A 138226-nucleotide genomic window follows, 5' to 3' on the forward strand; every position below is an offset into this window, starting at 1 on the left:
AGTTTTTTCTCGTGGTTAAAAAAACATCAGGAAGCACATACATCTACTCTAACGGTTAGAGAATCTAAACTTCGTATAGTAGGATGTCAAATTATATATTTCATTATTTTCCTTAATGTTATAAATCCAAACTCATAGTATTTTGAGTAGAGGATAAATAAAGAGCGGAGGGCGAGCTTTAATTAGTTATTCCAGCAGTAGTTAAACACAACTATTAGAGATGTTGAATTTCATGTCTTACACCCTTGCTGTGAAAAAAAGTACAAAAATAAACTAATGTTGGGTCCCTTAATGCAATATATTACGTGTCGGTCCCAAACAGACTAACACCGTTAGCCGCTGTTAAATATATTCAAATTTCAAATGTCAAGGGACCAAATTGCCCCTCATGTTATTTGATAGATTGTGTTAATTTATAGTTTTAAAAAAGAGCTAGATAGCAAGTTATTAGGCGTTAATTATATGGTTAAAATAATATATATATATATATATATATATATATATATATATATATATTCAAAAAAAATAATAATAAACAATAAAATAACCTGATACATTTTGGTCTCTTCATATTTGAAATTTGAATATACTTTTTTTTTTTTAAATTTTAATAATATATATATATATATTTTTGAATGAGGTTCTTCCTGGCCAACTTGGGCGCACCATGATTACATCCTCAAGGCGCTTTTATATAATTTATTTATATAGGCGGGGCTTCGCCTATAATTTATATAATTTATCCTGGCCCCGAGGGGATTCGAACTCTGACCTCCTATGTGGAAGCGTTGGTCTTTGTCAACTGAACCACCCCTCGGGGTTTTTGAATATACTTAATGGCCACTAAATGTGTTAGTTTATGATCTATTAAGAGGACCCACATATAAAAAGCTCTAAGTGATATTATTAAATAATTTACCAAGTTAATATTCCAACATTTTGAGTCTTATGCGGAGATCTAACATATAACGTTGACCTAAATATTTATATAATTATATACATGCAGAGCTTAGATTTTATATGTGTGATGTTTATCTTGAATAAAATTAAATCAAAGATAATAAAAACTAAGTACCCGCTCTCATTTAATAAAGATAAGAATGAGTTGTCATTTGATACTTTCCGCGTCCCTCAACATCCATTCCATACATTTGGTTTGGTCAATTACAGATGATGAAGACATTTCAAACCTGATGCACCCAGTTGAGGTTAGCTAGCCGCCCACGAGTCACAACTCACAAGTCACAACACGACTTGTGATTTATAAATGATTGGAAAGATAATAAGATCTGAATGACAGATGTTTAGTACTTCCCGTATTCAAATATCCAATCATAGATGGACACTCGATAATTACAAATCTTAATTTGGGTAGAAATTGTCTCTCAGTCTACGCTCGATCATCGTCTTCTTCAATTGTCCGCGTGGCAGCTGGCGGATATTGTGACCAATATTTCAAATCCGGATTTTGCTTGGGAGCAGTGCCTACGTGGCACTGCTCCAAGCAGCTAACGCTCAAGATTGAAAGTTGAGTGATTGATTAAACACTAACCATAGATTTAAGGCATATGCAGAAAATCGAATTTAAGTGAGAGCAATGCCGGTTTTATAGCTTCAACTCGAACCATGCGACTGGTTCGTTTGGAACCAAATGCAGAGTCGCCGGAAAACTACGAACATGGAGGAAGAAGGAATTTACTTGGGACGGAAAAAAAATAGAGTCGCCGGAAAATTACTAACACAGAGGAAGGAAAAAGAAAGAAAGAAAGAGTCGCCGGAAAACTACTAACACAGAGGAAGGAAAGAAGAAAAAAAAAAAGAGTCGCTGGAAAACCGTTTCGTTTCTCTGCAACTCGGGTTCAACTAAAAACGAAGATGGATTTTGGAGTTGATTTTTTTCTTTCCCAAAACTATAATGAGAGTGGGGAATAGAACGGAGCAGAATTAAAGTTTTCGTTTGAGACTTCGGAAGTTTATGGTTTTTCCAAACTTAAGATGCATTGCTTCCTTTCTGGTTATCGAGTCAATCACTCTTCTCCTTCCATCGCTCAACTAGTTCATCTTTCAGACTGCAAGAAAAGTCCTTCTTGGTGTAGCGTTTGTCTAGTTTGCAGAGGGTTCGATCCGATGGAGTAGTTCCATTGTTGGATCTAGGAGTTGCAGATTTGCAACTAGAAGGAGATGCAGATTTGCAGATCAATATGTTGCAGAAAATTGGAAAAAAGAAGAAAAAAAACTGACCTGATCGAAGAGTAGTGGTTGGCCATGTTAGGATACAATGGTTCAGTTTGAGAGAAAAAGAAAGCAGAAGGTTTGGAGGCTTTACTTTGAATTGCTTGCAGAACGGGAGGCAGAAACAGATTTTGCTTGGAGGCGGCAGCGGAGGATTGCAAAAATTAGGGTATACAAAGAGGATTTCAGAGCAGCTTGGTTCGAAAGTTTCAAACGGACCGGTCGCATGGTTCGATTCGAAGCTAAAAAACCGGCATTGCTCTCACTTAAAATTCAATTTCCCGCATGTGCCTTAAATCTATGGTTATTATTGAATCAGTCACTCAACTTTTAATCTAAAGCGTTAGCTGCTTGGAGCAGTGCCACGTAGGCACTGCTCCCAAGCAAAATCCTTCAAATCCATAGCAACTTCTCATTAGTCCTTCATTAATTTATGCTTTCATTTTATTACTTATTTATCATTTAACTTGAAAAGTAATGAAATTTTTGTGCCTTGTCGAGGTAAACAACAATCTTATTCAAAGCGGGCAAGGGATTGTGACTTATCAAGGTAAGATGTTCGGAGTTTGGATCCCAAGAAAATCAGTCCCGTGAGAGAGGAACACAAAGAATCACATTCATGTTGGCTGGGTTATGGCTTAAACCGTGGGCTTTGCTTAGTCTTTTCAAACCGTCGCTTTTCTTGGCCTGGGCCTGGGCCTGGCCTAAATCTAAACCGTAGCCTTAAGTAAAGTTATGGCTTTTTTCTGGGTCATCTTGGGATTGTCACAACCCACCCAACGGCCACCCCAAGTATTGGCACCCCCCAGAAAAAGAGAAGAAGCAAGGTCTAAGTACTTGCATCAAATATTAGGTGATTTTAGGAGTAGTATTGTCTAGTATCAAGTATTGCATTGTAAGGACCAATACATTTTGATGTAATTCAGTATGTCTTTAAAAATAAATAAATGTATGAGTGTGTATTGTTTCAACTGTATCTAATATGAATATGTATCAGTATGTATCGTATCGTGAGATACTTTAAACCATGTCTAGAAGCCTTCACTTTTCTTTACTATATTATTGACCAATGACAAACTGATCTCAAATGTGGGACTCTTTTGTATTTTTGGTGAAGTAACAAATGAGTTGCATAATGTATTGTCTCTAAAAGGTAATGATCTAGATTCATAATATAATCTCCAATTTTTAGTTTTTAAGGATATCTAAGGATGTATTTTCTATGTTTGTTGATTATCGATAGTATATTTGAAAATCAAATCATCCAGCATAAAGTGGACTCGAAAGTGTCGAAGTGTGAGTCAAAACATCACAACTAGTGATGGTAAGATAGTATATCATTGTTTAGATTGATCACCTGTCAAATTTTATTAACTCTTCCATATGCTATACTATCAAAAACACTAATAATAATAATAATAAACAACTGTTCCATATGTTATTTAACAAGATTTTACAAGAGGATAGGCATAACCAGGAACCGAAAAACAAAAATCAGAGGGATAACTCGGACAAGTTTGGGGGTTCAGTTAATGGTGAACCATCATCAATTACTTAATTAGACCATCAATGATATGGTGATGGTAATTGCTGCTAACTCCAATTAATTTGGAATCTATTCTGTAAGTAATTGTTTTGGCCCTTAATTAGAGCAAATGAATGGCTAATGATGATCAGAGTTCAAAGGCCGTCGTCGTAAGGCACACCAGTTGAAGGCAACCATGACCTTCCAGCAATGAAGTTTGACACAGTGAACCTTGCTGCTTCCCTTGGGTTTGTTATTACATGGTACCCACGCCATCTCACTCGCCTTTTAGTCGAAGAACCCGGCCCGTAGTTCCTGTACTCTCCATAGTATAATGTATTCAAGGCAAAGTTTCCACCCCATGTGGTCCAACCCTTTGGGTGAACCAACTTATCCAGATAGGTTTCGAGATACACGGTTTGAGAGTATTGCTTCCATGGTCGACCCAAGAATGTCTTGTAGTATCTCAGAAAGGGACGTAAGTCGGGAGCTGCCTTCACCAATGATTTGTAGATCGAAATCCCGGTGTTTTGGTTTGGGTCTATCCGTCCTTGGGCCGTGATTACATTGGCCTGACCGTGAATCGGTTTTCTTACACAGATTACACAATTCTGGAAGACTACTGCTGCATTGCCAAAGATGAAATCGATTGTGCCATAGATGTAGCATTCTTTGTAGAATTGTCTCTGGGAATGAACATAAAGGGTGTCTTGATATCCTTCAAACGCACACCGATAGTAAGCAGAGTGATCCGAACCGGACCTTAATGCAACCGCTTGGCTTTGTGGTCCAGCCGTGTTTCGGATCGTGATGCCTCGTGCAATAAATCCTTCACCCATGACTCCTAACAGTGGTCCCAAAAACAACAAAAAATGATTAACCAAACCACAATTCATCATATAGAGGCTATTTAAGACATTTCACATGACCCCTTTTTTAATTTTTATTGTGTCTTTTGGGTTGAGTTGGAGTTGGTAAAACTCATGAGGTATTTAAAATCATCGATCCATTGGGTGAAAGGGATCATTGGGCATTTGGGCTTGTGTGGGCTCCCACGAGCGAAAGATAATGATGGATCATGGATGCTAATCCCACACGCTTCCACCAAAGCATCTTTAAGGCCCAATTGCTTCCACGATTATCATCATTGTTAGCACATGAATCTGAGTGCGCGCACCGCAATAGTCTCCACGGCGACTATTGCCGTATAGTGGAAGCGGAAGCCCCATCAATCCGATGCTCAATAGCCACTTGGCATAATGTACGGTTGTACAAAAGTGGGGGACCACTGTACGGTGAGCAATACGCACGTGCGATCTTTGCTGCTGCACTCTCACAGATGCGGCGGAGGACGAGCATCGATCCTTCGAATTCGATGCCTCCTCTGCCGTGTCTAATTTGATGCATGAATTAAAATTGGGCCATAGTATGGGATAGGCTAGAGAATTTGAGTAAGCTTGTTCTATCAGCTATGGAGAAGTGAAATTGTTTAAAGAAAATGAAAATTTGCAGGAAGATTAGGGTTTCATGCTTACCAACTGTTGCAGATGTGAAGGTGGTGGTGCTTCCTCCAACACTCCTGCTTCCACTGATAATGGTTTTCCGCATTCCATCCCCAACGATCATGATATTGGTCATGGTAGCATCGATCTCAAAGTTCTCCCAATAAACTCCTTGCTTCACATAAACCACAGTTCTCCTGGTTCCTCTCCTACTTCTTACTGCCATCTTCAGAGCATCATTGATGGAGCGAAAATTCCCAGACCCATCTTTTGCAACCACAAAATTTGCTCTTGCTCTAGCCAAACGTCTCGACTGCAAGAGCTTTCGATCATTTCCTGACACCCAGTGGGGGAATTCATGATTAGCTTCATTATCTTCTGGAGTCGAAGCTTTATTAATGGCCAATGTATTGCTGATCAAATTAGACACATTGTACCACCGCGCCGGCAGAGTGTCATTGTTGATCCCTATCTCTGCAAACCCAGCCCGGCATGTCTCGAGATTTGTAAGTGCAGTGCTCAGCCATGTCTGTGCATCAAAACCAGAAATCTTCCCTGCAAGATTGATGGTGCGGTTGAGTTGGGATACCGTGATCTCGTAGAGATCCAGGCAAGTTGCCCATGCCGTCTTAACACCGTCTTCCATGCTAGCTCCGTCAGAGCCGCCACACTTGGGCGGTCCAAGTGTGACCGTGTGGTTCTGGCAGAGAAGGGTTTCATCCAAAGCCGCTTGAACTGCCATCTTTAAGAACTCAGATTTGTCTTTGGGTTTGAAAGAAACAGAGAAGTGTCTACTCATGAAGTACTTGCAGTCATCAGCAAAGGGCGTTTGATTGCACCACCAGTTAATGTCTCCATATGAGACATTTTGGGCTGAAATGGAAGAAGATAGAAGAGTAAGAAACAGGCAAAAGAGTACCTTTCTAGCCATTAATGGGGTTTCTTGAACAAGATTGGGAGTTTTAGTCTTGTTCTTGACAAATGGAAGATGAAAGTGAGCGTGGCTTTCGAAGCTCGATCTATTGGTAGTTTATATATCTATTTGATGTTTAATGTATTGATTGAAAATGGCAAAGGAGATGGGGTGACAGGCTGGGTCATTTTCCACATGAGGGGGATGGAAAGATCGGAGACAATACCTCAAAAAGCGGAAGAAGCAGAGATCCAAGAACAGAGCAGAACAGAGGAGGAGAAAGAAAGGACGGAAAGAAGAGCCGTGAGAAGGTTTTGAAGCTTTGGAAAGACTCAAGACTCGGACACAGAAAGTGTTTATTGCATTTAAAGTTACGTTACTTATATTACATTATAGATGAAAAAAGCAAACATGGCATGGTTGGTCCTTAAATTGCCTCTGGCTTTATCTAAGGAATCTTACTGGAGTTTTGTGACACTTGGAGTGTTTAATTAGATTAGTGGATTAGCTCCGTCAATTTGGGGTTCTTGCTGTTTATGTTTACAATTACATTTTCCTAGGGTCAAAGCTTATTCCTTATTAATCAACCAGCTCTGTTAAGATTTTGGCCAGAACCCAGATCGTAGGTATAAATTGAGGCCCATTTCTGCACCAAATTCAGGCTCAAAATCAAATCATTTGTGTTGAAAAAAAACAGAGCAAAGAGACACATACAAGATAAGATTTTAAGTAGGTCTTTTACTATAGGGAGTAGATGAACAAAATACAGTTTAACTTTTTCTTTTCTTTTCTTTTTACCTCTCTCAATCCTGTTTAAAAATGATACATGGTTGCAGGTAAAAAACCATATTTCAAAGAAAAAAATGCCCAAAACACCAAGATAAGACCTCTAAAACATTTGATACCAGAACCAGTCATTCTGAAGAACTGAGCAATGGCCAATGGCAAAAAGATAGTCATCTAAAAGCATGTTTAGACTCAGGAACATTTTAATTACATGAACATGCTGAAAATTGGTTTTCATCATAAAGAATCGCATCTGAGACAACCTTTTAATCTTAGGGGGGAAAAAAAAAAAGGGCCCGGGTTTTCTGAAATATGTAAGACCCATTAATTGTTCTTGTTTCTTCAATCATATAATTTATACGTAATGGGTACGATAAGATGAAAAATATTATAAAGACAGTATATAATAGTTATGAGTGACTGAAGGTAGATTGGATTCCAAGGTACATTGGGAGCAGCAATGCCTCCCAATATTTTTCTAATCCAAAAGGATGAGCACCAGTGGTGGGTCATTGCCTCATTGGCTGGTGATCCCGTTCTTTGCATGAACTCATGTTCTGCTAGTCACTGAATCACAAGTTTAACATAGTTAAAATAGCTGAAATCAAGGGTTGATACATCTTCTTCTTATCCACAGAGAGATGAAGAAGGGAAGGAATTCCTATTCTGGGCCAGCAAAACGAACGAGTTTTCTTACAGAAATTGGAACTCTCAGTCTTCAGTCGCTGGGAAGTGGGAAGCTGTTCACGTGTTCTCATGTGCACCGCCTCTTATGTATTAGAAAAATCCTCTTTGTGTTTTTATCCTGTTCATATTCTATCTTCGAATTTCAGATTTTGAAATCCCTCCCAAACCATATCAACTTGAATTGGGTTTCAAACTTTTAATATATCATTTCAGTTAATGCTAGCAGAGATCTCAATTAATTAACTAAACTCAGGGATGGATCGATGGTTACTCTGGTTGTCTTTAATTGCGATCATATAGGTGCAAATGTAGCATTGCAGAAGATGGGGAGGCAACAGTGGTAATGGTACTCAGAGCCATTACCAAATGGGAACAAAGCACGGCTAAGCAGGATTATCAAGATCAAGTTGGCCTTGGCAAAAACCAGGGTCAATCAACACACCAAGCTAGCCCTTGATATCCTTCATCTGCTGTGCACATCTCTCTGTTGTGCATAACAATGCACCACCATGAGGCTACACCTGTAATATACTAAATAGACTGCTAAGATTAAAACTGATTTCAAGTGAAAGAAAAACCTAGATTTTTGACCCATTTAGCCAGCCTGTTCTAAAAACCCAGTTGAGACATTTTTCAACTCCTCCATGATTTCCCTCTCATTCCCTCTATTTCTTTGCTTTCTATTCTTCAATGTTGTTCCTCTCCTTTAAGGGTTTCTCCGTCTAACATGATCATCATTTTCAACGGCAGCTCCAATTAGGTACTGTGCCTTATGGACCTAAAAATTCCAGGCTATTTCTGCCCAACACCAATACCCTGATGATCATACATGAGACTCTGCAGATATAAAAAGAATTAATTAAATCTGTGAGTTTACAGACCTGAAAAATATGCAGAAAACCATTGTTCCCACCTTCAGTTGTGTAGTTCCATTGGGCTTTTGTTCATTTTGTAAGAAACTAGGAAAGGGAGGTGAGAATCTACAAATATGATAAATAAAAATGAATTATCTGCATATTTGAAAATAAAAAATCTACAAAGAACCATTAATCCCTGCAAGCCTCAAGGGGAGGCCACCACCAGTTTATTTAAATCAATTTGCAAAACCTTTTTTTTCTTCTTTTTTTCTCATGATTTTTGGCTACGGGGTTTTTAATGGAGAAAAACGGATTGAAGAACAGAAAGCAAAGAGAGGGAGGAAGGGAGTGAGAGGGAAGTCTTGTGAGGAGTTGAGGAGTCTCTCAAGTGAGTTTTTAGAAGCGTGCGGTATGTGATACGAATCTGGGTTTTTCTTTCACTTGAAATCAATTTTAATATTCTTTACCAAAAAATAAAAAATTAATTTTAATTTTAAGCCTTCTATTTAGTATATTACACGTGGCCTCGTGGTAAAAGTGTCAATTGGTGTGGTGCTGGTAATTCGGTACAATACGGTACCATACCGAATTTATATGTTATGATGAAAACAGTATGTAAAAGAACAGTTCGGTATAAAATTGGTACGAGAAAAACAGTACGATTTGATATATAGTATAAAAAAACTTATTATTCTAATCTTCTTTGCTTAAAGTGTTTGTGGTATTGGTTATCTAATGTGGTATTTTAATTAATATTCTAATTGTTTAGATTTACTTTTCTTTTTTTTTTAAAGAAAAGATCATTCATTATAATAGGAAGCATTCAAAGTTGCTGTAATTGTTCATTTTTATATTATATGAAGAAGAAAGACAATATACTTATATTATTTATACAATATATTTTCAAACAAAACTTTCTTAATTGAAAGTCATTTTTTTTTCTCTTAACAATTGGACCCAAAGCAGAAGTAATATCAAGAATCAAGGGTGTCAATACGGTACGGTATCGGTAATTTGGTATGTTATTGTACCGTACCGCATTTCAAACTATCAAACTAAAACCGTACGGTACCAAATTTAAATGGTACGGTATGAAAACGGTATTTTAAAAATGGTTCGGTATTAAATCGATATGACAAAAACGGAACGGTTCAGTATATGGTATGGTATGAATTCGGTATAAAATCATATCACTTTGCTAATGAATCCTAATTTAGAAGGACACTCTAATTTACTAATAAACATTTGACTAATCTTTTTTTTTTTTTTTTTTGGGTACAAAGACGTGGTTAAACAACCCAAAGGAACAAACAGAAGACTTAACTTAAACAAGACTCTCTATCCACCATGAGAATTTCTTCTAACCCAGCTGGAGGATTTGGGAAGAAAGCCCATGGGTCTAAGGGACAAAGTTGCACCCTAGACATCCAATCAGCATCTTTGTTTGCTTCTCTACCAAGATGAACAAACCTCACCTTTCCATTAACGCCTGAAAGGGTTTTTATTTCCTCAATGAGGCGAACAATACTCCCTTGTACATGCCTACAAAGGGTCGAGGAGAACAACAGCTTACTTAGAATCAGATTCAACCTGAATCTGACAAAACCCCAAACTCCAAGCCAACCTAAGGCCTTCAATGATCGCTATTAATTATGCTTCAAGGACTAAACACAAAGGAAACTTCCTTGCAAAACCTCCCTTGAACAGCCCCTCTTGATCCCGCAAAACCCCCCCACCTGCATATAGTCTTCTTTCTATTAAGAGAAGCATCCACATTGCACTTTATCCGGTGACTTTTAGGGCTTTCCTAATAAATCCAAAACTTTTGAATTCTTCTTGGTTGCCCCATTGATGAGCACGGTGCCAAGTAGCCGTTAAGTTTGAATGTAGTCCTCGATCAACTTCGACCTTCACTTAAAGGTCGAAGAAACTCCTTCATGTATGTCACTATTTCCCCAATTCCAAAGAGAATAGGAGCATTAAAAGCCAATTTTACCTGTCCAACTCCCCATTGATTTGGACATGGAACCCAAAGATTAATGGAGAACCATTCTTCCACCTTCACTCAAAAACTTATTTATCTTTGCAATTAAAGCACCATACCCCTTTAGCAAATGTGCAATCTCGATTTGGATGACGACCATCTCCTCTAGCATCGTAGGGAAGGAAACCACAATAATCATGCTCCATTAGTTTCATTCTCATCTTGGGGGGGGGGGGGGGGATGCAATAATGTTTAATATTGGAAACAAATGACGGAGCGACTCCCGATGGGAGTTCAAACTTCCATACCGTCTTCTAACCCACAATTCTCATAAACCGCAAAATGCCTTGTTCCCCGAGCAGCATCCACCAAGTAGGTGATATTCGGTTCCAAATTTGAGTTGAATTCTATCTCTCCCTCCTCTTCGGTTCCATATTTTACATCTTTACTCCAATTAGGATTTCTTTATTTTGGTTGATTTTTTTTAAGTAAAGCCATTATGATTATTTTTTCCTCTAAAGCATCTAATGAATGGGATTTGCATCAACCATGTCACTTGCAAACCAAAGGTAAATAATACCGATTTAAGTACATTGTTGGTATTTCTGGGATTTTGAAAAAAGGTGGAAATGCCACATCTTAGTTAACGGAACTTAAGGGTAGGGGGCATTAGAAATTATGGATCACATTATTTTTAAAGGTTGGATTAGTAATTTTGCAAGATGGTTTGGTGGATACATTAGTAATAAAATCAAAGTACGAGGGAAAGTCACCATCCCTACTTCTATGGATTAAGAGAAGCATGGACATTGCACTTTAAAAGACATTGGAAAGGAGGCTATCCACATCGATACTCAAAACTTATGAATTCCTTCATTGGTTGGCATTGACCTTTGAGCACATTGACCAAGAAACAACCAGGTTCTCAGGGAGAAAACGATCAACTACCCCAACCAAGAACTTGGTGAGCAAACTCCTCTTAATGTATGTCACTATTTGTCCAATTCCAAAGAGAATAGGTAGCGTGAGGAAGTGCTGTACAACTCCCCATCGATTTGGACATGGAACCACAAAGATTAATGGAGAACCATTCTTCCAGCCCACAATTAAAGAACATAGTATGCTTTTCCTTGGCCTGCAAAGGCAGTCCAAACCCCTTTAGCAAATGTGCAATCTCGCAAAACATAAAGAAGACAATCTTCAGGTCTGCTCATACAAAAACTATAATAATCATGCTCCATTAGTTTCATTCTCATCTTGCGATGGTTATTCAATAATCTGTTATTCACTGCCAACCAAATGAAGGAGCATCTACTTGATAGAGTCGAACCCTCAAGCTCCATACCGTCTTCCAAAAATTCTCATAAAGGAAAATGCCTTGATTCACCCTACCACCATCCATGCTTAGCTCCTATGGTGGAGGCTATTAGGGAGAAGATTCCCACTTTCCTCTCGTGCTCCATAGAAAGACATCTCTACCTCCCCAAAAAAGGGAGGTCTACAGTATGAGATTAACTTTTCTTAATCTGCCATTAGATGATTTTTCCTCTAAAGCATCTCCCAGATATGGGATTTGCATCAACCATGTCAATTGCTGCAAACCAAACATTAAAATACCCATTTAATTACATTGTTCTGATTTCTTAAATATAGAAGTAAAGGTTGAAAAGGAGAACTTGCAATTTGCAAAAGCAACGAACGTTGACGCCCTCTTCTAAGTTCTAACATGATTTTAGGCGAGTCGGACTCGGATCTAGATCCGTGTTGATCCACAAATGTTCCGTTCATGCCTTGGACTAAGCAATTCAATTATTCTTATCAAAAAAAAAAAAAAAAAAACAATTCAATTATTGAAAACCATATATGGAATTTCCATTTTCTAGGCTCCATGATTTTGGAACCATCTCAATTGGATCAGAATGGACCGATCCCACTTCTTGACTGATAAATGAGTTGATTTCGATTCTCATCAAGAATTAGAAAATCAAAATAGGCCAATCTTTGTTGAGTGCTTCAGTTTATGATTTCATCTTCCAAGAATATCACTTTCTTGGGTTTTTATGAACAGTTGGGATCAGCTATGGCTGAAATTTGTTATAGTTAAATTGTTTCCGCCTATCCATACTAAATTTTATGAGATAATAGCACATTTTGGACTCAGGGTTATTAACCTATTATAGTATTAGGGTTTAAAGCTTAAACTAAAATTACAAAATTAACTTTAAATACGGTATGAATAGGGTACGAACAACGGTATTTGGTAATTTGGTACTGTATATTGTGTAAACCGAAAACTGTACCATACCGAATTTTAGAAAACGGTTTCGGTACATGCTGTACCGAATTTGAATCGGTATGGAATGATGTGGTTTCAAACGGTACAATATGGTATGGTTAAACGGTTTCGGTAAAGTATTGACACCCTTAATCAAGATGGACTGAACCTTAAATTTGGCCCAACCCAACCTATAAATAATGGTGTCAAATTCGGTACAGTAATTTGGTATACGACATGATAGGCACATACCGACGATATACTACTTAAAAGTTAAATTGTACACTGTATCAAATTAAAAAAAAACGGTTTTGGTACATACCGTACCGAATTTAAAAACGGGGAGGTTTAAATGGCGTGGTTCAGTATAATAAAACGGTATTGATACACAATTTACACCCTTACCTCATTGGCTCATAGTGTTACACTGTTGTGCACAGTAAAATAAGTTTTTCTAGGAAAATAATTTGGGTTAATCAGGGCTAACTTGACCCAACTCATTCCATTCAGGTCAGTTTTGTCTGCTAAGGTGGCATGTTAATTTTTCCACCTCATGTCTTTTTAAAACCGCACAAAATAAGTGAGATTTCGTGAAAAAATACGAAAAACAACAAAGTAAGACCCATATTTAACATTTGTTCACAAATCATTTCATTCTCCCCTACCCCCATTACATATAATGCCTACATGTTTATTTTTTCCAACTCATTTTTTGCCATATCACTTTTGCAAGTAAAGGTGCCTCAAACACTATTTATTTGTTGGAATAAAGGTGGAATAAGAAAAAGTAAACTTTTCAATGAAATCTCAAATTTTGATTTATTTGGTTCACTAGAGAGGAAGTTGGTTCACTTTATGGCATGCTAACTTTTCCACCCCCATGCATTTTCAAAATCCTACAAAATAGTTTAAGTTTTGTAGAAAAGTGTGGAAAATGACAAAGTGATAATTACATTTAACATTTTTTTCTTCACAAAATCCCTTTATTTTCATTCTTCCCCATGGCCTATATGTTTGCTTTTAGGAAAATTACGTGATTAGTTGCTTTTAGGTTTCTTTTTACAAAAATAGTCACTTAATGTTTAACTTTACAAAATTAGTCAAAACTGAGTTTAAATTCATAAAATTAGTCAAAAATATTGATTTTTCACATTTTTGGATATTTTTTACCCCTAAAACTAATCACATCGAGCGGGAAAATCACTATTTTGTCCAAAAGGAAAAAGTCATTATTTTTTCATATCCTTTGGGCATTTTCACCCTATGTCGGTATGATAAATTTTAGGGGTAAAAATGTCAAAAGAGATGAAAAAAAAAAAATACAATCTTGGCTAGTTTTGTAAATGCAAACTCAATTTTAACTAATTTTGTAAAAGTGAAACATTGAGTGACTATTTTTGTAAGAGAAAACCTAAAAGCAACTAATCACTTAATTTATCCGTTATTTTTCCATCATATTTTTTCTCACCCTCTCCCTTGCAAACAAATGGTGCCTTACTTCAACGTGTTTAATTTTTCTTATTAATTTTTATCTTTTAAACAAGTGAAGCATAGGAAAAAATAGGGTCAAATAAGGGCTAACTTGACCTAGCCCATCCTGGTCAGGCTCATTTAGGGGCCAGGCAGGGCCTAGTTTGGCAGGGTTGGGCTGACCTGAGACACGGCTGAGTTGGGCTTTAGTTGAAAGAGCCTAGAAGAGTCAGGATTGGGCTGCACTTTTAGGTCAACCTGGCCCAGTTTCACCCTATTTATCCTTAAATAAAATGACCAGTAAACCCTCTCCCATGAAGCAAGGTATAGGAAGTTTCCGCTGTCGCTGACGTTTCCGCTGGTACATCCTTCCTCGCTCCTCTGAAGGTTGAGTTGTTGTACAGTAGAGAAGAAAATCATACTTGCCTCTTATATTCCTTCGGTCTCTGCAAACCCTAACTTTCTCGTGTTGAGACAAATTTTCCTACAGCAGGTGATGAGCAAACCTTAATGGATTAGAAGTTTGTCCCCCCTTCTCTTTCTTTAGTATATGCAATGACCTTTATGTACTTCCATTCATTTGTAATATTAGTTTCGCGTTTCAGGTCTGAGTATCCATGCTTGCCGATACATTAAAAATTAGGCGAAGAAAATGGAATCTAAATTTACGTTTAGTTTTGTTATTTCTTGAATGTTCTTGATCAGTTTTTATTTGGTATCTGATGTTACGCTTGTGTGTTAGACATTGAAAAATTGCTTCGATGGACGGAGCTTCGAATGAGCAGGCTAATTCAGCGATATCCTGTGTGCGGTGCCGCGCTCCGGCTCCACTTCAGTATGTGTTTCTATTCCTCAATCAGTGTGTTTCCGGCTTTTTTTTTTCTTATTGGGGTGATAGTTGAATCTGTATCATAACTGAAAGTGAAAGACATTTTTTACTTTTTTTTTTCTTGGGTATGTGGAAACTTCTGGAGTTCTGGGCATTGAAATTATTGGCATATGAAATGAATTCGTGAGTGCTCCCCCCAACCCCAATACAAATTAATCCACTCTTAGCTTTTTTCATTCTCCCTTCATTTGTTTGTAACAAATTTCAGTTCCGGTCTTTATTTACTACCCAGCTGGTCACCGTGTTGCCTATAACCTTCCACTTCCATAACAGTTGCAAGGAAGAACGTAAGAATTATAGGATGTATACTTCAAGCTTTGGAGTTTCCGTATAATCATGCAGAATATTGTCTCACACAAACTTCAATTTGACGTGAAAGTTTACCCTGTTGTGCTTCCTCTTTTGTAATTTTCTCTCTTCTATGCAGGTGTCCCAAGTGCGTTGAATTGAAGCTTCCTCGTGAAGGTGCTGCATTCTGGTTTGTAATCGTGTCCTAGTTTTTCTGAGTGAACTCAATATTTGAGTTATGGTTTAAAATGTCACTTAGCTATATAAGTAAACAATGACTGAAAAGTGCAAAGTTGGTGATAGTTAACTGATGTTTTTTAGTAAGAGATACAGATGAAGGATTTCTTGAAGTTTTTGATTAATAATAATATTTTCCCTTCCTGGGTGGGTATTTGCTTGATGAGCTTCTCCTAGTAACATCCTTTCCTTTTGGTTTGTTGTTCCCCCACTTTTCTCCATTCCATTCCCTTGTGTTTTCTATGATTTAAGAAAGATTTGAGTTTTGACTTTAAAGTCTTCTGAATGATTATCCAATTTTTTTTCATTAATTTTGTACCTGTGTCGGGTTGTCAGTACTCAGGATTGTTTCAAGGCATCATGGAGCTCACATAAGTCTGTGCACTTGAAAGCAAAGTTGTCCGCAGTTGGTGCAGGTACTCTTGAGGAACAAATATCAACCTTACTTAATGAAGGTTGGTTATTTTGCTTAAAGAAAGGCCAGGCTCGTACAGAAAAACTTCCTAATTTTGATTGGACAGGGTAATTCTCAAGTATTGCTACTTGCGCTTTTATTTGAATATTCTAGTGACACTACTATTGTTTTATTGTTTGCTTGAGTTTGTTGATCTACAATTTCCCAATTTGTGATTTTGTCAGTTTCTTTAGTGTTTAAAATGAAATGCATGTCCATAAAATTATGATACATCATTTGTTTTGTTGAAAACAGATAAATTCCATCCTATATTTTGACGCAATTTTCTACTGACAGATTTGTACTGATACATCACAGTTTAACTGTTCTTATGTTTTGGGATACCATGATTGTAGTACCTCTCTTAACAGGCCTAGATTTGGCTGAGAGGACTGAGTGGGTCGGAGAAGGTACGTATAGAAGTTCTGTTGAGTAACTGGTTCTCTGCAAGAGTAAAGGATCATTTAAGATCTTATAATTTTGGAGACAAGCCATAGACAACTCCTTTTTATTAGAAGCATTTTATTAGTAGATTACATCCTAAAAAGTATGTTTTTGTGGCTAGGTTCATACTTGATACTTATAGATATTTTATGAGTTTATTATATCTAGAATTGCTAGATGTTATGAGGAGGAAGACATAGTTTCTATTCAAGAGACTAAATGGAAGGCTTAAGAGTGGCTTGTTCGATGTTGAAAGATTTGGTGATAGGCTCATAACACTTTAGTCTGTGTTGGAGAAAGTGGTTGTCAATATGATTAGCTTTTACACACCCCTAGGAAGGTTGGATTATATCAAGAAATATTACAATTTTGGAAACACATGGAGTGATTAGTGAAAGGTCTTAGCCAAGGAGAAAATATTTTTATACGGAATAATCTGAATGAACTTGCTGGGAGATCGTAGAGGCTATGAAGTTTTGCGTGGAGGATATGGTTTTGGATAAGGAATGGGACTTCAATTTTGGAATTTTCTCTGGCTTATGTTTATGTATTGTCATCACAACACTATGAAAAATAAGGAGCATTAACCTTAAAAAAGGGGCATCATAGAGATATTTGAAATGGTACACTGATTGACTTGGTCAATGAAAGAAGGTTGCTAATGTAGTTCTTGATTGGTAGGCAACCAACTAGAAGCATATCGATCCAGGATCTGTTTTGAACATGTAGTTCGAATAGTTCAAAATCAGGGTTAGGGTTTCTTGTGTTGGTTATGTTGAGCTGAGATAGAAATATCTATCAGTTGGAAGGTCATGAGATATTTGAATGACTGAAGGGTAGCTCACCAGATGTTGCAGCAGGTTCTAGTGTTAGGTTTTGGGGTTTAAAAATAGGGAACAATAAAAACAATCTAAGGTTCAATGTGGGAATTAAGGGCGGGGCATGAATCGTCTTCTTCTTATGGTGGAAGGAAATTTGATCCAAGTTAGTGTCACTAGCATGGCTGTTTTAGGCTGTGGAGGTTTTGGGGTTTGAACTTTTGTCCAAAGATGGTGGGAAAGTTATGGTTTGGTGGTTTAGAGAATTAGCAGGGTTTGGTTGTGGATGGACCAAACACACTGTTATAGCAGTTTGTCTCTGGTAGCAGCTTGTTTCTATTCTTTTGTAAAGCCGGAAAGATATTCCATTTCTCTCCTATTTTATTTAGTACTGTGACGAAGAATCAAACTATCACCGTATTTATTCCTTTTTCTACTTCTTCTTCCAAGCGCAGGATAACTCCAAGGGGTTGTGGGTTATTTTCTACCAATTGGGCCCTCTCTTCACCATCTCCATGGGGATGATCTACGGGGTTTTTAGTGGTGAACTTGAATAAACCAGCAGTTTCAGCAGCCTTGAGCAGGTACAGGTCAACTTCAGAGGATGACAAGTACCAGCATCTTGGAAGTAAAGTAATTTTCAAAATCTGAGGAATGAGAGAGCTCCCCACAATTTAATTTATTTACAGGGTTCAGAGGCAGATTCCTAAATAGCCAAGGATTTGGAAAAGAGCTAAACCCTGGTTGAATTACATAGACAATAAAAAACAGTAGAACATCCAATCACCCAAAAGGGAGTATTCTAAAATGACCTAAATTGAACCACTTATAAAACCAGCAAAAAATTTATTACGTGTAATCTTAACTACTAAAAAACTAAGTATTGGAGTTTACCATCCGTATACAACTGAACTAGTAAGACACATTGAATACTTTTTACTGTTCTTCTTGTTGGTGGTAGTATTCATATCTGCATCAAGGGGGACTTTGATGGAGATTTTAGTATTATGCTGAATTGGTTGACTTCTTGTATCAATGTAGTTGCTGAAGATGTCCTAGGCAAGTTGTAAGGATCTGATTCTTCTTTGTTTTCCGGTTCTTTTTTTTTTTTTTTTTTTTTTTTTTTTGGGGGGGGAGGTGGAGGGGGATTTTTTTCACCTCAAGTCTTGACATGCTCCTGTTTCATCTAGTTAACCGTTAGATGATGAACACGTGTCTTATTCTAATCTTATGGTTGAAAATTTTCCAATCCTTAGCCATTTCATCCGTAATGTATCTTCTCTCCTCTCTCAGATCTCTCTACCTTCTCCCTCTTCAACTGCAGCAATCCACTTGCCACTGCCATCTCATTTCACTTCTCCCTCTTTGACTCCGGCAGCACCGAGTTCACCACACCACCAGGACTGTAACAAAAAAGGAGAAGGCGAAATGAGTGGCCAACGTCTCCATTTTCATCCAATATTTAACAAGTGAATCAAAGACAACGAAGAGAAAAAGGACAAATTTTTAGTGTACATTCAGCAGAAAATCCTGAAAATTTGAGAGTAGGGGAAGAAAATAGCTCAGCATGGTCATGTGGCAGATCTCAGAGCCTATATAGGTTGTTTTGAAAAAAATGCCAAAATATTTCTTCTTTTTTCTCCCCCCTTCTTCTGTTTCCCCTGAAACAAACAAGTCTCCAAAAACCACAAATTACAGCATCAGATCTAAACTGAAATCCAGAAAATGGAAGGAAGAACATCAATGCCGTTCTTTCCCTGTTCTTTTTCACCTGTTTAAAATCTTTAATGAGTTTTCTGATGTTGGAGTTTGATTTCCATTTATATGGAGAGTTGAGTGGAGAGAAGATCAGAATTTTTTGATGCTTTTGTGGACAGTGGATCAGACGGTTCTTGAAATCTAGGTCATTAATTTTTGGTGTTGATGTTCAGCATCTCAACATCAACTTCTTGCTTTCAGCCGTTCTTATGGGTTTTGTTCAATTTTTAGGGTTTTGGATGGTTTTTGTGGTCTGCCGTCCACATCTCTTGTTGTGCTGGTGGTGAACTTGGTGCTGCCGGAGCCGAAGAGGGAGAAGTGAAATGAGATAGCAGGTGGTGGTGCTGGCTAGTGGGTTGCCGGAGTTGAAGAGGGAAAAAGGTAAAGAGAGCCGAGAGAGGAGATAAGATACGTTAGGGATGAAGTGGTTAAGGATTGGAAAATTTTCAACCATAATATTAGAATAAGACACATGTTCATCATCTAACGGTCAACTGGATGAAACTGGAGCGTGTTAGGACTGGAGGTGATAAAAATCCGGTGGAGGGTGACTTGGTGGTGGCATGCTCCAGTTCAGACAGTCATAGAGGCTAAGAATGCTAGTTTTAAGAGATGGGAAAGGGCTATAGACTTAAGAGGATCTAAGAAGGTAAATGAAGCTAAGAAGGATGTGAGAGGAGCAAAGGCAAAGTGAATTATGATTATATGATAACAGAAAGGAAGAATAACCATGAACTTGTTGAAAGCTGATTGTAGCATGTACTGTGGCTGGACCTGAAGCTTTTGATCTTCTTGTGGAATGGTTCTTACTTGTGACAGGTCTACATTAAATGTTGGAAGCTTTGCCGTCTAGATTTTCATATGGGTGCCAAGGATATTAGCCGACAAAATGCTTTCTTCTCACTCATTCAATATATGGCATCATAAGGAACCTCTAATCATCCAATCAGGATTTATTTTCTAACATTTCATTTTTGGTTCTTTTGTTCCATGATTCGATCAAATCTGCTTCTATGATTACAATTTAAGACCAAAATTTCCATTATTTTCATCAGGACCCTAAGACCATATCCTATATCAAAACGGCGTGGTGTACCTGCTCATATTGACAAACCAGACTGGGCAATTAATGTGAGTCATTTTTATTCACATGTAAATTATTAGCTATTGTTTGTGATTCTGCAGGAGATCATAGCCAGTTATAAAACTTTGTCAGAGTGAAAATACTGCATGGAGGATTGGAATGTGTTACTGGGAATACCGAAGTGGAAAATAATGTTGCCAGTATCGGGTAACAGAGGGTGGGAATGAAGAAGATTGCAAAGTTTTGGAAATTTTTATATGCCTGACTCATTGTGTCTCTGGTATATCAGAACTTTCTAAAGACTCGTGATGTTTTGGATATCTTCCCAATGTTTGAGCCATTTGATTTTCCATCCATTTTTTCTCATTCTAAAAAGGAAAAATACATTAGGTTATATACGATATTTTACACCCTTCTTTCCTTTCCAAAAAGAAAATACTGCCATAGTTTGTATGTGCGGAACATTTGAAATATTTTGCATGGTAGTTTAATTGCATCTTCTTTCACTCTTCCTCTTCTTTGATTGGTCAAGAAGACTAGCAGCAAACATATATTTGGTGTTCAGTTGATGCTTGCTTTCTGTTTTAGCAGGGTTGTAACTGGTCTAGTACATACATTTCTATTATGCTTGGTATTAGTTTGTCAGGGTTCATTGTGTTCATGTTATTATTCAAAATATCTGGTATAATTATTTTCTGTTGAATTGGGCAGGGAATCCCAAAAATTGAACCCATTAGCGATCTGCAGCGTGTTGTGGAGGTAAGCTTGAGCATGACTCATCAGGTCATTTATGTTGAAGTTGAATAGGAAATGATTGGTTGGTTTAATGTGGCGTGTATCTTTGAAGATTAAAACTCCGGAGCAGATTGAGAGAATGAGGGAAACATGCCGAGTAAGTCCTATGCAACCCTGATTGGCCTCGTTGTAATTTGTATATGTATGCATACTAGAGAGCTATATCCACTTTATAAGCATTTCACGATCATGCGTTCATTGAGCATTAACATATATTTTAGTCTAGAAAATTCATTATTTCGCTGTAAAAACAGAACCTGTTCTGCTGGTTGGTTGGTGATGAGCACATAGACATTCAAATATCCATAAGCATAAAATCACATATTTAGATAGGAAATCTCCATTGTGTGCATACAGTTCCGTAACTGTTCCATTTACTAGGATGGCCCAGTTCAGGGTTTTACAGGTCAGATCCTGCCCAAGTTGATACCCTTTATTTTTATGCATGCAACATGGAAGTTGTCGTTTTATTTCTTCACTTAACTAGACACTTATCTATTGGCACTTGGGAACGTAGTACTTCTTTTATTGTTTTGGCTTTTAGTATTTGCTATTGATTGTTTTCTTCAGATTGCAAGGGAGGTTTTGGATGCAGCTGCTCGTGTGATTCGACCTGGTGTGACAACTGATGAAATCGATGAGGTGGTCCATGAGGCAACAATTGCTGCTGGTTAGTTTTTTTTTTTTTTTTTTTTTTTTTTTTTGATGCTGGTTAGTTGTCAACAGTGTTTTGCTGAGTATTCAATTTGGAACTTCCCCTTGTTTGATTTTGAAGGGTAGTAGGCAGTAGCATAATCTTTGCAGAATGGATGAGAGGAAAAAAATTGAGAAGGAGAACTATAAGTATAATATGTTCAGTTTTGTTTCTTTTTCATTTGATCTGCATTATTTCTTTGAGGATGGGATGGGCAAGCTTTCTGGCTGATGAGTCGGTAATGGTATGGTAGGAAGGATTTATACCTTGGGCCCTCCCATACTCTGGTAATTGTATTAGGGTCCAGGACATCAGTTCCTTATGTTGTATAGTTTCTTTGAGGGTTTTTATTTTTTATTTTTTTTTTGGTTGGGGGGGGGGGGTTTATAAAATCATCTAGGTGACCCAAGGCTTTGGAAGAGGGCCTGGAAGCTAAGCAACCAAGGCACTGGACACTTAGGTGTTAACCAGAGACACTAATGAAATCATTATACACCAGATCTTTTTCTTTTTTTGCCCCCCCCCCCCCTCTTTCCAGCTGAAGTTTATGAGAAGAGTAATTTAGATGGATTTATATGTTAGATTTTGGATTGAAGAATGTTACAGCTGCTAGAAGAGCACGACTGCTTCTGTGATTTGCTGCCCTAGGTAGCTCTTAGCTGCAAAGGAGCATATGTACTTAATTTTGGGAGGAAGAAAGGAAACACTCTTCCATATTGTAGACTTGGAACAAAGGGGAATAAATCTCTCGTGTGGCTGCATAACTTGGGATTCAAGGCACACAGCCTTGTATTGGGTGGTATTGGTTCCAGAGTAGAAAGTAGAGTAGAATGAAGGAAATATGGTTTCATGTCATACTACATGGTGGAAGAAGATCAACGATTATGCTTACTTGCTACGAAAAGATGCTTGATTTGTTTTCTATATCATACTGATGCACACGTGAGATTTTTCTAAGATGGGGCTGCAAGAGTGTTCGAAATTTACTTATTGAATTTTTGGGCATTGAAGGCTCTCCCGCAACAAAGACATTTGCATGAAGCATCTCCTTGCCAAGGTGTTGGCTTTTTATTGATTCAAAGTTAGATGTCTCAGGCTTGCTACAAATTAGTTTTCCTAGAGGAAGATCATGAAGATATGTTCTCTGGAGTCTTAGCTCATCCTTCTTTAATCTTTCTTGATATTGATGGAAGGAAAGGAATAGATAAGTAGATCCAGGGAAGTTGCCAGAGTGTGTGCTGATACTGGATTTTTGAAGACTGCCATATGCCTCTGTTGTGGTTGAGGAGTTTGGAAAAGAGGTACTTGTCTAGATTTCAGAAATCAAAAGAGAGGTCCTTGTGTAAGGCTGGTGGAATAGTATTTCAAAAGCTCATATTTATGAACATGCATCTGCACACGTGTGCACTCGCAGAGGCAGTTATTAGGCTTCCATTTTTTCAAGATGCTCATGATTGACTATTAAATTTAGAAAAACGAGACATAGTTTCCTGTTAGTTGCTGTCATAACTGCTCAGTTAATGTTGGCTGTAACTCGATCTTTGTATGACACAACCTGTGTGCTTGAAAGTGCTGCTCTGCAATTGTTATTTTACTAACTACTTGTTGTATCTCTTTCTGCCACAGGAGCATATCCATCTCCACTAAATTATCATTTCTTCCCAAAGTCTTGCTGCACGTAGGTACTTCTTCAGCATGTCTTTGTCTGTTTTTTTGGGTACCTTATGATGGTTAGTTTTAACTTACAGACTATTCTGTTTTTGTCATTTACAGGTCAGTCAATGAAGTTATCTGTCATGGGATCCCAGATGCGAGGTGTGTATAATATCTGCTACTGTTATTTTCTAACGGAAGTCAAACTCTTTTTGCTTAGACTATGCTTTATATGCTGCCTCTTCTAACTTTTCTTCTGTGTGGTATTATCCTTTAGGAGGTTACAGGATGGGGATATTGTTAATGTTGATGTGACCGTCTACTATAAGGGTGTCCATGGTGAGAAACTTTGTGATAAACAGTCATTTTGCTTCAACTGTGTTATGCACATAAGCCAAGGGAAGTTCTGGAAAGTGTAAATTGATTGAAAATGTGCAGGTGATCTTAATGATACTTATTTTGTGGGCAATGTTGATGAAGCATCTCAGCATCTGGTCCGAAGTACTTATGAATGTTTGGAGAAAGCTATTTCCATAGGTACATATTGGATACTCTGTTATGTCCATAAACTTCTTGTCGTATTTTCTAATCAGTTATATAATATCTTCCCTACATTTCTATTGTCCACTAGTCGACTGATTCTCAAATCCCATTGTATACTTAGAACATTATTTTGAAGAGCTCGAACTCCTCTATGGACCTCAACTAAAGTATTATTAAACGATTAAGAAATTTGGGATTTATGACTATGGAATGGTAGGCTCATGCCCTTGAAAAAAATGGTATGCTCTGGTGCCAAGTTCATGTATCCACCCATTCCTGATCCAGATTAGGAACCAAAGCTTTGTCCGGTTGCAACTCCGGCATAGTTTTAAGGGTATTTTTTGTGGAAACCCAGGAGTTAATAGCTTGCTGTTTTTGACATTTCAGCGGTCTGTGTTGGGAGGAGAGAAATACAAGGAAAAATAAGTATATATTTAAAAGGGAGAAGAGGGGTAGGAGAGAAGAGCGAGCTTACAGCTGAGCACATCTTTCATAAAAAATTCAACTTTGCTGTCTAACCTGATGCCGTATTATAGCCTTACATGAAAAAGTGAAAAGCAGTATTTGAGTAAACTTCAAACAAATTCTAACAGAATTAGACTTCAGACAAATTCTAATAGAATTAAATAACCATCCTTGCAATCCTAGTGGACTTAAATTAGCATTTACTCAAGAGTTTTAAGAACTCTTTATTACTACTATAGTTTGGTAGATTCAGTATATTATTTTATCTAGCTGCTGGCTATCTTAATTTAACTTGAACACTTTAATTTTAGATACTGTTCTTGTTTACCTCCTATGGGTTTTTGGTCATAGTTTTATCCATTAGTAAGATCAGTTGAAGCAAAAGCCTTGAAATGCTAGAAAAATAAGGGCAATTTTTTGACTGGGACTGCAGTAGGTGTTGGGTTGGAGAAGGTGCGGGAGAAGAGACTGTCAATTATGGCATTTACTTCGATAGTATTTGATTTACTGTAAAGTTTAAATTTAATCATGAGCAAAGTCATTGTTGGTTACAAAGAGCTACTGCAGCCGCCATCCTTGGAAACTATCAGCTGTTGCAACCTTTTTCTAATGAAGGTCAAATCAGATGGAGATTGAGCGAGTGTCTTGCATCGAAGTTGTTGCTTCTTTCTCCCCCCCCCCCTCTTTTTGTGGGTTTTTTTTTAAGTACTTTTCCTTGGAGCAAAATAGCCCTCTTACCAAATAAACGGGGAAGGAATGACAACCATATGTTGTAGGCATTACCAAGATAGATTGAACAGTAATTCTTCAATTAGGGTTTACTTGGATCAATGACAGGTGAATTGCCTTATGAGGGATTTGTTGGATTTGGATTCACTTGCTGATGGATCGTTTATTCTTAACCTTTCTGATACACGAATGCCGCACCAAATATAATTATTTTTGAGAAATTTTCATTTAGTCTCCTTTGCTTGGGGACGTTCACTGAAATATTCTTTGTTGGAAATCCAAGTAAATTACAAAGTTTTGTATTCTTTTCAAATGTCAGTTAAACCTGGGGTACGATTTCGTGAAGTTGGTGAGGTTATCAATCGGCATGCTTCAATGTCTGGGTTATCTGTGGTAAAGTGCTATTTGTACCTTAGAGTTAATTTTGTTGAAGTGGCTGACAATTTCTCTACTAATTTTGGCTCTGATCTTGTACAATTAGGTGAAATCATACTGCGGTCATGGTATTGGGGAGCTATTTCACTGTGCCCCAAATATTCCCCATTATGGAAGTATCCTCAGAAACATGGCTTTTCAAATCTTTTGTTTTTATTGTTGTCTTTTGTGAATTCTTCTGTGGCCCACTCAAGGTCTCAAGGTCTTTTTAGCTCATGTGGTCACTGGATTTGTTTATTTGTTGCTAACCTTAACCCACTCAGAAAATAAAGCAGTTGGTGTGATGAAGGCTGGCCAGACCTTCACAATTGAGCCTATGATAAATGCAGGTATCTCTTAGTGATCCATTGGAGCAACTGTTTGCTTTCTGGTTGGATGTTCTTAACTTGCATAACACATACTAAAATGGCCTGGTCTTAGGAGTTTGGCGTGATCAAATGTGGCCTGATGGATGGACAGCTGTTACAGCAGATGGCAAACGGAGTGCTCAGTTTGAACATACACTTCTGGTTAGTTTGCATATTGTTGCTTTTCCACTTTTCCCCAATTGTTTTGCACCACAATCTAAATATCTACTATAAGAAGGCTACATTTTAGATGAATATCAATTCTCATTTGTTTGTTTGGTGCTTTGGTATTTGTGTTATTGATCACTCTAAACATTTGACCTGAAGGATAGTCTTCTGTAGCGGGCAGGATTTTTGTACCATGAGCTGTTTGTGTCACATCTTTATCTGTATTTTTCTGGCCAACAGAAACAAAGCTCTATTTATGCAAAGAAATCTGGGGAGAATTTCCCATGGGTTAGTACAGCATGAAAGTGCTTCAGCTTTGAGGCACCAGAAGTCAAAGATTGGGCAATCTTGGTGAAAGAGAAGTAAAACAAAAAGAAAAAATGACAAAAATATGAAACCAGAGTCTGTATGTTCCTCAATAGCTCCATAGCCCAGTCTATAAGACGCCATTTCACATTTGTGGTCTGTAGAATGTAGATCGTGGTAGTACAATTTTACCGATACGAAGCGTTAAGGTATATTTTGTTGATTGTTTAATCGTTTGTACCTAACCTAAATTTTCATGCAGGTAACGGAAACTGGAGTTGAAGTTCTTACAGGACGGTTGCCCAGTTCACCCAAGGTGTTCCCATGGCTAAATGTGTGACTAAATGTGTGACAGTTACAGCAGTTAAGATGTCTATTTTTCCCATTCAGCTTTGTTACTGAAACTATCCAGAATGACGAGTTGGTATACCAGATGCCCCATATGCGGTTTTGTGTTTTGAAGTTGAAACTTGAATGCTCTTTTACTCTCGAGAGGGAATGGCTTTTGTAAGATTTCCTAATAATCCTGAAAATTTTTCATGACATTCTCTTTATTTTTGGGCATTTGGAAGAGGCAATCCCTCTCTACTCTATATTTTCTTACGATGAGCGATCAATATAGAATATTCCACGTGTCCTTCAGATAGCCCTCCATTACACTTTATCGGTGGAGAGGGCGTTTAGAGAGTATTCAAACTATATGCATGCTTCAATAATTGTTTTAGAGCTTCCAACGAAGCTACTGATGAAGCAATTGTCAATCTTCAAGAACATCAAAGATGATTTTTGTTGGGTGAAAAGAAAATATATTAATAAAACCCAAAGATGACCATACATCAGGGTTTTAGAGAACAACTGGAAAGTACTTTTTGCGAGTCCAAGACAAAGCCAAGGTAGCAAGAATTTCATTACATGTTCATCAGTACAAAAAGTAACATTTAGCTTAGAAAGTACAGAAATGAATGAGTCTAGATATTCTTCACTTTTACTTAGGTGCATGGTCTACTCTATTTTTCCTTTACACTTAACACAGGTGGGCCTAAGTGATCTGTGTTAGGTTGAATGTGAGAGAAAAATTCCTCTCACACTTAGCCTGAGATGGGTGAGCCTAAGTGGTCTGTGTTAGATTGAATGTGAGAAGGAAAAATGGGTGGACCGTGTACCGTGGAGAGGATCTGAATTAGAAAAGCAATAGGGAGCAACATAGTATGAACAAGGTTTTTAAGGTAGACGAAGAATTCAAGATGGTTAGATACTACAAAAGTTAAATTAAGATGTAAAGTCGCAGCAAACTGGACAGTCAAGCGAGATTTTGATTTGTTGGATCCAAAATCTCGATCGATATTTAATCTCAACCATTGAATTTCAATGGCCGGAAATTTTTTTTGATCTAACGGCCGAGATTGTTTTGTTTAACCAACATGCGCATTAAAAGCACATGATTGAAGTAACACTCCCTTTGGACAGTCTTCTGAGCCAAATCGCCAAGATAATGTTGGGTATACATAAAGCCTAATCAATGCTTTGAACGGAAACGTCCAAAATCAAAAGATTGGGATTTTGGGAGGGTGGAGTGAGTGCAAAGAGTAAATAAGATTGGGATTTTGGGAGGGTGGAGTGAGTGCAAAGAGTAAATATCTAGGACATCAAATGCAATAACAAGTGACGAAAATGTGATTAAATATTTATTGTTTTTGGTAAAAAATATCTGTTGTTGAGTGTTATTATCCAGTTAAAAAGATCACAAATGCATATATATATATAAAGATCTAAGGAGAGAAATTCTAGAGATAATTTGAGTTGAAAATTCCACGAATGTACTTTATACATTGATTAATTCTAGAATTAAGAAGATCATAAATGCATAAATAAAGATCTAAGGAGAGAAATTCGAGAGATAATTTAAGTTGAAAGTTCCACGAATGTACTTTATATATTGATTAATTTTAGAATTAAGCAATTTTACCATTGCAGGGTTGGTTGGTAAAGTCAACACATCTTGTAATAAAAAATCACCTATTACAAAAAAATAGAATTAGATAATTTTGGTATAATTTTTCTTTACCTAATTTAGCATTGACGGCTCCACTCGGTGAGTCGGTGAGTCGGTGAGTCATTGCCTATAGCTAATAGCTCGACTCTGAGTTTTAAACCGGGGAAAACAGTTTCCCTGCAACGGTCTTTCGAACTTTCCAGATTCTCATAGTGGAGAATCAGAGTAGACCTAGAAGTCTCTCGTTTCCAGCTAACTCTTGTCTTTAAAATCTATCACCTTACTTTACTTTCTTCGTTTGGATTCTTCGGAACCGTCTAGAATCCCCTGCAACTACAAATAATCAAAACTTCTTTTCTTTACCGATACCAATAATCTCTCCATCTTCTTCACATCTCCCCCGTCTTGCAAAATTAGGGTTTGTAAACTGGTTTGATGGCAGAGGAAGCTAAAGCGAGAGGTAATGCGGCATTCTCTGCCGGCCGCTTTGATGAAGCTATTCAGGCCTTCTCCGAAGCAATAAACCTGGCCCCTACAAACCATGTTCTCTATTCCAATCGTTCTGCTTCCTACGCTTCTCTCCACAAATACAATGAAGCGCTCGCTGATGCGAAGAAGACAGTGGAACTCAAGTCTGATTGGGCCAAGGGTTACAGTCGTCTCGGTGCGGCGTATGTTGGTCTTGGCAGTTTCGATGAAGCAATTTCTGCCTACGGGAAGGGTCTCGAGATCGACCCCAACAATGAAGCTTTGAAATCTGGTCTTGCTGATGCGCAATCTTCTTCTTCGCGATCCCGAGCTCCTCCGTCTTCCTCTGCGCCGTTCGGAAATATCTTCCAAGGGCCAGAGTTGTGGGCCAAATTGACGGCTGATCCGACCACCAGGGGCTATCTTCAGCAACCTGATTTCTTGAAAATGATGCAAGATGTGCAGAGGAATCCTAATAGTATTAATATGTACTTGAAGGATCAGAGGATGATGCATGCTCTTGGGGTGTTGCTTAATATTCAGATGAAGGGTGCAACCCCAGAAGACATGGATATGCAGGAACGGGAGCCGGAGCCTGAGTCTGAGCCAAAGAAGCAGCCAACTCCTGCGCCAGCAAAGAAACCGGAGCCTGAACCAGAGCCTGAGCCGATGGAATTTACTGAAGAGGAGAAGGAAGCAAAAGAGAGGAAAGCACAGGCACAGAAGGAAAAGGAGGCTGGCACTGCTGCATATAAAAAGAAAGATTTTGAGACGGCAATTCAGCATTATAGTAAGGCGATGGAGTTGGATGATGAAGATATTTCATTCCTCACAAACAGAGCGGCTGTTTACCTGGAGATGGGAAAGGTATGCCCAACCTTTTGCTTTGTCAATTTATTCATTAATGTTGTTCCTTTCCTGCTGTTTTATGCATCATATTTTAGGACCTTGGCGTCATTCCCCCCAATAGTAGTAAAATAAACCGTGGCAGACATACTTTATGATGCTCTTTCAATGAATTTGTGGTGATTGGTTTAACGTGGTAGGTGAAGTTTATGGTTGTGGGGTCGATATAGAATTGCGGAACTTTATATAATACTCCCAAAAAACGTAGCTTGGATTTGTCACCTGATATGTGCTTGCGGTTTCCTGTTCTTAAGTTCGTTACAAGTTTCCGGATTGTTTTACTAAGCATATCCGAGTTGTCTAGTTTCAATAAACAAAACCAAACCAGGTTTCAAATAACAATCATGAATTGATATCAGGGTCTGTTGAGGTCCCCTGTTTTAACTATCTCCCCTCTAGCAGTCAATGTGCAGTACCCTGTGTCCAGTGGCGCATGTGGTTTTCTATCGTATTTGATTTGGTCCTGTTGGATTGTATTAAATAATGGGTGAAACCGTGAAAGTCCTTTTTTTCGTTCCTGGTCGTATTTTCCCTGCAGTTCTCATCTACATCCCTTCTCTTTCTTCCTCTTCTAATTTTTCTTTTCCCTGTCAAATTTAAGATTTTGATGAAACTGTTGAATTTTAGTACCGAACACTTCCCCTGTTGAATAAGTTGTTAACAAGGGTTTCTTCGAGCAATGGTCCAAATTTCTTTACAAGGAAGAATCAGTTTGCTTTGCAATGTTGTCATTGCCTCTGGATTGGGGTTGGATGGCATTGAAATATCAAAGCAGACACATTGTGAATGACAGTGATATGGCAGTTTGACAGTAAGCAGATGTGTTCAACTATGTTATTATTAACTGGCGGAATCATATCTTCGCCTTGGAAGTCCTTTCCTCTGGCAAAATTGAGGAAAGGCTCAAGTGCTCTGCACGAAAGCTACTTTGATTTGATAAAGATGTCTGGGACTCATGGGGTGTTGATATTTGAAGTTACTAGTCCTCAAATTTTGATTCAAGTCCAAGTGCAGGCAACTTCATCCTTTATTTTTATTATTATTATTATTTTTTTTTGGGGGGGGGGGTGGCGGGGGAGGGTGTTGATGGTTATGTTCATAACGTCATTGTGTTAGTCAAATTATTTTCTGTTGAAAATATGTAGATCCGTTCGTGCATCATTGCACACTAAACTCATGCCTTGATTCTTGTTTGCTTCTCTTTTTTATTTTAATGGGTGATGGTTATGTTCATAACGTCATTGTGCTAGTCTGATTATTTTCTGTGGGAAATATGTAGATCCATTTGTGCATAATTGCACTCTAAACTCATGCCTTGATTTTCTTTTGCTGTTCCTTCTTTTTGTTGCTCCCGTATATTAGCCAGGGAAATCTTTATATTTAATGCGATAAATTCGGTAGTAAAATTTTTCTCATTAAAGCTTGGTTGGTATCATAATAGTAGCTTTTCCTTCCTCACGAAGGAGAGAGTGGTGTTTTTATTGAATAAATATAGCGGGATGCTTTTCACTAATAGTTCTAAATCAATTTTATGCTCCTTGTCAAAGTGGTGTTCAAACATTAGAATGGTTGAAGGACAACAACAGGTTTGATGGGAATGACAGCTGGTATTTCAAATAGAAACTGTTATTAGGATTCTACTGTTGGTGTAGAATGTTCTGCGGTTAAGAAGCGTAACATAGTTACATCTTGGTGGAGCAGAATGAGATGATGGATGGATGAATAGCAAAAAGTAAGTAAAGGAGGGAATGATCATACTACAGCTGCTTTAGGAGCAACTGGTGCATGATAAGTTACAAGAAAGTGTTTGAGGTATCATGACAATGTCCGATGGAAGCCTTTCAATGCTGCAGTGTGTGAATGATTTGATTCATATTATAGAAATCAGGGGGGACTTAAATGAACTGGATGGATGACAGCTCTTTTTATGAGAGTTTCCATTTATTTTAGGGAAAAATGCCATGCCCTCGCTTTATTTTCCTGTATTTGCATGGCTTTACAATTATGCAGTTAGTATGCATGGGTCTTTGTCTGTCGGTTCTTCCACTTCGGGTTTTGCTCTATTAATACAATGCTGGCTGTTGTTTTTCAAATATTTCAGTTTTTTGTTGGCAGTAATACCGCTGCTGGAACTTTTGAGATGAAGATTATGCAATGTGGTATGTCCACGCATTAGGTGTGTAGAAAATTTGTTGAATCATATTCATTGTTTTATGTAGTGTTGTACATTCTTGTATTAGCTGTCTAGATTCCACGCTGGATCTTTCCTATGCTAGTTTTTGGTGTCCTTCCGCCGTGCGTATGATAGCTGTGTTAGTTTGTATATGCTAATATCAGGAACTGATGTCTGGTGTTTCTTTCACCATTGTTTGCTTGTCTAACCTGACTCTGATTTTCTGCACAGTATGATGAATGCATCAAAGATTGTGACAAAGCTGTCGAGAGGGGAAGGGAGCTGCGCTCAGACTTCAAGATGATAGCAAGAGCATTGACTAGGAAGGGAACTGCTTTGGTGAAGATGGCAAAATGTTCAAAGGACTATGACCCTGCAATTGAGATTTTCCAAAAAGCTCTTACTGAAAATCGTAATCCAGACACACTGAAGAAGCTCAATGATGCTGAGAGAGCAAAGAAAGAACTAGAGCAGCAGGAGTATTTTGATCCGCAGCTAGCAGATGAAGAGCGTGAGAAAGGTATGCCCTTAAGTAGTATCTGATGTGTTGGTAAAACTTGTCTCATTAATGTATTGTCTCATGTTTGTTCTAGTTTACTTTGATTCAAGTATTTAACTTGACTTAAAAAGTGTAGTACTTATTTCACTTGTGAGGAGGCGGTTTGTATTTGCTTGGTTTTCCTCAGAATGCAAACCAAATTACAAGCAGGCAAGGCTTTTCTTTTTCGTATCCTGTGGAAGAATCATGGGTTTATTGTGACCTGATTTTTCCATTCCAGAATTCTGAGGTAGAGGATCTAAAAGACCCAAAAGCAAATGAGATTCCTGATTTAGCTTATAGTTTGAACAACCATTCTGGATGGCATTGCAGTGGTCCATGCTGCTAAACTTAGGGGGTGTTTGGGGTTCTCTGTTTAATAACCTGACTGTTTCATTATTGGCTTGGAAAGTTAATATGTGGAGTAAGCAAGTTGAAAATTTAGTAGTCTTGGTTATTTTGTACTCCAATGTGTTTCTCACCGCTTTTGTGTCACATTAGTTGCAGGCTTCATGCTGAAGTTAGAAAACAATGCATTTAGTTAGTGAGATTTACTTTTTTTCTCATTCCATTTTGATTTATATTCTTAAATATGGGGGTTTTCTTGAACAGGGAACGAGTTTTTCAAGCAGCAAAAGTATCCGGAGGCTGTCAAGCATTACACAGAAGCTCTGAGAAGGAATCCAAAAGACCCAAGGGTAATGAGAAAATTATCGCTACGCTGAACTTCTGTGACACCACCACCACCTCGAGACATCTAATAGCTTGCTATTTTTCAGGTGTACAGTAATAGGGCAGCATGTTACACAAAGCTGGGGGCAATGCCCGAGGGATTAAAAGATGCAGAAAAATGCATTGAACTTGATCCAACCTTTTCAAAAGGGTATACAAGGAAAGGTGCAATCCAGTTCTTCATGAAGGAATATGACAAAGCATTGGAAACATACCAGGAAGGTTTGAAACATGACCCCAAGAATCAGGAATTGCTGGATGGAGTGCGCAGGTATTATTTCCTACTGTACTGCTGTGTTTTCGTGTTTTTGCTTCAATTTTTTCTCACCTGTGTTTTGCTATTCGTTTTGTAACCCATGCTCTGAAATTTTTTTGCAGATGCGTTGAGCAGATCAACAAAACCAACCGTGGCGACATAAGCCCAGAAGAGCTGAAGGAGAGACAGGTTGGTTTAGTTGTGTTCTCATATTAGTTTGTTTTTAAGCTTCTAGTGGGAATGGTATTAAATCTAAAGCTCTTTTTGGCAGGCTAAGGCAATGCAGGATCCCGAGATACAGAATATACTCTCTGATCCCATCATGCGACAGGTAATCAATCATACACGATCAGCGAAGTTAGAGATGTGGTGCTCTCTCCCCCTTTTACTTTTTCCTCTTTATTTTCTTTGTGGTTTACTTAAACGGAACACTATTGGTGGGCAGGTGTTGACTGATTTCCAAGAGAACCCAGTTGCAGCCCAGGATCACTTGAAGAACCCACAAGTGATGCATAAGATTCAGAAACTAATTAGTGCAGGGATTGTTCAAATGAGATGAAAGAGTGACGATGGATATATAATGCATTTCGACCGATTGTGAAGCATAGACGTGAAGCTTCGTTTCATTGATTGCTACCCCCCTGTGTATTTTTGATTATATGTGATGGATCCATTGTTGAACTGAAAATTTTGAAATGTAGCTTTAGTTCCATTTCTTTGGTTTTGTTGCTTAATGTTGGTTCTTTGTTTAGCTTTTTCCAACGCTTTAAATACTGGTGTAATCTGTTTCCCTAAGTAATGAGGTAAAATTAAAAGAAAAAAGGTCGATTCCCTTGTTTAAAGACGAAGTAACGTTCTCTACCGTTAGAAAAACAATTATTTTCTGCCCCCCTGAAGATCAACTAAGAAATTTCTACCAAAAAAAAGAAGAAAAAGAAGATCAACTAACAAACATTAAGTTGGTTTGACTTTTATTTATGCTTATTGAACTTAAATTCGGTGGAAGAACTTAAAGCTGATACCTTACAGTGGTAGGTAACTAAATCTCAACTCGATCTCTGACCTTTTGGACTACTTTGGTTACCAGTCTTACATGGGAGGGAATTTCGGAACAGTTTTGAAACGCTACTTGAGTCTCTATCGTGCGTGAAGCCATTACAGCACCAGTTGACAACTATGTAGTTATAACGACTTAAGCAGTCTTTTCCCTCTTCTACTTCTCTGTCTTCGTACTTCATCGATCTACTGAAGAAAAGCGGATGACTCCTCTCTTTTCCTTCAATTGAAGCAAGGAAAGATACATCGAATGATCATAGAGAGACCATTATAAATGCACAGGAATGTTGGTTCTCGTTCAACCACTAGAGATACAGAGATGGGTGGAGGATCAAATTCATTTGGGTGGTTGTTTTTGGTGGTAATGATCACGGTTGTGAGTGTGGTGGTGTCTTCTTCTTCACCTGATTACGCTGATGCATTATCAAAGAGTATCTTATTTTTTGAAGGCCAGCGGTCAGGGAAGCTACCTTCTTCACAAAGGATGACATGGAGGAAAGATTCTGCTCTCCTCGACGGCCACCAGATCGGTGTAAGTCTCTCTCTTGTTGTCACTGTCTTTGCTTAAGTAACTCAGTAATGCAATCACCTTAATCCTTCGTGTCATGGAGCCAGGTTGATTTGGTAGGAGGCTACTATGATGCTGGAGATAATGTAAAATTTACCTTCCCAATGGCTTTCTCGACCACTATGTTGGCTTGGGGAGTCTTGGAATTTGGTGACTCAATGGGTGCAGATCTGAAACATGCTTTGCAGGCAATTAAATGGGCTACAGATTACTTCCTCAAGGCCACAAGTATACCAGGCATAGTCTTTGCTCAAGTGGGAGATGCAAATTCCGACCATAACTGCTGGGAAAGGCCTGAAGACATGGACACCCTTCGAACCCCCTTTGCTGTTAGTAAGAACTTCCCAGGCTCAGAGGTCTCTGGAGAGATAGCTGCTGCTCTTGCTGCTTCCTCTTTGGTGTTCAAACCCTACAATTCCCAGTACTCCAGAAAACTTCTCAAAAGAGCCCAGATGGTAACTGGCATGTCTACTTATTATTTCTTCTCACTCTGTTTCTCCATATACAACTTCTATCAATGTGTGTTGTGTTTGTGCTGTTCTCTATAGGTTTTCAACTTTGCAGACACGTACCAGGGATCATACAATGGCAATCTTAGCCCATGGGTCTGCCCATTCTATTGTGATTACAGTGGTTATCATGTACACTTTAATCCGACTTTCATCTAAAATCAAGTATGAAATAATTTGAAGCACGCTGTTTCTTATTTTTCCTGAACATGATCATTGCATACATTACAGGATGAATTGCTCTGGGCTGCTACGTGGTTGTACAACGCTAATAACTCACAGACCTACTGGAATTATGTCTTAAAAAATATACACAATTTGGAGACAAATTCACAAACTGAAGTTGGCTTTGCTGAATTCGGGTGGGACACCAAGGATGGTGGCCTTAATATGTTAGCATCTAAGGTATGACCTAGTTGTTAAGAAGAGGATGTTCAGAGACTAATTATTCTACCCAGATAGATAATTTTCATGTTGGCTCAATCAAGCAACTGTCTTCATGTACCAGTTAGGGATGTCCAATGAACTTTTTCGATCAAAGGCGGATGAGTTTGTCTGCTCTGTTCTTCCTGAATCTCCCAAAAAAACTGTCAGCTATTCACCAGGTATTATTGAGTTCGCATGTTCTCTACTAATTAACTGATTGTTTTGATCCTCCTCAAATTAACTCATTACTATTATGTTTCAGGTGGGCTTCTATTCAAATCAGGTGGAAGTAATATGCAACATGCAACTGCTCTTTCTTTTCTCCTTGTAGTTCATGCCAGATATTTGAAAAAAATCAATGGAAGCATTCGTTGTGATGATGTTGTTGCCTCCCCTTCAAGGCTTATACAAGTTGCCAAAACCCAGGTTTGTAACTCTTAATTGAGCTCAAGTAGTGGCAAAACCATACCAAGTAAAGTAACATTTGTAACTGATGCAGGTGGATTATATATTGGGAAAGAATCCATTAAGTATGTCATACATGGTGGGTTATGGGAATAAATTTCCCCAGAGAATACATCATCGAGCGTCTTCAATGCCTTCCACGGATCAATACTCGCAGCAGATCACCTGCCAAGGTGGCTCTTCTTACTTTGCAAGCAACAACTCCAATCCTAACTTACTAATTGGTGCTGTTGTTGGAGGACCTGCTGCGAATGATTCATATGCTGATTCCAGATCAAATTTCGTGCAGTCAGAGCCAACAACTTACATAAATGCTCCCCTTGTTGGCCTTTTGGCCTACTTCAAATCAAATCCTGTGTAATTGATGGAACTTTTTTCCACCTCTTGTCCTGGTTTCAGCATTAAAAAGAAGTGTTAGGATTTGTAAATAATGATCGGTAGTCCTTCAAATGGGACAGGAGGACCATTTTATGCCATGGCTGTACAATGTACATAAAAAGGGAAAAAAACTGTGATTGCCTAGCAAAATTGAAGAATTGTCTTTTTGCTCTAATGGTCAACATGTGTGAGAGGGGGTCTTTGAGTCTTTGGTTGATGTTAAGAATGCCAAATTCCTGAACTGGTTGAATTCTAAGAATCAAACCAAATGAAACCCAAAATGACTAATTAAAAATCAAACCAAATTCTGAATATTTTGAAAGCAGAAGGCAGACCAGATTGAATCTGATATTAAACCGCTAATAACCCAACAAAAATTTAAATAGATAACAGCTGAAAAGGAAAAGAGAAAATGTGGGAAGTGCGTCAACAACCCCCTGAATGAACCTAATTATAGAAACCCAATCATTCATATAGCTCTCTTACAACTATCTTTTTTCTTCTTTTTTGGTAAATATCTCTGTTACAACTGTTATAGATGCTGTGTTTTGGTGAAGCGTTTACCATTTAAACATCATTTCACCATAACTAAAAAGATTTGATGTTCTACCAAAAAAATAAAAGAAGATTTGATTAAAAGATTTTACAGTATATGATTACCAAAAAAATAAACGGAAATATAATATATAGTGGACACATACATACCTGAGATTCCGAAAGGGAGAGAAAAGAGAGAGATGGGTTGGCTCGGTTTAGCCTCATTTTTGTTGCTTGCAAACATACTGATGCTAAGAATAGCTTGTCAGCATGATTATGGGGATGCTTTATCCAAGTGCATTTTATTTTATGAAGGCCAACGTTCAGGAGAGTTACCTTCTACCCAAAGAATGAAATGGAGGAAAAACTCTGCGCTTCAAGATGGACGTCAAAGCGGAGTATGTTTTACTTTCTCATCTTATTCCATTGCTAATCATATGATCATCTGAAGAATCAGGAGGATGGGATTTCTTATTTGTTTTTATTTCATTACAGGTGGATTTGGTGGGAGGATATTATGATGCTGGTGATAATGTGAAGTATAATTTTCCGATGGCATTCACAACAACAATGCTGGCTTGGAGTGTATTGGAGTTTGGAGAGTTCATGGACTTGGAACTTCAACATGCCAATGAAGCAATCCGTTGGGCAACAGATTACTTGCTTAAATCCACGAATATCGAAGGAACTGTGTTTGTGCAAGTAGGAGATCCTTATGCAGACCACAACTGCTGGGAAAGGCCAGAAGACATGGACACACCTCGAACAGTCTACAATGTAACCCAAGAACACCCAGGTTCAGAGGTCGCAGCAGAGACAGCTGCTGCACTTGCTGCTTCTTCGATTGTCTTTATCTCCTCTGACCCTTCTTACTCTCAGAAGCTTCTCAGTAGGGCCATGAAGGTAGTTCTCTTCTTCGTGTTCATTAAAATGGTGACTCGATCATATTGTCTTTTCGTTTAACTAAACACCTTCAAATACACAGGTTTTCGAATTTGCAGACAAATACAGGGGATCATACAATGATAGCCTTGGATCATGGGTTTGTCCTTTCTATTGTGATTGGAGTGGATATGAGGTACCAATCAATCACTTGCATTTACAAACTGAGTCGATGAATATACTCAAATATCATTGTAACAATTGGACTGTTGTAGGATGAATTGCTCTGGGCTGCTTCATGGTTATACAAGGCTTCTAACAACACAAACTACTTAAACTATTTGGTAGAGAACATGACTAAAATGGGATCAAAGCATGTAAATAAACAAAAATTGAGAGATCCTAACTCAGGTGAATTCGGCTGGGACAATAAGGATGCTGGCATCAATATTCTCATTACTAGTATTGTAAGTTCTGATACTAAATATATTCTCTGGTTTCCCATATTGTTTCTTCAAGATGTTGAGAGTTACAAGTTTTCATCTGTTTGTTCTAACTTCTTATGTTCAATATGATAATGATAGATTCCGTGGCTGAACAATGAACTCCTCTTCGCTGTTTCCAATACTAATGCTAAAAACTTTGTCTGCCAAATACTTCCTGAGTCTCCAACTAGAAGGGTCAATTACACGCGAGGTTCTTCTCTTATCTTTTATCAAATTTTTTATGTTCTTGAAACCTCAGGCCTGGGCAAGTGATCACTTTCTGGCATGAATATCAGGTGGGCTTCTATTCAAACCAGTTGGAAGCAGCATTCAGAACCCTACTGCCATTTCATTTCTCCTCCTTGTCTATGCTACTCAATTGAAACGCACCAATAATGTTGTCAATTGTGGAGAAGTCACTGCAAATTCGAATCGGCTCATATCACTTGCCAAAAGCCAGGTAATTAACAGAAAAATGATTAATGAACTATTTATGTTTATCATCTTCTGTGTGAAGTGAGAATTAACCAAGGATTTGGAATGGATCAGGTGGATTACATACTGGGTAACAATCCAATGAACATGTCATACATGGTGGGATATGGGAATAATTTTCCAGGCAAGATACATCACAGAGGTTCTTCTGTACCATCAATGGATGACCATCCAGATCATGTCACCTGCAAAGGAGGAACTCCATTCTTCCAGAGTGAGAACCCTAATCCAAATGTGTTGACAGGAGCCATAGTTGGACCTTACAGCAATGATACATTACCTGATACTCGATTATCTACACAGGCAGAGCCCACCACATACATTAATGCACCTTTTGTGGGAGTGTTAGCCTTCTTCAAAGCTCACAGTAATTACTAATTAGTGAATTTTTTTTTTTGGTAGAAACGAATTAGTGAATTGATTAGTCAGAGTTTAATTTCTTGGCTGAGTATTCTATACCTTTTCAATTACAGTGTAAAACTGCAATTCTATCATCAAATATTACTTTTCCTGTCCATGAACATGAGTTTTCTTAACGTTATACACTAATTATTGTGGGTCTGTTAAAAGGAAAATTAGAGAATTAAAGCATAAATAACTGGGGACTATTTCATGCTTTTTGAAAATTTGGGAATCACCCCTTAATTGTTTATCTAGATTTCCTATGATCCTCTTTCTTATATATGATCATAAATGTCATTTCTATTAAGATGAAGGACAACTTTTTTTCTACGGGGTCTCAGAAGACTTGAACTTTTGACCCTTTACCATGAGGTGTTTAAGTATATATTAACTTACTAAAATTACAAACAAGGGTGAAGGTACTGAAGTAATCCTAGTCCTTTAAAATTCTATTTTCAGAAATGTTATTTTTTCAAAATAGCTTCAATATATAATCTTGGAAAAAGAAAGAAAGAAAAGGAATGATGTCATACATGTTAATGAGATCGAATGCCCTTTTGGCAAGGAGTCTACCAGGGAGTTGGAATTCTTGGTACTTAGATGAAAAAACATGTCAAAAAGCCTTATTGTAGAACAACAATATCATCAAAGATACATTCAATGGTCTTTGAATGGTTTTTTTTGGCCTTGGTAGCTCAGCCCCTATTTTTAAAATACAAAATGGGAAAAATTAGATGCTACTTCAACATGAAAGCTCTTCAATTTAAAGAGATTTCTTATAATCTAGTTTTTTATTATTTTGAAGTTAAATAATACATTTTTCTCACTCTTTTCGTGTCCACTCTACTTTATTCAATTAAACCAATGGTCTTTTCTATGGTTTTGACTAAATATTTGGAGATGGATATGTTCTTAGAGTGTGTCTCTTAAGGCTTTGTTGAGTTAATGGTAAGGATGCAAAATTCTTTAAGTGGTTGAATTCTAAGAATCAAAACAAATTAAACCCAAAATGACAAATCAAAAATCAAATCAGATTCTAAATATTTTGTGTTATTCCTAGGTTGACACTAGGGGGGGTGAATCAATGTCACAAATGCCTCTTCCAATTCTTGCAAATATTTATCATACTATCATGTACACACCCTAACCAACCTCAAAGGGTTCTACCAAGTGTGTACATTTATCCAGTAGACCACACACTTCACATACAAGAGAGAACAAACATTCAAAGAAAAAAAAATATATACATGGGTCAATAAGTTGTCTACATCCATGGTGTAATTTCATATTTATTCTTATTAAAAATTTGATCAATACAATGATAAGAAAACATCTACTCTCAACATTCAATACATGGAGCAATCACTCTAAAATGAATTCTTGCATCCACAAGAAAATGAGGCTATAACCTCAAATAATTCATACAAAATAAGCAACTACTTGAAAGGTAAAACTATTCAAATAGTGAATATTACATTAGTAAACTCACCTGCTTTCTTCAATATTTTCATTAAAATATACCTTTAAGCTTCTTCTCCACAAAAATCTTGCTTCGAGGCTTTTTTTTTCCTTCTTGTTTCTACTTGCCAAAAACCCTATTCTGTTTTGTCCAAAATTGAGTTTTACAAGAGAAAGAAAGTGAATGTACAAGAATCATTTGATTATACTTTAATTTTAGATGAATCACAAATAGAACCTAACTCTTGAAACCGTTAGACTATTTCTTGAAGTGGTGGAACAGATTTAAGCCATCAAATCTTTTAGGTCATGCAAGATTGGAGTACATTTCACAGGATTATTTAATTTGAATCTTTCTTGATTGTAACTTAAATTTGTGATACCTAGATCATTTTAATCATAATGCTTTATAGGATACTATATATACATGCTCTCAACCTACCACAAGCCACACAATGGAATCCTTTCCATGTTGAGTATTAAAACTCCAAGCGCATCAATTTCACCCCTTAAAACCAGATCTTTATACTTGACCCTTTGTCAACTATTGGATTCTTACCATTTAAGCTTTTATAATTAGACATTCTTCCTTGGAACTTAATTCTTCTTTTAAGAAGACCTCAAAAATTTTAAATTATTTTTAACTCTTGTTGCAAAACAACATCATAGAGAGTAATTTCTTTAATTTCTAAATTATAAAATTTTTCTTCCATATTGTGCATCCGCACAAGAAACACCATAACTCCTTCATTTGACGTCAGAATCACAAATGCGTCAAGAAGACTTTATGAACTACATTTCTTTAGTTGAATTTAGAAAACAATTGCATGATCATCCAAAAATTCATTCAAGATGACTTTTGTACAATGACCTATGAATCTTCTATATTAAAGAATCTTCGCTTTACCCAAACTCTCAAATCTTCTCATAAGCACTCAAATCCATTATAACAGTGCTAATCAAGCTCAAAAAACATAGTAAACATCCAAAATATCCTATGGAACTTTAGGATGTAGATTGCAGCAAAACTTAAAACATACGAATTTTTTGATCTGAGAAGAGTTATGGAACTATCAATATATCAAAAAAATGGCGTAAGTTAGTTTGTAGCATTTTGACCCCCAAATTCCATTGTTTAATGGGTTTTTAGGGCACTTTTAGCTCCCTAGCTTGATTTGGATTTTTAGTTTGAGTTGCTTTTACTTTATTTTATTTTCCCTTAATATTTTAGGGTCTGTTTGGTTACATGAATCCAGAGATTTGATGAATTTGAGAATTATACCCGTTTGGTTGTAAGAATATTTAAATTCATGAAATCTAGAGATTCACCATTTTACACTAAAAACGTGAATCTGTAGATTTATGGGTAAAGGGTGAAATCTAGAGATTTCAAAAAAGCTATACATTTGCACATTCACAAAAATCACGTCAATCAAATAGTTTTTTAGGATGAATCCACAAATTTCATTCCACAACCAAACATTTAATTTTATAAATTATGACTCCATAGATTTGAAATTTATAGATTTGAAATCTCAAAATATTTGAAATTTCCAGACTCATGTAACCAAACTGGCCCTTAGGATGCCTAGCTGTAAATAAGTGTCATTATTATCTTAGAAGGTACCTTTCAATTTTGAATAATAATTTTCAGTTTATTAGAGTTTTTTGAATTCTTGTTACATGATACAAACTGCATTACCTTCTTTACAATACAAGCCATATACTCTTAGTTTACACTGCATTTTGATTGCCAACAATGACAACACGTGCAGTCTCAACCAATGTATCAACATTTTTTTTTTTTTTGGGTAATGTATCTAACATTTTGAAAGCAGAAAACAGATAAGTTGAATCTAACATCAAACTGCTAATAACCCAATAACAATTATAAAGATGAAGAGCAGGTAATGAAAAGAGAAAACGTGGGAACTGCATCAGCAACCCCTTGCAATGAATGAACCTAATTATAGAAACCCCAGTCATTCATAAAGGTCTATTACAATTTACAACTCTGTTTTCTCTCTTTTTTGGTAAGTGTCTCTCTTACAACTATTGTACGTCTGTGTTTTGGTGGAAATATTACCATTTATTAGATTTTTATCCAAAAAGAAAGAGATTACACTTTATTACAGGATAGACTTTAAGGTAAGAGAAAAAAAGGAAAAAAAAAGTGCTTATACATGACAAACATACCATTGTTGAAGTGGAACTAACCAACTTTGCCAAGGATAAGTAATCAACTGCAATAGCTAATAATTGGAAAAAGATTTGATGTTTTACCAAAAAAATAAAAGAAGATTTGATTTAGAGATTACTGTATATGATTACCAAAAAAAAAAAAAAAAGGGAAATGCAATATATAGGGGGGAGACACATACATACCTGAAATTCCATCCAAAAGGAAGAGAAGAGAGAGAGATGGGTTGGTCTGGCTTAGCCACATTTTTGCTTTTCGCAAACATAGTGATTCTGAGAATTACTTGTCAGCATGACTATGGAGATGCTTTGTCCAAGTGCATTTTATTTTATGAAGGCCAGCGTTCAGGAGAGTTACCTTCTACCCAAAGAATGAAATGGAGGAAAAACTCTGCACTTCAAGATGGACGTCCAAAGCGGAGTATGTTTTACTTTCTCAGCTTATTCCATTGCTAATCATGATCATCTGAAGAATCAGGAGGATGGGATTTCTTATTTGTTTTATATTTCATTACAGGTGGATTTGGTGGGAGGATATTATGATGCTGGTGATAATGTGAAGTATAATTTTCCGATGGCATTCACAACAACAGTGCTGGCTTGGAGTGTCTTGGAGTTTGGAGAGTTCATGGACTTGGAACTTCAACATGCAAATGAAGCAATTCGTTGGGCAACAGATTACTTGCTTAAATCCACAAATATTGAAGGCACAGTGTTTGTACAAGTAGGAGATCCTAATGCCGATCATAACTGCTGGGAAAGGCCAGAAGACATGGACACACCTCGAACAGTCTACAGTGTAACCCGACAACGCCCAGGTTCAGAGGTTGCAGCCGAGACAGCTGCTGCACTTGCTGCTTCTTCGATTGTGTTTATGTCCTCTGATCCTTCCTACTCTAAGAAGCTTCTCAATAGGGCTATGAAGGTGAGTTCTTCTTCTTATTCCTCTTCATTAAAATGGTGACCCATATGGTCTTAATTTGCAGTTTAACTAACCACCTTCATTGCACAGGTTTTTGATTTTGCAGACAAATACAGGGGATCATACAATGATAGCCTTGGAAGATGGGTTTGTCCTTTCTATTGTGATTGGAGTGGCTATGAGGTATTAATCAATCACTAACATGTACAGAACTCTCATTTGATAATAAATATACTCTTAATATTATTGTGACAATTCTATTGTTGCAGGATGAATTGCTCTGGGCTGCTTCATGGTTGTACAAGGCGTCTAACAACACAAACTACTTAAAATATTTGGTAGATAACATAACTCAAATGGGATCAAAGCATATCAATAGTCAGAAATTGAGAGGTCCTACTTCAGGTGAATTCGGATGGGACAATAAGGATGCTGGCATCAATGTTCTCATTGCTAGTAGTGTAAGTTTCTGATACTATATATATTCTCTGGTTTTTCACATTTTTAGACAAATTATTTCAAGGTCCGTTCTCATAATTTCACATCTGTTTGTTTAATGATAGATTCCAGGGCTGAACAATGAACTGCTCCTGGCTGCAGCCAATACTAATGCTAAAAATTTTGTCTGCCAAACACTTCCAGAATCGCCAACAAGGGGGGTCAATTACACGCCAGGTTTCTCTCTTATCTTTTATCAAGTTTTTGATGTTCTTGGAACCTCAGGCCTGGGCAAGTGAAGTGATCATTTTCTGGCATGAATACCAGGTGGGCTTCTATACAAACCAATTGGAGGCAACATTCAGAACCCTACTACCCTTTCATTTCTCCTCCTTGTCTATGCTACTCAATTGAAACGCACCAATAATGTTGTCGAGTGTGGCAACATCACTGCAAATTCAAATCGGCTCATATTACTTGCCAAAAGCCAGGTAACAGAAAAATTGACTAATGAACTATTTATGTTTATCATCTCTCCTGTGTGAAGTGAGAATTAATTAACCAAGGAATTGGAATGGATCAGGTGGATTACCTACTGGGTAACAATCCAATGAAGATGTCATTCATGGTGGGATATGGGAAAAAATTTCCACGCAGGATACATCACAGAGGTTCTTCTATGCCATCAATGGATGACCATCCAGGTCACATCGCCTGCAAAGGAGGGACTCCATTCTTCCTGAGTAAGTACCCTAATCCAAATATGTTGACAGGAGCCATGGTTGGACCTTTCGAGAATGATACATACCCTGATACCCGATTGTCTTCACATGCTGAGCCTACCACATATGTTAATGCACCTTTTGTGGGTGTGTTAGCCTTCTTCAAAGGTCATAGTAATTAATGATTAGTGAATAGATTGCATTAATCAGAGTTTCTTTGTTGAGTATTCTGTATTCCTTCAAGTATAGTGTAAAACTGCAACTCCATTATCAAATAATACTTTTCTTCTGGTGCATGAACATTGAATTTTCTTGATTACCAAAAAAAAACGTTGACCTTTCTTGAGATGCATTCCACTTATTGTGGGTTTGGTAAAACATAACACTAAGCCTTACTGCTCAATGCTACTAATCCGAACTCTTCTGCTAAATCTCATTCTGTATGCGTTTAATAGTGTTTCTATGTTAGGAGCATGGTTTTAACCAAAGAAAGAAGAAAAAAAAGGCTTCTATGTTTAAAAAATATTTGGCACAATTTTGAGTATTTAATAAAAAAGTTTTTTACGTGTGGGTTTGTTTAATGGACTATAAATTAATGTTGACTCTCCTTAATGCAATATATTATGTGTGGGTCTCAAGCAGAGTTAAAATTGTTAATCGTCTTTAAATGTATTCAAATTTCAAACGTAAAATGATCAAAGTGTCATTCAAGTTATTTAATATATTGTATTAATATATAGTTTTAAAATTATATGGTTAAAAAAATACATAATTCGGAAAAAAATTATAATTATACAATGTATTAAATAACTGAGGAGCATTTTGGTCCCTTAACATTTGAAATTTGAATATACTTAACAGCGACAACTGGTGTTAGTTTAATTAGGATTTACACATAATATATTGCACTAATGGGATTCAATATTAGTTTGTAGTCCACTAAGGAGACACACACGTAAAAAACTCTTTAATAAACATGTTTCAAAAATATTTTTTTAAACATTTTTAAAACAAAAATAAGTTTGATAAACACTTTCTAGGAAATATAGCTATATTGTCTATAGGAATTCTAGATAAATAAGTAGGGACTATTTCAAGCTTTGCTGAATAGATGGGAATCACTTTTGTGTATGTCTTGATTTTCTTTGTTATCCTGTTTTCATATACATGTCTTGCCTAAAATATCATTTTTATTAAAAAAAAGTTTATAGGCTTTCAGGGAGTTGAACTCCTGAACTTTTATGGAGGTGTTTAAATATTCTTCAAAAATTTACCTTATAAATATTACTCTTTATAAATAATTTTAACATAAAATATTTGAAAAGTATGATATGAACATGTCAGAGGAGGGAATACTACATGTATTATTACGAAGAATCAAATCCATGACCTCTTCAGTAAAATGTATTAATTATGATTATCTGTTCAAAGTTTCACCAAATCATAGTTTGAATTTTTAAAGATTTTAAATCAGTACCTGCTGTGTTTAGCAAAAAAGAAAGGAAAAAGAAAAGAAAAGGGAAACAATGAAAAGAAAGAATGCTCCCGAAGAACGATTCTGTTGTTCTCCTATGCCGTAAGAATAGAAGAATTCTTCTGTGCAAGAAAAACGAACCGGTAAACCAACCAGAAACAAAGTAAAACTGAGCCGATCCGCCCGGTACAAAATCTCCCAAGTCCCAACTCGTCTGTCATCTCGCGTTAGACGAAGTCGAAGGGAGGAAGGGACGCCATTGTCTCTCATTGAGCTCTCTGCAAACCCCGGTGAACTCTGAAGATACGCTCTCATTTTTTCTCTGAAGAAGATTAGAGAAAAATGCAACAGAGGAAATCTGCGTTGGGACGGCCGTCCGGCACCGATGGATCAGATTTCTCCTACCGCATGGTCGTCGATCCAAGTACACCACCTTAACGGCTTCATATTTCATTCTTCATTTTTTGTTCTTTTTAGGGTTCTTTAATCTGTAGATGATAAAATCACCTTCTCCTCAACGAATTTATTTGTGTGCGATATTTATATTTAGGATATACGAGAGTCGCTCAGGGAAAGTTTCTACTCTACTTGTTGATCGTAATTCAGGTAATTTCCAGTCATCTTACACAGCCTCTCGAAATTCCTTTTTTTCATTTGGTTGTAGAAGCGTCTTTTGCTTTTTTGCTGTTCTTTTTTCCCGGCGGGGGCAGAGAATTGGACCATGGAAGCATAAGTTGCTCCGAGCTGATATAATATTTAATGACTTCGACAAGCTACCAAAAGAATGCTGAAAAATCCCTATCTTGGTTGATCTGTAGTCTCAAGTGCATAGATAAACTGGTATAATTTTTTCTTGTTTCAATTGGATACTGTAAATTCTGTAACCTGAACTCGCCCTGATATCCTTGACTTTTGTTTCGCCTCCATTCAGTTCATTTTCTCAATTCTTTCGCCTGGTTTTTTGGATAATCCCCCGATTGAATTATTTTGAAATTTTGCATGCTGCTTCTTGTTCTTGAGTCATACATTTTGTAATTTAGGATGAAGACGGAATATCTAGTGTGTAAGTCTGGTCATGATCGGCCCAATGATGGGGTGGTGAAATTTGATAAGGAGATTCCACAAAGCGTTCATTTTAGGTATCTTGGTTCAATCATAGATAGAAAAGGTGACATAAAAGATGATGTTTCCCAAAAAATTTAAATAGGGTGGACGAAGTGGAGAGGCGTTTTCGGGGTCTTATGTGATCGATATATTCCTTTAAAGCTTAGAGAAAAATTATATAAGATTGTTGTACAACCAACTATGATGTATGGTGTAGAGCATTAGATTGTTAAGAAGCAACTAGTAGATAGCCCTAAAATGCTACATGTGGATGAACTTAATGTAGTAGAAATGAAGATGCTAAGATGGATGAGTGGCAAAACTAGGGGTAGAGGATAACCTTAAGAGAAGTGCGAAAGGATATGCTTAGCATATGTCATCAAATAGAGATGATTGGAAAGGAGGGATCTATGTAGCCGACCCTATTTAGTTGGGACAAGGCTTGTTGTTTTTTATTTGTAAGAGTTTATTTCTTAACATCTTACATGCCCTCCCCTCCTGTCTCTCCTTTTCTCCCCTTGGGTGGACGGCTGTAGAAGGGTGCTTTACTAGACTCAGTTCATCCAATCCTTTTTCCAGTTTGTTTCATTCACATGTTTCTGCAAATTTGAATTTTTCCCATAAATTTCAGGTTCATCTTTGAAGATTTGGTTCTTGATATAATTTATTTTCTTTATTGCAGGCTATTGTTCAAGTGATTGGAGTGATTGTTGCATTTTTATTTGCATCAGAACCAGAGCGTTTCAACAGTATTGCAATTTCATCAATAGCAATTGGTTTCCTTTCTCTCATAGTTGGAGAATATGGTTTGCTACAACCTCAAGACACTATTTTCTGTTTGACCTATTTGGTTATCACATAATTTTGGTTATGTTTCTATGCTAATCATTGCTTCTTGGCAGGCCGTAGGTACAGTCAAGTGAGTTGCTTGCGAGCTTACATGTTAATATCATCTATTGCAGCATTCCTTTCTGTTGCATTTGTCATCAGAACTGGCATCTCTCTAGAGGTAACCAGATTCATGCTGGTTTCGGTCTGTTTAAATTTTCTTTTCTTGTTCTAGAAAACATGAAGGTTTTGCTTCAATTAATGGTTGTAGTATTTTGATAATTTTTCATTTCCTTCTTGAGATTTGAAATTTGCAATGAAATGGATGTGCTGAAAAACTGAAATAACAGTTACAGTTATTTCCCTAAATCACATTTTTTTTTTGTCAGATAAAGGAAAAGAGTCTATATATTCATGATAGATCATTACACCTGACACATAACAAGCTTACGGTGCCATATTAAATGTTTCATATAAACAGAGTCAGTATCCACAGACATGGAAGCAACAGAACACCTATTTACTAGAGACAAAAACTCAGGAAACATATATGAGGCACAGCTTTAGTAGGAGTTGAAAAGTAAGAAACCAAAGAGCTACAATTGGTTATGAGACTGACCCGGTCATATTGCTGCAAAAGATTTGTCTGAAGTGCTTCTAAGGTGTCCATTAGCTTACTGAAAGCTGGAGTCGGCTGCATGCTTTGTTGACTTTGACAGCACACAAGAGTCATTCAAAACTATACAAAAAACCCAAACTGATTTCTTCAATTTGTGTTAAAAAGCCCTGCAATCCACGCAGTCGGAATGTTAATTGAGGCCAAATGATTGAAGAAAACGGAACTGGCAAATTAGTGGTAACTTTTGAATCTGAAACAAACATATCAGCATATAAACCAATGAGAGAAACACAGTAATTAAATCATATGCAAGACCTGAATTGAATGGATTCCCGCTGCTTGAAACCGAACCTGATTTCTTAGGCACCCAAATATAGTAACATTTAACAAGTAATTACAAACACAGAAAAGAACCAGTTCTAAACATCTTTTGACCATTGGTTTGAAACAAACATATGGAGGCAGAATTGGTGCACTCATTTGGATAGATGATAAGCTCAAGAGGCCCCATCTTCCAGATATATGAAGCCCAACCATAATCAAGAAAGACATGGCCCTCTAATTCCAGTGCTTGATTACACAGTACACATGTTCCAACCCAATCTTGAGAGGATTTAGAGACAAAGGTGGGAAGAAGACCCGAGTAAAACAGTCTCCAGAACATAAACTTACAATGAGGTAGGATTCTCAACTTCCAAAAAAGCCGCCACCATTTTGCCAACTGGAGTGAAGGCTTTGATGCTACCAATTTATAAGCATTTTTAGAAATTAGAGGTAAGAAGTCCATTAGCTACTGGTTTAAAAAAACAAATAGTCAGTAGACTCTGGCAACGACCGAACATCTAGTATCGCAGAAACGGAGTGAGAGGAAAAAAGGGTTTGGAAGTGCTCCACATTCCATTGATTATTTTGAATAGAACCAGAGACTTCTTCCTTTGGTACACTAGAAGACAACTCTGCTGGCATCCAGTTGGTTGGAAATGGAAACAACCCATGGATCATAAACTGCATACTGAGAGGACCCACCTCCGACCTTGCATATAATGTTCAAAGACAATGTTGGCAAAACCAATCTGCTTCCCAACCAAATGCAAGTACTAGGCTTTCTAAGATAAATCACATTTTCTTCCCCTTCAGTATTTAGAAAATTTTGGAGATCTTGTTTCTAGCATCTATCTGTTGATGGAATCTTCGGTGTGAAAGTAAAAACCCAAAATGGAATTTAGTTTGCAATGGGAATTTGTTACTAATGGAACTTGTGACAAAACCTCAGCAACCACAAGCTATGAAGAAGAAGAACAATGGTGCAATGAATATGGAAAAGATGAGAGAGAGTGAATTTGATAGAAATATATTGGAATTCCTCTTGTGGCAGCTTCTCCCTTTATTAAACAAGCAACAAACTCTTAGTACCTCCTAGAGAGTCTTATTATGATCAAAGACTAACTAAAGTAAGCAACCATGACTAAAAGAGAATGCTGAACATGGTTTATGTGGGGCTACTTATATTCCACAAGAAACCTCAGAAGGCATGGCAACCCAAGATAGACCTCCTTTATGATGTAATACATCTGTAAATCTCGTAAGCAAAACCTGAGACCAGATATTATTGGATTTTCTGTCATGAATTCTTGAAGAATGATGGGTTGGATTGACTTCTTGCAAATTTATAACTGTATAGTATCATGTGCTGCATTTTAATATCCTAAAAATTATAGATCATTCAATCAAATGTTGAATCGTGTTTTATTTGTGTAAGAAGGTCATATTTTGTTACATAACAAGTTAGATGTCTAGGTGAAGTGCTTCCAGGTTTTGATTTGTGATTTCGAACCATATAAGGAGCTGGTGAAGGATGGATTTCTATACATAAATCATTTACTGTAGCTCTTCTCTTATAATTATTTGAGATAGTGAATGAGATTAGTCGTCTCGAAGGTGTTGTATGATGGTGTGGTTCCATGTGTCTTCTGGATGGAATCATTTCTTCATTGACTTATAGAAAATGGTTTCTAAAAAACCATTGCATTAGGCTCCAGTTAATTATAATCTGAACTTTTGTGTGATTTACTTGACTGATATCACCAGTGCTCAGGCACCAAAAAGAATTTACATTTTCCACGTTTCCTCGATTTTTAATTATGCGTGGTTGATCCAATGCTCAAGATAAGCAGATAAGACCCTTGTCATCCATATAAGTTTGCTGGGACTTGTTCCTCTTCACAACTGCTATTTGTCCTCATGCTCACTGTACAAGGTGGATCTCAGGTTATTGGTCTCTGGATTTTCCCCAGCTCTCTCATTTCTCAACACATATAATAATAAATAAAATAAAAAGCACTCTACTTACATCAACTAATTGTCTAAATTCAATTTGAGCATACATAGCCATGTGCTATGACAGTCATTAGTCTATTGCTGTGACTTGGGAGCCACTATTCTTCTAGTTTCTTTTCATTTTCATTAGCCCATGGATCTTAATTCTCTTGTAGATAAATCCTGTAACTGCTCTAAACTTTCTTACATGATATCCCTGGATATCTTTGGTTTAAATAACCAGCACTACATCTGAACTTTTAAGCTGATTTGATCAAATTCATGATCTTTCAGTGTTCTTTTTGCATCCTACTGGCTAAGCATCTTCGAATTGGTTTTACTAACCCCATCACTTCATATAAACGCATGATGCTCCTTCTGAACAGCTGATGTTCCTTCTGGGCATCTTTTGTCTTTGAAGTTTATGCTACAGTTTTGGGATTTTAAATGAACTCGAATCTCTCCAGGTTATTCAAGATCAAAATGCCTGGGGAACACACAAATTTGAACTTGTTGAATCTGGCCGTGTTTTGATTGGTGAGTAAGAAAACTTTCCGTGGTGTATATATGTATGATACCAATTGCTGAGATACATACAGTACTTGTTCTCATCCTTTTCTGTTTCTCCCTCCACCAGGTGTGCTACTTCAGATAGTGACAATAAGTACGGCAGTTTCACTCATTTCCAACATGTCTCTTCCCAAGAGAGCTTACTGATAAAGTTTATAATTTCTACCATATGGAGTAACTTTGACGACTCTATCATTGAAGTCTCCTGGTAAAGGAGTTGTTATATTTACTTTTGCATGGGTTCTATTGGACAAAGAGTAAATCATGCACCAATTTGGTCTCTGGTTTTGTTTTCGGGGAAAGAATCTCTCATGCCAGATTTGTGAGGTGCGATGAACCAGGAGGAAGCGAGAATGTGTGTTGGTGTATTTGGGTGAGCCCGAAAGTTAAGATCGCTCACTCGAGTTGGTAGTCGACTTAGAACCCTTTTGGTACCTTTGGCGCACTTTTTATTTAGCGAGAATCAACTGAGAATAAAGGGTTGGATTCTAATCCTTTGTTGTTTATGCAGAAATATATCTATTGACATCTAGGGCTTTTTTTTTCGTCAATTCTCATTCTTAGTTTTTCGCATTTTTCATTTTTTGTATGCACTTGGTATTTATTTTTAATTTTTTTTGGAGAATACAAAATCCATGACAGGTTGATTATAGATTTTGGGTCAAAATTCATTTTATTCATTTTTGTGTAAGTCACCTATAATTAAAATAAAAGTTGAGAGCAGGATGATAAACATCCATTCTTTTATGAAAACGCTATTGTTTTACCTTTTTTTCCCCTCCAACACCTATACAGTTTTGTTCTCAGTTTTTATTATTAGTTTTTTATTTATTTAACAAACTTATTCTTCATTTCTTGATTTATTTTAGACAAAAGTTACTAAAATTATTTTTCATTTTTTTATTCAAAAATGAGTTTCTTATATTTGTTTATTTACGGTAGGTAAAATAAAGAATGAAAATTGATTTCAAAATGCCCCTTAAAAATGGGAAAAAAATTATCTGCTATGCATAGTAGTGCATTTTTATACCAAATAATTAGTTAAGATTAAAAGTTTAATCTTAAATTTTAAAATTTTTTAATATTCTTGTATTTACTTTGTTTTCTCAGTCAATCATTTGGTATATATGTGCATTGTTGTGTACAAGTGCACAGAGACTTGTGTCCAATAGAGGATGTTTTCCCCTTAAAGATAGGGTAGCAAAACATTAGGCTGCGTTTGTTAATTGGAATAAAGGTGGGACGAGAAAAAAGGGGTGGGAAAATTTCTTGATTATTATTTTAGCGCAGAGAAAAATATGAAAAACCTTTTTGATTATTATTTTAACGCAGTATTTCCTTTTTTTCTCTCTTATAATATAATTGGTAGTCAAATGAATCAATAATCTGCATTCAGTTGGTCGAATTCTCTGAATCTGATTCAGCTTAATTAAACGGGTAATATACATTAATCTTGCATCATCAAATGTTATGGCTGAGACACCTGACCATATGCCTATACAGTCTGCAATGCTTTCTGAGGACATGCATTGAGTAGCATTACCTTATATTCATATTGGAACTCAACCTTCATATTGGAACTCAACCTCATCCTGGTGTGGAAGTCAAATTCGCTTCAATCAAGTTACAAAATACATGTCCAGAATTTGTATGAACAATTTGTAATTCTATTTCCTCAAATCATAATTACATTTTCAATATACGAAATGGTTACGAATAGAGCAATACTTTGGATCTTAAAACACCAAGACCCAAAAAAAATTATGTATAGTCAGCCTGCTGTGGCAGTGAAATAAAAATGAAATCAAGCAGCAACTGGCTGCTCCTTTGTTGCGAGCTGGTTTTGGATGTGTTGGGGGACGACATCAAACTTCGACAATTGCATGGTGTAGGATGCACGCCCTTTTGTCATTCCCCTAAGGGTACTCACATATTGAAACATCTCAGCTAATGGAACCAGAGCATCAACCACCTGCATAATTCCCAAACAAACATAATAAGAGAAAGCCATGGAAGATTTCAGGAATGGCCACTTTTATCCCATTTAATGTCAAATAGGTGGAACAAGAGACTCTTTGTCTCTTCCACTATATGGACTGCACATAGAGCCCTAGGCAGAAGACAACCTAGTTAGATGCTTACAAGTTGTTCAACTATCCAATTAATTAGTATAGAAGAAATTCTAATTTCCTGTACTACCAGCATATCTGCCGGCCCAAGGAAGTTGACTCTAGGATCACAGTAAGGAGTGTAGGTTGGGAGAAATGACATACTCATACCTTGAGACCACCAGGTTTATCACCAAAGGTGTTTATCTGTCCTCTTCTCGAGTTAAGGTCACCAATTACATCACCCAAGTGTTCCTCCGGAGTGACAACTTCAACACGCATAATGGGTTCCAGCATCCTTGGAGCAGCTTTCCTTATTCCCTCCCGGAAAGCTCCTCTACCAGCCAGCTGGAATGCCAAGACACTGGAATCGACATCATGGTATGAGCCATCAACTAACACAGCACGAACATCAACAACAGGGAAGCCTGCAAGTATACCATTCCCCATGCATTCTTCCAACCCCTTCATCACTCCAGGGATATATTCTCTTGGCACTGCACCTCCCTTTATTTCACTTTTGAACTCATAACCACTACCTGCTTCCATGGGCTCAAACCTTACGGTGATGTCTGCAAATTGTCCCGCCCCACCAGACTGCTTCTTGTGCACATACTTCACTTCTGCGATTCTGGAAATGCTTTCACGGTAGTTCACTTGAGGTGCACCAACATTAGCTTCAACCTATGCGCCAATCAAAGATAAACTTGTGAGAAGCTCACAATTAATAGTTCTGGATATCCTATCTGATGAGCAATGAATGGTCACCAAGCGAGCTCATTTTTAGAAAAACTTACCAAGGTGGATAGTTTTATTTACTTTCTTTTCTTTTTGGGTTGGGGGGGGGGGGGGGGGGGAGGGGAGGAGGTAGCACAAAATAAAATAGGAAAACATGTGCAAAATACAAGCAAGTCAACAGGAAATTCATTATACTGAAGCCGTCAAAACCTTAAACTGCTTGAGAATTATGTGCGAATACCAAATTAAAATAAAGTTCCCAAAATTTTTAAATCCTTGCAAGAAACAACATTTTGATTTTGTTTTTTGAAAATATTGATTAAAAAAGGTTTCTAATGCAAAGAAGATTCTTGAGATGCTCAAAGTGAAAACCAGTTTATATTTAGGGAGAGACATGGATAAGCTAGCAGTATGTACAGTAAGTTAATTTCCTATGTGTCTCCCCCCTTCTTAGAATGACTCCCTTATCCCTTAAGGGAGAAAGAGGACAGAAAGATAGGGTGCCAGCCTATGGATACCACCAGCAATACTGAGTCTTTTCCCTAAAGTTAACTTGATATGTGGATCATGGAAAAAAAGGAGCAGCTGGACAACCTTGAATTCTCTCTTTAGCCGATCAACAATGATCTCAAGATGCAACTCCCCCATTCCTTCAATAACTGTTTGGTTGGTCTCTTCATCTCTTGAGAAGTGGAAAGATGGGTCCTCTTGAGCAAGTTTGATGAGTCCAACTGCCATCTTATCAATATCTGCCTTAGTCTTGGGTTCTATAGCAACCTTAATAACAGGATCAGGAAAATCCATCCGTTCAAGGACAATAGGATTGTCAACATCACATAGCGTTTCACCAGTGATTGTATCTTTTAGACCAGCAAGAGCAACAATATCGCCAGCTATTGCTATCTTAACATCCTCTCTACTATTTGCATGCATTTCCAGAAGCCTCCCTATTCTTTCTTTCTTCCCTTTGTTTGAATTAAGAACATAAGATCCTGCAGTCAGCTTCCCTGCATAAATTCTTACGAATGTAAGGGATCCCACAAAAGAATCACTCATGACTTTAAATGCTAATCCAGCAAATGGCTCATCATCATTTGCAGCCCTTTCAATTATCACTTCTGGGTCCTCAGGATCAGTCCCTTGCATTGGTGGTACATCAAGTGGAGAAGGCAAATAATCCACCACTGCATCAAGCAAGGGCTGAACCCCCTTGTTCTTAAACGCTGAGCCACAGAAAACTGGTACAAAACTGCTTGTGATGGTTCCCTTTCTAACCAGTTTCTTAATTGTCTGTTCATCAGGCTCTATTCCTTCTAGGTAGCTCTCCATAGCCTTATCATCTAACTCTACTATAGTTTCTATCATCTGGGTTCTGTAATTTTCAGCCAACTCCTGAAGATCAGCAGGAATATCCCCATAAACAAATTTTGCACCAAGCTCCTCTCCTGACCAAATAATAGCTTTCATTTTCACAAGATCAACTACTCCTTGAAAATTATCTTCTGCACCGATTGGTATTTGAAGCACCAGCGGTTTTGCACCCAAATTTGTGACTATCATGTCCCTTGTACGGAAAAAATTTGCCCCAAGCCGATCCATCTTATTAACAAAGCATATTCTAGGGACCCCATATTTGTCAGCTTGCCTCCAAACGGTTTCAGACTGAGGTTCCACACCTGCAACACTGTCAAACAAGCAAATAGCTCCATCCAAGACCCTAAGAGCTCGCTCCACTTCAAGTGTGAAGTCAACATGACCAGGAGTGTCAATAATGTTAATCCGATGGTTATTCCAAAAGGTGGTAGTTGCCGCAGAAGTAATTGTAATCCCTCTTTCTTGTTCTTGTTCCATCCAGTCCATTGTAGCTGTCCCCTCATGTACCTCACCTATCTTATAGTTCCTTCCAGTGTAGTAGAGAATTCGTTCAGTTGTTGTAGTCTTCCCTGCATCTATATGAGCCATAATTCCAATGTTGCGATAATCTTTCAAGGGTACACCACGCTTTGTAGCTGGGGAAACAAACAGAAAGAAAAAGGACACCACAAAAAATCTTTCTTATTTCAGATACTACACAAAAAAATTAAAATAATTTTTTAACTTGATTCAATCTTTGATGATGGACTGCATAAAGTCCACTTTAATATTAACTTTCACAATACAACTTCAAAATAATCTTTAACAATGAACCACACAAACTGCTTAACTTTCTATGTTACAATTAAATTTACAGTTATTCTCAAATGTGCAGCATCTACTGTTAGGAAAATTATTCTAGTGAAAGGTTAAATTTTAACATACAAGATGACATCACAGAAGTTAAAAGAATTGGTGGTAGGACGTCCATTAAACTTGTGTTAGAAAAATATCAAATCAATACCATTAGTGCTTATATGCCCCAAAATAGATTAGATGAAAATACAAAGAAACAATTCTGGAAACAAAAATGGCAGATTAGTTCAAGAAAATAGTCAAAGAAAAAAAGAGTATTGTATGAAGAGATCAAACTGAACATGTTGGAAGAGATGGTAGCGGCCAGGAAAGTACTCATGGAGGACTCTGTTTTGGAGACAGGAATGTGGGGACGACTTCAGTTTCAGAGTGCATTGGAGCATATGATTTCTTAGAAGTAAACACATACTTCAGAAAGAGAGAATGTGGTGAATGTAAACTTGGTAAAATATGATTGAATATGGGGTGATGAAAAATGACGATAAGGAGACACCACAAAGTGAAAGTTTTAAGTAACTTGGGTTAATCATTAGTAATGAAGTATAAATAGAAGATTAAGTCACATAAAAATAAAAATATGGTGGATGAAATGAAGAGATAGATTTAGAGTGTTCTGGTGTATTCATTTAAAAGGAATATTTTATAGGATGACATTTGATACTATATATATATAAACACAAACTTTGTGCAGCTAAGTGAGGATGTTAAGATGGATGTCTGGTAAAACTAGAGAAAGAAAAGGAAAGAATAAACAAAATAGAACTCATTTATGAATAGATTTAATACATGATAAATTGTAAGGAAGTCGTTTAAGGTGGCATGGGATGTGCAACGGAGGCTTTTGAGTCTACACATGACTACAATGAGACTAGGATATGTAGTGAGAAAATACATGCATAGCTTCGGACTAGTAACAAATATAGCTTGGAATCAAGCTGACTGAAGGATAAGAAAAGAATCCATCTAGCTGACTCTTTTTGTTGGAATACGGCTGAGTAGGTTTCAATCTTACATACAGCGCCATTGTTGTAATCTAGGGCTTCTGACAAAGTTTGATATCTCTCTCTTGATATGTGGCTATACTCTGGCTAGTAGCTGACAAACCATACAGGTATCAATATTCAACAACAATAAAACTACAGTTTACATGTCTGTTAACAGCACTTCAGCTTTTGAGGAACTCTGTCATTTTGGACAGAAATGTTGAGTAGGCATCTCTGGAGCTTCATATCAGTTTATTCGCAAAGACTCAATCACTGCCACGACTCGACTTGTTGAATGACAGTACAACTGGTGGGATCCATCATCCCTCAATCTGTCGCATAAATTATCCGGCAGCTCTTTGTCAACAATCAGACACTGAGCTAAAGATATCAGAAAAGAAAGGCAGGTCTCTAAAATACCTAGAAAAATATTGGATTTCCCCAGAAGACTAAGGTGTTCAGTGCGAGTCTAATTCTGGAAATGCCTAACCATTAACCAGTCCATACACGTTCTGGCTTAGGGTAATACACAGCTGAGGTTCCAACTCCATTGACGATGGATTACTTCAGTTACATACATCAACATGTTCATTTCTAAAGTTTAATTGACATCAACTTATAAAAATTACAAGAGAAACCATTTTGACTTGTTCGCAATCAACAGTAAAAGGTTATGGTTATACACAAGACGAGTAACAATCAGGCAACCCAACTGTTCGACGCAATACCGTAGAAAAGCGAGGAAATCAATCAATCAATAAATCATTAGACAAAACATAAAAGGAAAGGAGAAATAGACCGTCAGCAGCCATGGACACAACGTTGAGTCTTCCTTTTCGTTCCTGAAGTGCTGAAAGCTTGAAATGTTTCGAACTGAGACGAACATTTCCGAACAATTCAGATGAAGAAAAAGGGTGACGGAGTGTGTTGAATCCCATGAACCGATTAGGATAGAGAGGAAGATGTCTCCCAGAGCTACTGGAGCTGCGAGGAGGAGGAGCAGAGGCGCTTATTCTGACAGATTCCGCCCCCATTTTAGCTGCTGTGTCCATCCACTCTCCTCTCCTGCTCCTGCTCCTGCTCCTGCTCTCGTTGTTGGGGATAACGAAAACTGAACTGTGTCTGTAAACTAAAACCACCCAATTTGTACGCCAAAAATGCCAAAATGGATTCTATTCGCTGTCTGGTAGCGTGCGTCTATACCAGCACTCGTGGTACGTACGAACCGAATCATCGGTTCGGATCACATTTTCGCCGTTCAATTCGAATCGATGTGACCGGTTTAAAAGTCGAGACTCGGAATGGGTATAAGTGGGCTTTATGTTTCCACTGGACTAGATTACACAAAATTCAGCTTCAACTGGTTATAAGCTGGATATATTTCCAGGAGCTAAGCCCAATATTAATATAGCAGCCCAGGCTGTAAAGCCCAAATACATAATAGTCGTACATCCTCATGCCCCCTTTAAATTTTAAAGGAAGATTTTCCATAAACTTTCAAGTGAAATTTGATCATATGTGAATGTGTTTTTGGCACAGTAACATAGCTTCTTATGTAAATGCAGTAAATCCAAAGAGATCTTGAATTTGGATCAACTCTAGTTTGGGGGAGAACTAACATTTTTACCTTACATTTTGTGTGGTTGTATTTGAAACTAATCCCCTCCCTGTCAGGGGAGCATCCAGTGTTCCGGTCCCTAACAATTTTTTTTACTGGAATCATATCTGAAAATTAATAAAATAATTCAGAGATAGTCTCACATGGACCACACACACGTGTCCATAGAAAAACGTTAGTGTGTGCTTTCCTGATTGACAGGTAATTCAGACTCGGAAATTTGGAGTTGAAACTTCTCTCATAAGTCATAAATGATAACTCATGTCACCAAAGAATCCGGATCATCCCCCGTCAGAGGAGCACTCTGTGCTCCCCGACGGCTTTAGCACCACAAATCCTGTGGGACCCATAGGTAAAAAATAATAAAATTAAAAAATAGGCCCGCACCCGGCCCAAACAGGAGCACGAGAAACCAAGCAAGAAAACAAAAGCCACAAAACGAAAAAAGGGACCAAAACCACAGAGGGGACACAGCGCCACGCGCAAGCCAAACAAACCGAGCGAGAGGGAAAAAACCAAAGCAAAGAGGGGAAGGGGAAAGGGGACCAAGGGAAGGAGAGGGAAAAGAGAGCCACAACGGCACCGGGGAAGGAGGGGGAAGGGAAAAGCACGAAAAAGAAGGCAGGAGCAAGGAGAAAAGGAAAGAGGGGGGGAAGAAAGCAAAAAACAGGAAAGCAAAGACCAAAGGGAGGAAGAAAGGAGAAACAAAGGGGGAGAAAGAAAAAGAAACACGGGCGGGGGGGAGGAAAGAGGCACCAACCGCGGGCGGGGAGGGAAAGGAGAACGGGGGAACCCCCCCCCCCCCCCCCCCCGCGGGGCACCAGAAGGAAGAAAAGAGGAAGGGGCGGAAGCAAAAAAAAGGGGGGGAAAAGGAGGAAGAAGGGGGAGGGGAAGGAGAGAAGGGGAAGAAAGACACAAGAAGAAAAAAAAAAGGGGGAGGAAAAAGAGGGAGGAGAGGAAGCAGAAGAGGAAAAGGGGGGGGGGGCAGGGGGAAACCCCGAAGGGCAAAAAAAAGGAAGGGGCACGAGGGGCGGAATAGGGATGAGCTTGGGGTGGGACAAAAATAAAAAAAAAAGTCCCATCACCCAACTGATCCCAACTCGTCACCAAATATAGATGAGTGGCGTGCCAATCCTTCCCTTGGATTTTTATCGTAAGGGAGCTTTCTCTTGTGACCGACAGGGCTCCACTCCTCTCATCTAGCGTATTTGGGGACCAATTTTGAGACCCTAGCAGCCAGCCTGTGAAATTGTCATACACGAACAAAAATTAAAGGACATTGACAAGATAATTCTGTAATGTTGTCCTAATTCCATAGGTGCATTAAGACAATTGCGTGCGCACCATATTGTTTATAAAAAACGTGTAAGCAACTCTAATCTCCGTATAATTGGAATTAATACACACTCAAATCCAAATTCAATATTCCAGGTATAATATAAGCCCAAAAATCAAATATGAAACGCATCTACACACGACGACCCACCAGTCTAATTAGCAAAAGCTCAGACATGAAACAAGCTTTAAATCATGTCGAGCATGGCCTTTAATCAAATGTGATTAAGAAAGCCGCAGCCAATCCATTTCAGTTTCATACAATGTGTAGTTGAGTGAGTCATGGCACTTGATATTGAATTAAAGGTCTCAGGGCTAGTGGGACTTAGTACAGTAGTATAATTAGAATAACTATATTAACTGAGTAAGACCAAAAAGCAAATCCAACCTTATCTTCTTGGAGGTTCTGAAAGTAGTAGGGCTTTTTCTTTCCTTACGTTAAAGATATTGCAGTTGAAGCAATTACAAGATCCCCGGTCTCTTTCTTTGCTTTTCCAAAACCTCATCACATCATGTGGTCTGTTCTCCTCACCATCACTCTTGACAGAGGAGATAAAGACTTAACTCTGCAACAGTGCCGGAGGAAGACAAACAAAGACAGCTTCCCCTATAAAAGTATAAACGGGAAATGAGAAGTAAGCACAGACAATTGCAGCTTCCAAGTCATTCACCAAGATGGAAGGTTCTGCTACTTCTAGGCTATCTCCTGTAGCCCTTCTCTGTTTCTTTCTAAGCATCTTATGCATGAAAACCTGCTCAGGGCAAGAGGGAGATTTGGAGTTCATTAAGACTTCATGTGGAGTGACCCTGTATCCAGATTTGTGCTTCCAGTCACTGTCAGGTTATGCTAATAGTGTTCACAAGAGCCCCATAAGATTAGCTCGAGTGGCACTCATCGTCACCATGGGAAGCGTTCGATTGACTTCAAAGACGCTGAGGTGCTTATCTAAAGAGAATGCCACGGCCAGTCCTAGAGAAGCAGCAGCTGTTGCAGACTGTGTTGAAACCATTGGTGATTCTATGGACGAGCTTCATCAATCATTGAGGGAGATGAAACACCTGTTTGGTCCTGAGTTCTATCACAAATTAAGCGACATACAGACATGGGTTAGTGCTGCTTTGACGGATGAAGATACGTGTATGGATGGATTTGAAGGAGACGCCATGAATGGGAATATCAAGACTATAATTTGGAATTGTATACAGAGGGCTGCCCACATGACCAGCAATGCCTTGGCTCTGATCAATAAGTTGTCTTCAGCAGAACCTCAAGCTCATCTTCCATGATTTTCTTGCTCTGCAGAGATGCATGTGTGTAAAAACGAGATCGATTGTGTTGGAATAGGGTAATAACTAGTATAGAAAGCAACATTAGAGGAGGATGATGGTTGATATGAGTTGTATTTGTATTGGATTATGACCAATGAGTGTTCGTTTGTACAAAGATTTATTATATCTTCATAGATAGAATAAGAGTGGGAGTGATTTTAGTTTTTAGTCTGAAAATAAAATAAAAAATTTCCGTTGCCGGGACTTGAACCCGGGTCTCTCGGGTGAGAGCCGAGTATCCTGACCAACTAGACTACAACGGATGGGTACTAATGTCAGCAGTAAATTAATGTAAATTAAATAAAATACACAACATATCATACCAATGAGCCCTTTTAACTAGGATATTTATATTAAATGACAGTAATTATTACATATATCACTAGAAAAAAAAATCAACCCATGGCCTCTTCCCTAAGTGTTAGTTATTAATTGAATAACCCTTTGATGGTAAACTTTATGATTATTATTAAAAGGGATCTAACAACGAATGACGTGAACCATGAGGACTATGAGGCTGAAATTGTATAATCTCTAGAACTGCGGTCCACAATAAAAGTTCGTAATTTAGGATGAGACAAATTCTTTGTAATGTATGAATGCTAGACAAAAACAGGATGATTTTTAGATGGAATCTACTTAAGAGATTCTCATTTGATGAATTTAATTTGATTGTTTTACATTCACTGACTTACACGTATATAAAGATTTATTCAGCTGAAGGGAAGGGTTCAATACTGGGAACAAGAGAGGCACTGATATTTGTTAGGAGACAATGGTTTGAGAAAAATCCAATAATTTGATTTTGTTCTCAAGCCTGATATGGAATAATGGATTAGTTAACAGGCTTTTGTTTGATTTTGATCCTTAATAGTTTTTCTATTTCTTATTAAGTGATTGACAAAAAGAGAATATAAACTGAATATTCAAAAGGAAATCGAGTTTTTCATTGGAAAGTGATCCAACTGAAAGAAGATGAGATTTTGAACAATAGTTTCTTTTTTTTCTTTTTTTTTTTTTTTTTTTTTTTTTTGGTCAAATAATGAAAGAAGATCAATTTTAACTAAAGGGGTGGAATTGCAATGTTAAATTACATTTTTTTTCATGTAGTTGGCAAGTTTATATTAGAGGGGGGAGCAAGAATATTACTAATATAGGTGCCACCGGATGGATACGAACTCATGTTCTCCCCATACTAGGTTATAAACAGGTGATATTTTAGTGGGTAAGTTAATACTATAGAGTCAACACAGAGCTGTTCTAATGGTGAAACCAACACCTCTTTGTGAAGAGGTTGTAAGTTCGATTCTTATTGAGGGATATTAATATCCCGATTCCCCAGCTTATAAATCTCCTTTATACCCAAAAATTAACATCATAAATGACAAAAAAATCATCAAACTTGTTTATATTACCTATAGGTAAAAGGAGTTGAATTATTGTTTACCCAAAAAAAAAAAAAAAGAGTTGAATTATTGATGTGTGATAAATTCAAAAAACAATTTATATACATATTTCACATAAACATGAAATTAAATTAGGTAATAGAGTAACTAGAAGACATAATAATAAAGGTATCAATCTAAACAAGATATGCCTTATTAAGAAAACCTGTTGATAATTTAATAAACAAATGTATTCGAAAATAAAAATATGAAATGTGGAGGGGTTTGATATAATAACAACAGTAAGAAAAAACTTAAATCTTTAATCATGTCTCCGGTTTGTTGAGCAATGAATTAAAAATTTTATGTTATTTTTTTAGCCTCTTTTTTCGGATGGGGTGATATTCAGAATCTCGATATTCACTTTGGAGATCCTAATTTTTTTGGAAAAATTACATAATCAACAACAATTAGGTGTTTTTTTTTTTGGGTAAACAACACTTCATCCATTAAAAAAAAAAAAGTACAAACACAGCTGTATGAAAAACACAAGGTTCAAACCGATCCAAAGAGCAGATAGTAACCTAAACTGTCATACATGCAATAGACAGGGTCATCTTGAGTAAGGGATGGGTCAAGCCCAATATACTTTAGAAAGAAAATTACAATAAATACAACACCAAGTAAGCACCGACGACACCCACATAGGGGAACAAAATACACGCCTCAAAAGCGGACACATAACACGCTTCAAGGTTGATGTTTACAAAACTAACTAGTGATTGTTTGACTCAACAAAAATAGTTTATCTTAGGTTTTGGTTTAGAAAACTAGCCAAAACAGTTCCATCACCCATCTAACGATTTATTTGGACAGTTATACCCTCTTTCCTTCTCTTGCAGTGCCTCCATCTTGATCTTCTTCAGAAGGTGGAAAGGGTGAGAACCTCTTCTTCAGTTTTATCCATCCGTACTCTTCCTTGTTTTTGTTCCTTTGGAAACCTTTATTCCGTCAAATCTCATTGCTAGCTGCTGCTCAACAAATCTTTACTCCAAGATCGGCACCAAAAGAAAGGGCATTTCAGTTTGGCCCTTCTGAAAGAATTCCGTGTAGAACATCATCCTTTTTAATCTTAATTTCTTCGCATTTCATTAACGATACAAACGAAATTAATATAAAATTCGGATTAAATATTTCTCTCTCCCAAGTCCTATGAGATCTACCTCTTAATGGAATGGAATTTAAATAAATATGTACTCATGCATGATAGGGTTTTCTCGAGTGCTTCTGAGAAGCAACAAGTGAAAGGGAATGAAGAACAACAGTTTTGGTTTTGAATTAGGGTTTTATAGTGATTGCTTTTTATGCCCAAGTTCCTAGCGATTTCTGGCGATTTGTATTTTTGTGGCAGATCCATTATGAGATAAACTAATGACTTCACCATCGAATCATGTTAACCCTGATCAGTCCAGCACCTAGTCGAATAGATTAATGGGAATTTTTTTATGGAGTTTGGAGCTTTAGCACGTCTTCCTAAATGTAGAACAGGTGAAGGGGGTGAAATGGAGCTTGCAAGTTCAGGGAATGAGAAAAAAGGAAGATAGGTGAGGATTGCAAGATAGGAGGAAGAAGAAAGATTGGACTCGGGTTAGGGCATGCTGGTGGCAACAGAACTAAATGCGAAAGGAATGGAGGGGTAAAACAGTCAAAATAAATTTTAATGAGCCGGTGATATCACTTTGGTTAGTTTTGTAAATTCAACCTCAAAATAAGCTATTTTTGTTGAGTGACTTGAGTCAAACATTCAGTGTTTAGTTTTGTAAACATAAATTTAATTGTTGTTAATTATGTAAGTTTATCAATTTTCTTTTCATTGAATGGGGATACCGAATGCACAACACCGAGTTTAATCATCAATATATTTGATCAATCCACAATTAGCAAGACAGTGGACGTGCCGGAGTGGTTATCGGGCATGACTAGAAATCATGTGGGCTTCGCCCGCGCAGGTTCGAATCCTGCCGTCCACGATTTTCGTGTTTCACTTTTTCATTCGTACCGATTTAAATAGGGTTTTTATTTTTTATTTTTTTATTTTTATAAATTTATATATTTCATAATATTGTTTTGTTGTAAGGTGTTTACTTTCGTGTTGCATCAGACTTTGTCATTCGTACCGATTTACACAGGTTTTTTTTTTAATTTTCTTAAAATAATATCTAGAAAAAAGATGCGGTGCATATATAAATTTATATATATATTTCATAATACTGTTTTGTTGTAAGGTGTTTATTTTCGTGTTGCTTTAGACTTTTTCATTCGTACCGATTTAAATAGGTTTTTTTTTTTAATTTTTTATTTAAATTAATATGTTTCATAATACTGTTTTGCTGTAAGGTGTTTTTTGGTTCAGATTGTACTCAATCATGGAAATATTTTGGCAATATCGGCAAAAAAATGGTCGAACCGAGACTACAATATCGTCGGAACGCCAAAAAATGGTCGCCAGCCGAACCGAACCTGAGAAATATTGTTGGAGACAACACTATTTCACCCACTTGACTCCCTCTTCGTGTTGAGCTAGTTGGGAGCCAGCAACCTTATGCTTTGAAAAAAAAAATTTTTTGCCTTCCGATGATGACCAAACATCACACAAGATGAAGATGAGTTATTTACATTTTTGTTATTGAGTTATGTTTGGCGGTTTGGCATTTAAGTGACATACGTGGCATTTGTTAAACCATGGAATTGTTTAAAAAAAAAAAACAAAAACACAAGTACATGATTTGACTAGTTGAATTGTTTTATTATTTTTTCAAATGTTATATTGACGTTTTGTTGGTACATGAATTGATTAGTTGAATTGTTTTATTATTCACAGCAACGAACCACTAAATTTACATATCAAGAATTGCTTTTTAATCATAACCCATCGCTTTCCTCTTGTTTGTACAAAAGCTGGTGGTTGTTTTTATAGAAACTCAAAATTCATTCCGGATTTGTAAACTGCTTATGGCGTCTTTTTCATGCAGGAATCCCAATTAATGCGATACTCGTCAAATGGAATCAAATACAGATCACTGCGTGTTTTGTGGTTGTAGTACTAAATTAAGTTGGCATCTATTCTTCACTTGTGAATGGATGCAGAGGATTTGGACGGCGGGACCCATAGGACTAAGAACATAATTGTTGCTTTTTTCTAATATCGTTGATTTCTGCTTAGACCTGTTCTATAACTGAAATCTTGACAAACCTATGTTAAGATGGATAATCTCCATTATAAGTATTACCTGCTATAGTGTGTGGCGGTTGAGCAATGCAATAATTTTCAGGAAAGTTCTAGCTGATCTTAAAAGAGTGTTGACTTATATAAATACTTGGTGTCAAGAACTAGAGTCCGGATCAGCGACCCCAACCGGGGCACACAAAGTGCTCCCCCGACACTTCCTGACCACAAACATTAGTTGGGCCCATGGTGAAAAACACTTTTTGGAAAAAAATAAAAAAAAAAAAGTTTTTTTTTCACTAGTGGGACCCACTGGTTTTTGTGGTCAGGAAGTCATGGGGGAGCACAAAGAGTGCTCCCCCGACAGGGAGAAGATCCGGATTCCAAGAACTACATTTAGACCCGCCTGGGCTTTCAAACACTAACCCCCCGACAGGAAGAAGATCCGGATTCCAAGAACTACATTTAAACTGCGCCTTAAACCCCCCTAGTATCTACAATTAGAGAAGCTAGACAGGGGAATGAATTTCTATGAAATGCAATCCATAGTGCCATGGAATCTCACAATGTTATTATGTGTAGGAACAATACAACACTCAACCAAGAAAGCGGGGTGCTGTTGGGGATTAACTCATCCAGGAAATATAATCTATTGCTGGAGCGGTAAATATGTGGGAAGCCTGTTTATTGCGACTCTAGCCAAAGGGTTAGCATCGGGATTGAGACTTGTGATAAAACACAAACTGCGGCTCAACTTAATTTTAACTAACTGGGAGCAGCTCAGAGAGTTCATACCCGAGCCACGAATTTCATGCCCTTTGGAAGCAATCCAAGATCTTTTGTATTTAGCACCCAAGATAGAGGACACACCGATTGAAACAGATGAGAAACAAGAGTTCCTAAAGAGGGCTAGACTCATACCCAAAAAAATTTGTGGTAGTAATTACTGTTAGCGGAAGTAGCATTAGGAGAAGAAGAACCATGGGAATGGCAGAATTTGTAGTAGTAATTACTAATTTTATTTGTTTTCTTGTATCAACAAAAAAAAAATTTGTTTTATTATTTTTTCAAATTTTATAATGACGTTTTAAGGAAATTTCAAATTAAGATTATTATATATTTTTTAAAACTTTACACTGACGTGTTGCAGATATGTAACATATATATTTGTTTTGCATTTTCAACAGACATTTTGCAGGTACGTGTCGCCTTTTTTTCTTGCCGTTTCGCCTAGTTTGCTAAGTAATGAACTGATGAAATCAAGTGAGATTTCATACCCTAGTTGTACATGTTGATATATACTTTTTTGGGTAAATGTAACATGTTCAGATGTCCACCCCATCATATGTTTGAGAAATATGTCTCAGTAACTCATATATGGCGTAGCAACCAACTTAACTGGCCATGAGTCCATGACTTGTGTGTTTGATTCTTTAGCTCGGTTCGCTCCTCTAACTTTTCTTCTTTTTTATTTTTATTTTTATTTTTTTTTTTTTATTAATATCAAAATTCTACAAAATCTGATCAAGAATGAGTGCAGTAAAAGGCAAGTTTCTAGTTAGACTCATCACCATGTACATGCATCTTACATATATAATCATCAATAATGTCTGTTCAAAAGAATATTCAAGTGTAATTACCAACTCTATGATTATCTCTCCTCTTTACATTCGAAGAAGAAGAAAAGGAAACAAAAAAAAACTTGTTAATATATTTTTCATAAAACTGTCTTTTTTGATGTCATAATAGTGTTTTGGTGCAGCTTGTTTATCTGTCGCACTCATAATTTGAACTTTTGGACAAAAGATAAATACAAGATTTTATTATTTATTAAGTCGTAAATTTCTTATCCCATATTATTTCATATTGGTTTTTATCAACTTAGCCAACTTAAGTTTGTTGTTGAATAATTGTTATGTAGAGGGTAGTAAAAGGTAGAGCTAGATCCTCTACAATTTCCTATAATTATTCCCTAAGATTTTGGATATATAGTAGGTAATTATCCAATAGTAAGAGTTAAAACTCAATTAAATACTTACAAAAAAAAAAAAAAACTCAATTAAATACTGAATCTAATAAATTTCTAAAAATTAATCACATAATTTTTCAATAAAAATGAGTGTAGTAAAAGGCAAGCTTTTAGTTAAACTCACCTCCATGACTTACTTGCATCTCACATATCTACTCATCAATAATTTATGTTCAAAAGAATATTCAAGGATAAGCTTCCACCTCTATGATTATCCCTATTCTTTTTATATATATATATATAACTGTGATATATATATATATATATGGATATATATTTAGATTGATATATATATATATGTTTGGTGATACTTGTATTTATATGGTATATTGTGTTTTGGATTTATATATATATGATATATTGATATATATGAAAAGCTTGTCATTATATTTTTCATAAAAATGGTTTTTTGTTTTTTTGGATTGACATCATAATGATGTTTTGGTGCAACTTGTCTTTCTGTTGCACCATAACTTGTGCTTTTGGACTAAATGATAAATGCAAGATTTTGTTATTTATTAAGATTTAAATTTTTTGATTTCATATTACGAGATATTGTCAATATAGGGCGGGTAGAGTGGTAAAAACTCATACTTCTAAGAAAAGAGGTCATAGGTTCGACTATTACAGATGACTAGAGAATGGAAAGGTGGATCTTCAATAGATTCAATTTTCTGTCGGATTTTAATTGTGAATATTAGATAATTAATTACTGGTTTAGTAAAAAAAATAATAATAATTACCAGGTTTTGTATTCTTTTTTAAGAATTAATCACCATGTGTTACAATTCTAAATATGATCACAATAATTTGTGGAGGATACGAATCCAGCGCAAGGCCCATTTAGAAGTTAGAACCCTCCAATATTTGTTATTAAATTAAAAAGAAAAGAATATTAATATAATAATAGACATGCATTGCATATGTGATTATCACATGACAAGCCATGTAGGGTGCCACACATAACGGATTTCCATCCGAATTTTCTTCTGAAACTCAGAATCTTGCTTTCCGGGCAAAATGGGTGTCGTGCAGGAAACACGTGAAAATGTTTTGTTAAGGACGACGACACCCACCCCGATGTCAGTTGACATTTGACTAAATACACGTGTCTCCATCTGATCTACGAGTTCTTGCCCATCAAAGCCATAAAACCTGGAGATCTCCTTATCATTATTATGTCAGATTAATAGCATAATAGAATCCTAATTATCTGCTAATTAATTATAGAGACTAAATCCTACTCAAATCCTAAAACTCAGAATATCTAATCGTATCACACCATGAACGGAACGGAGTTACGGAACGGAAGTGGTCCAACCACAACAGTAGTATAAATACTCTGTGCATCCCTTCTTAGATCGACAGGTTCATTGCAGATGAAAAGCTTCAGATCCCCACATTCCATGGCAGCCACCATTGTCGTTGCTCTTTTGGTTTTAAGCTCAAGCATGATCAGCTGCAGGGCAACCACAACCACCAACACCAAAACCGTTTCTTGCAACACCAGCTACATCAGCTCTAGCTGTTCATGCACCAAGTACCCCAAATTGTGTTACAGTTCTCTCTCTCCCTACGCATGCACCGTCGGGACAAACCTCACCCAGTTGGCCATAGTTGCACTGGATGTGAGCTTGAGTTCAACCCAGAACACATCAGCCCTGGTTAATCAGCTGTCAAACACAAATGGGTTGATGATCAACGAGACGAATTCCATTAAAGATTGTGTGTATGAGATTGGAGATGCAATATCTGAGCTGAAACTGTCTATTGAGGAGATGAAGGTTCTTGGGGGTTCTGATTATGATTCCAAGTTAAGCAATATAGAGACATTGGTGCGTGCTGCTTCGATGGACGATAACACCTGCTTACAAGGATTGGATGGATATGGTAACGGGAAGCTGGAAAAGAGAATCAGAAACTGTGTTAAGAACACTTCCAAGTTGACTAGCAATGCTTTTGCAATCACTGCTGGCCTTTACCATGACAAGAAGTCCAAGTACCGCCACCCTCCCCCACCATCTCCTGAATCTCAATCATCTCTGTTGATTAATTAATAAGCACTTCGGGGACATATATTTTCATCTATCTGTATCTGATCTTTCTGTGTAATGCATATCATATCACATAATATTCTTATGATCAAAGAACTCTTTTCTTAATTTACTTTATAAAAAGCCTTTGAATCATGAAAAAAAAGTAAAATCTGACACATAATCGAATGTTAACTAGTACAGTTCATATAGAACACAATCAAAGCATAGGATATATGGTGAGATATTCATTTAAAATACCTTTTAAAATTCATTTGAGAAAGTTGACTCTACTACAAACAGTGTCAAGATCTTCTCCACCCAAGCCGTCAATGTTTTCATCCTTTCAAATTCACATAAGGCCTAACATAGGCGATCATGCAAGTTAATTGAAAAAGCTATGAATTCTACAAACATGGGTGATGATACTTCTCCACTTACAAATACGAGGAAGTTACAAGATCAACACACCCACTTCAATTCAATAAAAAGGGTGTTAGATTATTTTTTTTCTTCTTTTTCTAAAGCTGGTTGAGTTTATTTCATGTTGAAGAGCTTAAAGTTGCTCTTTTTCAGAGTGGTTCTAGTTGAAAACCCATGGATGCAGTGGATGGTGGGGGAGCCTTAAGATTCGGTTGGATTGACATCTTTACATAGGAGATTGTCTGCCACCACAGTGGCAAAAAGTTCATCCACTTATAAACATCTCCAATTAATATTATTATCATGTAAATGATGTGATAGAAGACCCGTTTTTTTCTTTCTTTTTTGCAGTAAAGAGATTGAACCCTTGTTGCAAAAAAGAAAAACAAAAGGTAAGATATACCTAAGCTTAGATAAATACTGTGTAGCAATTATTTTTTCTGTATTAAAGTTTTCCCTTATGCTTCGTCTGCTTCTAACTTAAAATTTTATTATATATTTTGTAGTGAAAATAAACATTGAAAAACTTTTCAGCAGGTTTTACATAAAAAGTAAATTAATTCTTGTATAAACGTAAATGTGAATTGATAAGCATAATTTTCACCACATTACTACATTAGAATACAATTTTTAGTCGATAACAGCATGGTTATCTCTCTTTTCTTTTCCTTTTCTTTTTTTAATTTTTTTTATAGAACATGGTTATCTCAAAATGTTCTTTTTCTGATTATTCTTGTTATTAGAAAATGTGAATTAGTTCTTCTTCTTTTTCCTGAAAGGGTAAATATCCTATTACCACAATGTGTCCCAACCACCCCCGATTTCAGGAGAAATTTCTGGCCAATTAATGGACTTTTTCTTAGATTAGTAAGTAATAATTAGAGACTAAATATCATAATTACTATGACTACCCAAATGCATTATAATACAACTTTGCCATCAAATCGATGTCTAATCCTGCTAAGTTATTTATTAACGATGTTATACCCCATCTACGTGAGACATCATCAGCGAGGAAACATGAAGTACTCTTAAATTATAGTTTGTGGGAAATTTGTTATGATTGTAAGGATCCAACGGACTTGATAATCTCCTTACCTAAAAGCAAAAAAAGTAAATAAAGTGGACTTTACATGGAGAATTCCACCATAACCATGGTTCGAAGTGTTGGCGATATATTGCTATGTCGGAGTAGAGCGATACGACACCCCCCTTCCGACATGAGGTCTACAATAAGTCGATGATATATCGTTGATATGTTGCCAATGTCACTAATATGTCGCTTCTCTCTCTTGTCTCTTGCATTTTAATTCTATTTTGCTCTGATTTTCGACATTTATGAATATATCTTGCTTCATTATCGACGACTAATACATTGTTTGTGTCAATCAAGTGGGATTCCATACAAATCCGCGATTTTTTTAGTTACGCTCGCATATAGTCGAGCATGTATGGATTAAGAACATTAGTTTAGGCGATGTTTAGATCAAAATAACGCTCCTAGTATGTTTATTGGTCTCAATTAAGTTAGCCACTATACAATAAAATTCAGACTAAAATGATCTCAAATACCCCTCGAAATTAGGGGTTGATTTTTCATCGACACCCCTCCAAATGTTACCCAACATATAGTGATATGTCGCCATGTTGGTGGTGTTGCCAGCCATCGACACAACGACACATAGCGATTTTCGAATCTTGACCATAACACACTTGCATCATTAGTGTTTGAATTCTGGAAATTTTTTTTTTGTTTTTTTCTTTTCTTCAAACTGAGGTTTGCTCGAGTCACTCAGTAGCCAGTTCTCAATGAGTGCCACATGTCTCTTGTTTATTTCTAACCCTTGGATATAATATTCAGTCTAACCATTTTGGTTCATCAATCAAACCAAATAATAAATAATTAAGAGCTAGAAATAGATAAAGATATAGATATGGGACACTCACTGAGAGCTGGCTTATAAGGATTGATCGTTTCTTTGAAAATGAGTAAAACCTAAGCGTTTGGATTCTCTTTTGCAAATCCCCTGCCATTCAGGTAGCACCTCTCACCAGCCTTGTTGAGTTGTTGTTCTTGTTCTATAATCCTCCCCCTGTTAATCCCTTCCAAGTAGCAGGAGTTTCTATGCCGAACTCGCTGTTCTGTTTTCAGTGGTGGTGTTAGTTGTTATCTTTCATCTCTCTCGCCTTTCGCTTTCTGCCTCTCACATACATATCTAACAGATGGTTCAAGGAGTCGTATCATTTCTCTATGGATGATATTGATAGAGATTGGTGATTTTTATTGACACTTTAAGGCTTACAAATATCTGGTGTACATATTGATCGATTACTGAAACCCTGATTCTGAAACTACATGATTTCTTCTTTTTTTTCCATTTAGAGTTTAGCATTATCTAGCTATAGAGGAGGACCATTTAATAATTTGGATGATTAAGCTTGTGAAGGGGAAGGGTGCATGAGGTGGGTTGGCGCCGGTCACAGTCTGCCTCACAGAGTCGTATATACTTGAAACACAGAGGAGAATAGCACTGGTTGGGTACTTGTTAATGTCTTTTCTTGTACCTACAAGTCTTGGTCTGAAGATGGATGCAGCAGTGTGAAACAAGGTAAAGAGAGCTTCCCCTATATGCAGGAGACGAGAAGTCATTACTTCCTCATCTCAGTTTCCAAGTCATTAATTTTTCACCTAGATGAAAAGTTCTGCAACTTCTGGGCTAACTCCTGTAGCCCTTGTCTGTTTCTTTCTGAGCATCTTATACATGAAAACCTGCACAGGACAGGAGGGAGATTTGGAGTTCATCAAGACTTCATGTGGGGTGACCCTGTATCCAGATTTGTGCTTCCAGACACTGTCAGGTTATGCTAACAGTGTTCATCAGAGCCCCATACGATTAGCTCAAGTGGCACTCATCGTCAATCTGAGGAGCCTTCGATCGACTTCAAACACGCTGGTGGGCTTATCTAAAGAGAATGCCACGGCCAGTCCTAGAGAAGCAGCAGCCATTGCAGACTGTGTTGAAACCATTGGTGATTCTATGGACGAGCTTCAACAATCCTTAAGGGAGATGAAACTCCTGTTTGGTCCTGAATTCTATTTCAGATTAAGCAACATACAGACATGGGCTAGTGCTGCTTTGACAAATGAAGATACGTGTATGGATGGATTTGAAGGAGACGCCATGAATGGTAATATCAAGACTACAATTTGGAATTGTATAGAGAGGGCTGCCCATCTGACCAGCAATGCCTTGGCTCTAATCAATAAGTTGTCTTCCATAGCATTCACCGAACATCATCAAGTTCATCTTCCGTGATTTTCTTACTCTGCAGAGATGATTTCTGTAAAAATATTGTGTTACAAATTACAATATGGTAATAACCAGTAGGAAGCTACGCTAGAGTATGGTAACAATATTTTGTGAATAAATTATACTTTTTATTCTTGTATGTATATGGTGGACTTGGACTTGTATGGTGAAGTGAATTTAGTTGAAAAGATTAAAAAAAAAAAAAAAAAATTGTTTCCGTTGCCGGGACTTGAACCCGGGTCTCTCGGGTGAGAGCCGAGTATCCTGACCAACTAGACTACAACGGATATAAGACTTTATGCGGCTAGAAAACTATCAAGTGTAAACCCAAGCATTCCTCAACTTAAAAAGAAATCTAAATATTCAGACATAAAAACAATTCTAATCTCAATTAATAGCTAAAAAGATCGAATTTTTAATAGACAATTCCAACTAGTAATTAAGTAAATATAATATATTTTTACACTGGTCACGAGGGCTGAGGACCCATAGGTTCAAGAGATGGGAGGGGAAGAAGAGAAGAAAAGTGTGGAGAAATAGAGAAATATTCTTTCTAATGTATGAGCACTAAATAAAATCAAATTAATATATGACATTGTGTTGAATTCAATTTGATTTTTTTCATACACTCACTTAAATGTATGTAAAGATTTACTCAGCTGATCTTGTTGAATAAGAGAAGAAAACTAGGAACAATAGCAATTGCTTCCTGAAATTGAATGCAGAAACTTTTTAGGAGACAAAGGTTTGTGGGTTTTTGACCTAGAAAAATCAAATAATTGGATTTTGTTCTAAAGCCATCTATGGATTTGTTAACCTACTTTTGTTAGCATTTGATCTTTAATAGCCTTTTTAATTTATTATTAAGTGAAATGATTGACATGAAGAGAATATAGTCAATCAAATAAAGACATTGCAATGCAAGGTGATATAACTGAAAGAGGATAAAAATAAGATTTTGAACAATAGCTGACCTTTTATGTCTATCAAGGCCCAACTTGGGGCTCTACATTGTTTGGCCAAATGAAGAGATCACTTTTAAAATTTATCAAAAAAAATAAAAAAAGGAATTAATTTAAAAATATTGCACAAAATGTAAATGGAAATAAAAATACGATTTGTGATCCAACGATAGTAAAGAAATACTCCAATTTTAATCATGTCTATAGCTTGAGATCCCAATTTCCTTTCTCTTTTTAATGGAAACACCAAATGCTTAGCCCTAATTCAGAAATTATAATATAAAAAAATAACTGGCATTATTGTGTACATGTCGGTGGACGTGCCGGAGTGGTTATCGGGCATGACTAGAAATCATGTGGGCTCTGCCCGCGCAGGTTCGAATCCTGCCGTTCACGTTTTTGGAAATTTTTTTCATGATTCTTAGTTCTTACTGATTTAAATAAATTTTATTATAATCTATGAAATCTGATCTCTTTTTCTTTCCTCTTTCTCTGTTTTTTCCTTTATAAGATTCTACAAAATCTAATCAAGAATGAGTGTAACAGTGGTCAACTTTCTAGTTGTACACTCATTAATAATATATATCTCTTCAAAAGAAGATTAAGGACAAGCTACCATCTCTATGATTATCATATCTCTCTACTTTTTACATCAGACGAGCTTGTTAATACTTTTATTAATTATAAAACAGAGTTTGATAGATATATTGATGTAACTTGTTGATGCGTGCACTCAGAAAGCTGATTGTTTTGGTCTTTAATCAATCTTGAAACTCATTTAGAAACAGTACTGCACCAATCTTTTAATGGATATAGTAACAGAAAACTGGAAAAAAATATCAGAAAGTGTGTTAAAAACACTGTCAAGTTTACTAGCAATGCTCTTGCAATCGTTGCTGGCCTCAACCATGACAAGAAGTCCAAGCCAAAAGGCTATTCACCTCCACCATCTCCTGAAAATCAATCGTCTTTTCTAATTAGTTGATAAGCACTTTGGGGACATATTTTCATTTATATCTGTAGATGATTTTTCTGTATCATGCAGATCACTTAAGTTCAGATTCAAGATTTCTTAAATACGACATCCACATAAGAGATCGATTGCTACCATTGTGGTAGAAGCACATCTACATTTAATGTTGTTTTCATACAAATGATGAGAAAAATCCTAGTCCTAAGAAGAAGAAAAAAATTGTATAATATACGTAACTAGACAAGTAATGTGTTGCAATCAACTTTCGTTATATTAAAATTTTTCCTTTCTCACCAAAAAATAGTTTCCTTAAGCTTCATTTAATTGTTTTAAATGTAAAATTTTATTATATATTCTTTAATAAAAATAAAAATGGGAAAAACCTTTCAACATGCAAAATTATAACCTCAAAATGAATTAATTCTTGGATTAAAGTAAATGTGAATCGATAATTCTCACTTTTTTGTGTGCCTATACTATTTCTTTACTTCAAAGTCACCAAAAGTGGAGTGAGTTCACTAGGTTTTCTCGAGAAGTTTTTTATCTTTTACAAAACTTACAACTAAAAATCATAATTATTTCTCTCACCATATATTATACAAAGGCTGACACTTCCTTTTTTTTTTTTTTTTGTTTTTGATAAACTAATTTTCATTCCAAAGACAAAGAGACAAGATATTTCAAGTTACACATCTTGACAAACCAAACAGTAGATACCATCCAATCTTTTCTACTCGATAAGAATACTAACTTTATTAAGGTTTAAGAAAGTCATCCACTTCCAGAATTCAGGAAGAAAGATGTTCCCACCACACTAGCATACAATTTTTCATCATTTTTTTTGGTAAATTCAAATTTTCATCAATAACAGCATGATTATATTACAATATCCCTTTTCTGATGATAATAAACATTAAGAAATGTGAATTAGTAAAAATAAATTTCCTCTGTGATTGTAGATTATCTTATTACTAAATCTGTATACTGTCCATCCCAACCCCCAACTTGAGTATAGAAATATCTGGCCAATTAAACTTTGTCTCTCACTTTCTTAGATTACTAATTAGTCTTTATTAACATATGAGATTAATCAATACAAAGAAAAACATGCAATAATTACTATGAGTACCAAATGCATTATGATACAAATTTGCAGTCACATCGATGTCCAATCCTGCTAACGGATTTATTACCCAATATCATATGAACCTTAAAAATCTCATAATTCGAAGGAAGAAAAAAAGGGGGAGAATTAAAGAGGTCATGATTTGGAGAATTCCACTAAAACACGCCTGCATCGATCATTAGAGTTTGAATTTTGGAATTTATATCTTTTCTTAGAAAATAGGTAAAACCTCCTCTACTTTTAGATTCTCTGTTGCAAATCCCCTGCCATTCAGGTATCACCTTTCACCTGGCCTCATGCTTTTGATGGATTGATTTACTGTAATAAGATTCCTAAAAGTGGTGTCAATTAAGAACCTTATGATGATATTAATGATTAGAAATGTTTTAGCTAACTCTACCTAATCTGATCTGATCTGATCTCCACCAGTCTTGTTGTTCTTGTTCTATAACCCTCCCTAGTGAGCCCCTCCCCAGTTAATCACTTCCAACTTACAAGTTGCAGGAGTTTCTATGCCCTTGACTCTGTACTCTGTTTTGAAGTGATGGGCCATTCCTTATTCCGTCGTTGTCTCGCTTTTCGCTTTCTGGCTTTCACTGTTTCACATACATATCCAACAAATGGTTCAAGACTTCAAGTAATCTATCATTTCTCTACTCTGCATGAATGACATTGATATAGATCGATGCCCGAATCCCAGGCATATGTAAAATCAATTATTATTGACATTTGGAGGCTTTAAAATATCTGGTGTACGTACAATCGATTACTGAAAATACACAATTTCTTCTTTTTCCTATTCAGTGTTTAGTCTTATCTAACTATAGAGGAGGACCATTGAATAATTTGGATGATTAACCCTGTGAAGGGGATGAAGGGTGAGGTGGGTTGGGGCCTGGGGGTCACACTCTTGTCTCTCAGAGTCGTATATACTTGAAAAACAGAGGAGAACAGCAAGGTTGGGTACCTGTTAATAGTGTTTTTTCTTTCTTTAATGCATGTACAGGCTACAACAATAGAATATGGATTTTCAAGATTGGGTTCTTCTTACTTCCAGAACCCTCTTTGTTAGCTTATGTTTTGGATATTCGAGCGTTCATCTTTTGAAAGAGATACCCATATCCCAAAAAGCAACGATTGGTTTGGATTCTTTTGTATTTATTCACTTGAGTGGAGTTAGTTAATGATATCAGCAAATATGAGCAACCGATGAATCTCATCTATATTTTAATCACTCACCTTTCAATCAGATAAGTAGAAGGCGAAAGTTGCTAACGAAAGCAAATATTTAAGACCAGATTTGAAAATTGTAAGTGGAGTCAAAATTGACAGCCTACCCCAGAGGTATTTGAGCAGAAAACGACGTAATTTAATTTCATTCCGGGTTATCAAACCTTTTGTTTTACGTTTACTTTGAAGTGGGGTTGCCGTGAATCACGGCTGTCCATGAGGAGAGAAATCAAATCGTCAAGAACAAAGATTATAAAATAGTTATAAAGCGGAAGAATCGAAGAAAGAAGTCACAAATAACTGCAGGGTTTGAAACTATCTTTGATCGTGGGACCAAGATGAGTGGATTGTCAGATTGTGATAGTGGATCCAAAGTTCATAAATTGTAAGCCAAAGCCAGTAGTTTCTGGGCCACTGCCTTAAATAGTACGGCTTCCCTGTTTTGCAGAGTAGCTAATTGTTAAAACCTCTTTAAGTTATGGGGACTTGCCGACTCTTTATTGTGACCAATGGTTACAGAGATTACTGGTCAGTTATTTAATGGAGTTATTAATTTATAAGCCAAGGATGTAACACAAATGAGACAGTTATCCAAATCATGTTCACTGAAAGGTTCTTTCTGGTAAACCTCGTTTCATTGTTCATTGTTCAACAAAACCCAATTTATGGTTTTTGCACCCTTGTATGAATCCGACCTAATTCAACCTAACAAGTGCTATTATTGATGTTATTCCTAACAGTCATGAGTCATATCCATCAATCAGTCTATAACAATTCTGAGATGTTGAAGGTGATTGATAATCCCCTGTTTTGTCTCTGTTTCCATGTTACCTATACCCTGAAATCCCCGGTTTCAAAATCTCAGAGTGAAAGCGAATGAGAGAAAGAGAGAGCTAGCTTCAGAATCAACTTTCAGGCTAAAAGAGAAACTCCATATTTAATCACTGTAAGCACACTATCATATCACAAAGCTTGATCGAAAGCTTTAGATTTAACATTTACACTTGGACATTTTCTTACATATACACTCACTTCAGAGACACTCATATCAGGTCATTATAACGCAAGCAAAAACACAAACGAGAAGTAAGATCAAACCTAGAATCTTACTGCTAGAACAACACTTAAGAAGTCTGAAACTAGCTACCTAGGGCTTCTCATGGTCGGCGTTTGGAAGCATATCGGTTGATCAAGGCCAATGCGTTGCTGGTGACTTGAGCGACGTTGACGATTCTGGCTCTAATGGCAGTCTTAACATTCCCATCCATGCCGTGCCCGGCAAACCCATCAGAGCAAGTGTTCTCATCAGTAAGAGCAGCACTAACCCAGGTCTGAATATTGCTCATATGCCATGAAAAATCACTGGATCGACCCGTCTGATGCATCTCCTTCATGGAACGGCTGAGTCGATCCACACTGTCTCCCATGTTGTCCACACAATCCTTCACAGCCTGTCTCTGCCTGCCCTTCAAACCCTTCACCCGAGTCATCTTCGACACGTACGCTGCTGCGGATCTGGCCTTGTTGAGGCTCACTGAGAGTGCTGCCTCTGCCAACTGCTGTGGGTTTCGCTGGATTTTGTTGGCATAGCCTGAAAGGGAATGAAAGCAAAGGGTTGGGTAGCGAGTGGCACTACACGAGGTCTTGATGTATCCTAATGAAGTTGAACTTTTGCCGGCGTGAGCAGACTTGGCCGTGCCGGCGAAACAGAAGATGCAGAGGAGCAGGAAGAAGAAAAGAAGAGGTTTTGACATGTTTGAGATTGGATCTGAGCTTCTGGGTTGCTTGGATTGGTGACACACAGCAGAGGACGGAAGGGTTTAATTTATATACAGAGGGTGGTGAGAGATTGGTCTGAAGACCCGTGGTTGGGGCCACATGCCCATGTCACCTGGACCCCATTCAATTCAATTCAATTTGATTTGCACTGACATTACTGTCTAACTTGGTAATTTTAATTTGTTTAGAATTTTATATTAAAATGATTTTTGGGAAGGGGGGTTTGATAGGGATTTTTTTTTTTTTGACAGCTACATTAACGCGGGGCTCACGTAAGACATCCAGATTACAAAGATCAAGAAATCGAGGATCTAACAAATGCCAAAGAGTCCGGAACGCTACGGACATAGCCTTACCAACAAGAAAGTTTGCTACAGCACTACACTCCCTTTTAACATGAAAAAAAAGAAATATTTTGAAACCTAGAGATAAGATTCACCACGTCCAAGACTAAATTTTGAATGTTCAATGGAATCAGTTCCCTCTTGGTCACAAATTTGATCACCTCCACCGAATCTGATTCCACTAGGACATTGAAAAAGCCTTCCTCTAGAGCCCACAAAATACCTTCTCTAACAGCCAGGATTGCCCATCAGGACAGAGTCAAAAAAAAGTAGGAATCACGACCCCTATGATGGGAATATTAATATGCATCAGCAAGAGTCAAAAGTCAAACCCACAACCTCTTCACTAAGAGGCGTTGGTTTGATCACGTGTTTAATGAAAATTCAACTTTAGAGTATTCGAAAATTTTAAGCATAAAATGGGTGCTTTAACTTCTTCATTTTACTCTTCATTTTGAACACCAGTGCAATTTCCTCTAAAATTACTCAAATTTTGAATACGTCGGCCATGGTTAGTTGGAGAATATAAACACAGTTTTGCACAGCCAAGCATCCAATGCAGAATTGAGCAAAATTAAAGCATAGTACTACGTGGCCATCCCAATGCCAGGTTTTCATTTTTGTCCAAACCAGGTATTCTTCACTGTTGCTTAACATGCTTTCAACGTTCCTAAAACACTATCTATTGGAAGGTGAAAGTAATAAAAGAGGTGGTAGTTTTATTTAGATTTCTAATTAGTAGGATAATGATCAACACAGAACGAATCTTCAGGGGTTGTTGATCTCTTATGATGTTATCCAATTGGTAAGCGTTTCATGAAGTTTGCTATGTGGCTTGAATTCCCCTGATTCGCATGCTCTACATTTGAGCAAGTTGTGCATCTGTGCATTTGACCACTTGATGTCCTACCTGTGGTACTCAGGTTGATTGTTTATACCATTAATGTTAGGGATAACTCAGGAGAAAGGGTGACATTGAAAATATCACTATTAAAACAAATTCAATTTGAAAAGTAAAATGTTACTGGTAAAGATTGACAGCCAAAGCAATAATATTTTGAAGAAGAATGAAGCTATGGACCCAATCTCTTTAAAGATTCCATTTAGTCTTTGAGTATTCCATTTCTCAATCCTGCTAAAAGTGAAGAAGCCAAATGGTGTTTGTTACATGAATGATTTCTCACACTTTTACTTTTTAGCTGGTGGTACGTATTTGCCTTTCTACACAGCACCAGGGAGCATCATCATTTAAGTTAAAGGAGATTACCGACCTGGTCAGAAACTCGTTTGAGAACTTTCCCAAAAGATTACTTCTGAATCTGAGTAGACAGTAAAGAGTATTTCTCTACCTTTGTGTCTGCTCATAACAAATAAATAAATAGTAATAGCTTAGATATTGTCTTCCGGATTAGCATTGCCACCATTCTTGCAAAGCTCTTCATGCTTATCATTTTCAAGATCTAATAATTATAAAAATAAAAAGATCAGAGAAGAATTATGAGTCCCCATCAAAAGATCTAAAGGGTGGTGGGGACTAAAGCATGTGTTTTGCCTCCTTTGTGAATTCAGCTGAAAAGCCCAAATCAATATGGTTTGTTCCTGGCAATAACTGAAGCTTCACAAAGTCCTGGGGAAGTTAACTTGTCGATCTATGTGAAAGCATAATCACAAGCCTCCAAAGTAGTTTGTTCTTTATATTTTTCTTCTTAAAGAAAGCTATCTAAGTCTTTTAAGTCTTGGTCTAAAGATGCAGCAGTGTGTGAAATGGTGTGACAGAGAGATTAATGGTGATCAACTTTAACAAATACGACATGGGCACATACAGTTGGTGAAGAAAAACTGCTTATACTTCCATAAAAGGAGTAGATTGGCCGACCTAACTGGATAGAATTAAATATGATTCAAAAGCTTCCACTCTCATCAATCTTTTGATTTCGACATTAAGTGGAATAGATTAGATTAAAACAACTAGCTTATAAGCCAACTCCTACATATCTCCTTAGTTCAAGGTGGGGTGGAGTGAGCACTACAAAAAAAAAATAAATAAATAAATAAATAAGATCACTGAGAAACTTACCTTGGATTTGCCTGGAAGACTATAAATCAAACCCAGAAATGCTACAATAATGCAATGGTGACAGGAAATCACGTGAGCTTTGAGTGTCTTTTCTTTCATTCTTGTCCACACGGCCGACAAAGAGGGCTTTTTGAGAAGCTCCACACGCTGTCACCACTCACCACCACCCCTATTGTCATTTTCCTTCTAGAGTTGTTAAATACTGAAATGTGGAAGCAGGGTGAGGGGACTTGAATCTTTAAATTTATTAGGGTTCCCAGTTTCGTGTGGAAGAGTTTCTAAACTAATTGCGTTACTTTTCTCAGTACATTACCTTAATCAACAAGATTGGGTCACCCAGATTTTGTAACATGCACAGATGATGATTTTACTGTTCTTTTATACTCCTGAAATCCAAGGGTTTTAGATTCGCGAAAGTTTTAATAGTTTTATATTGTTAATGATTCTAAAAATCCTAGTACACGAGCTTTTCACAGATTTGAATAATCAAAATATGATCAGATTTGCAGAATCACAGGGCAACAGTTACGAGAATCTATAGTCTTGGGGTTTAAAATTTCACTAGGAACGGAAAGCAAATCATACTCTAGAAAAGAAACTAGATAACTGGCCATTTCAATTCGAACAGCAAGGATATATTACATGCAAGTGAGAGAACCTACGCTCATAAATATTTCTCATCTAGATTTCTACTTCAGAGCCAGGCTAGTCATTCAGCACACTTCATGCCTGAGATGTAAACCTGGGACTGGATTACACTCCCTCCGATCCAAAAACCAGGCATAACCATTATGCCAACTTTAGGAATCTGATTGTTATCATCCAGCACCACATTTTTCACAACACTTTCCATGTAAACCTCTGAGAACTCACTCCCACTACTAACCTGAAAAATGTTGACATTGGGATCAAAGGCATTTGCTAGCCTATGCAAAAGCCATATAAACTTGGCCAGTTTCAGAAAAGCCTTGTAGAAAGGTGTCCTTGGATGCCCACCATCTATCACGCAGTTCCTCTGATCCAAATTCCCGAAGAAAGAAGCCTCCATCTTTGGATGAACAACCAGGAGGTACTTGCTACGGCAAAATTTCCCAAAAATAGAATCAGGGTTTTGGCTCAGAATATCGAGGGGATCCACCGCTCTCAAGGTCACAAACTGATGAAAGTATCCCTCTTTAGTTACTGTAAGATCATCTAATTTGACCAAGAAGTTCTCGTCCTGAAACCCACTGAACATTCTTTGGCATATGTGGGATTCAAAAGCATATTTCTTATGGGCCCTCTTCGCATAGACAACTGCCGATTCAATGGAGTTGGCTGCTCCATCAAGATCCCACCCAGCAGCTTTCATCATGTTGATCAACGGCTTAGAGAAATCATGGATGGCTCTGTATGCAGCCGTCACAGACGAGGAGAAGAGATCTGGGGTCAAGTCCATAGAGAATAACCCATTATCATCTGCTGAATCTTCAGATTCCTTGCCTGGCGAGCCCCTGGACATGAGCTTCTTCTCCAGTCTCACCTGTTTCTGGTTTGATTCTTCAATCAGCTGCTGCAATTGAAGAATCTCAGAATCTTTAGTTTGCAGCTGGGTTTGGAATTTCTTCACCATTACCTCATAAGTCTTCAACAGATTCTGCTGTTCTTGGATTTCAGCAGCTAAACGGGAGTCCTCAGGAGAAATCGTATCAGGTTTGGGATTGCTCTCCCGGAACGAATGTTTGAGTTCAGAGAGTTTTTTTATTTCCGCAATCACAAGTTTGTCAGCATCTTGAATCTTGTCTGGGTCATAAGGAGTATGGGCTGCTTGAAGCTGAATGTAGGCTGATTTTAGAGAGGAAATGTTCGCAAAAATTTTAGATATCACAGCATCCACAGGTTCCTGACTCTGATTCATGGTTTCTTCAAGGGGTTGAGGGTGGACCTTCTGGTTGTTATCACGGATTTGGGTTTCTTTTGATCCTGTAGGTAGCATAGTTGCTTCCTCTGATGATGAAGTTTGGGTTTTCTTCAACGATAACACCAATAAAATTTAACCTGCAAAGCGACAAAGTTGTGAAGGCATCTGTTAAACTAAAAAAACGTGTGTTAATAATGTAGTAGAATCATAAAACTCCATCCAACTCAGAGAGTTGACATAGGGAGCAACATTACTTCACTTCTTCAAGGTATAAACTCATAAGAAATCAAAAGAGGGGAATAGCAAAAGCAGCCCAACTGATTCAAAAGCACCTCCACAACTCCACAATCGTAAGTCAGAAAGGAAGACAAATACTTCGAAAGAAAATACCTTCATGGTCCATTCTTTCATGGGGCATTACAATGTTCATGTAAAAAAGCATAATGAGTTTTCTGTGGGTGCTGTTATTGCACACACTTTTTGTTCTTTGAGACTGAAAATAAATCTTAACAGTATATTGAATTGCTCCAAGCTAGTAGCTCGACACATCAAACACAACTTCTAGGAGAACAGTTTAACGGAACCAGTGAAGAAGGGAATTCCAAAGTTATGAGACAAAGTCAGCAGATGGAAAAAAATATGAAGGCCGAAGAGCACCCCAGAGTTCCAAACTTAGTTTTGGAACCAGTGAAGGATTCATTCCTACTAAAGAAGTTATTTTGAATGGACTGCAAAATTCAAATTTTAGAACACGCAGAGATTGGAACATGTCTCAAACCACCTAGGCTAAAAACAAATTCTACATTGGAACCGTCAACTTCTTCTCAAAGAATGACAGGCTTCAATATGAAACTGTTGCCTTGAACCAATTCACGAATGCCAGCACTATCCAACTGCATTCTTCAGTCATATGTTATTGAATACAAAGCCTAGAGTGACAGATGTATTGGGGGTTTTTTCCTCTCATAACCCAAAAGAGAAATGGCAATGAAAATCAATACCAGGACAATAACAACAAAAGAACATAGAAAGGGTGCTGGGGAAAACCTAATATGAAGTTCTTTGCCTGAATTCAAGGATAAAAAGGCCAAACCCCGATAATATTCATCTCAAATTAGATTTGCATTAAAAACTTGCACCAGTTGTATGGTTTCCCACCAGTCCTGCTATAGAAAAGCCAACCGTGGTGAATTGAGTACAATTTTCTCAAGTCAGCAAAATCTCCTGAAAATCCTCATTGCCCAAAACAATTTTCCACGCTCACTAATTCTCTCTTACCTCTTTGCAATGTCTGAGGAATATTATGTGTTTCTTCCCACCTACTCCTGATGCCATATATTTGTTTCACAATCAAAATAAGGGAACAGAATAAATTAAATAGGGAAAAATATTTAGCAGAGTGCTATCAAGAATAAGGGTCCACCTAGTTTTTCCACATTGGAAAATCTGACCACTAGAAAGGTAAAGCACGCTCACAACTCCATGTTAAACCCCATGGCCAATATCTGAACCAAGTTCAGTAATGTATTGAGCATGCATCCTTGTATTGGCACCTGTATGCCATGTCTTGGTGTACATTCTCACAATAGTCCTGGATTTGCACCTGGCCAATTCTGTTTTGGCTCAAAGTGGACATGTGTAAAGGTACAAAGGATCTAGCTATCCCCAATTTTGATAACATCCAACAAGCCACATGGATGATATTTTAGGCCAAGCCAGATGTACCTCTCTCAATAAGCCCATCAAAATAACCTTTTCCCTGAATTAAGTTAACATGAAAGAATTTTATTTAAACTAATTTACTAAAATATCGCACATGTTGAATCATTTTCTCTTTAAATCCGTAGACTAGAAAATACGCCACAACTTACTCTTGAATTTCTCCCCAGACTAGTTGTACATTGAAAAACTGTTTTTTGGAGATCATATGAAAGTGCAGCTGATGCAGCTCCATTAGATATTGATCTCGTGTATCAAGCTAGAACTTTAGATATTGGGTACTCTGGGATCTGCAGATTGACTAACAGGTACCAGGTCCAAATATGGGCCAAACCAATTGATTTCTACCCCCAAAGAGATGGCTTTAGATTCAGGATTGAACAGACACTGTTCAACTCCATTAGACATTTGTCACATTTCATGACCAAGTAGGCTGTACGGGCAGCTAGCTACTGAAAACAAATTGAAGGCTCAATTTGCTAATATGTGGAAGACTCCAACAGTCATGTAATTATTTTTTCTTTCTTTCTTTTTTTCCCTGTTTGTTTTGTTGATTATATTACATTTAAAGATTAATTAGGTGTAAGTTCCTAGGACTTATATTGGATTTTCTTTAATTTATTGGTCAGAACCATTAGCTGGACAGTGAAATAATGAATATCTGAAGTTTTCTTCGTGAAGCTGTGTGATTCAGTTGAAGCGAGATACCTTAAGGTGGTGAGAGGCCCAACACATAGAGGGACGCTCAATCCAAACTTACTTACTTCTAACTCTTATCAATTTTTTTAATCCTATATTCCAATTCATTCTAGTGAGAGTTCCACCCCAAAAGTCACTGATCTGTAAAAGACCATTCAAAAGCCTGAAATAAGCACCAGAATTGATGTATGATTGTTACATGAAGGTTAGAGAATATCAAGTACGTCAAACCTTGTATGTTGGTTCTTAGTTGGACTAACTTCTACAGGAATGGATCTCAAGGTTCCTTGATTCCATGTGAAGTTTCACCCCACAGGATCCAACAGAGTTTGACAAGATTGAAACATTCAAAAACCTAGTACTATTGAGAGGGTGCAAGGACATACAAGGAATGCATGCTAAATGATTAAATTTGAGCCAGAAATTTGACAGCTGGCCAATCTAAACCTTGTCCTGTTAATTGAGGAATTAGAGTTGCCACATTGTGCGTGCTCTTTTAACTTCCCTTTTGCAGATTTTTATTTATTTTTTTGGCTATTATTTGCAGATTTTTGTAGAATATTACCTTTGAGGTTCATGTCATCATGCTATATGTTGATAATCACATGGACAAATGACCAACTTTTCCACATTGATATCTCACTCACTTGAAAACTGGAGGTAATTGATATCTATGATGTCTCCATGCAACCATTAAGTGGCAAAATCCATGATAGCAGAGTCCTCCTAACCTAAGATTTATTAGAAACGTCCCCAGTCACTCTCCCAAACCTATGCATCATAGCACAACACAACCAAAGGCAAATGAAACTTGAAAATGAGACTGGCAGAAGTGTGGAAAAATTACACTAGCAATGGAAGAAAAGATTGATTTTGGCAGGGAGCAACAGCCACTTTAAAATCATATTCATCAACCTTGTAGAACACATATTACATGGATTTGGCCAGTGGGTGCTTGAGGTTCTTTCACACTAAACTACCAATCAACCTAGAATGACTACTCTCTATCAGCACAGTCATTATATATACAAGGTTGTAGCCAGAAAACGAATGGATTGCATGTAATTCCTAGATGTCCAGCAAAAACCCCTGAAGATTGAAGCCAAAAACTGCAGAATTTTATTTTTTTTCAGGGTGAATTTTTTTTTTGCAGAAATTTGCAACAAAATGAATGCTGAAGTGCATCAAGACAAACATGGGCTAATGTGGCCCTGGAAGAAAAATGTCAAGACAAGCATACAAAATGTTTGAAATGCAAAACGGAACTGTTCCTTTTCAAAAATGAACATGATAGATTGAGGCAAAGTCCAGTAATGTAGTCACCAAGTCATACAAGCTTCTTGAGTAAGAGAAAGTTACAAAAAATGCAAATACCTGATAAAATAATAATCGGCACTCAATATCAGTGAGAACCAACCAATCGTGTGAGAGAATCAACAGAATAATGTGACTATAAAAAGTTTATGCAAACCAAAGTTTATGCAAACCAAGAACACTTTTAGATAAAAGACCCTTTATCAATGAAAAGACAAATATCTTCTGATTCAACCACCCAAAAAGAAAAAGAAAAAGAAAAAAAAAAAAGAAAAAAAAACAAATATTTCCTGAAACAGATGATCTTTCATTGATCTAAACACAACACCATTTCTAGAAGATAAAAATGTATTCAAACCAATGGAACTCACTGCAAATACACATCAGAGCAATGGCTTGGGAAGAATCACTTGCCTATATCGCTCGCATGCCAGCAACGATATATGTCCAGCAAACATAATACCCTAGAACCCAAAAGAAAAATAAACGAAATTTAAAGTCTAGTCGTCAGAAACCATCTCTTTAGACAATTAGACAACAGGATTAAGTAGAACAAAAGAATGACAACTGACCAGCAACTCTAAAGAAGCTCTTTATTACATCAGGATTTATAAAGCAAGTCCACTAGTAAGGATGAATCCGTACAGTAACACAATATCCTGTTAGGTTCACAGAAGCTCAATTAAACACCCCCCCCCCCCCCCCCCATTTGATCAAAGACGGCAATGGAAAGACACAAAACGATTTCCGAGGCACTAAGAAAAAGGGGAATGAGTGGAAAGAAAGACAATAGCTGCTCACCAAAAACTTAGGGTTTCGCTTCAGAAGATGAAGATGTTTGTTTCAACTTCTTATCCGTCCTTTCACCTTCGAATCTACCTTGTTTAGAGTTGGCTGCATTTATATGCTGATTTCAGAGATGAGACTGCTAAGATCAAGCTCTGAAGAGAGTCCGGGATTCGGATTCCTCTGAAGAGGTCCCGAAGTTCAAAATCGACCAAACAACGCGAAAATGTTATACTTAATAGTGTCAGAGACACGGTTGTTACAGCTTTACCAAATCACATATCAAGCGACAGCGTCTCTGTCTCTCTCCCGCCTATCATTGATTAAAAAAGGAAGCCATTATTACAGTTTTTCAAACATTTTCGTTAGTGGGGTCAGCGGTCAGCCGGGTTGGGAGAATAGAGCCGAGTCAGGCACCGAGGCACGGTCGGCACACGTGGCACCATCACCGTTTCTTCCTCATTGGATCCAAGGGGACTATGCTCCCATGCAAGGTTAATCTCCTCCATACGATTCGGATGATGTTGTCCATTCAAGATCCAAGAGACTCCGATTCATATAGGATCGGGATCGGCACCAACCGCTTCCGCTCCCGATTCAGCCCTTTAAAAATTAAAACCCTGGGGGGCTGGGTTACCGTTAAAAACCAATCTCCGGTTTCAGACGTTCTCACGCGAGCGAGCTGCGAACTAATGGTCGAGGAACCGTTGCAGCGTCGTTCGATGATCAGAGAAACAGAAGATTGAGAAGCGAGAACAAGAAGAAACTAACTGCTTCTGCTAGCTAAAAAGGAAGCCCTAAAATCCTTGTAAGCCAACCCTTTCCTTTCCTCTTCAGGAAATTCCCTGGGTCATAGCTGTTTTTCATGGAATCTGGATTAGTTCAGTACCTAAGAGGCTAGGCATATCCCTAAAAGTTGAATTTATTTGATTGACTTACGACTTTACGAGTTGATTACCTCTCGGCTTTTCTGATTTGAAGATTTTCGCTGCAGGTTCATCTTTTGTAATGGCAACGAAGATGTCTTTGTTACCCAGGTTTTCAAGGAATTCCAGTCTTCTGACTCCGAAGTGCTTACGATCAAGATATCTACTTATTACCACTCCTCCCACGAATGCAGTTACTTCCAGTTGGGAATTCTATCCTCAGCTTGTATTTTGTGCCACTCCACCGTCTTCAGTCTACTGTTCCAAGTAAGCATACAGTGATTCGACATTTTTTCTGATGGTTGAATTTTTAACTATGAATCTGCTGCTCAGATATGGTTATGTTGCAATCCTATTGATTTACTCATATTCTGATAAGATACTGTAACTCATTTCTTCTTAAACCATGTGGAAGTTTATACATATGCCTGTTACTTAAGGTTGTCATTGTGGATGCATAGAAGTTGGAAGTAACATATAAAAATTCAAGAAAACCTTGAGAGTATATGAGAAGTTCAAATCATTGAAGAACAGAAATAAATAATGAAAGATGTGAAGTGACCACTTCTCCAAATGAGTAGAGTTTTGCTGAGTTCCTTCAATAAAAATACTGAGACTCTCAATAGTTTATCTAAATTGGGAATGTTCACATATTTTTACCCATTGTAACACCTGAAGAGTCCTTACCTAATTCTTATAAGGATTAATGCTGGCTAGTTAGAGAGCTAGGAGATTGTAAAAATGTGATTTAAGGATTACTGGAAAGTGGAGGAGGAAAGAAAAAAGTAAAAGAGAAACGGCTATTGAGGAACTCTATTGAAGTGGATAAATAAGATAGTAATGCTGCACCCAACAAAAAAAGGCCACTACTCAGAGCTAGTCCTGACCTTACCGCCGGGAGAGGAGGGGGTTGGGGTCCTGGGAAGGGTGATTTTGGAAAGGCTTTCAACTTTTGGCCTTTCTCGCACAAGGTGGCAGCTCTCAAGACTCAAAATTCAGTATTTCAATTTTACAGTGTTGAACCTTATGGTCATTTGTACTGCTTTCCAAATTCTCTATGTGATTATTAACTCCAAATGATTCCTTATCCACTTTGTTTGCCATATAAAGATGACATGTTGCAATTCGTTTATGAACATTGGTAGTCAACAAGTTGCCTGTTATGCATCAATTTTCATGAATAGAGGTTCCTAGTTATATAGGAAATGCTTCTAATTGCTTACTTTCTAAATATAATGGCTAAGTGATATCATAGAAATATTTGACATGAATTGTAGCTATTTATTTTTTCCCTGTGTTGGGAAAAGCATCACAGCTTTCTTATTAAAATCTTTGTGGATTCATTATTTGATGGTTCAGTTTTGATTAAATCAGGAGGTTTGTCTGGTCGATTAGGAGCAGTTTGGGTGGTGGTGACAGATCAGAACCTCCTACCAGGAGTAGCACCAATGGCGGGACGGGGACCCGACTAGTTAGAGCAATTCAAGATTTCCGAATCAGATTAAATACAAGAATTCAGGAATTGAAGAAAGGGTTACCAGTGAAGATATTGTTTTTCTTGGTGGGCTTCTACTGTGCAACTGCCTTTTCTACTGTCATAGGGCAAACAGGAGATTGGGATATTCTATCTGCTGGCTTGGCAGTGGTGGTTGTGGAGGGGATTGGGGCCCTTATGTATAGGACTTCATTTCGTTTACTTGAAGAGATCAAGAGCTTGGTCACTGTGTTCAATTATTGGAAGGCTGGGCTCTCCCTAGGTCTTTTCTTGGATGCATTTAAATATGAAATGGAAAACGTTCTCGAGCTATGTAATCCCTTCAATTTAGATATTGGTGTGTTTTCCATATTCTGCTGATAATTCTTTTCTTTTAAGTTGGTGTGTGTGCTTTTGGGTTAGGCATTGTGGTTCTTGGGCTTTCGTAGAGACTCGTTTAGGCTTATATTTTAGTTTTTCAAGAACATAGAAAGGATTGTTGCCCTGTTGGAAGACCAGTTGGAATACTCAAATTGCTGTGTTTGCCTTTTTTGAAGTCTATTCTAGCCAATAATTGCACACGAACCTGGTTTCCAACTCTTGCCACTCAAACTTGGACTCTAAAGAGGTCTTAATTGGAAGGAGTTGGACATGACAGATTGATCACAGCTTCTTGGTTTGAAGAATAAGAAAGCAAAATCTTAACCAGTTGGTATATTAGATCACCGTTCCAGCTGGCTTCCCAGGGTCAGTTTATGAACTCATTGTGGATTTAGAATGCCTCTCAACAACGCTTCCAAAGGGACTTAGAAAACTAGTAATTTATAAATATATCAGATAGGAATTGCAAGAAGGAAAAAAAAAAGTGTAGCTTAAATGTTATATGAATCTTGACATCAAATAGGGTTGATCGAATGTGAAGAATCCATTTACTCAGGAGAAAACTGAGTTGTATGCCTCATTATATTAACTCACCTCATCCCTTCATCATCATAGGGAGTGAGGTGGGTAAATATTTTCATGAACAAAGAGTAAAGCTTGCAGGATCCACCCAACAGCAACGTTAACAGTGCCCTACTGGACTTCCATTCATACATTCGAGTTTTAATTGATAATAGAACACAATACTGTTGGCTGGATCCTACCAACAGCCAATATCTGTCCAGCAACCTGGAAATAATTCATGAACAAAGAGTTTTTTCTTTGTCAACCTGAGTTGCTTTTGGCTGGATCCTGCAAGCTTCTCTTACTGAAAGAAAAAACATAATGCTTTTACGTAGTTATAACATAGCTAACCTGGCTCTATTTCTTTCAGGGGAAGTAAAACAAAAACAAGCAGCAGAAAGATGTATACAACAAAACGTTTAGAAGGAGAGAGAGAAAATGCCTCAAAACTCTGTTTCCTGCAGAGGGAAAACTCATTCCAAGTTACCAAGGAAAAAAGAGAAAGATTAAAAGTTAATTGAGAAAAACCAATGAGGATTCAACAACCAAACACCAAAAACATTATAGGTAGTTCAAACTCTACAATCACATTTTGAGTCCAAACTACAAGAGAACAAGTCCCAGCTCTGATGGTTTCAATGCATTTCTTATCCGATAGTTGTACAGATAGTAGTGGAGCTGTCCATCACCCGGCCCAAATTTGAGTTCCTTTAGTATAGACTCGTTCTGCATAATATCTAATGCGTTGAAGACATCGTAATCCTTGTTTTTGGCCACGATAAGTGCATCATTCATCAGTTGAAGCAACGGAGTCTGTGTTGAAACATTGTAATACGAATAAGCAGCCTTCAGGGTTGAGTAATTTTGGTTACCCAGTATAGTCGATGGAAGCGTGTAAAAGCTGCAGAAATCAGTTATCTCATGAGTTTCGGGGCTCTCCACCAAGTAGCTATCCACAACATTTTCTCTATGAAGGAGCCAGTGTTCAACATCATTCTCATCAAAATCTGGTGCAACAATAAACTGACTCAAGTAGTTTCTTAGCAGTCGGGTTACAGCAGGCACATCATGTATCTCCATTTTCCTGAACCCTGGGGTAATTGTTGACTCCGGCAACTTATAAAGCTTTAACGTCCGGCTCATTGTCATCCTTGGACCGAGCCTAGAAAAACCAACATCAATAAGTTTCTTTGGATTCAACGACCTATGCCAATATTGACAAGTTGAGATTGGTGTTGGAAGAACAACACCAGCAGTATAAGCCGCTTGCCAAATGTTTTCCAGGTGCACCCTTCTTGTAACCTCCTTAATCATAACAGGTGCAAGCCTCTTTGATCTAAGCTTCTTATGAACACACAAGAAATTAATTTCGGCCATGAGAACAACTTCATGCCGCACCCTGATCCTTGCAGGGACACCTGTAATGAAAGCAACCAGCTTCTTTGAAGCCTTAACACGGACACCAATGTGCCAACTCTTGAAATAACCAGGAGGACGAAGAGCCCATCGAAGAAATTCCTTTGAATAATTGAATCTGAACATGTTCTCATCATCTTCAACATAGTTGTTTGTAAGGAGATTGTAAATCTCCGTACAAGTCTCTTCATTGTCTATGTCACAAGTGATCCATTCATATGGAGTCGGAAGATTATAGGGTTCTTGCTTAACTTCAGATAAGGGTGTTGGTTCTTCAATTGGACCTTCAGGTAAACTAGTGTCTCCAAGATCCTTGAATTGACCCACTGGTTGGGTTTCCCAGAACTTATGTTTCTTCCCCAAAGAGAGTGAATCTTGAACTCTTCGAGCTATGGCTTCAATTGAGCTATCATTCTCAGGAGGTGGATTCACATCAGAGTTAGGCTGTAGTTTTGAGTCCTCAGGAGGAGAACCAGTTGGAGAATTGCTACCAACCATTTCAATAATTAATCCAGAAAAGATGCTCTGTGAAAAATCAAGAATTATGCACCAACAATAACTTGTCAGCTCAAATTGGACTGAAAGACTACTGGAAAACATAACAAATGAATAGGGGCAGAAAGAAGTGAATGTTCAACACTCTAAAAAAAATCAACTAGCATATTAAGTAAGTACACCTTATGTACACAAAGAAAATTGACTTGGTAGGACCAATACATAATAAAAACAAATAATTCTTCTGAGTCACCAGATTTTAACTGATAATGCCACCCATTTGAAGGGAGGATGAGCATCCTTTTCTGCAGTAGGGTAACGAATCAACTTTGGTGAAACCTACCATATGAAATAACTGGTAGGCTTTCTCAAGCAATTTACAAGCTAATAAGCTATGTTAGTCCTCCATTACTAGTACAATCAATAATACTCATGCAGACAAAAAAGAAAAAAAGCAACTAAAAGACACAAAAGTGCATGTGCTAAAGCCAAGTTATATAGCAATTGGCAAGCATATTTCATTTCTTTTTTTCAATCCTCCAAAGCAGAAAATACTAAGATGATGACATGGTCAACCCCAGTGTTCAAATCTCATAAAACAAGTAAAATGTAAGAAAAATAGCCAAGAATCACAACTCTGATCTATAGTTACGTCAAAGCATAACTAGTCCATTTCTTCAACCTTCCAAAGGAAAAAGAATATGATGACAGATAGTGGAGCTTAGTATGCAACCCTCATAAAAACCAGTTGTGGATGCAAGAAACACATCAAAGAGTATAAAAACTGTACTGAAAAACTCTAAGCAATATTTTCTTGATTATCATCTAGTCCAACTTAGTAGGCTCCACAAGCCCTTCCATCATCCATACCTTTGTACTTTTCTTCTTTTTTTAAAAAAAACCAACATGTTTCCTGAGTGAAATTATTACTTAAATTCCACAATACTTATTACTAGTAGAAGAAGGGAGAGAATTTGTCATTCTTAATGATGCTTTTGCCTCATGAAAGCCCATCCCACCCCCATTCTCTACCTACGATTTAGTGTAGTAGTATACTTGATGCAAATGTCCACACTATAAGAGAACCACAATGTCCCAGAACAGACCTGTTGGATACTAGTTTGATAGCAACTGCACGACTTATTTCTACCTGAAATGACGACTGGAAGTGCACAACTTGCAAAATTACCAAGTCAACCACACGCTGCTCGGGGTCTGAACTCAGGAATGTAAACTTAGTGAGCTCATTAAATATACCCACCAAATCAAACTAGAACCCATATTATTCTATAGAAGCTTCCCTTTCCACAGTAAGTATTCACATAATAGAACCAAAAATAAGACGAATATACATGGATTATCCATACACCTCAAAAGCAGCGAACCGGAAAACAGAATCCAAACATTCCCAGTCCAGATCTACCGAAAAATTTATCCGACTTATAATGGAAACCACTTTGAACATGAAAATCAGATCTGTCGACTTAAGTCACCCACATATTAAACCCAATTAGACGAAAAGATGAAGTAAAAAGGAAGGGTTTACCTTAGGAGAAATCGAAGCTTCTTCTCGGAAAACAAGGTGAAATAAGACCCTTCAGCAGCAGCAGACGGCGTCGATCAAAGAGAAAATAGGAAGTCGAAGTACTTCTTCATCTTAAACGTGATCAGACAAACACAAAAACGGTGATCAGAATGCAGATCAGGGAAAACCACTGCTAACAGTTTGACGCATTAATTTTACATTTAACAAAAAAAAGAGTAACAAAAAATAACAACGATTTCTCGGAATACAAAACCCTAGAAGACCAGATTAACATGAAAGGAACAGAAACAGATACTCACCTCCGCCAGCTAGAAGATCGTCTTCATGCTCTGCGCGAGTGTCTCTTCAATTGGCGGATCCGATTCCTACTTTTTTAAAACGCTACCTCCAAATCTCCAATCCGTATGAAGAAGACCTGGTTAGAATACTTTTCCAACAAGCGCGTTTACCATACTGTGTCGTTATATCATCAATTTAAAACCGTTAAGATGGAATCTTTTGTCTTCTATCGATTCCACGATCAGGATTGCAAATTCTATGTTTGGATTTGTTCGTAAATCAATTTTACCCGTCCATTTTGCAGGACCATGGTAAATTGGTAACCTCCCGGTTCAGCGGATTTGATATGATTGCCAGGCGAAAACTTACAGGCTTAACAGTCATCTTATATAACACACGTGCAACATACTTAAAGTCCCTAATTGATGTACTCTTTCACAATTAAATTAGTGATTTGAGCTTAAATTCATCAAGAGTTTTACCTGAAGAAAGGTTTGGATAAGACAAGAAGATGAGGAGCACTGCACAGAATTAAAGTGGTTCGACTGTAATATGCAACTCACATCCATGGTTGAATGAATTCTCTCATTTGTTTTGTGATGAAGGTGTTAAGATTTAGGGTATGATTCATTTTGCATTTGAATTTACTAAATTTTCATCACAAAAACACAAATGGTACACAATTCCCTTTTGAATTTGATATGAATTTCTTTTTCTTTTTCTTTTTTTCAAATGAACTGTATTAAGCAGGGATAGGATATTAATATGCCTCATCGAAGAATCAAACCCACAACCTCTTCACTAAAAGGTGTTGGTTTCAACCAATGGAATAGTCCTGCGTTGGTCGAAACAATTCTTCTACTAATGGATTTTTCATGTTGAACTTTCTCGATGTACCATTCTTGAACGATCAAATTAAAATTTAAAATAAAATTCTATTCAGTTGTTGAAAAGTCCACATGCAACCAATACTCTTAACAAATTCAATGGCAGAGGCAAGACACCAGATTGTTGGGTCGAATGGTTAACTCAACTAACGAAAATTTATGCTGCTGTTCTGAATTTTTGTTGGGTTTCAAGAAATTTTCTGCTGTTCTAAATCGAAATAAATAAGAGCTAGAATAGATATGAGTCGAGTTGTTCTCATTTTACCTTTTCTGCCAGCTGGTCCATCGTTCATTCATGTATCTTTAAAAACCAGATTGAATCGGCTGATTTGAGCCAGCTTTGACCGATTCATTATATTCTCCTGTGGTCTCAACATCTAACGGCCCTGGGCAGCTGGCTTACATTAACTTGGAGAAAGGAATGGAATCATCACACCAATGGAGAGTTAGTAGGACATCTAAGAATCTCATTTCTCAATGGAGATGTGTGGGTTCAAACCCAACTGGCAGCATATATACGAAATACACAATAGAAATACACAATATCAATAGAACGAAATCATAGTAGGTCTCCATTTTCTCCAGAAAAAAAAAAAAAGGGATCGAATCAGTCTCAAAGAACTTTCCACAATATCAATGAAAGCAAGAAACAATTGTAACAGACTGTTACAGTATACATTATTTGTTAAGTAGAAGAGAGAGGCAGTTAGCCAGTATTACATTGTCAGCTGGGTCTGTTATTACATGGCGATTTTTCTCCAGCGCAAAAATGGTGCAGTGAAGTCAAGCATGCATCAGTGCATCCTCTCAAAGGCATGGCAGAGGCCTAAGTGTCATGTCCCTTGTACACCAATAGCTCTTTCATTCTTTCGTTACCAGATTTCTTCCATTTACCAACAGCTGCAGAAGTAATCAAATTTGAGTCTCAGAAAATTAAATATACGGAGATTTACATGCTTTCTCAAATCTCAACAAGAACATTGATTCACACATGACACAAGACATTACGAAATTGGAAGAAAACCATGGTGGTACTACTGTAATATCATATTCAAACAGTCAATGTGAGACATTTGTAGTCTGCAAATGTTGAACTGAAAACTAAATATTTCATCAGCTAGTCACCATAAAAGATAAGCCTACAGTTTTCATCTATTTAAACAAGATGCTAGTTTTTGGTATAATAAAACAAGATGACACAAAGCTTGTATTATGTGGCTGGAAATAATGCTTATATAATATCGCAGGAAATTGTTTTTGACTTCACTGAAAATGTATTTTCTCAACAAAATGACTTGAGGCTTACATTATGCGGCTGGAATAGTTTTTAACTTCACTAAAACAGGATTTTCTCAACTAACTGTGAAGCAGTGGAATAGTCTATCTAATATTAGACAGTGTAGCCATAAAGAGATCTGCTTTTCCCCCCTAATCAGAGGTTTAAGTACTTCTACTTTCCATAGGTTGCTCAAGCTATAATCTCTAACCGCTAAAGGTCAAATCTACATTATCATTAGCTATTTAAGGGAAGAATTTGTTGACCTTCCGAACTCATAGCACACTATGTGACTTACAAATCATATAACAACAGTGGATCATCATCATCATCATATTGAGTTTATGCTAATTTTTTACTATTCCATCCATATGGTTGAACAATAATTGATACAGGCGCAGTCTAAAATTGGTACTATTATGATACCTATAAGGTATAGATTTTTAATTATTTTGGTCTTATTTGTAGTAGATTGAATCACAAAACCTAACAGTGGAAATTTAAACTGGTATACAAATTTCATATTTAATTAGTAGTGGCCTAGTGGGTCCATTATGTAGTGCAGTTGAGTTTAGTCATTGAAAACTCCTCTTTCGGTTAGTTGTGTAGAGGGCCTGGTTATCCATAAGTTATAAGCTTTTAAATCTCGAATTAGTCAAGTCTTTTTAGTCCTTGCTAAATAAGTTTGTCAGCTGCCCAATAGTCTTTAACTTTGAAAATTTTCTTTTGTTTTCTTACATACAGAACCACTTACCTGATATAGAATTTGAATTGCAAGTGAACGCATTAAGAGTTCTCTCCTCTCTCCCCTTCCATCTCATTTCATCTGTCCTATCTCTAATCTTCCCTTATTTATTCTCTCTCTCTTTTCCATATTGCAGGTATCTGGAATATAAAACCAGGAAGTTTTAGCCCTTGGTTTGTCAGGAAAATATTTCAAATCTGAGTGTATAGAGAAAACCAATTTGAACTTTGATTCCTTAACAACAATTTGAGCTGACGTGAGTACAACAGTATTTTATAAAAGAAAATATGGAGGGACTAGAAGAGCATACCTCAGTGAAAATTGGGTGAACTTGTTCAAATATTTCATCTTCTGTTCCTACTGCATTGATCTGCATACCTTTTCTCAATCAATTACTGTAAAACTGAAATAAATATTAACAACTTTAATAATAAGATAGTGATGGCCAACAAAGCCTGGATAGGGTTACTTTGGAGCAACGAAATTCCACAAAAATGATAAAGCTTATCCAAGAATTATAACAATTGCTAATTGCAACTGCTGATGTGTCGTTAACATGGATGAAAGCCATGAGAAAGCATAAAAAAAGCAAGATAGCACTTGCCTTGTTTCCTTAACAAACAAGAATTCTTTGGTCCCGGTAAAAATGTTCAGTAAAAGGGCTTACAGAATACCTTGTAAACTTTACCCTTCTCGATGTAGTGATTGATTATAGGAAGACTCAATGCTGTAAACACTTTTAGACGTTTCTTCATTGTATCTGTGTTATCATCAATTCGTCCCTAAGTAGAACAAGTAAAATGACACACTTAAACCCAGAGAATGATTTATCAATAAATTGAAGAGATTAGACAGAAAACATGATATGACAACTTGAATTATGATATGTAACAACCTCATTGCGGCTTAGCACTCGTTTTATCATTTCGTCTTCTGGACACTCAAAGAAAAGCACAGCGTTTGGCTCCATACCAATCTGTAAGGAAAAAAAAAAAAAAAGAGAAGAAGCCATAATACTTTGAACAAGCGGTATCATAAGCCTGGATAACTAACACAAAATTACTTGGATAGAAGTCAGTTTATAGAACAAAATCAAGTTCAAATTTGCTAGAAAAAAGAATATTAATTCTGTTTAAAATTTTGGGTTTAAAGTTGCAAACTGAAAAAAGAAAATCGTATGGATTAAGGTGTAAACATTGCACCTTTGTCTTCAATTAAAAACACAACTCCATATCAGGACCAATCCTCTTAAAAACTGGGAGGGTATCAGGATCCAAAACCTAGGCTATTTGAACGTAAACATCTTAGGTTCATGGTGTTGTTTATCAAACATCTAATTTCATTGGTTGGAAGTTCATTCTTCCATGAGGTTAAGAAACTTAATATTTCAAAGGTGCAATTAAAAACTGGTAGGTGGAGCCATTGTAGTCATAAAAATTTGTAACTTGTGTAGTCAATTATCCCCTGGCAGATTCTCAAGTCTCAAGATGAGCAAATTCTCAGAAGAAAAAAATGGGGGAGGGGTTGTGACAGGGAGAAATATTTACTAAAGAAGTATGACGTTATCAATTCTAATTCATACATGTACATTAACTCATACTTTATTCAAATATAATATGGACAAACTCACAATTTTCTCAAATGCAACGCGATTCTCCTCGCATCGTGGAAAACCATCAATGAGAAATTTGTTGTTTTCACTAGATTCAATCTCCTTCTGAATTAGTTTCACTGTCATTTCAGAAGGAACAATATTCCCGTGCTTAATTGTGTCAAGGATCATAGCACTGAAACCAAAGCTCCAATAATCATAAAGGAAGAAGTTCAACATAAATTTTGAAGAGAAAACCCAGAAATGGAAAAAATGCAACAAAACTTAATACCCATTTTCACTATTAGAATATATTTCCTTCCTTAGCAAATCTCCAGCACTCAGGTGTTTGAATCCAAAGGTTTCTACAATTCTTGCACATTGTGTACCTTTTCCACTACCAGGACCACCTGAAAATGTAGGACAGAAAGAATCCAATAGACATTAACAGAATTCAATTGAGGGGAATTACAACACTAATAGTTCAAACTATCTAATAATCATCCACAGAATCCAATAGAGGGAGTAATTATTAATAGTTCAAACTATCAAGTTTCAGAAAAGGTTCAAGCAAATGCAATTGCAGTACCACTAAAAAAATCATAACCTACTCAACTAGTTCCTTCATCTCACCCCCAACCAAGAAAAAAAAAAAGTTCTCCCCTGATCAGTTGAATGTAAAGGGTAGATGCCATGGATCATTTTATAGAAAATTCAAAAGGAAAATCACTACTGCAAATTTAATAAGTAACTCCAAGGAAACACATTCACAAGAATTCTGTAACAATCTGTTTCAAGGTTTCATGATTTATCTTTCTATGAACTCGAAAGATATATTTCACAAAATATGGAAGGTTAGACCATCAAATGATTGATTGGACCTTTTCAATATCAGGACTCCACTCTAATTCAACCCAAGTGTAACAATCTAATCAATTCAGATGCTCAAAAAGTCAAAGAAACTTCATGTAGCTGTTATGTGACGAACACTGCAAGTTTATGTTGGTGCAGTAACTTCGCAGTATTCTTGAGCGTCCTTCATTTGGAATCTGTGGAAGTTCAGAACCTGAGAAAGGTATCTCTCAGTCGGATTTCCCACCATTCAAGAATTAGATCAATCTGATTCAGATTAGAAGTTATAAGTAGACAGATATAATGTGCGAACTTAGGGGGCTGTTTCTGCCCATGCACCAAATTCCCGGCTCAGTTTTAGGACCTTTACACTGAATCTGAGCTGAAGATGCAAACATGCAGGTTGCAACCTTTTAAGTTTGCATGTGGAAAAAGAATACCAAAGTCTGACGAGAGAATAATGGCCAGTTAAGCGAAAAGAGGTCAAGGAACCGACTGATGAATTTGGCAGACTGGTTGCCAACCGACTGTGCTGAATGCAAAGTGAACTGCTCCACATGTCGCAGACAGTTGTATTAGCCAGACACAATTGGCAACAGAGAATTCATATTATGAGGTAGACAGAGCTTGGAGTGAACAAAATATAGTGGCCTGGAGTGTTCAACTGTCACCTTTACTAAGAAGACTGTTTCTGCATGCCCAGTGACTTCAACTCTTTATTTCAGACCCCTTCCACTAACTCTGAGTTTAAGCTCAAACTAAAAGAGTCCGCCTCATGAGTAAGCTTTAATGACTCAAGAATTCAGTCCATCTGAGTTCACATAAAGGAGTTTGCCCTCTCACAATGATGAACAAAGTTCAAAAAGCAACTGATTGCCCAACATTTCTCTCCACAAAAATTGGACTATCATCTGGCTGTCACAAACTTCCTTTTCAATTAAGTTGGTATTCTGATAAGACAGAACTCTACCAGCAAATCTTGGTAAAATTCCTCACTTAAAATCATCATGTTAGCTATTTTGAATATGTAATGTTGCTTACCATCAGCTCATACTGAAATTCATTTAAATAAAAAGGGTTCTTCAATCCAACTATCCAAGGCTTAAGAAGAGCCATATTAACAGTAGCAGATTATTCCAATCCATACATTGTAAATAAGACAAATGCTTACTATTGAAAAAAGCCTTACCAGTGTTTTCAGTTGAACACGATATTAGAAATAACAAGTCAGCATAAAGAAATTTGACTAGCAGATAAATGAATATAAACTGATTCTAAGAAGCACACACCCTGGCAGGAGACAAGATTCAATGCATAACTATGACATTAGGTGGTTGGAACCTCTAAGGCTGGTTTGTTGACATCTAAAACAGCCATCTTGAGTAACAAAATGTGCTCTAGGGATATGGAACTTGAACTTGAATCATCAAACATGTCCTGCTCACCTAAGACAAAGGTTATGAATGGGGTCTTCTCTTCAGAGGCAGTTCCACCTTTGGCCTACATTCATAAGGCAAAAAAAGGATATATCTCATTCACATGAAATCCATTAAAAAATCACATTAAATTCATCCTTTTAATGGAAAACAAGGGAATTGCATGATTCCTTGTGGCTAAACTAATATAAGACTCAACAGGCCACATATGCCTAAAATTTACACCATATGAGGAAAAACGGTAAGTAATGACATACATAACATTGAATAGAACATATCGAACATCAGGAATAGCATGACAAAAATTTTGAATGCAGTTGATTTACTTGCTCAAGCTTTGATTTTCATCTAACCAACTCATAGAATTTCATCAGACATCTGTTAGATTTTCTCCACCACAATAAGTAATTTATATCCATCAATGCCTCGAAATCAGATTATCTCCACCGCAATAAGTAAGCTATACCCTAAAGGCCCGGAAACAAATAAGAAAAAGGCACCATGAAGTACCGGATGCCTGATGTCTGTGGTGAAAGCTTCCCAAATTGGAAGTCTATACATGCCCTGCATTAAATTCACAAACAAACAGGTTATGGTTTCATACAAGCAGGCAGCTTCCCATGCCAGAAGAACTTCCATGGGATGCAAATATAATAAAAAGTTTAAATTGGATTCAGAGTCATATTGAAGCACAGAGAGACAAAGATATACAACATCATGTAATACACGGACAGGACCATGAAGAACTTTTAAAGAGTAGTAACTTTTTCGTGTAATATTTAGTAATATTCACTTACCCAGGGACCTGAGTGTCAAAATGATGTAACATTTCATTGTCTAAGAGCCTGTGGCGAAAGATTGTCATGGACTGTCCATTGATTAAAAACAAAATTTGTTTAGTATATGCCATACCTTTGGGTACATGTCTTAGAGATAAAGATACTCCAATATAACAGCTGTTCCATTCTAAGCAAATGGCAAAACTTGCCCAATTCAAATTTAAATTAACCAAGGAAAAACCAAAGGCTGTGCTTTTCTAACCCTAGTCCTAGATTTTATGAACATTATTCTTTTGAATATTTGTCCATCAATATCCTACTTCCAACAAGCTGCATTATCTTTAATATCCCTACTGGAAATCCAGACATGTCCTTCAAATACAAGGGCAAGATAACTAGATAAACTCCACTATTGATTCTCCAGATTCCCTTTTGTAAGTTCAACGACATGTTTACCCAAAAAAAAAAGTTCAACAACATTAATTTTATCATCCCTGGCAAAGAATTTAAAGAAGAGAGCCAGCAATTTTTATTTCATAATTGCAAATTTGTGATTAGCAGTGTCTTGAATAATCTCTACGATGGCCCAAGTAACCCTACCCTCATAATATCCATACTAGCATGTATTTAAGCATCGTAAGTCCCAATTTCGCATAGATATGGGGGAGAGGAAGTGGAGAGTGAACCATGGCTAAAGATCAAATATGATAATCAACTAGTTTAATCAGACTGAGCCGGCAACCTTGCCAGATGCCTAAAACATAAAATCCATCCATAAGGTCGGTACAGGGGGAAAAAATCCAAGGAGGCTCGGTCCAATTCTAAAATGCTCGAGTTGAGTGAGGAATGTACAAGCCATATGATGGTCAGGGGGTAAAGCCATCCCATTCATGTGGAGTTTGACAGGACCTCAAATTCATCAGTCAACCAAATCCCTTAAAAACGTTAAAGATGAATCATCCACTGGGATGAGAAAATAAAAACCTAAAGGTGAGCAGAGCCCACTGAATCTTCTAAAGTAGGAGAACTCTATGAAAGAAAAACTGAGATCTTGCATGCGGTTTAAGTCGTTTCTCTCTCAATCACGGATTTCTGAAAGTTCATCAATAATTGACGAGGTTTAATTTTCGTCCATGATCGAGACACTCGAAAATAGATCTTAAATTGATTGCAGTAAAATCAGCACGAAACGCAATAAGGGAAAGAATAAAAAATAAAAAGGAAGTGTTGATTAGTAAAGCGCACCAGGTGAAGAGCATATTGTCTGGACGCAGAAGAAAAGGTGTGAGGAAGGGCTGCAACGCGCCTCCACATTGCTATGCTAGCTAGTTGTTCAATTGAGCTTTTGAAGAGACCTTTCGTCGAACATAATTCGGTCAAAGATCTCCGGGGTTTTGTTTCAAGCTACAGTGATCACCTAAGCACGGGCGGAACCGGAACTCCAAAATGAGAAACAGTTAAATGACGTGACATTTTGCGTGGGCTTTCTGTTACAATTCTCATTCCAGAATTTTGTAATCTCTGGAACTCGGTAGAAACGTGTACAAAATTTTACGATCGCCGCCGGTACCGGAATCCTTTAATTCCAAGGGCAAAATAATTTTATTTTATTTTCTTATTATTATTTTTTTAAACTGAGGTTCATCCAGACCAACTTGCCCTCAGGGGAAGACCTGTCTGCAAGGATCGAACACATACCTTTCCACTGAAAAATATGGATCTCTACCACTCTATCAATTCTCCTAAATTTTGTTATCCTTTTATTCTAAGGGCAAAATAAATTTCATTATCCAAAATTGTATTTGTATGGCATCACTTTTGGTCAAAGTTAAAAAAAATAAAAAAATTTGTAAGATTTATTAAGAATTATTGGGCAAGAAATTGAGGTATGATTAGTAGAGCGGTTAAAAGCCCAACTTCCCATGGGGAGGTCCTGGATTCGCACCCATCTGGCGGCACCTATATTAGTAATATTCCCCCACCCTATATATAAACTCTTCGGATTCAAAAAAAAAAAAATTGAGGTATGGGTTCGATCCTTGCAGACAGGTCTTCCCCTGAAAATGTAATCAAGGTGCGCGCAAGCTGGCCCGGATGAACCTTGAGTTCAAACAAACAAAAAAAAATGTTGCTTTTAGGGACCTAGCCCATATAGAGTTTAGTTCTATTATTAGTCTCCATCTCAGCTTTAGCACCAAAGCTCTGTTTACATCTTTCATCTTTTTGACTCTTGGGCCTCGACTTCCCCAATATGTTTACTTGAATTTTCATATTTTTTTGAATAAGAATAATTTACTAAAAATATATAATAGTTTTATAATGCAATTTGTACCGATATCTCAAAATAGAGGCCTTAAAGCACTGACACACCCCACTTTATGTTTACTGAGATATTGAAAACCGTTCAGACACTATTTTGGGGAAATGCAAATGTTTTCTTTTGCCATGATATAATGAGGGAAACTAGCACATTTTACCAAAGAAAAAGAATGACTTAATAAGACATTACATAATTACCCTTATTGCAAACTAGCACATTTTACCAAAAAAAAAGAATGGAAAACTAGCCGTGTTGATGTCATTTATTACCGAACGGTCTAAAAAGCTAATGGTTCTTACAATACGCGAGACCTTATTCTGAAATTAGTGAAGATTTAATAATAGCTCCATTTGTTCGCCTCCAAGAAGAATCCGAACTTTATTATAATCAAAGGATAAAAGACATTTATTTCTTGTGAGAAGAGCATTCACATGGCAAGAAACTTGAGGCATATATGTTCGTCCCATCTTTTAATGAAAAGAAAAAAATGACATTAATCACATGAATATAAATGGGAAGAAATTTCCAATTTTCACGTTATTATGAAATCCGCACTTGTGAACAGAGGACTTGTTAAACCAAAAAGTAATTTTGATCCATTACCGTGATCCTTGCATTCACTGGCCTTATGGTGTGGATGCTACGTGGTATTGGAAATTATAATTATAACATAGGACCCGCTGTAGTCGTTGGATGGTCGTCACGTTATTGAAATATAATTTTCATGAAAAGAGATGCAACGAATGGTCAGAATTTAAATTCTGACCAACTATCTAACAGTCATAGGATGGCCCTGTGCGTTAATCATGCAACACGGAAGCAAAATCCCGATTGGTTTGTAAAGAAAGGCAACGAGAACTTTTCTTTGGTGGTTCCATGGAATACAATCCCACAATAGGATTCCCAAAGTGGAATTTTCTCTCCAAAGCACAAACCTAGTAGACCCAAAAATCAATGTTGACCGTTGAAGCTTAGAGAAGCAGCACAGAGATAAGTCATGTGGTGCTTGCAGCTTTGCCTGCTTGACCGGTGTTTATCAAGGGACAGACCTGAACGCTGCACATTTAATGCTACTGTCAACAATGGAGATTTTGTCTCGCAGATAATTGAAAGCGAGATGGATGGTTGAGATCAAAATTTCAATTGACTGTTGGCAACAACACTGAAATTGAACCCGATTATCAAACACCTTTTGGAAGAAGACACAGCATCATACAAGAGTTGCATGACCTTTTTTTCCTCGCGATTGTGACATTCTGACAAACATGGAAGCTGCTTCAATTTTGAAAGTCGTCTAAGCATGTAGAGTAGATTCAATCCCATACTATTTGTCAAATGTCATAGAAAGGCATGACAAGCATGGTCTCAGACAAATACAATGTTTTAGTTGTATTATGTGTCAAGTCCCTTCAAATGTTTTCTTTTGACATTTTTTAAATTCAAGCGCTTTCTATTCTATTTTTTATCGAGTGTGAAATATGTGAAAATCGAAAGAGTAACCAAGCTTGAATACATTATTTTTAATAGACTATTTTTTTAATTAAACAGAGTATTCTTTTTAAGCTAAACAATCTTTGTAGACTAAAAAAATCACTAATTCTGAAAAAATCAATAGCAGTCAACTAGCATGACCTAGGAATAATGCAATATGTTGATTTGACTTAACAAAGTCTATGAAACTATGAAAAGAATCACTACCTAATTATTTAAATCATCAACTATCTATAATTGGCTGGTTCACACTAATTCGGTCAAAAGAATAGTTATTCCCAATAAGAGTTGATCAGAAAGTTAGACTCAAAATACAAAACTCCCATGTTTTACAATAGAAAATAATGCAATTGAAAAATCATATCATAATTAGTGTTTTTTTTTTTTTTGGGAGGTATGTAAATAAATTGTTACTAACATTAAACTTTTTATAGTATCAATTGAAAAATCCCTTGTTTTAAATGATTTTGATTACTCTCTATTTCTCACATATTACTAATGAATTTGTCTTAAAATGCTTATTTATCAGTTTAACATTATTCATTTTTAGTTCGTCCAAAATTGTGATGATATTGAAGAGAAGATACTCCCTGAATTTAAAATTATCTTGAGCTTGTTCCTCAAATTCCTTTCACAAGTCATGAATGGAAGTTGGTCAATCATTCCTGTTGTTAATCCCTTTAATATACAATTTAAAAGAAATAAAAATGCTGCAGTTGGATGCATGAAACTTGTTAGTTGTTACTAGCCAAACTCATGTGTTTGAATTCAAAGATCACATATTGCACACATTAGTATCAATTTTATTTTTATTTTCTTTTATACTTGAAATATCTTTAGTTCAGCAGAAGTAACAAATTTATAGGGACAAACAGGTAGTTGCTGTAACAATTGGGCACGTAAAGGACTAAGGAAGGTCTTCCATGTTTATGAAATCATAGCCCACACAACACTATAAAAGAATATTTGGACACCAGGAATTTTCAAAGCTTTCCAAGAAGCTAGCCATACAAAGAGAAACAGAGACAGAAAAGAGTTGGGTTTGGAAAATAGTGCAGGGGAGAGAGTTAGAGAAGAACAGAGAAGAGAAGATGGAGATGGGAAAAGTGGCGATGTTGATGGTGGTGGCTATGGTGATGGTAGCAGGATTGGTTGAGGGACAAACCAATGCGTGTGCTTCGGCTCTGACACCATGCCAGCCCTATCTCAACTCTACGAACCCACCAGCCTCTTGCTGTGACCCTCTCAAGCAAGCTGTGGTCACTCAACTCCAGTGCCTCTGCGGTATCCTAAACAACCCCACCCTGCTCACTAGTCTCCGAATCAACATCACCCAAGCCCAAGAGCTTCCTCAGCACTGTGGCATGCCCAACACTGCTGCCGCTTGCACACAATGTAAGTTTCCTATGATTCCTCTGTTTCTGCTTCTCATTTCCGATCTCTCTACTAAGTTGACATTTGTATTGTTAGAACTTAAGGAATTTAACATGGTTCGGCAAAATCATGCCTAAATCTACAAAAAATAAAAGAAGTTTTACTATTTCTAAGAAACATCACACCACTTTCAGTTTTCACACCTACAAAGTGCTATAGTATTTGCCCCTGATCTCTATCTTCAAGACGGGTTCCCCAATCTTCCTACAGGATTGATACATCTAAAATATCTCACAGAGATTATTTATAGGGAGACCTAAAACCCTTCAAACTAATAATTGATCTAAACTTTGTTTCAATTACAAATACAACCCCAACTATAATTACATGGACCCACACAATACAATACACCCAAACCCAATATGTATAACTATTGGCTTTTGGAACTAAAAAATCTATTTCCTGACAGAACATGTTCTTGCAAACTTCTAAGCTTTTCTGTTTTATTAAAAAGTTTGTATTTTCTTGTAACAGCCCCAAGTAGCTCTGCGACTCCGCCACCACCGCCTCCTCCAGGTACAGCTACAACTCCTTTACTATGTCTTTCTATATTTGATGATCTACTTGAAAATTTGTCTAGATCAATTTGATTGGATTAATTTTGCACCATCTGTTTTGGTAGCACATGGCAGGCTCTACCAAATTTTCTTGAACTTAATCCTTTAGGATTGGGACCCAAGAAAATTGTAGAAAAGGAAAAGCACTTCAATCTGTTTGTGTTCTTGCTCATCCAAAATAGCTGTCTATCAAGTCAATGTTTGTAGGTGGAAATAAAAAAAGATAAATTAAACAAAACAGTTGGTTGGTATTAAAGAAGAAGAAGCCCCAAAAGTGTAATTGAAAATCTTGTGTTTTGAGCTTAATTGGGATCAAATCTTAGTGTTTCTCCTTCTGATATAGATTAATTTTTATTATGACAGGCTCTGGCGTGGGAAAGCTAACTTGGAATGGCGTATCTTCTTTGGTTGTTCTTTCGACTTCTATAGTGGTCATTAGAGACCTGTTAATGCTTTAAATAAATGTCTGAGAGTTCTTCCTCCAATTTGTCCATTTAACCGATTTGAATTTGTAAAGGGATCATTTCTCTTTTCTAATTTTATTTCTACTGTAATATTCATATACTATATTTAAATAAAATTATTAACTCTTGTGGAAGAAAAAGAAGAGAGTTTGAATGTTCAAATTTACTTTACTTATCTAATACAACTCTAGTCACATTTATTATTTTAATCGTGAAGTGGTGACATCATTATAAATTTATAATGATGCTCTATATTGCAAATTTTATTTTAGGGATTAGATTAATTTTGTGAAAGTTTGACCCTTGGGACTAATATGATGTATTTCCACGCATTGCAACATATTATTCTTTTTAGAAAATAGGTAGCTTTGTATTGTCAATGCAGGGTTGGTCGAGTGGTAAGATTCATATTTCTTAGTGAAGAGGTCATGGGCTCAACTGCAGTCCTAGACCCTCGACCTCTCCCCTTGAAATCTCGCAAATGATACCTAGTACCCTTGAATGGAGTCATAAATGTAGTTATAGTCGAATATCCAGAATCAACCGTATAATACTTACCTACAACGGTTTAAGATAATAAAAGTTAGTCCCATCAGTTTGATCCGATGAAGGGTTAGAAAATATCGATGAACTAGTTGTATTAAATTTTTCTAGAGGAGGTTGAGGAAAATTTAAACTCCGAGTCTGTAATCGCTTGTCTAAAAACTCTACACTTATTTGTAGAACCTTCCCAGCCAGAATAGACAAACGTGAATTTTATGTCAAATGAACACACACACATGACATTCTGTGTGGTGATTCATTTCCATCCACGATATGGTACTTGTCCTTCAGCCGATACCACTACATGCACATGGGTGCCTTTGATGGCACCAATATAATCTTAGTACAATGAATATTTTCAAACCCATTAATAGACGTCAATAGCATGCATAAATTATAAAGTTTACTATTGTATTTCAATAATGAAATCGTATCACACCTTGAAGTAAGGAAAGTGTTTTGGATTTGTTTGGATCTCTGTTGGAATTGCATTAGGGTTAGGAGGCCTTATGTTTTCTCTGCTTAACATTATGAAAGCATTGAACACTCTCTTAAATACTCTTGTGATTGTCTACGACGAATGTTAAAAATCTTCCGCAACATCCATATATTTAAAGTCACGGCCAAGTAAATACAAAAAGATCCCAACCTATTCATTTACACGAATGTACCTAGTATCATCTAACCATCATCAATGTTGCATTTTGGACTTTAGGTTATAGAACACGTGTTGCTCCATCTTGAATCTCTTGTAGACACGATCTACGTGTCCCTCTAAGATTTCTCTAACACGTTATGGTCCCATGAGTTTGCTATCTCATATTGGCTCAAGGACTCGAGTCACTTGTAGTGGTTGATCCATCAACATTTCCAACCCCAAATACTTCACAAAAACTCTTCATTTGAATCACTAGATGTATCCATACTATGACTCTAATCCCTGAAAATAATCACACGAATCCTACTCAAATAAATAAATAAATAAAAGAGAGAAAACATCCGTCTCCAATTCATAACAATCAAGATAATGTAAAACAAAAATTTTACAATCCATACCCTATTAAAAAACACACATAATCCATATAATGCATATCCAAGTGTTCATAGTCCATAATAACCTATTAAAAAGCACACATAATGCATACAATGCATAGCCAAATTTTCATAGTCTGTGCTAAAATGGTAGCCAAATTTTCATAGTCCATAAATTATTAAAAAACACACATAATGTATACAATGCATAGCCAAATTTTCACAGTCCATAAACTATTAAAAAGCACACATAATCCATCCTATGCATAGCTAAAGTTTCATAGTCCATACCCTATTTAACAACACCTATAATCCATACAATCCATAATCAAAGTTTTAAAAAAACAAACAAAAAAAGATCGATGCATATGCCTAACTTGCGAGGGGGCGGGGGGGGGGAGCAACCTGTTGGGGAGGCCCTTGGGGGGGGGGGGGGGGGGGAGATATCAACACTTCTCTGAATGTTGGGTTCGACTTGACACATAAGATTGCATTGCCTAACTTGGAGGGATCCAAATTCATTGTCATAAGAACACTTATGGACTTAGTAATGCTGAAGTCATTACTATCACTTGAATCAGCAGTATTCTTTAAATACTTGTTCTACTTTGCCAAGAATGACCGAATTGCACTTGAATTGCTAAATTTTGGGCATGTGCTCTTTCTTTTCCTTCTCTTCGCATTTGGAGTCTTGTCATGCCTTTCAGTAGGAGGGACGGGTCTACTGGGTGTATGAAACCGAGGAGTAGGTGACATCTCAGGATTAACATTAGAAATGATGTTAATATCATCTTCATTTGAGCTACAATCACCCACAGACTCATCATTATCCCTGCTCAAGTCCATTATAGGTTGTAGTGCAGTATCAGGAGTTATTGCTCCCTCACCTGTAGCATATGTACCTCCGAAAATTTTACACAAGTCTTCCCACTCAGGAAGGCCATGCCTCCTAAACTTAGCCCAACTTGGATTATTTTATCATAAACATTATACAAATTAGTACATAAGTCTATGATCCATATTCTATTGTTTCAAATAAAACACTAATACCACCCAAAGAAAATTTAAATAAATAAAATATAAACATAGTCGAAATTACCTTGATGTGAATTTCTCGTAATGACTCTTCATTAACAGTGGCAGTTTTGTTGATAGCTTCCACCCAAATCTTGTATTGTTTAGTAATTTCTTAAAACTGGCATATTATTGCCTTAACTTGTTGAACTTGTTTGTCAATTGCTTTATTTCATAATTGATCTTTGACCTGGGCCTAAATTTCTCTAAAGTGTTTTGTTTTTTCAACCTACCTTATTGAATGTGAATGTTTTCTATTGGAAGCCTTAACTTTTTCAAGCATTATTCATCCCACTCGGCCTTTCTTCAATTTTAGGCAAAAATCTTCATGCATGGCTATGCAACAGACAAAAAAAGCTTTAAGAAGAGCTAGTTTGGATCTACCGGGTTCTTGATCGAATAAACAGCTCATCCCAGCACTACAAGGTGCTCTAGTTTTTGCTATTACTTATTCATCGGCCAGTCATCTCTATGAACAGTTTTTTTTTATGATTCTTTGAGAAGGATAAGCAAGTAATCCATCCAAACAAACAAATCTCCACAACCCCAACACTGCAGCAACCCATATCTTCTTCTTCCTTTCTTTTCATTTTCTTATTTAACAAACAGTGTAATTAATCACCTATATGAATAGTTTCTCTGCCATATCACAACCTTAATTAGAATGAAGATTGAACGATCAGGATTCAGAAACCACAGTGATGTCAACTAAAATTTCTGTTTAGTTAACCTTGGAATTAATGAGCAATCATCAATTCAACAACAACAAAACACAACCTCTACCTCTTTTCATTAACGGTATTTCTGCAACTTCTATACAAAACTAAGCAGGATCATTCCTTCAACCCAAATTTTAAGAGGAAAAAACTATGAATAAAAAACGAACTAATTAATTTACGTGATCCGTGGTCCCAATATTATTGTGTGGGTCTTACTTGGTAGACCATCTTTTCTGAGTAATAGTGAGAAGAAACAAACAAAGAAAAAAAGAACATTTCTGAGTAAAAAGGAGAAGAAACAAAGAAAGAAAATGAGAACTTTTCTTCGTGGTTCCGTGGAACACACTCCCACGATAGGATTCACAAAGTGGCAACTTAAATGGATTGATTGACCACAAAAAAAGCCAGTCTTCAACTTGGATTTTCTCTCCACAATAAATGCAAAATAATTGACTGAGCCGCTGAGGAAGCAAAGAAATTACAAGGCTATTTTAGACTTTTTAAATTTGAAATCAAACTTTAAATATCAACCTGTTATTTGGCTTATACGTGAACAACGGAGGATTTTTTTTTTTCCAAAAACCCACTAGTTCTAAAAAAATCAATAGACCTTAGGAATTTTGCAATATGTTGACTTGACTTGGCAAAGACTGAAACAATGAAAAGAATCACTTATTTGAATCATCAACTATCTATAATAGTCCAGGTTCACACTAATTTTTTTTTTTTTGGTAATGCCAGGTTCACACTAATTTGGTAAAAAAGAATAGTTATTTGCAATAAGAGTTTATCAGAAGGTTATGTACTCAAAATACGAAACTCCCATGTTTTACAATAAATACTATTGAAAAATCATAACATAATTAGTGTTTTTTTGGAAAGTATGTAAATAAATGGTAACTAATATTGAACTTTTTATAGTATCAATGGAAAAATCCCTTGCTTTAAATGATTTTATTACTCTCTATTACTCATATATTACTAATCAAATTGGTCGTGAAATGTTTATCAGTTTGATATTATTATCCCAAAAAATTGAGGTAATATCTATGAGAAGATACACCCTTAATTTTAAATTATCTTAAGCTTGTTTATCAATTACTTTCACAAGTCATGAATAAAAATTGGTCAATCATTCTTGTTGTTATTCTTTTTAATATACAATTAAAAAAAATGCTTCAGTTGTATGCATGAAATTTGTTATTGGCCAAACCCATATGTCTGAATTAATTCAAAGACAACATATTGCACGCATTAGTATAAAATATTTCTATTTTATACTTAAAAATTGGAAATATCTTCAGTTCAGCACAACTGCACAAGATTAACAAACTTATAGGGACATACAGGTAGTTGCTGTAACAATTGGGCACGTTAAGGACTGAGGAAGGTCTTCCATGTTTAAGAAATCATAGCCCACACAACACTATAAAAGAATATTTGGACAGTAAGAATTTTCAAAGCTTTCCAAGAAGCTAGCCATACAGAGAGAGAGACAGAAACAGAGACAGAGTTGGGTTTGGAAAATAGTGCAGGGGAGGGAGAGAAATAGAGAAGATGGAGATTGGAAAAGTGGCGATGTTGATGGTGGTGGGTATGGTGATGGTAGCAGGATTGGTTGATGGACAAACCAATGCGTGTGAATCAGCTCTGGTTCCATGCCAGGCCTATCTCAACTCACCGAACCCACCAGCCTCTTGCTGTACCCCTCTCAAGCAAGTTGCGGCCACTCAACTCCAGTGCCTCTGTGGTCTCCTAAGCAACACCGCCTTGCTCAATAGTTTCGGAATCAACATCACCCAAGCCCAGGAGCTTCCTCAGCACTGTGGCATTACTGTCGCTTGCGGACAATGTAAGTTTCCGCTGATTCCTCTGTTTCTACTTCTCAATTCCGATCTCTTTCTACCTACGTCCACCACCAGAGAGAAAAAATGTTTCACTATTTTCAGAAAAAATCACATTACTCTCACACTCACAAAGTGCTGCTACCTTTGCTTGTCCCCAATCCCTATCTTCAAGATGGGTTTCCAATCTCTTACGGGAATTGATACATCTAAAGTATCCACAGAGACTATTTATAACCTAGAACTCTAATCTTAATATAATTTTAAATTTTAACTCAGTACTAATAATTGAATGTTTCAATTACAAATACAACCCCAACTATAATTACACAAACCCACAAAATACAGACACCTAAATCCAACATGCATAATGATGTTTGCCCGATTGAATTTCTTAGAACCAATTGGGCTAGTTGGAAATCCGGTGTGCTTGATTCTAAAATCCTTGGAGCGATTGGTTTTTGGAACTGAAAATTTGTTTTCTGATGGAACATGTTCTTGCAGACTTGTAAGCTTTTCTGTTTTATTCAAAATTTTGTATTTTATTGTTACAGCTGGTTCACCACTTGGTTCACCGATTGGTTCACCACTTGGTTCCCCAATTAGGTCTGCAACTCCACCACCACCACCGCCTCCTCCAGGTACAGCTACAACTCCATTACTCTGTCTTTCTATATTTGATGATCTACCTAAAAATTTGTCCAAAGCAATTTAAGGATCAAAATTTTGTTTTTAATGAAAAAAGATTTATTATCTTACTAAAAACACATATAAATATTAGTTTGAGTTCCACCAATTTTTGCTGCATGATTAGATGTTGTTATAGCTTAAATTAACAAACAAATGTTGGGGCATTGGAAATGGGAATGCATCACATTTGATTGGATTAATTTTGCTCATCTGTTCTTATCATGGCAAGAAGATCTACCAAATTTTCTTCTTCTTAATCATTTTGGATTGAAATCCAAGAAAATTGTTAAAAAGGAAAAGCACTTCAATGTGTTTTTGTTCTTGCTCATCCAAAATAGCTGTCAATCAAGTCAATCGCTTGTTGGTGGAAAACAAATACAAAATAAACAAAAATAAACAGTTGATTGGGATTAAAGAAGAAGAAACCTCAAAAGTTTAATTGAAAATCCTGTATTTTGAGCTTAACTGTGATCAAATCTTAGGGTTTTTCCCTATAATATAGATTAATTTTTATTATGACAGGTTCTGGAGTGGGAAAGCTAGCTTGGAATGGCGTATCTTCTTTGGTTGTTCTTTTAACTTCTATGGTGGTCATTAAAGACCTATTTGTGTTTTAAATCAGTGTTTGAGAGTTCCGTTTGTTTGTGGATTTTCTTCCACCAATTTATCCATTTTACCCATTTGAATTTCAAAAGGGATCATTTCCCTTTTCTAATTTTATTTCCATTGTAATATTCATTTACTCTATTTAAATAAAATTATTAACACTTGTGAAAAAGAAGAAGAAAAAAAGAGTTCAAATGTTCAAATTTACTTTATTTATCTAATACAGCTATAATTATTCCGATCACATTTATTATTTTAATCATGAAGTGGTGATATCATGATGAATTTATAATGATGCTCTGTATTAAAAAAAAAATTATTTTAGGGATTAGATTAATTTTGAGAAAGTTTGATCCTGGGGACTGATATGCTTATATCTTTCCACGTATTGCAACATGTTATTCTTTTTGGAAAAAATTAGCTTTGTATTAGAGAAAAAAAAAATTACAATTTGAATTAAGTCTTTCGCTCAATATCATCTCTTAAAGTATGAGATAGCGCATATTGGCAAAGACGGAGGTAAAAAAGAAATTTCAAATACGGAAGGGTGCAACCTTGCCAAAAAATCTGCCATAGGCATTAAGCTTGCAGACAACATGATGAAGTCCATATTGGCAAAACCGTCTCAATAGATCTTGGATGTCACAACTCACAACCATCCTCTGCGTTGCACACCAGGGTATACGAAACCTCCCTAAAATCGTTGCAACAACACTTGACGAATTGGAACAAATCTAGACTCTTTGGATAGAATGCTCCAAAGCTAGAACCAGTCCACTATGAATGGCCACAAACTCCATGCAAAGAACATTTGTTTCAAAACACCTACCAACAGTAGTGAAGATAACTTCACCCATCTCGTTTCTTGCAAGAATCCCATAACCTCCTGATTCCCCACGACAGAGCGATCGCAATTTAGAGAAACCCATCCTGTAGGTGGTCTATTCCAAGTAAAAGCATATGGTTTGGAAATCATATATTGCATCTTGAGCTTCTAATGATGAAATAAAGAACGACTGTGATCAATATCTATGACTGGAGGTGCTTCCCCAAGGAATCTCAACCTCGTATCATAAGTAATACAATTTAAAACACCAGTGTGAGTCTCCGACTTCCCCTAGAAAATGTGGTTATTCCTCTCTATCCAAAACGATAGCGAAAATAGAAAAAGCTGAATTGAAATAATTCACCCATCACATCGTGAATGCTGAAGTGAGATGTTGCCCAGGCCACTCTAAGGGGTTGTAGCTAAATGATTTTATGCCAATTTTTTCAATTCGGCATAGAATGCATTTTTTATGCTTCGTGCCTGAATTGGGCAAATTAGGCACATAATCTATACTAAAATCTTGTATGATTGGGCATAGATGGACACATTTTTCTGGCAAAATTGACACAAATTTTGTATGGTATAAAGAAAATCAAGGTACAAAATGTGCATTTTTATTTTTAATAAATAATTAAAAAAGGTAAATACACATCCGTTGATAAACAATTGCTCACATAAATCAAGGGTATAATGTTTCAAGTGATTAATGGCAGTCTGGTTATTGCTGCCAATTAATATAAACATAGCTGAAATTACCTTGATGTGAATTTTCCATAATGACTTATCATCAATAGTGGCAGTTTTGTTGATAGCATGTTATTCAAATCCTGTAGTTTTCAATAATTTCTTGAAACTGACATATTGTTGTCTTAACTTGTTGAACTTGTTTGTCTGCTACTTCATTTCATAATTGATCTTTGACATGGTTCTAAATTTCTTCAAAATATTTTTCCAGCTTGCCTTATTGAATGTGGATGTTGTTCTATTGGAAATCTTAATCTCTTCAAACATTATATCTATAAAAAGTTGAGCATTTTCTTAACAACTATGGTTTTACTAATCGATGGCGGCGTAATCACTAACCTAATTGAGAAACATGAGATATTAAGGTAAGTAATTTATAAATGCTAGCTAAGGTGTTCAGTGTTGATCAGGATTTGGTGTTCCATATCCTTAATTGAGGTCAATAAAAGAAGACAAGGTTCATATGAGTAGCACTTTCATGGCCCAAGTCAGCCCAAACACGCTCTGAGCCAAGCTCAAGTTCAGTTCAACTTTTTCTTAATGTCGAGATTGGGTTACAAAATAAGTAGTCTTGGTAAGGTTGGATAGGATTCGAGTTTAACCCTTAGTTCAACTCAGTGCTACCCTAACCAATATTTTTGTTAAGTTGGTAAATTAAAAATATTTATAAATTAAATTTGAACAATTATTTAACCAACTATCCCATTGATCACCCAAGGGATTAACTTAAATTGACAAAAATCAGCACTTCATGAATAAGAAGTTAAAATTTCAAATCTCCCTGGGTTCTATCAATAAGCCATCACAAAAATGAGCAAACTTCTCGGCTATTCTTCTATTTTAGACAAAATTCTTCATGTATGGCTATGAACAGTTTTTTATGATTCTTTGAAAAGGATAAACAAGTAATCCATCCAAACAAACAAACAAATCTCCACAACCCAACACTGCAGCAACCCATAACTTCTTCCTTTCTTTCCATTTACTTATTTAACAAACACTATAATCACATATATGCAGTGGCGGAGCCACGTAGGGACCGGAAGGGGCCAATGGCCCCCGGATTTTTAAAAATTTAAAAATGGCTACATATTTTTCTAATTTTGTTTACATTACGTGTGAAATACCACTATTTGGCCCCCTCTAAAAATTAAAAATAAAAATCTAAGATATAAATGATGGGTACAAATGTCATTCTTAATCATAATCAAATGGTTATTATTAAACCCCTAGTTTTAAGGAATAAAGGGTTAAATTCTAATTAAAAACTAACTCACTATCCATGAATTTCTCTTTATATTCTCTCTCATATTTTTTTTCCTATTTATTCTCTCATGAATCTCCTCTTTTATTTCTATTTCTTCTCTCTTTTTTCTCACAAAATATTGGAGTAGTTAGCAGACATTGAAATTTTTGGAAATCTTCTCCACAGTTATCAGTATTCACTCTCTCTTTCTCAAATTATTCCTCTCTCTCTCACATTCACTACGATTTTTCTAATATTCATTTAATAAAGTATAATTTTTTTTATTTATTTACTTGTTCTTTCTTTCTCCTAAAATTTGATTCTACTAATAGCAATTTGAATCTCCTAATAGCAATTTGAATCTCGTTAGAATTCAGCCATAGATTTTATCAGATCTAATCATAATCATTGATTTTTTTTTTTTTTAATCCTTAAAATTTTTTTCTAACATTTCATTCCTATTAATGGAAATTCAAATCTCGCTTAGAATTTCAGCTTAATTTACCTAAAATTTTAATGTAGGCCTCACATGTCAAAATATAATACAATTTTATGAGATGGGACTCACGGTGAGTCCCGCATTGGCCCAAGTATATTCGGCCTCCCCCCATATTCAATCCTGGCTCCGCCCCTGCCTATATGAATAGTTTCTCTGCCGTATCACAACCTTAGTTAGAATGAAGATTGAACGATAAGGATTCAGAAACCACACTGATGTCAACTAAATTTTCTGTTAAGTTAACCTTGGAATTAATGAGCAATCATCATCAGCAACAAAACACCACCGCTAGCTACCTCGTTTCATAACGGAAAATTTCTGCAACCCAAATTTCTAGAGGAAAAAACTATGAATTTACGTGATCCGTGGTCCCAATATTATTGTGTGGGTCTTACTTGGTGGACTATCTTTTCTGAGTAATTGGGGAAGAAACAAAGAAAGAAAAAGAGAACTTTTCTTCGTGGTTCCGTGTAACACACTCAAACGATAGATTCCTAAAGCGGCAACGTAAATGGATTGACCACAAAAAAAGCCAGTCTTCAACTTGGATTTTCTCTCCGAAGCACAAACCCAGTAGACTCAGAAATCAACGTTGACCGTGGAAGCTTAGAGAAGCTGTACAGAGATAAGTCATGTGGTGCTTGCACCTTGCAAGTCATGTGGTGCTTGCACCTTGCTTGCTTGACCGGTGTTTATCAAATCACCAACTTGAATGTTGTACGTTTAATGTTAATGCCGATGGTTGAGATTTTGATTTCGACTCTCTGTCTCACTCATACAAATTGAAAGCTAAACAGACGGTCAAGATCAAAATCTCAGTCAACCGATTAATTATCAAATGCCTTTTGAAAGTGGAACACAACGTCGTACGCGTGTCACAGAGCCATTTTTCCACGCGACTGTGACATTCTGTCGAACATGGAAGCTGCTTCAATTTTGAAAGTCGTCTAAGCTTGTAGAGTGGATTCAATCCCATGCCACTGTCAAATGTCATAGAAAGGCATGACAAGCATGGTCTCAGATAAATACGATGTTTTAGTTGTATACTTGTATTATGTGTCGAGTCTCTTCAAATGTTTTTAAAATGGTTCCTTATTCTTTTAACATTTTTAAATTCTAGGCACTTTCTATTCACAATTATTTCAAGTAAAATATCAACGGGTGGAGTAATATATTTTTTCTTTATCTATTTTTTATGTGTGAAAAATGTGTGAAATCGAAGTAGTATCCAAGCTTGAATATATTATTTTTAATAGACTATTCTTTTTAAACTAAAAATCTTTGTAGATTAAAAAAATCAGAAAAACATCCTTATACACAAGTCTCTGTTGTGTACAACAGTACACAATATATGTCAAATAATTAGTTGAGGAAGCAAATAATTTATAAAGCTATTTTGAACTTTTCAAATTTGAATTGAAGTTTTAAATCACAGCCTATTATTTGGTTTATATGTGCACAATAAATGATTTTTTTTCCCAAAAAAATTAATTGAACTCAATTAGCATTACCTAAGAATAATGCAATATGTTGACTTGACTTAGCAAAGCCAATGAAACTTTGAAAAGAATCACTACTAAATTATTTAAATCATCAACTACCCATAATAGGTCAGTTCACACTAATTTGGTCAAAAGAATAATTATTTGCAATAAGATTTGATCAGAAGGTTGTACTCAAAATACAAAACTCCCATGTTTTACAACAGGAAATAAATACTATTGAAAAATCATAACATAATTAGTGTTTTTTTTTTAATCAATTAGTGTTTTTTTAGAAGGTATGTAAATAAATTATTACTAATATTGAACTCTTTGTAGTATCAACCGGAAAATCGATCCCTTGCTTTAAGGGTCTGTTTTGTTACATGAATCTAGATATTTGAAATATCTTGATTCATGAATGCAAGATTTATACCCGTTTGGTTGTGAAAATCTAGAGATTCATCTTTTTACACTAAAAACGTGAATCTGTAGATTTATGGGTATGAGGTGAAATCCAAAGATTTCATCTCTATTATAAAAACAATAAACATTTGTACATTTACAAAAATCACTGATGAATCCACAGATTTCATTCCACATATTTGGTTAATCAAACAGTTAATTTTATAAATTATGACTTCATAGATTTGAAATGTATAGATTTAAAATCTCTAGATATTTGAAATTTCTAGACTCATGTAACCAAACAGGCCCTTAAATGATTTTGATTACTCTCTATTACTCACATATTACTAATCAAATTTGTCTTTAAATGTTCATCAATTTGACATTATTCTTTTTAGTTCACCAAAAGTTGTGGTAATATATCCAAGAGAAAATACTCGATTAATTTTAAATTATCTTGAACTTGTTTATCAATTACTTTCACAAGTCATGAATGAATTGGTCAATCATTCTTGGAAAAATTACGTGATTAGTTGCTTTCAGGTTTCCCCTTAATTACAAAAATAGTCACTCAATGTTTCATTTTATAAAACTAACTAAAACTGAGTTTGCAATTACAAAACTAGCCAAAGTAGTGTTTTTTCATCTCTTTGGACATTTTTACCCCTAAAATTGACCGTATATGCATAGGGGTGAAAATGTCCAAAGGGTATAAAAAAATAATGACTTTTTCTTTCTAAACAAAGTAGTGATTTTTTCGCTCGAAGTGATCAATTTTAGGGGTAAAAAATATTCCAAAGAGATGAAAAATCAATATTTTGATTAGTTTCGTAAATGCAAACTCAGTTTTGGTTAATTTTATAAAGTGAAACATTGAGTGGCTAATTTTATAAGAGAAAACTTAAAAGAAGCTAATCACGTAATTTTCCCATCATTCTTCTTGTTGTTATTTTTAATATACAATTAAAAAAATAAACAGAAAAAAATGCTGCAGTTGGATGCATGAAACTTGTTAGTTGTTACTGGCCAAACCCATGTGTCTGAATTGAAAGACAACATATTGCACACATTAATTCACCAAAAGTAACAAATTTATAGGGACAGACAGGTAGTTGCTGTAACAATTGGGCACGTTAAGGACTAAGGAAGGTCTTCCATGTTTAAGAGATCATAGCCCACACAACACTATAAAAGAACATTTGGACACTAGGAATTTTCAAAGCTTTCCAAGAAGCTAGCCATACAGAGAGAGAGACAGAGACAGAGTTGGGTTTGGAAAATAGTGCAGGGGAGAGAATTAGAGAAGAACAGAGAAGGGAAGATGGAGATGGGAAAAGTGACGATGGTGATGGTGGTGGCTATGGTGATGGTAGCAGGATTGGTTGAGGGACAAACCAATGTGTGTGAATCAGCTCTGGTTCCATGCCAGGCCTATCTCAACTCACCGAACCCACCAGCCTCTTGCTGTACCCCTCTCAAGCAAGTTGTGGCCACTCAACTCCCGTGCCTCTGCAATCTCCTAAGCGACACCGCCTTGTTCAATAGTCTCGGAATCAACATCACCCAAGTCCAGGAGCTTCCTCAGCTCTGTGGCATTAACAACATTGCTGCCGCTTGCGGACATTGTACGTTTCTTCAGATTCCTCTGTTTCTGCTTTTCAATTCCAATCTTTTTATTGGTCGACCTTTGTATTACTAGAATTTGAAGAATTTAACGTGGTCCGGTAAAATCTTGCCTATATCCACCAGAGAGAAGAAAAAAAAAGTTTTACTATTTTCAAAAAGCATCACACTACTTTCACACTCACAAAGTGCTACCCTTGCTCGCCCTCATTTCTCAAGATCAGTTCTCATATCCCCTACAGATATTGATATATCTAAATTATCCACAAAGACTATTTATAAGAAACCTAAAACCCTAATCCCAATTATGTGTCTCAAATCCGATTTAGGTTCCAACTGAGCTAGGTTAATACCCGATTGACTTCTCGTGTCCAAAGACGATGAGACCTGCAAGAAAGGTTAGACGGGGCCGGCTAGGATGTCTAACAGCCGCTTCCAATGGCTAAGTTGGTCGGTGATCAGATTAAGATCCCATGCAAATGCAACACAAGAATTTGCTAAGAAAGTGTTCGTCCCTTACCGGAGGGGTAAGTCTTTCTTTAAATAGTATGCAGGTTACCTTTTTGGGTACAAACAGGCTTCTCGACGGTTGTTCCCCCTAATCATCTCTGGGGTTGACCTTCTGTTCATGGCGATGTTGCCATATAGGTCCAACGTGAATGGAGTCTTCCAAATGTGTTATGCGGTCGTCGAAGTACCCGACTGTGCTGGCTTAGCCCTCAGTCGGGTCCTGACCCAGTCGAGTATATTCTTCCTGTATCACCAATATAATTATAATTTCGACTGAGTACTAATAATTGGCATAAACCTTATTTCAATTACAAATACAACCCCAACTATAATTACATGAACCCACAGAATACAAGGCACCCAAATTTAACATGTATAAAGAATGTTTGCTCCGATTGAATTTCTTACGGCCAATTGGGCTAGTTGGAAATCCAGTGTGTTTGATTTTGAAATCCCTGGAGCGATTGGTTTTTGGAACTGAATTTTTTTTTTCTTCTGACAATACATGTTCTTGCAGACTTCTAAGCTTTTCTGTTTTATTCAAAATTTTGTATTTTATTGTTACAGTTGGTTCACCGCTTGGTTCCCCAAGTAGCTCTGCGATTCCGCCATCAGCGCCTCCTCCAAGTACAACTACAACTCCATTACTCTATCTTTCTATATGTGATGATCTACCTGAGAATTTGTTCAGAGCAATTTAAAGATCAATTTTTTTTAATGAACAAGAAAATATTCATTATCTTATTGAAAACACTTACAAATATTAGCTTGAGTTCTACTAATTTCTACTACATGATTGAATGTTGTTATATCTAAATTAGCAAACCAATGTTGAAGCATTGGGGATGAGAATGCATCATACTTAGATTGGATTAATTTTTTACCATCTGTTCTTAACATGGCAAGCTCTACCAAATTTTCTTCTTCTTAATCCTCTATGATTGGAACCCCAGAAAATTGTTGATAAGGAAAAGCACTTCAATCTGTTTTTGTTCTTGCTCATCCAAAATTTGTTGTCTATCAAGTCAATGCTTGTAGTTGGAAAATAAATTAAAATAAATAAAAGAAAAATTAAACAAGTTGATTGGGATTAGAGAAAAAGAAGCCCCCAAAAGTTTAATTGAAAATCATGTATTTTGAACTTAATTGGGATCAAATCTTAGAGTTTCTCCCTTCTCATATAGATTAATTTTTATTATGACGGGCTCTAGTGCGTGAAAGCTAGCTTGAAATGGCGCATCTTCTTTGGATGTTCTTTTGACTTCTATAGTGTTCATTAAAGGCCTATTTGTGCTTTGAATCAGTATTTGAGAGTTCCGTTTGTTTTCATATTTTCTTCATTCAATTTTTCCATTTTACCGATTTGAATTTGGAAAGGGATCATTTTCCTTTTATTTCCACTGTAATATTCACTTATTCTATTTAAATAAAATTATTAATTCTTGTGAAAAAATAAAAAATAGAAATGAGTTCGAATGTTCAAACTAACTTTATTTATCTAATACAACTCCAGTATCACATTTGTTATTTTAATCATGAAGTGGTGAGATGACTGACATCATTATAAATTTATAATGATGATCTGCATTGGAAAATTTATTCTGGGGATTAGAGTAATTAATTTTGAGGAAGTTTGACCGTTGGGGACCAACATGTTTATATCTTTCTAAGCATTGCAAAATGTTAATCTTTTTTAAAAACTGTTAATCTTTATATTACAGAGAAAAATAATTACAATATAAAATAAGTCTTTTCTTCAGCATCATCTCTTATAATATAAGACAGTGCTTCAGGTAAAGACTGAGGAAAGAAAGAAATTTCACATATAAAGTGGTACAGCCTTGCCAAAAAATCAGCCCTAGGCATTAAGCTCGAGGACAACATGATGAAGGCCATATTGGCAAAACCGTCTCAGTAGGTCTTGAATGTCTACCCATCTTGTGCTGCATACCAGGATATACTAAACCTCCCTAAAATCATTGCAACATCATTTGACAAATTGGAACGAATCTGAATTCTTTGGATAGAATACTCCAAAGCTAGAACCAATCACCTACAAATGGCCACAAACTCTACGCAGAGAACATTTGTTTACGAAACACCTACCAGCAACAGTGAAGATAACTTCACCCATCTCGTTTCTTGCAAGAATCCCATAACCTCCTGATTTCCCGCGACAGAGCCGTTGCAATTGAGAGAAACCCATCTGACAGGTGGTCTATTCCAAGTAAGAGCAAATGGTCTGAAAATCCTATATATATTGCATCTTGATCTTCTAACGATGAAATAAATAACGATTGCGATCAGTATCCATAACTGGAGTTACTTCCCCAAAGAATCTCAACCTCGCATCATAAATAATATAGTTTAAAAAACGACAGTGTGAGTCTCTGACTTCCCCTAGAAAATGTGGTTTTTCCTCTCAATCCAAAGATGATAGCAAAAATAATCAAAGCGGAACCAAAATAACTCACCCACCACACCGTGGTTGCTGAAGTAAAATGTTGCCCAGGCCAACTTACCTATTCCGGAAATATCTTTAGTTCAGCACTAAGTAACAAATTTATGGGGACAGACTGGTAGTTACATGGTCATCTTCCTCTCCTTGGCTCCTTGAACTATGTAATCAGGGTGCTTGGCTATTGCCTTTCAATGAATGTTGTTTACCAAAAAAAAAAAAAAAAAAAAAAAGACGGGAGCTACCGTAACAATTGGGCACTTCAAGGACTAAGGAAGGTCTTTCATGTTTAAGAAGTCATAGCCCACACAGCACTATAAAAGAACATGTGGACAGTAGGAATTTTTCAAAGCTTTCCAAGAAGCTAGCTGTACACAGAGAGAGAGAGAGAGAGAGAGAGAGAGAGAGAGAGTTGGGTTTGGGAAAATAGTGCAGGGGAGAGAATTAGAGAAGAACAGAGAAGAGAAGATGGAGATGGGGAAAGTGGCGATGTTAATGGTGGTGGGTATGGTGATGGTAGCAGGATTGGTTGAGGGACAAAACAATACGTGTGCTTCGGCTCTGACGCCATGCCAGGCCTATCTCAACTCTACGAACCCACCAGCCTCTTGCTGTACCCCTCTCAAGCAAGTTGTGGCCACTCAACTCCAGTGCCTCTGCAATCTCCTAAACGACACCTCCTTGTTCAAGAGCCTCGGAATCAACATCACCCAAGCCCAGGAGCTTCCTCAGCACTGTGGCATGACCGACACTGTTACCGCTTGCAGACAGTGTAAGCTTCCTCTGATTCCTCCTCTGTTTCTAGCTTCTCGATTCCGATCCGATCTCTCTACTGCTTGACCTTGTTATAACGATCTTTGCCAATCCGATGGGTTTGATTCTGACATCGCGCTGCAGCGATTGGTTTTTGGAACTGAAAATTAGTTTTCTGATGGAAAATGATGTTCTTGCAGATTTCTGAGCTTTTCTGTTTTATTCAGAATTTTGTATTTTCTTGTTACAGATGGTATTGGTGGTTCACCAGTTGGTTCCCCAAGTAGCTCTGCGACTCCCACACCACCGCCTCCTTCAGGTACAGCTACAGCTCCATTACTCTTGTCTTTCTATATTTGATGATCTACCTGAAAACTTGTCCAGAGCAATTTAAAGATCAGTTTGATCGGATTAATTTTGCACCATCTGTTCTTAACATGGAAGGCTCTACCAAATTTTCTTCTTAGTCCTTTAGGATTGGAACTGTGTAGAAAAGGTAAAGCACTTCAATCTGTTTTTGTTCTTGCTCATCCAGAATAGCTGCCTATCAAGTCAACGCTTGTAGGTGGAAAATAAAATATAAACAAAACAGTCGATTGGGATTAAAGAAGAAGCCCTAAAAGTTTAATTGAAAATCCTGTGGTTTTAGCTTAACTGGGATCAGATCTTAGCGTTTCTACTTCTGATATAGATGAATTTTCATTATGACAGGCGTGGAAAAGCTAGCTTGGAGTGGCGTATCTTCTTTGGTTGTTCTTTTGACTTCTATGGTGGCCGTTAGAGACTTATTTGCGATTTAAATCAGTGTTTTGAGAGTTATGTTTATTTGCGAAGTTTCTTCCTCCAATTTGGCCATTTTACCTATTCGAATTTGAAAAGGGATCATTTCCCTTTTCTAATTTTGTTTCTAAGTGTAATATTTACTTATTTGATGGAGATTTATATTTTTAAATAAAATTATTAACTCTTGTGAAAAAGGAGGAAAAAAAAAAAAAGGACTACGAATGTTCTAATTTACTTTATTTATCTAATACAGCTCTAATTATTCGTATCACATTTATTATTTTAATCATCAAGTGGTGACATCAATATAATTTATAATGATGCTCTGTATTAGAAAATTTATTCTAGGGATTAGGTTCATTTTGACAAAGTTTGACCCTAGGCGACTGATATGTTTATATTTTTCCACGCATTGCAACATATTATTCTTCTTCAAAAACGATAGCTTTATATTAGAAAGGAAAAAATTACAGTTTGAAATAAGTTTTTCCCTCAACATCATCTCTTATATGGTTTGGAATTCTATATTGCATCTTAATCTTCCAACGATGAAATAAAGAACGATTGCTATCAGTATCTATGACCAGAGTTAGTTCCGCAAAGAATCTCAACATTGTATTATAAATAATAAGGTTTAAAACACCAGTGTGAGTCTCTGACTTCCCTTGAAAAATGCAATTATTCTTTTCTATCCAAAGATGATAGTGAAAACAACAAAAGTTGAACCGAGATAACTCACCCTCCACATCGTGGTTGCTGAAGTGAGATGTTACCCATGCCAATTCTTCATCCAAACTTGACCTATTCTAGAGCAACGCTCATGCAAAACATCGACTTTTCACAGGGAGTTGATGATGAGCAAGCCATCCCATAACAAACATAAACATGGTCGGTGCTATGAATCGCTAAACCTAAAAGTTTATTAGGATTTAATACAAAATGTTAATGTGTACAACTTAAGGATTATATGTGTGTATAAATTATAAACTTAGTATGAGAAAATATATTAAATTTTGATATGAAGATTGAAATGTTGCACATCACGTCATTTCCTCGCCGTCTAATAATTAAAATATGTATACATTCACATATTTAAAAATCATTTGATTATTCTTAGGTATAACATTTATGTAAATTTGCATTCCCTCTCAATATCTGAGATTATTCTAGTGAAGGTGTGATATATACACCTTTTTGTTTAGAGTAAATTGTACTGATACTTCAAAATGGAGGTTTTAAAGCACTGACATCCCACTCTATGTTTGAAAAACACTGACACTTTAATTCATTAAACACATTAGTCCATTCTGCTAGTAAAACAATTAACCTTCGTAGGTAAAAGAATATATATATATATTTTTTTTAATAAATGAGAATAAGATTTTTTGGAAGGGTATAATAGTCTTTGCGATAATATGACTAACTATTCTAATAGAATAGAACCTATGTGTTTTTCAAACAGAAAGTAGTGTGTCAGTGATTTGCCCTTTTATTTATGATAGTTAACTTTTTTTTTCTTTTTTTTTTCAAAGATAAATATCACTTACTTTGCCTCATAGTTGACCAAATGGCACTTAAAAAGAGAAAAGCTGAATAAGCAAGGTTGATCTCTGGATACCCATATTCTATAGGCCCATAAAAGAAGCTCCATTACAACAGAAACTCATGGGCCGAGGGCTGATTACATATTTAACCCAACCTAGGCTTTCCCAAGAAAAGAAAACATTTGGGTTATGATTCTGCATCACCTAATTTTCTTATACAAATGGAGAACAGAAAATAGTGATGAGTCGGAACTGGGCCAGAAATTTGTACAATATTTTTAGTATGTCTAGCTCATTTGCCTGAACCGTGAAGGATATTTGGTGCAAACTGGGGGGAGCTCATGAAAAAAAATTGATAGTAGTAATGAAAAACCTCTATTGTGATTTTACCAAAATTTATCAATTCATTTTGCGTGAGTACTGTTCTGTAAAGTTTTTTTCCCCCAGCTGCTACAACCATATTGATCGATCTGTTATCTTAAGCTGTGTTTAGTATACGTTCTTGGAATAAATTTCAAGTCTAAAGCACAATATTCTGAAACCATATTTTTCAATGTATACCAAACACAGCTTAATGTAGATGAAGGATACATCTATTGCCTGAGATATGTAAGGTTTTGTTTTAGCTTGTGAAATGTGTGAGAGAAGATTTCACAAAGCTCCATTCTTCTGTCATATCATGCATTCGTGCACACAGAAAGAGAGAAAGAGATGCAGGTAACCAATCCACATTATTCATCCATCTTCTCATATTATTCATCCAAATGATGATTGAGAATTTAGTCCTAAAGTCACATCCGAGGAACAATTATTTGAAATCCTTCTTATAAATCATACCCTTAATACAAATTTTCATTCTTTCAACAGAACCCAAAAGTTCAACAACTATGTCTATATTACTGATGACAAACCAAGAAAAACTCAGGATCCGCCAAAGAATGTCATGTCATTTCACAATACTTAATCCGATCAATCGTATAGTTGATCTTTCGTAATTCCAATCTGTTGGATCTGGGGAAAAATTGGTCGTTTGAAATAAATCTTTCCATGTATGATCGCACAATTAGAAATCAAAATGAATTATTCTATTTCTCTGGCTGCAAACTTGTATAGGAGGAAACATTCCTGAAACCTGGGTAACACTTAAAATATTTTCATATGACGAAGGCATTACTCTCAAGTTACGTCATTTGAATCCCTTTGTATCTTTCAAAACTTTCATGGCTAGGAACGTTGTGTCCTGATTTGGTAGTTGTTGGGTCTATTCATCAGGTGGGGACCTTATGTAGATTTTGAGGCCTTAATGATTAAGATTAGATTAGTAAAAGAAACCCACAAACTGCTAATCTCTTGCGTCACTACTTGTTAGACTTTTAACCAAGTGAATGCTAACCTCATAGCTATACTTATATGAGTAGATACTTTGCTCCCTTAATTTATTTGTTTTATGATCATCACGGATCCAAGGATCAGTAATTGTCCACGTAGATACTCAAGAAAGATATATATCTCGGTTGGATGGTGGATGAGACTGGATGTCTACCATACTTACTACAAATGACTTGCCCATGCATGCACAAACCATTTTCTTCCTTCAAGATATGTGAAGAGACTCCGAGAGAAAGACAGAGAAGAAGAGTTCCAACTTCCAAAGTTGAAGGAAGTGTGAACAAGGTTGGAGCTTTGGAGGAAGGATGGTTGTTAAGGTGATCATGAGCTCACAACAGCAACAGTGAGAAATTTGAGCTATCAGATGCAGGACATCCAAGTCTCACCTTGCACGCAATGCTATTTATTACGTATCGGTTAGTATGTCGAGTTGAGTTGAGTTGAGTTGAGCTCCTTTGCATGAATGTTCATCGTACCTATGGATTAAGCGTCAAACATCTCTCTCTTTCTGTGTTCATTAATATTCATTTTTCATCTTGTAAATGACAATAATATGTTAGTAATCACATACGTGTTGTACTTGGAGATACGACCAACATTAGTTAATTATAACATACTCAATTGAGAATGGGTCAGCCATGCAAGGTGGTAAGTTGGTAACCCTAATTAATGTTATCATAACAAGATAATCTCATCAACAGTATGTAGGCCCTCCTAGCTACTGTAACCGTGCCTTGTAAGACAATTGATTTTCCATCCAATGGAGAGAGTTAGCCCATGAAAATGAATGGTCCTGACTCCTGATGCATAAGGAAATTTTTACAAGTGTCAGATCATGAAAATTCCCTTCACAGGAAGGAAGCACTTCCCTATAGTAATACTCTCCCTAGCTAGTTCATTTTTAACCTGTCTAAATCTAAGACAATGAGCTACTTGTGGGTTACTTCAGTTCAGAGTATATATTTTAATAGGTGAAGTATGAGTTTGGAATTAATTGCATTCAAAGGTTGGCCACCTTTGAGCCTTGTAGCGACAGGCACCGCGCTAGTACAGAATCATGACTTAGTTTATGGTAACCTAGCATTCAACAATGCACGACAAAGGAACTTCGTTCCCTGGTCCCCAAGGTTGGAGGCTTTGCGTGCTGCACCATTTGAGAACCTAACAACTGGACCAGATAAACAGAAATGTCAACCATCAGAAGGTTGAGCTTTGACCTTATTATCATATATGGTGGGCAAGGAGCAACAGTCTACAATTCAAGCCATGGACCATCCTGGATACTGGTCTTGATTATAAACGTGTAACCAAGTGACATCTGGTTTTTGCATTCAAGGGTTTATGTATTTTTTTCAAACTTAGGATGAGATCAAAGAGGATTAATTAGAATAGTTCCTTCACGACATTTGTCCACCAATCAATGTTTAGAACCACTAAGAATGATTTAATCATTTAATCAGCTATCAATAAGCCAATGGAAAACTCTAGAATGGTGCCCAAGGACTAGTTTTGAATGATCAAAGATACATAATTAACGATTAACCAGGTCATGGGGTGGAGGCCTGTGCGTTTTTTTATGTTTCAAATAAAGAGGCCTGCAACCTTCAAGTTCAACAATAAATCTAAAATTGGACTTTCAATAGCTCGTAAAGAAATGTGAGAAAAGCACATACTTCTTCTACTTTCATACTTTGATAATGAAATGACTTGGATATCAAGTGGTCCAACCGGGCAAGACGACGGTTTGAAATCCAGTGGGCTAAATATATATGACCAAGAAGACAGACAGTGAGAGAGACTCGCTTCCAACCTAAACCAGGAAAATGAGCGAGTGGAAGCTGACAAATGAGAGGTTGGGACGCTGGATGAGGGAATTACCGACACAATCAACCGTCTAAAACAACCCGATGTTCTTGTTGCTCCTACTGTGTCCGTTGATTTGGAATAACCTTTTCTGAGATATCCTAAGAGAGAATTGTATGATCAGAACAGTAGAACTTGATCCTCAAATTAACCTAAGATGCTTAGAATCACAGTATAGTTGCTCCCAGATTTGGACACGTAAGCGTGGCGATGACGAAATGGGTGATGGAATGGTTGAGTAAGAGTGCAATGTTGAGATTGTTTGGGAAAAAGGCAAAGAAAAAAATATGTAGCTTAGGTGTGGTTATGCTGTTGGGTCGTCCATCATGTGGAGCATAGGCCACGGGGAAACTGGTGATTTTAGATCCACAGCACCTTTCGGAAAACTCATTGTGGGTCCAGTAATCCACACTCCTTTCTCTCTCTTTCTTTCTCTCTCTCTCTCAACACACAAAGCCAAAGAAGCCAAAGAGAAGAGACAAGATACAAGACAGACTGGGCTTGCACGGTTGCACCAAAGAAAAGGATGTAGCAGCATTTACTTATTTAAAGGTGGGTGGGTGTGGGGCTTTTGAGCCATTTAGGGAATTGAATTGGAATTGGAATTGGAATTGCAGTGGTTGCTGCTGTTGTGAAAGAAGCTAGCTACTGATATTATGGGAAGACAACCTTGTTGTGATAAGCTGGGTGTCAAGAAAGGGCCATGGACGACTGAGGAAGATAAGAAACTCATCAACTTCATTCTCACCAATGGCCAGTGCTGCTGGCGAGCTGTCCCTAAACTCGCCGGTCTCCTCCGCTGCGGCAAGAGCTGTCGCCTTCGCTGGACTAATTATCTCCGACCTGACCTCAAGAGGGGCCTCCTTACTGAAGCTGAAGAACAATTGGTCATCGACTTGCATGCCCGTCTTGGAAATAGGTATTATCTTTTTCCATCCTTTTTTTTTTTTTTTTTTTTCTTGGCATCCAAACAATAGCTTGAGAAAAAGTGGGTATTTGTTTTTCAATTTTGTTGCATGGTTGATGATGACACAATAGTGTGGAATTTGTTTGTTCTTCTAGGTGGTCGAAGATTGCTGCTAGATTGCCGGGGAGAACTGATAATGAGATTAAGAACCACTGGAATACCCACATCAAGAAAAAGCTTACCAAGATGGGAATTGATCCAGTTACCCATGAACCCATCAATAAACCATCATCATCTACTACTACTACTACAGCTACTACTAGTAGCTCACAGCAGATAAACTCTATGGTGGATCATCCAGACCAGAAAACAGATGAAAGCAACGCAACATCAGAGGAAAATTCAAGCACATCACAACCTGAAACTTGTTCGGGAGCTGAGTCTGGGTCTAGTTCTGATAATAATATTAGGGAAGAAGACCCATTAATGAACTTCATATGGGAGAATGATACATCTTTTCTCGACGCGTCTTTGGATTTTCCGGCGACACCGTCTGCCGGCAACGCCATTAACATGTCGCCGTGGGAGGAGAATTGTGCAAACTGGTTGTTGGACTATCAGAACTTGGGTGTTGAAGAGTTTGGTTTTGGTTTTGGTTTTGGTTGTTTCAACGACGTAGTAGTAGACATGGGCATGGGTATCAACGTAAACACGTTGGAGATGGTGGATAACAAGCTCTAACTTGCACCTTGGAAGTGACAATTCGCACCATCACCAACCACATATTATATGTTTATATGGATTGGTCACACTTTTGCTTCACTTTAGACCTTTATAGACTTGATGATTTTTGTTTGTGGAGTAGTTTAAAACAAGGGGTCCCCTCACTCACCGAGTACTTCAAAGCAAAACAATATATATGGCAAAAGCAGCTCACTTTTAAAGCATGCTGGGTGTTTTCATATATACACAATATATATATCTATATATATATATATATATATATGGGGATGTTCAGATGGGTCTTGTGAATGTAGACTCTTGTACATATTTATTACATGTATATGTATGTCGAGAAGACAATAGAACAATAAAGTAAAGATGTTATGTTCTACACCTAGTAAGATAGCTATGAAGAGAGAAATTTGATCCAGTTCTTAAATGCTATCTTTCATGATTCGATATCTTCTTCTACTTCTGGGCTTTTTTATTCTTCTTCTTCTGTTTCTGGATGCATTTAGAGGTTTTGCTTAATTGTTCCTGTTCTCTTGCTATCTGAAAGAATATTCTTTGGCTGATTACTTCACAAGTTCGTAGATCTTACGTAATCATTTTGTGAAAATAGTCCACTTAGCATTTCTCCTTTGATAATGTGAATGTTGAAAAGGTTGAAAAAGGAGACTAGCTAGGAACCCACTTCATCAAAATGAATCACTAGAAACCATTTTTTTATATTAGCAAAGCCTGATAAACATAGAGTGATTAAATGAATCTATTAAAGGCTAAACCCTTTGGAGAAAGAAATATCAAAGATATACCCTCTACAGATTTTTTGAGGACTTGTATCAATTGATGTGGTGTTGGAAGATTAAAGAACACAAGTAAATACATATTATGGCTCCATTGATGGTGCAGGGACCACTGAAGGAATACCAAACACCTTGTCATAACTTAAATTATAATAAAAAATCATTAAAGTAAGTAATACTAAAAATTGATACAAGTTACCAATATCATTAGTCTAATTTTGAAATTATGTACACTTGATAGCAGGGCTAATCATGTGATGCTAAATATAATAGCAAAGCAATTCCTTTCTGAACTAAATCATCACCAACCATCCTATATAAAACATTATCAAAAACTATAACTAAAATAATCTAAGGTAGACGTAAACTATTATTATTGTTGTACGTAATATTAATAATGTATTCATTATCAGCCAAGGCCAACCCTGGATACCTCCTTGAAAGAAACCATTTTGCTTTTCACCCCTCTCTTTCAAAGATAATTCTTTTATGGGAAAAAAGATTGACTGATCAAGGAGTACACTCAAAGGAGAATAAATATGATGACACCACCAGAGAGTGTTCTTCATTGTCTTGATTTTTTATTTTTGATGTGTATATGATCTTAAGGCATAACTTGAACCAAACATAGCCTTTAAACTATATAGTCATCAAGACTCCTCATAATATTAGAAATAGAGATGATCATGGATTCTAAATCAATTTTACTAATTTGCAGAAAGATCAAAAGGTCATCTATGGTCCTCCAAAATACATAATGTACTAAAATTATAATATCCATGAGACAAACCACTACCTTTAGCAGGAAAAAGTGCTCTCTTTTGGCAATATTATAAACCTAATCTGCTTCCTTCAAAATAAAAAACAAAACAATGCACAACCCATTGTGATTTTCAGCCCCAGTGAAAGGGTATTGAGTGGATGCCCCTCCTCTCTCTCTCTCAATCAAAGTGAAAGAACGCTTGATGATTTGTTGAACAGGAAGGGGAGGATTCAACAAAGATATGGAGTGACCCAAATCCAAAGATTCTAAACCCTAAAGTTTATGGTGGGTGGTGACTGACCTGGACCTCAGCAGATCAAGTGGGATGTTGAATCATTTGTTAGTTGTGGCTAAGCCTATCAAATGGGGTATGTTTAGTAAACAAATAGTGACAACTGGTAGTACCTCACTAAAGTGTTCTTCAAACCCATCAACACTACATAAACTAAGAAATTTGCCCATATTTTCCCTTAGAATAATAGTTAGTAGGTGCCACACACACACAAAAGAGAAGTCTAGCTAAAGCTCTTAGTCTCCACTTTAGACCGAGTAGGTTACGAAATCATTGTTCTTTGTAAGCACAGAGAAAGTTTCTACCAACCACAAGCATAAACACTAACCAAAAAGAAGGGAACAAGAAATTAAGGTGTACCAAGTTATGATGATGAAGAAGGAAAACCTTACATATGCATCCATAAAAAATGGTCCACAAACTCATGGATCAAGATTGTCCAGTCAGTCCTCTGCTTGGATTCTATAAGAAGGCCTTTGGAATTATGGGTCTTTGAGTGTTTTTCTCTAGTTAGTTACCACATTTTTTTTAATCTAATTTCCATGGCTAGGCTGCTTACAGATCCAGTATTTTTGTGATGAGGAAAGACCAAGTCAAGTCTAAAGTCATTTCTCAAATTTTGTGTTGGAAAACTTATACTTCCAAGCTAACCTAGAAATTCTTCAAAACTCTTCCCTACATCATGGGCCCTCCAAATGAAAAATACCTAATATGAATTGTTACCTGTTGCTTTCTAGTTGCAACTTTCCTAGTGTAGAATCTGAAGACTTTTGAGTTCTTGTTAACCCAGAAATTTCTTGTTATGCTTTCTCCATTACTGTTTTGTACTGGTGGCCCTTCGTCTCCTTCACTGGTTGATCGAGTTTGGTTTGAGAGAATACATCCGTATAGACGTTGTGTCAAAACAGGAGACTGTTGGCTTCTCCGGTTGTTGTAGCGTTTGGTTAACCATAACTACTGCCTACCATGTATTGAATTTTTTTTCTCTCGACTTATTAGGAAGTTAGACTATATCTCAGTTTCTATATATGGGTCAATTCCCAATCAATGCCATTGATTCTCTTGCTACAAGCCCTTTTGATTTCTCAAAGTTCAGGTCAGTTTTTCTCATGTCAGTGTTAAGGTGGGTGTACAGAAACGGGTCGTTAATTTGTCGACGCCATTGATTTGGCCATGTTAACTCTTTATATTTGGTAGTAGGTAATAATTCAATACTCCTAAAACTAAAAAGTCTCTCGCTGATCAGTCAATCCTCTGTGCGTCAAGTTGGC

At 36.7% G+C, this 138226-nt stretch overlaps 18 protein-coding genes, 4 non-coding genes and 3 pseudogenes across 31 annotated transcripts; 17 read left to right on the forward strand and 8 right to left on the reverse strand.

The window, feature by feature from the left end:
- Nucleotides 1-3580: 3580 nt before the first annotated feature.
- Nucleotides 3581-6552, reverse strand: LOC149013881 (pectinesterase-like). The gene is made up of 2 exons (XM_089159994.1): nucleotides 5293-6552; nucleotides 3581-4601 (listed from the first exon to the last, which is right to left on the reverse strand). The coding sequence occupies exons 1-2, from the start codon at nucleotides 6188-6190 to the stop codon at nucleotides 3913-3915; spliced, it is 1587 nt and encodes a 528-aa protein (XP_089016120.1). The 5' UTR covers nucleotides 6191-6552; the 3' UTR covers nucleotides 3581-3912.
- Nucleotides 6553-14556: 8004 nt separating this feature from the next.
- MAP1A (methionine aminopeptidase 1A) lies at nucleotides 14557-26996 on the forward strand. Its single transcript, XM_089159997.1, has 17 exons — nucleotides 14557-14724; nucleotides 14974-15066; nucleotides 15548-15598; nucleotides 15982-16167; nucleotides 20175-20250; nucleotides 20915-20962; nucleotides 21051-21095; nucleotides 21569-21668; nucleotides 23319-23370; nucleotides 23466-23507; nucleotides 23623-23684; nucleotides 23784-23882; nucleotides 25402-25475; nucleotides 25564-25633; nucleotides 25781-25846; nucleotides 25938-26026; nucleotides 26601-26996. Exons 2-17 carry the CDS (start codon nucleotides 14993-14995, stop codon nucleotides 26676-26678), a joined length of 1212 nt encoding a protein of 403 aa, XP_089016123.1. The 5' UTR covers nucleotides 14557-14724; nucleotides 14974-14992; the 3' UTR covers nucleotides 26679-26996.
- A 1469-nt stretch (nucleotides 26997-28465) lies between these two features.
- LOC149013883 (hsp70-Hsp90 organizing protein 3-like) lies at nucleotides 28466-34273 on the forward strand. Its single transcript, XM_089159993.1, has 7 exons — nucleotides 28466-29666; nucleotides 32110-32398; nucleotides 33029-33114; nucleotides 33196-33419; nucleotides 33527-33593; nucleotides 33676-33735; nucleotides 33850-34273. Exons 1-7 carry the CDS (start codon nucleotides 28767-28769, stop codon nucleotides 33961-33963), a joined length of 1740 nt encoding a protein of 579 aa, XP_089016119.1. The 5' UTR covers nucleotides 28466-28766; the 3' UTR covers nucleotides 33964-34273.
- Nucleotides 34274-34780: 507 nt separating this feature from the next.
- Nucleotides 34781-36931, forward strand: LOC149013884 (endoglucanase 8-like; annotated as a pseudogene). The gene is made up of 7 exons (XR_016174091.1): nucleotides 34781-34992; nucleotides 35076-35483; nucleotides 35577-35669; nucleotides 35769-35955; nucleotides 36050-36142; nucleotides 36226-36389; nucleotides 36463-36931. The product of XR_016174091.1 is annotated as an endoglucanase 8-like (transcript).
- Nucleotides 36932-37543: 612 nt separating this feature from the next.
- Nucleotides 37544-39583, forward strand: LOC149013885 (endoglucanase 4-like). Its single transcript, XM_089157755.1, has 7 exons — nucleotides 37544-37741; nucleotides 37839-38246; nucleotides 38329-38421; nucleotides 38501-38692; nucleotides 38810-38921; nucleotides 39007-39170; nucleotides 39260-39583. Exons 1-7 carry the CDS (start codon nucleotides 37544-37546, stop codon nucleotides 39581-39583), a joined length of 1491 nt encoding a protein of 496 aa, XP_089013881.1.
- Nucleotides 39584-43486: 3903 nt separating this feature from the next.
- On the forward strand, nucleotides 43487-45528 carry LOC149013886 (endoglucanase 8-like). Its single transcript, XM_089159996.1, has 7 exons — nucleotides 43487-43683; nucleotides 43781-44189; nucleotides 44277-44369; nucleotides 44456-44647; nucleotides 44750-44861; nucleotides 44952-45115; nucleotides 45208-45528. Exons 1-7 carry the CDS (start codon nucleotides 43487-43489, stop codon nucleotides 45526-45528), a joined length of 1488 nt encoding a protein of 495 aa, XP_089016122.1.
- A 1505-nt stretch (nucleotides 45529-47033) lies between these two features.
- Nucleotides 47034-53057, forward strand: LOC149013887 (jagunal-like protein). Its single transcript, XM_089159999.1, has 6 exons — nucleotides 47034-47244; nucleotides 47371-47426; nucleotides 48607-48730; nucleotides 48827-48933; nucleotides 52155-52224; nucleotides 52325-53057. The coding sequence occupies exons 1-6, from the start codon at nucleotides 47163-47165 to the stop codon at nucleotides 52402-52404; spliced, it is 519 nt and encodes a 172-aa protein (XP_089016125.1). The 5' UTR covers nucleotides 47034-47162; the 3' UTR covers nucleotides 52405-53057.
- Nucleotides 53058-53687: 630 nt separating this feature from the next.
- On the reverse strand, nucleotides 53688-59427 carry LOC149013888 (elongation factor G-2, chloroplastic-like). Its single transcript, XM_089159992.1, has 4 exons — nucleotides 59115-59427; nucleotides 55698-57112; nucleotides 54537-55049; nucleotides 53688-54229 (listed from the first exon to the last, which is right to left on the reverse strand). Exons 1-4 carry the CDS (start codon nucleotides 59365-59367, stop codon nucleotides 54062-54064), a joined length of 2349 nt encoding a protein of 782 aa, XP_089016118.1. The 5' UTR covers nucleotides 59368-59427; the 3' UTR covers nucleotides 53688-54061.
- Nucleotides 59428-61692: 2265 nt separating this feature from the next.
- LOC149013889 (pectinesterase inhibitor 7 pseudogene) lies at nucleotides 61693-62867 on the forward strand (annotated as a pseudogene).
- On the reverse strand, nucleotides 62788-62860 carry TRNAE-CUC (transfer RNA glutamic acid (anticodon CUC)). The gene has a single exon. It is a non-coding gene; the product is annotated as a tRNA-Glu (tRNA).
- Nucleotides 62868-65930: 3063 nt separating the features above from the next.
- Nucleotides 65931-66012, forward strand: TRNAS-AGA (transfer RNA serine (anticodon AGA)). Its single transcript has one exon. It is a non-coding gene; the product is annotated as a tRNA-Ser (tRNA).
- Nucleotides 66013-70688: 4676 nt separating this feature from the next.
- On the forward strand, nucleotides 70689-71294 carry LOC149013892 (21 kDa protein-like). Its single transcript, XM_089157756.1, has one exon. It carries the CDS (start codon nucleotides 70689-70691, stop codon nucleotides 71292-71294), a length of 606 nt encoding a protein of 201 aa, XP_089013882.1.
- Nucleotides 71295-73672: 2378 nt separating this feature from the next.
- LOC149013893 (pectinesterase inhibitor 7 pseudogene) lies at nucleotides 73673-75054 on the forward strand (annotated as a pseudogene).
- Nucleotides 75055-75218: 164 nt separating this feature from the next.
- On the reverse strand, nucleotides 75219-75291 carry TRNAE-CUC (transfer RNA glutamic acid (anticodon CUC)). Its single transcript has one exon. It is a non-coding gene; the product is annotated as a tRNA-Glu (tRNA).
- A 989-nt stretch (nucleotides 75292-76280) lies between these two features.
- TRNAS-AGA (transfer RNA serine (anticodon AGA)) lies at nucleotides 76281-76362 on the forward strand. Its single transcript has one exon. It is a non-coding gene; the product is annotated as a tRNA-Ser (tRNA).
- A 3782-nt stretch (nucleotides 76363-80144) lies between these two features.
- LOC149013896 (21 kDa protein-like) lies at nucleotides 80145-81089 on the reverse strand. The gene has a single exon (XM_089159998.1). The coding sequence runs from the start codon at nucleotides 81047-81049 to the stop codon at nucleotides 80453-80455; it is 597 nt and encodes a 198-aa protein (XP_089016124.1). The 5' UTR covers nucleotides 81050-81089; the 3' UTR covers nucleotides 80145-80452.
- Nucleotides 81090-83749: 2660 nt separating this feature from the next.
- Nucleotides 83750-90220, reverse strand: LOC149013897 (protein GRAVITROPIC IN THE LIGHT 1-like). 7 transcript variants are annotated; one of them, XM_089159292.1, is made up of 4 exons: nucleotides 89929-90220; nucleotides 89700-89751; nucleotides 89499-89591; nucleotides 83750-85532 (listed from the first exon to the last, which is right to left on the reverse strand). In XM_089159292.1, exon 4 carries the CDS (start codon nucleotides 85468-85470, stop codon nucleotides 84205-84207), a length of 1266 nt encoding a protein of 421 aa, XP_089015418.1. In that variant the 5' UTR covers nucleotides 85471-85532; nucleotides 89499-89591; nucleotides 89700-89751; nucleotides 89929-90220; the 3' UTR covers nucleotides 83750-84204. The 7 variants fall into 7 exon arrangements, with proteins under 7 accessions (XP_089015418.1, XP_089015416.1, XP_089015413.1 ...); XM_089159290.1 differs by having other exon boundaries at nucleotides 89542-89591; nucleotides 89700-89786; XM_089159287.1 differs by having other exon boundaries at nucleotides 89700-89786.
- Nucleotides 90221-90572: 352 nt separating this feature from the next.
- Nucleotides 90573-93169, forward strand: LOC149013898 (YCF20-like protein (DUF565)). The gene is made up of 3 exons (XM_089159330.1): nucleotides 90573-90721; nucleotides 90908-91106; nucleotides 92214-93169. The coding sequence occupies exons 2-3, from the start codon at nucleotides 90922-90924 to the stop codon at nucleotides 92692-92694; spliced, it is 666 nt and encodes a 221-aa protein (XP_089015456.1). The 5' UTR covers nucleotides 90573-90721; nucleotides 90908-90921; the 3' UTR covers nucleotides 92695-93169.
- Nucleotides 93170-93759: 590 nt separating this feature from the next.
- LOC149013899 (glycylpeptide N-tetradecanoyltransferase 1-like) lies at nucleotides 93760-97144 on the reverse strand. The gene is made up of 3 exons (XM_089159329.1): nucleotides 97015-97144; nucleotides 96716-96825; nucleotides 93760-95199 (listed from the first exon to the last, which is right to left on the reverse strand). Exon 3 carries the CDS (start codon nucleotides 95170-95172, stop codon nucleotides 93862-93864), a length of 1311 nt encoding a protein of 436 aa, XP_089015455.1. The 5' UTR covers nucleotides 95173-95199; nucleotides 96716-96825; nucleotides 97015-97144; the 3' UTR covers nucleotides 93760-93861.
- A 1081-nt stretch (nucleotides 97145-98225) lies between these two features.
- LOC149013900 (putative UMP-CMP kinase 2) lies at nucleotides 98226-106114 on the reverse strand. Of its 3 annotated transcripts, XM_089158771.1 has the most exons (10): nucleotides 105806-106114; nucleotides 104579-104649; nucleotides 104292-104345; nucleotides 103791-103845; nucleotides 101786-101903; nucleotides 101533-101689; nucleotides 100798-100878; nucleotides 100577-100684; nucleotides 100213-100272; nucleotides 98233-98781 (listed from the first exon to the last, which is right to left on the reverse strand). In XM_089158771.1, exons 3-10 carry the CDS (start codon nucleotides 104340-104342, stop codon nucleotides 98743-98745), a joined length of 669 nt encoding a protein of 222 aa, XP_089014897.1. In that variant the 5' UTR covers nucleotides 104343-104345; nucleotides 104579-104649; nucleotides 105806-106114; the 3' UTR covers nucleotides 98233-98742. The 3 variants fall into 3 exon arrangements, with proteins under 3 accessions (XP_089014896.1, XP_089014897.1, XP_089014895.1); XM_089158769.1 differs by lacking the exon at nucleotides 104579-104649 and having other exon boundaries at nucleotides 98246-98781; XM_089158770.1 differs by lacking the exons at nucleotides 104292-104345; nucleotides 104579-104649 and having other exon boundaries at nucleotides 98226-98781.
- Nucleotides 106115-109480: 3366 nt separating this feature from the next.
- On the forward strand, nucleotides 109481-110858 carry LOC149013901 (non-specific lipid transfer protein GPI-anchored 9-like). The gene is made up of 3 exons (XM_089158772.1): nucleotides 109481-109766; nucleotides 110280-110321; nucleotides 110726-110858. Exons 1-3 carry the CDS (start codon nucleotides 109484-109486, stop codon nucleotides 110818-110820), a joined length of 420 nt encoding a protein of 139 aa, XP_089014898.1. The 5' UTR covers nucleotides 109481-109483; the 3' UTR covers nucleotides 110821-110858.
- A 4833-nt stretch (nucleotides 110859-115691) lies between these two features.
- LOC149013902 (uncharacterized) lies at nucleotides 115692-117490 on the forward strand. Its single transcript, XM_089158773.1, has 3 exons — nucleotides 115692-116046; nucleotides 116593-116679; nucleotides 117251-117490. Exons 1-3 carry the CDS (start codon nucleotides 115752-115754, stop codon nucleotides 117343-117345), a joined length of 477 nt encoding a protein of 158 aa, XP_089014899.1. The 5' UTR covers nucleotides 115692-115751; the 3' UTR covers nucleotides 117346-117490.
- A 6393-nt stretch (nucleotides 117491-123883) lies between these two features.
- LOC149013903 (non-specific lipid transfer protein GPI-anchored 9-like) lies at nucleotides 123884-125375 on the forward strand. Its single transcript, XM_089157757.1, has 2 exons — nucleotides 123884-124166; nucleotides 125242-125375. Exons 1-2 carry the CDS (start codon nucleotides 123884-123886, stop codon nucleotides 125373-125375), a joined length of 417 nt encoding a protein of 138 aa, XP_089013883.1.
- A 2123-nt stretch (nucleotides 125376-127498) lies between these two features.
- On the forward strand, nucleotides 127499-128877 carry LOC149013904 (non-specific lipid transfer protein GPI-anchored 3-like). The gene is made up of 3 exons (XM_089159220.1): nucleotides 127499-127904; nucleotides 128136-128204; nucleotides 128597-128877. The coding sequence occupies exons 1-3, from the start codon at nucleotides 127601-127603 to the stop codon at nucleotides 128683-128685; spliced, it is 462 nt and encodes a 153-aa protein (XP_089015346.1). The 5' UTR covers nucleotides 127499-127600; the 3' UTR covers nucleotides 128686-128877.
- Nucleotides 128878-134010: 5133 nt separating this feature from the next.
- On the forward strand, nucleotides 134011-135565 carry LOC149013905 (MYB-like transcription factor ODO1). Its single transcript, XM_089158621.1, has 2 exons — nucleotides 134011-134383; nucleotides 134527-135565. The coding sequence occupies exons 1-2, from the start codon at nucleotides 134121-134123 to the stop codon at nucleotides 135110-135112; spliced, it is 849 nt and encodes a 282-aa protein (XP_089014747.1). The 5' UTR covers nucleotides 134011-134120; the 3' UTR covers nucleotides 135113-135565.
- The last annotated feature ends 2661 nt before the right edge of the window (nucleotides 135566-138226 follow it).

Source organism: Hakea prostrata, chromosome 6 (assembly GCF_041222555.1).
Source record: "Hakea prostrata isolate BN-2017 chromosome 6, UWA_Hpros_2, whole genome shotgun sequence".
Classification (NCBI taxonomy): domain Eukaryota; kingdom Viridiplantae; phylum Streptophyta; class Magnoliopsida; order Proteales; family Proteaceae; genus Hakea; species Hakea prostrata.

Excerpts from the sequence above, each read along its gene's own strand:
- LOC149013887 (XM_089159999.1), top strand. The coding sequence starts at position 47,163 with ATGCAACAGAGGAAATCTGCGTTGGGACGGCCGTCCGGCACCGATGGA. Across the intron at positions 48,731-48,826 it reads TCTCATAGTTGGAGAATATG|GCCGTAGGTACAGTCAAGTG; the intron begins GTTTGCTACAAC and ends GCTTCTTGGCAG. Across the intron at positions 48,934-52,154 it reads GAACTGGCATCTCTCTAGAG|GTTATTCAAGATCAAAATGC; the intron begins GTAACCAGATTC and ends GAATCTCTCCAG.
- LOC149013881 (XM_089159994.1), bottom strand. The coding sequence starts at position 6,190 with ATGGCTAGAAAGGTACTCTTTTGCCTGTTTCTTACTCTTCTATCTTCT. Across the intron at positions 4,602-5,292 it reads CTTCACATCTGCAACAGTTG|GAGTCATGGGTGAAGGATTT; the intron begins GTAAGCATGAAA and ends GACCACTGTTAG.
- LOC149013888 (XM_089159992.1), bottom strand. The coding sequence starts at position 59,367 with ATGGACACAGCAGCTAAAATGGGGGCGGAATCTGTCAGAATAAGCGCC. Across the intron at positions 55,050-55,697 it reads GGCTAAAGAGAGAATTCAAG|GTTGAAGCTAATGTTGGTGC; the intron begins GTTGTCCAGCTG and ends ATTGGCGCATAG. Across the intron at positions 54,230-54,536 it reads ATAAACCTGGTGGTCTCAAG|GTGGTTGATGCTCTGGTTCC; the intron begins GTATGAGTATGT and ends GGAATTATGCAG.
- LOC149013896 (XM_089159998.1), bottom strand. The coding sequence starts at position 81,049 with ATGTCAAAACCTCTTCTTTTCTTCTTCCTGCTCCTCTGCATCTTCTGT.
- LOC149013892 (XM_089157756.1), top strand. The coding sequence starts at position 70,689 with ATGATCAGCTGCAGGGCAACCACAACCACCAACACCAAAACCGTTTCT.
- LOC149013899 (XM_089159329.1), bottom strand. The coding sequence starts at position 95,172 with ATGGTTGGTAGCAATTCTCCAACTGGTTCTCCTCCTGAGGACTCAAAA.
- LOC149013901 (XM_089158772.1), top strand. The coding sequence starts at position 109,484 with ATGTTGATGGTGGTGGCTATGGTGATGGTAGCAGGATTGGTTGAGGGA. Across the intron at positions 109,767-110,279 it reads TGCTGCCGCTTGCACACAAT|CCCCAAGTAGCTCTGCGACT; the intron begins GTAAGTTTCCTA and ends TTCTTGTAACAG. Across the intron at positions 110,322-110,725 it reads GCCACCACCGCCTCCTCCAG|GCTCTGGCGTGGGAAAGCTA; the intron begins GTACAGCTACAA and ends TTATTATGACAG.
- LOC149013904 (XM_089159220.1), top strand. The coding sequence starts at position 127,601 with ATGGAGATGGGGAAAGTGGCGATGTTAATGGTGGTGGGTATGGTGATG. Across the intron at positions 127,905-128,135 it reads TGTTACCGCTTGCAGACAGT|ATGGTATTGGTGGTTCACCA; the intron begins GTAAGCTTCCTC and ends TTCTTGTTACAG. Across the intron at positions 128,205-128,596 it reads CACACCACCGCCTCCTTCAG|GCGTGGAAAAGCTAGCTTGG; the intron begins GTACAGCTACAG and ends TCATTATGACAG.
- LOC149013902 (XM_089158773.1), top strand. The coding sequence starts at position 115,752 with ATGGAGATTGGAAAAGTGGCGATGTTGATGGTGGTGGGTATGGTGATG. Across the intron at positions 116,047-116,592 it reads TACTGTCGCTTGCGGACAAT|CTGGTTCACCACTTGGTTCA; the intron begins GTAAGTTTCCGC and ends TTATTGTTACAG. Across the intron at positions 116,680-117,250 it reads ACCACCACCGCCTCCTCCAG|GTTCTGGAGTGGGAAAGCTA; the intron begins GTACAGCTACAA and ends TTATTATGACAG.
- LOC149013903 (XM_089157757.1), top strand. The coding sequence starts at position 123,884 with ATGGTGATGGTGGTGGCTATGGTGATGGTAGCAGGATTGGTTGAGGGA. Across the intron at positions 124,167-125,241 it reads TGCTGCCGCTTGCGGACATT|TTGGTTCACCGCTTGGTTCC; the intron begins GTACGTTTCTTC and ends TTATTGTTACAG.
- LOC149013883 (XM_089159993.1), top strand. The coding sequence starts at position 28,767 with ATGGCAGAGGAAGCTAAAGCGAGAGGTAATGCGGCATTCTCTGCCGGC. Across the intron at positions 32,399-33,028 it reads AGATGAAGAGCGTGAGAAAG|GGAACGAGTTTTTCAAGCAG; the intron begins GTATGCCCTTAA and ends TTTCTTGAACAG. Across the intron at positions 33,115-33,195 it reads GGAATCCAAAAGACCCAAGG|GTGTACAGTAATAGGGCAGC; the intron begins GTAATGAGAAAA and ends GCTATTTTTCAG.
- MAP1A (XM_089159997.1), top strand. The coding sequence starts at position 14,993 with ATGGACGGAGCTTCGAATGAGCAGGCTAATTCAGCGATATCCTGTGTG. Across the intron at positions 20,251-20,914 it reads AACCAGACTGGGCAATTAAT|GGAATCCCAAAAATTGAACC; the intron begins GTGAGTCATTTT and ends TGAATTGGGCAG. Across the intron at positions 21,096-21,568 it reads GAATGAGGGAAACATGCCGA|ATTGCAAGGGAGGTTTTGGA; the intron begins GTAAGTCCTATG and ends TGTTTTCTTCAG.
- LOC149013885 (XM_089157755.1), top strand. The coding sequence starts at position 37,544 with ATGGGTTGGCTCGGTTTAGCCTCATTTTTGTTGCTTGCAAACATACTG. Across the intron at positions 38,693-38,809 it reads ATATTCTCATTACTAGTATT|ATTCCGTGGCTGAACAATGA; the intron begins GTAAGTTCTGAT and ends TGATAATGATAG. Across the intron at positions 39,171-39,259 it reads TATCACTTGCCAAAAGCCAG|GTGGATTACATACTGGGTAA; the intron begins GTAATTAACAGA and ends GGAATGGATCAG.
- LOC149013898 (XM_089159330.1), top strand. The coding sequence starts at position 90,922 with ATGGCAACGAAGATGTCTTTGTTACCCAGGTTTTCAAGGAATTCCAGT. Across the intron at positions 91,107-92,213 it reads TCTTCAGTCTACTGTTCCAA|GAGGTTTGTCTGGTCGATTA; the intron begins GTAAGCATACAG and ends TGATTAAATCAG.
- LOC149013905 (XM_089158621.1), top strand. The coding sequence starts at position 134,121 with ATGGGAAGACAACCTTGTTGTGATAAGCTGGGTGTCAAGAAAGGGCCA. Across the intron at positions 134,384-134,526 it reads CATGCCCGTCTTGGAAATAG|GTGGTCGAAGATTGCTGCTA; the intron begins GTATTATCTTTT and ends TTGTTCTTCTAG.
- LOC149013900 (XM_089158769.1), bottom strand. The coding sequence starts at position 105,874 with ATGTGGAGGCGCGTTGCAGCCCTTCCTCACACCTTTTCTTCTGCGTCC. Across the intron at positions 103,846-104,291 it reads CCACAGACATCAGGCATCCG|GCCAAAGGTGGAACTGCCTC; the intron begins GTACTTCATGGT and ends TTATGAATGTAG. Across the intron at positions 100,685-100,797 it reads GAGTGCTAAGCCGCAATGAG|GGACGAATTGATGATAACAC; the intron begins GTTGTTACATAT and ends TGTTCTACTTAG.
- LOC149013897 (XM_089159293.1), bottom strand. The coding sequence starts at position 85,470 with ATGCTACCTACAGGATCAAAAGAAACCCAAATCCGTGATAACAACCAG.
- LOC149013886 (XM_089159996.1), top strand. The coding sequence starts at position 43,487 with ATGGGTTGGTCTGGCTTAGCCACATTTTTGCTTTTCGCAAACATAGTG. Across the intron at positions 44,648-44,749 it reads ATGTTCTCATTGCTAGTAGT|ATTCCAGGGCTGAACAATGA; the intron begins GTAAGTTTCTGA and ends GTTTAATGATAG. Across the intron at positions 44,862-44,951 it reads GGGGGTCAATTACACGCCAG|GTGGGCTTCTATACAAACCA; the intron begins GTTTCTCTCTTA and ends CATGAATACCAG.